Source organism: Chiloscyllium plagiosum, chromosome 23 (genome assembly GCF_004010195.1).
Source record: "Chiloscyllium plagiosum isolate BGI_BamShark_2017 chromosome 23, ASM401019v2, whole genome shotgun sequence".
In the NCBI taxonomy this organism is placed as follows: Eukaryota; Metazoa; Chordata; class Chondrichthyes; order Orectolobiformes; family Hemiscylliidae; genus Chiloscyllium; species Chiloscyllium plagiosum.
The window spans coordinates 20458088-20573087 of NC_057732.1; the positions used below are offsets into that span (position 1 = coordinate 20458088).

General features: G+C 39.1%; 2 protein-coding genes across 4 annotated transcripts; one reads left to right on the top strand and one right to left on the bottom strand.

Annotated features, from left to right (window-relative positions):
* Positions 1-8488: 8488 nt before the first annotated feature.
* On the bottom strand, positions 8489-66006 carry c23h12orf4 (chromosome 23 C12orf4 homolog). Of its 3 annotated transcripts, XM_043713686.1 has the most exons (16): positions 65865-66006; positions 62426-62563; positions 51831-52036; positions 46862-47007; positions 46014-46195; positions 43591-43690; positions 43017-43138; positions 38014-38111; positions 37702-37899; positions 36909-37037; positions 36261-36335; positions 28838-29040; positions 26680-26737; positions 24240-24307; positions 12090-12215; positions 9413-9509 (listed from the first exon to the last, which is right to left on the bottom strand). In XM_043713686.1, the coding sequence occupies exons 3-15, from the start codon at positions 52024-52026 to the stop codon at positions 12123-12125; spliced, it is 1668 nt and encodes a 555-aa protein (XP_043569621.1). In that variant the 5' UTR covers positions 52027-52036; positions 62426-62563; positions 65865-66006; the 3' UTR covers positions 9413-9509; positions 12090-12122. The 3 variants fall into 3 exon arrangements, with proteins under 3 accessions (XP_043569620.1, XP_043569621.1, XP_043569618.1); XM_043713685.1 differs by lacking the exon at positions 12090-12215 and having other exon boundaries at positions 8489-9509; positions 65865-65963; XM_043713683.1 differs by lacking the exon at positions 62426-62563 and having other exon boundaries at positions 65865-65968.
* A 58-nt stretch (positions 66007-66064) lies between these two features.
* On the top strand, positions 66065-81287 carry LOC122561456 (RAD51-associated protein 1-like). The gene is made up of 5 exons (XM_043713199.1): positions 66065-66216; positions 75576-75622; positions 76422-76563; positions 77280-77359; positions 81115-81287. The coding sequence occupies exons 1-5, from the start codon at positions 66200-66202 to the stop codon at positions 81285-81287; spliced, it is 459 nt and encodes a 152-aa protein (XP_043569134.1). The 5' UTR covers positions 66065-66199.
* The last annotated feature ends 33713 nt before the right edge of the window (positions 81288-115000 follow it).

A 115000-nucleotide genomic window follows, 5' to 3' on the forward strand; every position in this document is an offset into this window, starting at 1 on the left:
GTTTCAGACTAAGGAGCAGGTCATTCAGGGCTGAGATGAGGAGAAATCTTTGAAATTCTCTATCCTAGTTGGCATGGGAAGCTGAGTTGTTGAGTATGTTCAAGATTGATAGATCTAGGACAGATGTCACAGGTAGTTTCTTTACTCAGAGTAGTAGAGGTGTGGAACGCACTGCCTGCAACAGTAGTAGACTTGCCAACTTTATGGGCATTTAAATGGTTATTGGATAAACATATGGATGAAAATGGAATAGTGTAGGATATATAGGCTTCAGATTGATTCCACAGGTCGGTGCAACATTGAGAGCTGAAGGGCCTGTATTGCGCTGTAATGTTCTATGTTCTATTGAGATAAACAGATTTCAGCATATTAAAAAAATCAAGAGATATAGGCTTAGTGCAGGAAGATTGTGTTGATGTCAAAGATCAGCTAATATTTTAATTGAATGACAGAGTGGAATCAAAGGACAAGACAAACTGTTAGTTCTTAGGTCGTTCTGTATTGGTAGGTGTGCCATATCCACATTATAGAGGCCAAGGGGTTGTATACTCAAATAATACTAGAGATACAAGGTGGTTGCTGATTCAAACAAGACAATAAGTTTATTTCAAGTCAGCATTCAGGGGTCACAACGCACAGCGAGTCTGTCTCCCTGACTGTATTTTGGATTAGACATTTCTATACCCACAATCATATTGCTTACTTGGCTATTCCAATTATCACAGAGTTGCAGGCAGTACAAATGATTACAATACTTCACAATTTCTTGAGACAAACAAGTCTTCAGTGACATACTGACAGAGTTTTGCAAAATTAATCAATGCTTCCCCCATACAGTAAACTGCCCTCTTCACTGTTATATTCCTCTCTACATTCCAGCATGCTGCTTCCAATTCCCACAATTAAAGACCCCAGTTTCCCCCTCGCACCAGTCATCCCTAATAATCTCCCTTGACTCTTAGTGATGAATTGCCAAGATTGACAGTGGCCCACCACCTTGTGTGACTTAGTTAGACAGTCCAGAACAATGAGTGACCAGCTCTCTGACTGATATCAACACAGCTCTCTGACTGGTTGCACTGGACCTACAGGACTAACCAAGGTCCAAATCCTGAACTGTACAAATAGGGACTTGCTGAACCTCACTGCCCTGAATGGCTGACTAACTGTGCTTAAGCCCTTAAAGTGAAGTGCCTCTCTTTGGTTTATTGTGCCATGAATCTTTGCCTGAAGGGTGTCTCCCTAGACTTGACTGAGGACAACTCCATGGAAACTTTGAGACATGACATTCTCGTTCCTGAACATGCAGTGTGTTTGGCACAAATGCAGCTGGCATATGATGCAAGTGTAGCACTGACAAAGCACAGTGCCATAAAACATGTCCATATCTTGACTGAGGACTCCTGACAACCATGACAAGTTGCCTAGATTTGTCACTGAAAGACAAGTCAAGACATAAGTACTATGAGCCTTTTGTTTCAGGAAGTTGATATGTGTTGAAACTCTTGTCTGTGAGGTGCATGCAACTGCTGCCCATAGTGTGCCCTGAACTGTTGGTGCCAGGTGTCCAGGATGGAGTTTTGGAGAAGCAAGCAGCAAGCTGGAGTTACCAGGCATTGACTTTGTTGGGAATTGTCAGCAGCTAGTTTCTATTCAGTGGGTGGGAAAATAGAAACTTCTATATTAATGAGGTGAGATTAGGTAATAATTAAATAGTTAATAAACAATAATCCATGCTAATAAGTCTGTTGCTACTCAATAGTGAGAATCTTACCTCTGAGTCCAAGGGCTTAGTTGGAAGGGTTCTTGCTCGACATCTCACTTGATTTTCCTGATATTGCTCACCATAATGCACATTGTCCGGGGACTGAGAAGATGCTGCCCTGTGGGATAAGGCCTCCACATTCTGGACAAGCGCACCTACTTTCCTGGAAGGACAGGGACTTGTGCATTCATAATTGTTTGAGTCCTGGGGCTTGCTTTCTTTTTCAGGGTTTGAGATCGTTTAACCTCCAATGTTGTGGCAATATACTTGCAGTTCAATTTTTTGCTTTCCATGAAAACGTTTTGTATGGATTATCTCTCTCTCAGTTGAGAGCTTTGTGGATGTCTGTAAGCGATATCACTGAGGTCCTGATAGAACCAGGTCAGCAAATATATTGGTTCTGAGTGCCAAAAATTAGCAATTGTCAGGTACATAGGAATTTCTGCAGGAAGAGCAGAGTCAGGGTGGGGTAGAACTTGAAGAACAATCTTTGATACTCAAAGTGGAATAACCTTCATTTTGTGCAGGCGTGATATAGAATCAGCAACTGTTTAGGATAGAACTGTCAAATGTGTTCTAAAGAATTGTTCCTAAATCTCATCTCTATGGCAGCAGGTTCTTCTTCTCTCACACCTGTATCTCAAGAGTATACTGCTCAGATTAGACAGTATGGAGTTATGAATTATCCTAGGATAATGAATGCCATATAGTGAAGAATATTTCTGATTGGAATTATTGCAAATGAAAAGAGTTTGGCAATTGATAAAGCTACTAAACTATCCAATTACAGATATTCAGCACCTTAGGTCCTGGAAAGGATATTGAATTCCCCAAAGTAAAATTTGAGGTTGCCATTTGCAACCTCTTTGTGATGATACAAAACAAAATGAGGTAGGAATGGGGCCAAGCAATGTAGTCAACCTTGCCTTCCAGCACAGAATCATACAGAGCAGAAGGAGCCCTTCACCCCAAAAATAAACCCACTTTCCTCACTTGGATCATAGGCTTGAATATTATGACATTCCAAGTGGACATCCACATACATTTTAAAGGTTCTGATTTTTTCCATCTCTGCTAACCTCCTGAACAATGCTGTCCAAATTTCCACCAGCCTCCAATCCCCTTTAAACCTCCTGCCTTTCTCTTTAAAATTATGCCCCCTCATTATTGACCCTTAAGGGCAAAAGCTGCTTTCTATCTACCGTAGCCATGCACCTCATGGTTGTATACACAACTATCAGGTACCCCTTCAGCCTTCTCTGCTCTAGGAAACCAACCCAAGCATATTCAGCTTCTGTTCATAACTAAAATGTTCCATCCTCGGCAACAACCTGGTGACTCTCCTCTCTACCCTCTCCAGTACGATCACATCCTTTCTATAGGGAGGTGACTGGAACTGCACCTAACCAAAGTTTTTTGTACAGTTCCAACATAACCTTCCTGCTCTTATAGAATATTTCATGACTGGGAAAGCAAGTGCCCCATTTTCATTCTTGACCACACTATTAACCTGTTCCGCCACCTTCTGCGAACTGTGGACAAGCACCTCAAGGTCACTCTGCTCCTCTGAGTTTCATTGTGTCCTGCCATCCAGAGTACTCCCTTGTCTTGTTACTTCTTTCAAAGTGAATTATTTCACACTTTTCAATAACATATCACATTCAAAGCCTTTTGCTGCTTCTTTGCTCACCCCTATATAATTCTTCTGTCATGCCCAACATCTGTTCTCCTTCCCATTGCTTCCAAGCAAATGCAGGAGATGCTACATCCTCCCCCTCCTATTGTTCAGGGTCATAAACAGATGAAATGGTAATCTTATATTTGCTTTCAGTTGATATGATACATTTCCTAAACGATGTTATCTCTTATATATTGAGGAAATCAGGTGTGAATTTGATTGAACATCTGTAGCATTTTCCAGTTCAGGCACTGGATGGAATCTTGCCAGAGACAGAGGAGTGTACAAATTGCACAATGTTTATCACCTCCATTAGATGTTCTGTGTCAGACATCTTAAGAATGTTGGTGACCTGCCTGGAAGCTGCAGGCGGTCAACCAAAAATACAGATTCTCATTTATATAACACTTTTCACAACTATCAGATGTCTCAAGGTATTTTACAACCAATTAAGTAATTTCTGAGCTCTAATCATTCTAGAACTGAGGAAGCTTACCAGCTAGCTTGCAGACAGCAGATTTTCATAAATAGAATAATGACATCCAAACCATTTGTTAATTTTTTGTGTGTGATATTAATTGAAAGAAAATTTGGACAGGACACCAGAAATAACTCTTTGGCACTTCTAAAAAAAAATATTATGCACATCCATTTGAACAAACAAGTGGGGTCGTGATTTCATATCGTGTCCAAAAGATACCACCTTCAGCAATATAGCAGCCTACCTCAGTTGCTGAGTGTCGACCTAGATATTTATGCTTAAGTCCAAATTCTGGGGTGGGATTTGGACCCAGAATCTTACATGTCAGAGCTGACAGTGCAACCAGCATCTGCAGTCATTGTTTTTACCTAGTGTAACCAAAAGAGCAAGCTGATACCTAAATAAGTTAATTAAGGAGCCACTTGATATGCATTTTGCTGAACATGTGGAATTTTTATTTCCAGAACTCTGTAAATGAATCAGAGGTGTCATATTGTGGCGTCTCCAAGCTGTAGATCATTTTAGAATTTCAATTTATTTGCTGGTAACAATTCACAAAGAGGATCTATTCCCAGGTAGCCAGTAACTCCATGCAGCCACTTTATGACCACTGTCTCATCTTATGCTTGCTCTAAATTAAAGGAAAAAATAATTGACATTGATTTTATTTCTGTCCCATTTATGTATTGTTGAATACTTCCAGCATTTTCTATTTATATTTCAGATTTCCAGCATGACTCCCTGCTGGAGGCTTCCTGCCTTCATTCCTGAAGGGCTTTTGCCCGAAACGTCGATTTTTCTGCTCCTCGGATGCTGCCTGACCTGCTGTGCTTTTCTAGCACCACTCTAATCTTGACTCAGAATTTTGCCTTGTTTTAAATGGTAGCCAATTTCCCCTCATTGAAGGCTGTCTCTATGGCAGCACTGACATTCCTGTGGATAACCAGGCATTTCCCACACTGCAACAGTGGTCAGTATCCATGAGCTACGCTGAATCAACCTCCTACACCAGAACCCAGCAGCTATCTCTGATAGGACAGGCCTCCCAAAGTTATCTTCCTAATTGATTCCAGTCACATCTAATTTCCCAACCTGGAATTCATCCTGACACCAGGAATACAATCCAAATGGAAAGATTAATTGACATTGATTTTATTTCTGTCCCATTATGTATTGTTGAATACTTCCAGCATTTTCTATTTATATTTCAGATTTCCAGTATGACTCAGAATTTTGCCTTGTTTTAAATAAACTCGTTGGAAAGGTGTATTAAAACATTCCTTTACTTTTGATTTGAAACTTTGCAATTTTAATACCAAAAGATTGATTATTGGAATGCCAGCAAATGGACAGGAAAATCATGGGGATTGATTTCCCAATGTGCCCTCTTGGGTGAATGTGGCTCTGAATTTGCAGCAGACATGTGGAAAATTGTTCCTGGACAGTGCTTTAAACATTCCTTCAATGGTATCATTCAGGGTTTCGCAGTCTCCTACTTTGCTGGCATAAAGTTATTGCAAAGTTTAAAAAATCACACAACACCAGGTTATAGTCCAACAGGTTTAATTGGAAGTGCACTCGCTTTCAGAGCGACGCTCCTTCATCAGGTGATAGTCCTGATGAAGGAGCGTCATTCCGAAAGCTAGTGTGCTTCCAATTAAACCTGTTGGACTATCACCTGGTGTTGTGTGATATTTAACTTTGTACACCCCAGTCCAACACCGGCATCTCCAAATCATAAAGTTATTGCAGTTATGTATCTGCATGTCTCACCTGCAAAATGAGTATTCATAACATCACAAGGTTAGCTTATTATCACAGACTGCAAAGAGAAATTAAAAATAATTATTTTTATTGTCTCTTCTGTATTTAAGGTGTTGCAAAGCAACCAATAATGTACATCTGAAACATAGTTACCTGTGTTTTATAAGCAAGGAGCCTTTTAAAAGAAATGACACATGAACAGATAGTCTAGTTTAATGGAACTGTAACATTTATCAGCAAAGGTTGAACTCTCCAGCTATTCTTCAAATTGTGCCATGATTTGCAAGGGAGAATGCAGGATCGTGGTTTAATTTCTCATCCAATGTTCACACTAATTTTTTGAAGTGAGTTACTTAATTAAAGATGTGGCCCCTTTAACTTTGTTGCATGGTGGCACATTTAGTAAATTAATGGAACTGATGGTCTGGGGACATTTGGGTTTCTGCTCAGCCACACAGCTTTATAACCTCTCTGTACGGTTGGAAAACATCGATTAGAACATTCACCTAATCTGACAGACAATACCTCTCACATTATTGTACTCATTCTGTTAGCTAAGATCCAAGTAAAACATGAAATGACTTTTTTTTTGTGCAACGTGAATTGTGACATTGTGATTATCTTTCAATCAAAATATATTTTAAAAAGACCAAATTAATTGGTTGAAAGCCACTGAATTGTGCATTTCAAAATGAAAGCAAAATTGAGAAAACATTTTTGTATATATTGTCACAGTTATTTTATAAATAATAAGTCATAAGATTATGCTCTCTTACTGTCTTTTGGCATATTAGTCTAAAACAGGGGAAGTTATAAAGGGGGAAGAAAGAGATGGCAAACCAATTAAATATATATTTGGAATCGGTCTTTGCAAAGGAGGAGACAATGTCCAAAAAAAAAGTGCTGGGGAACATGGGGGTCTAGTGACAGGGAGGAACTGAAGGAAATCAATTATCAGCAGGGAAATGATTTTGGGGCAACTGATGTGATTAAAAGCTGATAAGTCTCCAGGGCCTGATTATCTATGTCTGCCTGTACTTAAGAAAATGCCCAAGAAATAATGGATATATTGGTGGTCACTCTTAAAGATTCTATAGACTCTGGAACAGTTCCTATGGATTAGAGAGTAGCTATTGTAACCCCATTTTTTAAACCAAGGGAGTGGAGAGAAAACAAGGAATTATACACTGGTCAGACTGACATTAGCATTTTTCCTTACTACCATAATCTATTATAAAAGATTTAATAGCAGAACACTGAGAAAATAGCAACAAGATCCACGTGCATTTGTGATAGGCAAATCTACTGAAATTTTGAGATGTAAATAGTAAAGTTGATAATAGATGTTGCTTATCTGGACTTCCACAAGACTTTTGGTAAGTTCCCGCATAAGAGAATAGCATGTAAAATTAAGTGTATGGAATTGGGATAGTGGACTGATACAGAAAGAGAACTGAGTGTGGTGCTGGATCAGTGTGGGTGCTGGATCAGTGTGGTCTTCACCAGATTCCTCATTTCCCCTCCCGCTACCTTTTCCCAGTTCCAACCTTCCAACTCAGCACTGCCCTCATGACCTGTCCATCTTCCTTCCCACCTATCTGCTCCACCCTCCTCTCCAACCTATCACCATTACTCCCACCTCTATCTACCTATCGCACTCTCAGCTACCTTGCCCCCAGACCTACCCCCTGAGGCTCCCAGCCTTATTCCTGATGAAGGGCTCTTGCTCAATGTCAATTCTCCTGCTCCTGACCTGCTGTGGTTTTCCAGCACCATACTCTTGACTGATCTCCAGCATCTGCAGTCCTCACTTTCTCCACAGATAGAGAATTGGTTGGTAGACTGGCCGCAAACAGTTAGAATAACTGGGATTTTTTTCCCCCCCAAAGTGGTAGCCAGTGACTGGTTGAGTACTGCAGAGATCAGAACTTGGATCGCAGCTCGTCACAATATATATTAATAATTTAGATGAAGGAACTACATGTAATATCTTTAATTTGCAGATGACATGATTTGGTGGGAGGATAGACTATGGGGAAGATGCAGAGATATTTCAGTGTGAATAGGACAAGATGAGTGGGTGTCCAAATGATGGCAGATGAAGTACAACAGTGTGAGGTAATCCACGTCGATTGCAAAGACAGGAAGGCAGATTGTTACTAAAATGGGGAAAGGTGCAATGACATTTTAGGTGTCCTCATACAACAGTCGTTAAAATTAAACATGTAGGTGCAGCAGGTAGTGAAAAAGGCAGATAATATGTCGGATATCAAAGCAAGAGGATGAGTACAAGATCAGGGATGCTATGCTGCAATTGTAAAGTGCCTTGGTGAGATCACACTGGAAGTTTGTTACAATTTTGCCTCCTTAGCAGAGGTAGGATGCTCAGACTGTAGATGGAGTACAACAAAGGCTTACTGATTTCTAGGATAGCAGGACTGACATATATGAAGGGAAACAGGACTGGACTACATTTACTGGACTGGAAACAGGACTACATTTACTAGATTTTAGAACGATGCTTGGCGTGGGGGGGGGGGGTTAAAATATCATAGACACCTATAAGATTCACACACAACTAGTCAGGGTAAATGCAGGAAGGATGTTTCCAATGACTCTGCTCTGGAATCAAAGGTCATTTGTTAAGGATGACAGGTAGCCTGTTTAGGACTGAGATGAGGAGGAATTTCTTCACCCAGAATGATGAACCCGTGAAATTCTCTGCTACAGAAAGTGATAGAGTTCAAAACATTGAATGTTTTCAAGAAGGAGTTGGATATAGTTGTTAGGCATAAAGGGATCAAAGGATAGAGGGAGAAAGTGAGAACAGGATACTGAGTTGGATATTTAGCCATGATCAAATTGAAGGATAAGCAGGTTCAAATGGGCTAATCCTGCTCCTATTTCTGGGGCTCTGAGAATCATTGAACAGACTAAGGTCCTCCCACACAATTTTCTATGGCTGCACATAGGTGATCAAACATTAACATATACTCTCAATAGAATATTACTATACTGAAACAGTTCAGATGACCACAGGAAAATGCCAGCAAAATTAAGATTTCCTTCACGTAACAGTATTTTACACCTTTTTATTTATTAGTAAGTTTACAAAAGTGCTGAACAGTGTGGAGGAAATAGTCTTCAGTTATTACTCAGATGAGCTTAGTAGATTTCAGTGTACATAGCTGCTTGGATATCATAGTATTTAATGTGTTGCAGAAAACAAGGTACTGCGCTTGTTCCTGTAAATAAAGGGAACAATTTGCACTCATGGTCATGAGAATGTACTCTGATACTTGAACCTCACTGCTCTGTGATCATTACAAAAATTAAAGACTTAATCAAATTACTCAGTGCCCCAGCTTACTCAGGTGATGGAGTCTGGTTAATAGAAAACACTGACCAGGTTTCTTTAACAAGAAACAACTAGTTATTACAAAGAAATAAGTTCTACCTACATGAAAACAAAATATGAATTATCATCTTATAATTGTGCTAGCTTAAGCTCAATCCAATCTTAAATCCTATACATACATATGGACAAACAAACTGCTGTTATGATAGGAGGGAGAAATACTGGGGAACACAGTTCATTTGCACTAGTTCACAGGATTTGATGAGGTTTCCCTTTTTCTTCTTCCAATCCTGAGTTTTGATGGTTACTACATTAATCGTTCAGTCTTGTAGTCACTCCTTTGAGGCACCAGTTTATAGCAAATGTTGAGAGAGATTAGTCATCTTTCATTGCAGGGGCAGATAGAGAGATGGTGTGTCTGGCAATCTTGATACCTTCTGCTTGTGTGTTGTTCACTAAGAAGCTATCCACAAATAAACTTATTTTAATATTTTTAAAACTCCTTGGTTTACAGTAATATCCTTTCCCCATTTTGGTCCACAATCCAAAATAAAGAAAAACAAAATGATGGAGGTCTTTACAGCAGACACTACTTTCAACAAAATACTCACAATGAATAAGATATATGTGCTCTTAGTTTCTAAAACTTTCAAAACCAAATTGATTGCACCATTATTTAGAATTGAGAATTTAAAAACAAAAGCTGTAATTGAGACGTGAAGACTCTTGGATTTTTCTTTCAAGTCTCTCAAACTTATTTCTCATGCAAATTATTTGTACTACTAAATTCAAAATTCCGAGTAGTGCACCTGGTAGAGTTTCTATAATTATAACTGATGTAATGCCAGAGAATGATGAACCTCATGTGATTTAACTCCATCAACAGATACACACAATGGATTCATTAACAATCTGGAATAAAACAAATCCATTGATTTTTAAAAAGAAAATGCAGCATGTCAACTTCTTCAAATATACTCAATATATAATAGAGAAACAGACCATTCTGTACTAACTGACCCTGGAAATAACTATTGAAGGTACATAGTTCTTTGAAAGTTGTGTCACAGGTTGACAAGGTGGTACAGATGTTTAGCACACTTGCCTTCATTGCTCAGACCACTGAGTACAGGAGTTGGGACGTCATGTTAGGGTTGTACAGGACGTTGGTGAAGCCACTTTTGGAGTAGTGTGTAGTTGTAGTCATCCTACTCTAGGAAGGATATTATTAAATTAGAGAGTGCGCAGAAAAGATTTACAAGGATATTACTGGGACTGGAGGGTTTGTGATACAAGGAGAGGCTGGATAGGCTGTAAAATTTTTTCAGCGTGGTAAAAACAATGACTGCAGATGATGGAAACCAGATTCTGGATTAAAGTGGTGCTGGAAAAGCACAGCAGTTCAGGCAGTATCCAACATTTTTCACTGTACGGTAGGAGATTGAGGGGTGTTCTTATAAAGGTTTATAAAATTATGGCATAGACAAGGTGAATAACCAAAGGTCTTTTCCCCAGGGTAGAGGAGTTCAAAAATGGAGGGCATAATTTTAAGGTGAGAGGAGAAAGATTTAAAAAGGAACCTGAGGGGCAACATTTTCACAGAGGGTGTTTGTATGTGGAATGAACTGCCAGAGGAAATGGTATATGAAGGTACAGTTTTCAACTTCAAAAGTCATTTGGACAGGCACATTAATATGAAAAGGTTTATAAGGATGGGCCGAAAGCTGGCAAAAGAAACTAGTTTTAGTTTGGGAAACTTGGTTGGTATGGACAGGTTGGACTGAAGGGTCAGGTTTATATGCTGTATGACTCTAATAAATATTAAACCCTAACTTAGCATCATTTAAAAGAGGCATCTAATTCTCCAAATTAAAGCCCAGTAAAACATTAATGTTTCCTTTCTATCACATGATAAATATGTAAAAAGTAATGAAAAATAGATTGAGTGATGTAAGAAATATTTATTTGGCTGACATGGAAATGAGCAATAATGCTTCAAATTAATATCGACTGCTTCATTATTCATGCTATCTTTCAAACATTTATTTCCAATCATAACTTTTAATTTGTGATATGGTCTGTGCAGAGTCGAATCACATACTGTACCATCTCTCCCCTAAGCAGTTATCTCCAAATAGCCCATAAATCATGATTTACATTCGCAGACTAGAGCACCATGCCAACAGTTGAAATTTGTACTTTTAATTGAAATAAATCTGCACTAATCCCTTCATGATAAAGTGTTTCTTTATACCATTATTACTAGATTTTAACATTACTTTAGCATATACATGTCTGTAATAACAACATTTTATTTGAGTCAGGGAGCCAAGAACGGTGAGAATGAATACTTCAATGATGAGAAAAAGCAGATTGGTACAACCAGCTGTCATGATGATAATGAAGGATGTGTGGCAATATTGTTATAGTAGTTTTATAATTAAATACCAATGTCTATAAAAATATGAAAATTATCAGCACCATAAGCAATTTCACAAATTTAAATTATTCTTGGGCTGACAGTATCAATTCAGATATACAGATGACTAATGCACAAAAACTGAAATTGTTTTTATATTTTCTCAACGTAATATTCATTGTTGTCTGGAAATGTCTGAAGATGTGACTGTTCAAAAGCAGTGTGTGTTTATACTGAATACTTTTCTGCTACTTTAGTGAAAGAGTTAAACTTGTTTAAAATAAATAGGGCATCATCCATCAACTTTGTTGAAATTACTTAAAGAGGAATTTGATGCAAGTTCATTAAATTTGCTTACAAATAACATTGCTTGGTAATTCCTCAGGAGTTTCCTTACAAAAGGAGACAAATGTCATCATTATAACATGTCACCAATTACAGTATCGGTACAAATAGTATACAAGTTGATTGTTATTTCAACTTAAAATACAATTTTAACTGCTTAATGTTCCATTGAAGTCAGCAAACATTTTGTTCATTCATTCCATGGGAAACAACACACAAATCTTTATTTTAAAAAAATATACTGCCCGAAAGGCACAGAAAAGTGACCTTCCAGCATACCTCATTCACTGTTCACTGAATACTTGTGTTAGCTCATCGTCTGGAGGTCAGTGTCAAGGTAGAAGAAACTCTAAAAATTTGAGGTAGCATATTGCTCAACTGGTAGAACATTTCGTCTGAAATACTCTGTTAATACAAAATTACAATTTAAGTTGCATAGTACAGAGCACTCATTAAAAATGATAAGCATACTCAGACTGCTGTTATGTTGCACTATGGCCGAGAGTCTGGTGATTTCAGAGCGTGAAGGGCAGATAGCAAGGTCTTTCCAATAACTGTTGGCTGAAACGTACACTCTACTTGCCAGAGATAAGCTTTGCACAAGCCTAAATATACAAGTGCAGATGCTACTCTTGATCAGTTAAAACTTATTAACTTCAACAGGAATGCATAATTTCCTTAAGTGCTCAGGATATTCAATGCACCACAGCATTTTCTTTAAAGTACAGTTTAATACTGTAGTGGAGTATACTGCATCAGGTGATGAGTTCAAGCAATCATGGCAGTATATCTGAGGTAGTGCAGTAAATTGACACAGAGAACTGTTTTCAGGCAAAATTCAGATTGGTAAATTTAATTTTCCCCATAAACTAGACTTCACAATTTAATATATTTCACACTCCTTTCTCATTTACATGCTATCCACCAGCGATAACATGTAAAAGCACATTTAAGATGCCACATGTATGCCAACATCACAAGCTATACCTCGCCATTACAAATTTAGACTTTTGCGCAGCACTGGAATTTGTCAAACATTGTGTTAGACGATAGAACATTTCTACAAATAAATATTGGAATAAATTGAAGCCAGTGTCTCCATTCCCTACTACAAATGTATTCCCCTAGCGATCTCTATCTTTGTCCATGGTCACTAACTGCAGCTGAACTAGACCACTGGCAAACTTGTTGTCCTATATACTCCCAAGCTGAGATCCTGAGCTCGTACCCTCTCCATCAACAAAGCTTTCTAATATTCCCCATCTCTGCACGTCACTAGATTACTGATCTCTGAACTACTCCACCACTAAATCTCAAAGCTTTTTGCTTCTTGAACTCAAGTGTCTTATGCAAGCCCAATTTCTATTGGCTCTCTGTAGATGGCCCTCTTCTCAGATGTCAAGGCCATGAGCTCCAAAAAAGTCACCACAATTAGTAATCTCTCTCAAGACCTACCTAACTCTTTGGCCAACGATTTGGTCATCTGTCCTAGATCTTAATTGCATAAGTCAATGGTCATGTCTGTCTGATAATAATTCTGTGAACTGTGTTGGACATTTTACTATACTAAAAGGTGCTACATAAACGCGAATGTTATTCTAAGAATTTGTAGTACAGCATTGCTCTCATTATTTCCCAAATAGATTTTTTTTTTGTTTTCTAATTAAACTGCACACCAAATTGCAGAAGGTGCTTTGACCTCACTGGATATTTCTGGGATTTTCCCAGCAGCACTCCAACTGCAAACGCCAAGCCTGTTTACTTTTGGAATTATCCCATTCTTTTGGTGACAAACTAGCTTTGATATTATAAGTGTCAGACTTGGATAAGCAACAATGTCAGCTGTACATTTCAAGCATATTAGCATTTCCTGTCATTTTTACTTGATGTGATGCACCTTATCTCATCCATCTCTACTGCAATAAAGAGATAAACTTTAAAACCACTAAAGCTAAGAACAAACATTTACTTTTGCTGACTCCATTAGTCATTTTTGGAATCCCATTTAAAATCCTACCCTTCTGCTGTGATCTGGCAATTTCTGAATTCTGAAATTATGTTGTGTAACACACAGGGGATCCCCTCTCCAGTCACCGCATCCAACTCTGCCCAGAATCCATCACCAAACCTCCCGTGCGCTATTGGCCCCTTCCCAAGGATATCTAGCTGGCACTAGAATGAGGGAGCTCTGAAAGCTATTGTTGGTAACTCTGTTTACCATTGTTACAAAGTTACATTCGCTAAAATATATGGAATCACACAGCTCCAAGTAACTTGTTTACATAGTACATATCCAGCCTAACATAACTTTTTGATGATTACAAAGCTCAATAATTCAAAAATATGTTTTCATAGAATTCCTACTGTGTGGAAACAGGCCTTTTGGCTCAACAAGTCCACATCGACCCTCCGAAGAGTCATTTCCACCCAAACCAATTTCCCTACCCTATTACTCTACATTTACCGCTGACTAATGCACCTAACCTACACATCCCTGAACACAATGGACAACTTAGTGTGGCCAATTCACCCTAACCTGCACATCTTTGGATTGTGAGAGGAAACCCAAGCAGACACAGGGAGAATTGATTTCTGATGAAAGGCTTTTAAGCACCAATTGCATTATGAAATCTTGCAAATAGAAAAAAGATAAGCCATTGCATGAGGTCAGCCTCAAATACCAGACCGTGGTGCCTTCACTACTACTAATAGCAAAATAACACAAAGTTAACTTCAAATGTTCTGCAGTTCTCCTAGACGTCCTTCCTAGTAATCTTTTATTGCAGTCCAGAAAATGAAAAAGTAAAATATTGCAAGTGCTGGAAATACAAAAACAATAACAGAAAAAGTGTAAATACTCAAGATCAGGATGCATCTGTGGCAAAAATGTCATTTGCTTCTCCAGATTTTAAGAGCATCGCTGACTTTTGTTTCAAAAGTTACTCAAAGTAGATAAATTAGTGCCTGTAAAAGACAACTCAGGGCTCAAGCAGCACTTTGCTCCCTTTTTAAAATTCAATGGGATTCAAGGTGAAATGTGCAATAATTCAATATTGCAGTTTTTTTAAACTACTTGATCATGGAGAGTTTTTAAAAAGTATTAGTTTATATTGAATTCACTCTCACTGACAGTGGGACATTGCCACTTTCATTTCCCCTCAGTAATAATTGGAGTATGTCAAGACAGAATTAAAAAATTATTTTCAATAGCTGGACATGTACATACGTAGAATAATTTCAAATCTGAAAATAGAAACAGAAATGGCACATGCTGAGTTATCAATTGATAGGTATTGATGCAAAGAATGGATGTTAAAGATATCAAGGCTGAATGATAACTCCAGACTGTATACCAAAAAGCTAAAATGTTCTGTAAGCAAAATCAAGTTCACGTAGTTATTAATTAACCGAAGTTCTATTTTTCTTGTGCAAATGGCAGAAAATCTATGACATCGTAAAACCAATTAATAGCAACATACCTGAAAAAGTTTTTTTTCTTTGAGGGAATAACATAAAACCGATATACTGTCAAAATAATAACATAAATAGTGCAAAGGCAATGCTAGGAATTTAGGGGCGAGGATAAAGGTAGTTCCTCAAGCTGAAGTAAAAAAAAAAGCTGCAGAACCCAGAGATTCTTATGCAAATATATGGGTTAAGCAACTAGACATCTAACATTTAGGTCCTTTGTGTTTAGTATCTCAGTGGTTCTTGTTAACTTGACTATACATTGGAGTCTTTCCTTGGTTCACGAGGAGGAGTGAATGAAAAAGTGTTAACTACATTTTTAGCTAACAATTATATGAATAGTTATTTTGTACCTAAGGAGTTGATTTTAAGTATCTAATCAGAATGGAGGGACAGCCATGACCCATAGCTTGAAATTTTTGCATCACTGGAGAAATTCAGGGCCCTACATGTGACCCCAAAGACCATGTTCAAAGGAAATGTCCTAAGCTGCTCAAACTTGTGTGGAGGATTTCTCAGCTTGTGGACACTTGACTATAGAGCATATGGGTGAATGAATGCAGAATCTGTGATCCAGGAAACAAAGTAATCACATTACAGACAAGAGTTAAAACAGTAAATGGGCAGCCAGCCAGGAAGATTGGGAGGGCAGTCAATGCAGGAAACCTCTGAGTACAACACTGTCAAACTTTTATTCAACACCGAATACCAGTGAGGAGGATACCTCTTAAGAGTACGGTAGGAGTAAAGAGGCAGGGTATTGCTAACCTTAGGAATGCAATTGTGAAACAAGACAATTGTCATGGGACAAGCAGGCAGTTAATGAGAAGAAGAAAGACAAACTGAAGCTTTTTTTCTTGAACTCAACAGGATAGAATCACCAAAGTTACAATATCAGGTCTTTTTTTTTCAGCAAAACTCAAGGGTTCAAGGTTTGGAGGTATGTGCATATTTGCATTACACGTGATTCATAATGTTGGTGAGCTGTAAGGGCAAATAGCCACAAATATCACTACACCATCATAGTTTGAGCCCTAAGATGCTCCCACTAGAAGAGGAGACTAGGACACGAAAGCACAGCCTCAGAGTGAAGGGATCAACCTTTAGATGTGAGATGAGAAGGAATTTCTTCAGCCAGAAGTGGCAAATCTGTGGAACTCATTGCTGCAGAAAGATGCGAAGGTCAAATTATTGAGTGCCTTTAAACAACAAGAATCTACTTACCTTTGTTCTCAGAGGATCATGGGTTATAGGAAGACAGGAAATGCAGTGAGAAAAATATCAGCCATGATTGAATGATGGAGCAGATTCGATGGGTCAAATGGCCTAATTCTGCTCATATATCTTATGATCGAAGAGGAGGAGCATTTTGAACAAGGAAATATCACAGATCTACAAAGTAGCATTCCTCAAATTTTTTTTTCAGGCTGCACAGGCCTCCAAGTTCCATACATGGCAGCAATTTCTGGATTGGAAGTCATTGCCACAAATGGCATAATAACAACAATCGCACGAAACCTTGAAGGTGCTGAGCACATGCAGCTTAGAGAAAATGTTGCTAGAAAGTGAGATTACTATAAGACAAAGTTACTTGGAGTTAAGAAACATTGAATTGCTACTTGGTCTTTTTTCAAGCCCATCAAACATGGTAAGCAGATAAACAAGCGTAGAATTCTATGATGTCCAACTGACTGACCTCGTTACTATCAATACAGATACAGAGCACAGCTTCAAAATCTGCAGATAACAAGAAACTTGGAAATGCAGCAAACAGCAAGGAAGATCACAATAAGCTTCATGAGCATAGATTGGTGGAAGAGGAAGACAAATGACATTCAATGCAGAAATGTTTGAAGTGATACATACTCATAGGAAGAATGAGAACAGCGAAAACAAGCTAAAATGGTACAATTTTAAAGAGAGTGCAAGAACAGAGACATCTTGGAGTGTTTGTACACAAATTACTGTTGGTGTCAGAACAGGTTAATAAAGCAATTAATAAAGAATATGGAATCCTGTCTGAGCATTATAAAAAAAAGCACACAGTATACAAGACAAGCTGTTCTAAGCCTATCTAAAATGCTAGTTCAACTGCAGTACCAGTACACTTCAGGAAGGAGAGTAAGGTTTTGGATAGGACAGAAATTTTCATGAACATTTATAGGAATGTGGGATTACAGTTATGTGTATTGACTGAAGAAGTTGGGTTTGCTCCCCTCAGGGCAGAGAAGGTTCAGGAGAAGATTTGCTATAGACATTTAAAGCATTACAAGTTTAGAAAGAGTAAATAGAGGGAAACTGCTTCTAATAGCTGAAGATTCATTAATCAGGGAGCACAGGTGTAAGGTATTTTGCAAAAGCACCAAAGGCATGAGGAAAAAGATTAATTAGTAATTAGGACTTGGAATGCAGTGACTGATAGGGTGGTGGCTACAGATCAATGGCAACTTTCAAAAGAAACTGGAACACAAATGCAAGAACAGAAATAAGCCACTGAATGACAGAACAGTCTTGAATAATTAAATGAGATCATAAATGATCTGCAATCTAACCTGCACATACCGGTCTTGCCTCAGGTTCCCAATACTTTTAAATAACAAAAGTAGATTTCAAATTTTAAAATAACATTGTTCAAGCATCAATTGTCTCTGTGGAAGACAGTTCCAAATTTCTACCACTGTTTGTGTGTAAATGTGTTTCCTAATTTGAGGGACTTGGGAAAAGGTAGAAAGCAGTGGCTATGGACTAACTGAATTGCAGTTCAAAAGATTTGATATAAACTTGATTGGTCTAATGCCAGTTTCTGCATTGTACTATTCGATGAAAGGGGAAAATATGCAAGTATGGTAACCTTTGATTGCCTGACGCCTTTGTTTCCTAAATGTGAGAAAGGCTTGGCTGTCAAGTTCTGTCCTGAATTCCTTTAGTGTTCCATACTCTGCTTGTTTCATTATATTTTCCTGCTGATGTTAACAATAATGCATATTTAAACAGCAGTAGAATTCAGACCAGGAACTTAATCTGTGCAAATATTAGTTGGCATAAAGTGTTTTTCTCTGCTATTTAAACAATGATATTAACCTGTTGAAATAAGTTGACAAAGGAATCTTATACAGATATGTTAAGTTCTTCTAAGCCAAGATTCAGGTTGCAATTAAAAGCTATGATCGACTTTCTCCTAAGTTTAATTTTCCATTATAATTGTGTGTAAATGTGTGTTGGGTGACACGACTATGGTTATGTAAATACAAACATAGCTTCAGTGTAAAGAATAGTAGAGTATATGCTAACAGATGAATTTTAGTTGAAGATTCTACAATTATGTAGATGAAATCATAATTCATTTTACCACTGCAATTTCTTTTGAAAGGGTATGTTGCCCTGCTATACCTTTTTCAAATTTTTCTAGGTTCTCTCTGGCATGCACCTCTCAAAGCAAAAATCTCTCAGCCACTGACCAAGTGGTAGGTTACTACAGCTATGTAGACACGCTATCTGAATCATGCTCCCCATTTGTGCCTCTTGTGGATGCAGTCTGTCTACTTGAGATCAGGAATGCAGCTCAGCTGGAGCCCTTAAATGACCAAGTGGAGCATCAACCAGGAGATAGTGACGACTGCAGATGCTGAATAGTCCTGATGAAAGGTCCTGCCTGAAACGTCAACTCTCCTGCACCTCAGGTGCTACCTGTGCTGTGCTTTTTCCAACACTACACTTTATTGGCAAGTGAAGCATCAGATTGATTGAACCTTTCAGGACTCTGGTCATCAATTCTCACTCTTTAGACATCTAGATCAGATTTTCCAAACACAGGTCCTTACCATATTTGGTTTTATATCAGTTTCATCCCAAGATGTATCTTCTACAAAGTAATTAATTTTTTTATATTTTACACACTTTCTCAAGTTAAGTATGGCAGCAATCCACGATGTTACAAATCATTAATTCTGCTGATACAGTTGAAAAGAAACAAAAAATGTAAACTGGTATAGGTCTTAGTTATTATAAAGTGAAATGGTTCCAAAATTGCAGGAGGATCAAGGACATTTTTATCCAGGATTATGGCTTTGTTTAAGATCCAAATTTAATCAAATACTTTATTCATGAATAAAATTATCAAAAATCAATTTTTATGTCCACCTTTTCTACATGCCTGCTGAACATGTCACTACCTTGGACTTTCCATTACTTAGTGCAACAGGAAGTAATGCTGAATAAGTTTATAAAAGAGTAATTTTTGTGTCATTACTTTCCACAGCCCAGCCGCAACTTGTATACGACTGAATGGATAAGCTAACGCAGAGTGGATTTACTAGTTTTCCAAACTTGTGCGTTATTGCTTTGGCAATACTTGTGTAGATTTTCAGCCAAGCATATTACTCGTAGCCAACAGGAACTGACTAAGCACTTTGTGACTGAACATTTAATTCTCAAACAGCTCCTTTACTTGTTTAGACTCAATATTTCCAGCTGAGGTTACTGCTGAAAAAGAAGTCATGCACTTTTTGTTTGGTGAACTAGCAACTTCCAACCAGAAAATAAATACAAGGTAGACAGAAAGAGCCTAAATCTGGACAAACCCCACATGCAAATTGTTCAGCCATTGACAATACAGTACTTTGAACCCATTTGGTTTGGATGAGATTATCAAGTCTCTTAGTGATTTCACTTCATTCTGAGCTTCTATTGTCCGATGGATCACTTCTGGAGGTATTTCAACTCAAGACAGATGATCATAATTTTGTCAGAGCACTGACAGCAGCATGTTTGAGCCCTTGCCAAGTGGAAAGTTGATACCAGGATCTCAAATGAAACTGCTTTAGCATGCCATTATAAGCAGCATTTCTCATTATAAGGTACGCAAGTGCACTGTGTCTATGTATGATACCGGACTCTTCCCATTAAGCTTCCATTCCACTCTGGAGATACAGGTCACTGTTTGCCTAGTTCTAAAGCAGTCATACGGTACTGAGCCCTGTATAAAAAGAGCTTATACTCTCATATCCGGTCTCTATTTGACAATTTTGTGGCACTGCCATCCAGTTTTAGCTTTTTCATTAACCAACTGATGAAAATTTAACTTTGCTGCAATGAAAGAAACTACCCATTAGAGTTTGTGTCCGTCAGCTACTTTTGCTGATGTACAAATCCAGGACTGTATATCAGGTTTACTTGTTAACTACTGCATAATCCAAGTCCCTCATGTAAAGAAGGCGGTTTGAAAAATTGGTACATCAGAAGTCACTGACTATAGACACTTCTTTGCTTGTCACAGACCTACCAATTTTATCCTGGATCCTCTACCTGTCCACTTCTCTCATCCACTCCAACCTCTCAGCCTTGCAAGGCACAGCCTTCTACTCTCTCCGCTCGAACCCCAACCTCACCATTAAACCAGCGGCGGGAGGGGGGGGGTAGTGGTAGTTTGGCGCACCAACCTCTACACTGCTGAAGCCAGATGCCAACTCACAAACACCTCCTCCTACTGCTCCCTCACCCACGACTTCGCCTTCTATCACCAAGCCATCATCACCCAGACCATCCACAACTTAATCATCTCAGGGGATCTCCCATCCATATCCTCCAACCTCAGTCTCGGAACCCCGCACCACCCAGTTTTACCTCTTAGCCAAGATCCACAAACCTGACTGTCCTAGCCGACCCATTGTTTCTGCCTGCTCCTGCCCCACCAAACTTATTTCAACATGGTCCTATCCCTCTTAGTCTAGGAACTCCCCACATACATTCAGGACATCGCCATGCCCTCCACGTCCTCCATGACTCCTGTTTCCCTGGCCCCCAATGCTTCATCACCATGCACATCCAGTCCCTGCACATGTCCATCTACCATGGCGAAGGCCTCCAAGCCTTCCTTTCGTCCTCTCTCGTCAATGCAATCAGTACCCCTCCACTGATACATCTATTCGATTGGCAGAACTGGTCCTGACCCTTAACTTCTCCTTTGAATCCTACCCCTTCCTTCAGACCAAAGAGATAGCCAATTTCACCACATGGACTCAGCTATGCCTGCCTCTTTGTAGGATATATGGAACAGTCCATCTTCCTTTGTTACATTAGCTCCATCCCCCACCTTTTCCTCCGTTACATTGATGATTGTGTCAGCGCCACCTCATGCTCCCATGAGGCTGAACTCATCAAATTCACCAACACCTTCTACCTTGACCTTAAGTTCACCCAAACCATCTATCACAAACCTACTGACTCCCACAGCTCCCTTGACTACACCTCTCCCACCAGCACACCCCGCACCACACCCCCACAAAAAAACACAATACTTTACTCCCAATTCCTCCGTCTCTGCTGTATCTGCTCCCAGGAGGAGCAATTCCACCCCAGGACATCCCAGATGGCCTCCTATTTCAAGGACTGCAATTTCCCCTCCTACTTGGTCGACAATGCCCTCAAGCACATCTCCTTCACTTCCCACACTTCCGCTCTTGAATCCCATCCCTCCAACCACAACAAGGATAGAACCACTCTGGTCCTCACGTTCCACCGTACTAATCTCCGGATACAGTACATTGCCCTCTGCCACCTGTGATCAGACCCACCACTAAAGATATATTTCCTTCCCCACACCTACTGCATTCCACAAAGACCATTCCTTTTGTGATTCCCCCATTAGGTCCACCCCACTGAACCACCATCCACTCCCGGCACCTTCCCTTGCCATATCAAGAGGTATAAAACCTGTGCCCACACCTTAACCCCTCACCTCCATTCATGGTCCCAATAGGATCTTTTCACATCCGGCAGAGATTTTTCTGCACATCCAAACAGCTCATTTACTGTGTCCACTGCTCTTGATGTGGTCTCCTCTCCACTGGGGAGGCAGGACACCAACTCGCAGAATGTTTCAGGGGACATCTCTGGGACCCACACACCAAACAACCACACTGCTCTGTGGCTGATCACTTCAACTCCCCGTCCCTCTCTGCCAAGGACATGCAAGTCCTGGGCCTCCTCCACTGCCAAATCCAAGTCAGTCAACGACTGGAAGACGACGACCTCATCCTCTACCTTGGGACCCTTCAACCACCCGCTGTCAATGTCGACTTCACCAGTTTCTCCTCTCCCCCCACCTCAAGCCAGATCCAACCTTCCAACTAGGCACCGCACTCACGAACTGTCCTATCTATTCATCTTCCTTCCCATCTATCTGCTCCACCTCCCCTCTGATCTATCACTATCACTCTGTTATGAAGTTGAAGGCATGTAATGTACCTTTGAGAGAGAGTGAAAGTTGTTTTGCACTAAGAGCTTACAAGCACCTGTGACTGACCTGCAGTCTCAGAGTGTACTGGAAAATTGAAAATATGTAACATTTGGCTGTGAAACAAATACATGAGTTTTGGTTGCTATGTTTTCACAACAGTTTGAAACTACCCAGTTTAAATTATGCCCCAAGATACTAAAATCCAAACGAATTAGAATTTAATGTTTTGACAACATTCAACTACTGAGATGATCTGATGTTTGGGGTATAAAGAAGCAGATATTTTGAGAGTTAGCCAGAGAGAGCAACCAACTGCCATTGTAAGAGTACCAGCCAGTAAAACACATCAAAAGATACTTTTTCGATATGAAACATCTTTTCAGCAAAAGACCGAAGATGACCCAGGGAGACCTACAGTCAGAGGAAAGAGGACACAGGAGACGACTGCTGCTGTCTGGTTTTGAAAACTAAATTGATGTAATTTTAATATGGGTGGTTATTGGAACAGTATATTGCGATAGAGTTGGAAGTACATAACAAACCTTTAAGAGAAAGGAGGCTTAGAGTTTTAAATAGTTGTTGTTTTAATGTTCACTTTTAGAGTTAAAGAATAAATTGATTTTTTTTCTTTGAATAGAAGAAGTTGGGAGTTCTCGGTCACTCATACTTTAACAGATTATGAGGCAAGGCGAGCTTTTCTGTATGCTTGGCTTAGTTAGCAGAAGGATTCACCGCCATGTTGTAACACACCCCATAACTGCATCTACCTATTGCATTCCCAGCTACCTTTCCCCCCAGCTTCTACATAGAAGAATTCACAGAATCATAGAATCCTTACAGTGTAGAAGAGTCCATTCAGCCGATCAGATCTGCACTGACCCTCTGAAGAGCACCCCACCCAGACCTACATCCCGCACCTTATCTCCAGGAGCCTGCGTTTCCCATGGATAATCTCTGCACATCCCTGGATCCTATGGGGCAATTTAGTATGACCAATCCACCAAATCTGCATACCTTGGACTGTGGGAAGAAACCAGTACAACTGACAGAAACCCAAGACACAGGGAAAACATGCAAACTGCACACAGTCACCAAAGGCTGGAATCAAACCCAGATGCCTGCATTGTGAGGCAGCCCCAACAATTTCAGAAAGCCCATTAATACTGAAAAGATTATATCCAAATTTAATTCTGAAAATATTCACAATTTTGACATCAATAGCAATGATAGATATCTTCAATAGGTGGCTTTCCATCCAAACTCTAAAAGAGAATTTAAAACAGATACAAAATTGTGAAGGTCAAGTTTGTTTCACAGATGCTGACTTACCTGAGAGATTAGGAGAAAGTGAGGACTGCAGATGCTGGAGATCAGAGCTTAAAAAAGTGTTGCTGGAAAAGCGCAGCAGGTCAGGCAGCATCAAAGGAACAGGAGAATCGACGTTTCAGGAAGAAGGGCTTATGCCCGAAACGTCGATTCTCCTGTTCCTTTGATGCTGCCTGACCTGCTGCACTTTTCCAGCAACACATTTTTACCTGAGAGATTGCAGCAATTTCCATGTCTAAGTCAGGTACCTAGAATTGTTTTTGCAACACGTTAATACTAAGGCTAAATTTCTCTTTTACTCTACCAAACATATTATTGCAACTGGTAACCTGAGTCCAGACAAATTAGAATAGGTATACATAAAGCAAACACTTATTTTGGAACATTTTCTGCTGTACCTGTGGCACAAGGAACTGAACTGTGCGAGAAGTTCCCCCATCCCAGGATGCCATTTCCATCATAAAACCTGAAGGAACAATAAAAAGCAAAAGTTTGATTTTTTAAAAATCAGAATTTTACTCAGTTTGAACTTTTTACCTCCTCATCTAACCTTTCACATTTCAAGATAATCTATATTCAAAATGTTATTCAAATGTTCCTCTTTATTCTTGCTGTAAATTTCCAGCAATTTTGTTTTCATAGTAAATAATGCTGTATCAGCAGTGACATTTTTTTTTAAAGCATTAAATTGCTTGTTCAGGAAATTTCTAATGATGATCCCAAACTGCTTGTCCGGGTGGATAATTCATAATTTATTCATTTTTTTCTTGCTACCAAATCTTTTCTCATGCTACCAAGTATTTCCCCAAGACTTTATGGATATGTGTCCCAAGAAACAAGTATGAAAGCATAGATGTAGAGCAAGTATTCATCTTTTCTAAATGTTGGACTTTAGTAACATCCGTAGTTGTCCATGTCATTCCTTTTTAAAATCTTGCAATCATAGCCACTCACTACTAAAGCATAAACTTTCCAAATGCAAATTGTAGTTTAGATTAAATCTTGAAGAATTTATAAGAGAATCAAGAATTAGATAACTTTGTGATTTAGAGATGTTGGACTGGGGTGTACAAAGTTAAAAATCACACAACACCAGGTTATAGTCCAACAGGTTTAATTGGAAACACTAGCTTTTGGAGCACTGCTCCTTCATTAGATGATTGATGAAGGAGCAGTGCTCCAAAAGCTAATGCTTCCAATTAAACCTGTTGGACTATAACCTGGTGTTGAGAGATTTTTTAACTTTAGACAATTTCAAGATGGAATTTCTTTTCTTGTTTACTATTATGCAAAATTTATGGAATGTTAAACAATTAAAAAATAAACACAAACTGGCTTTGAAAATGTAGGCCTGGAATTTCCAATGGTCAGATATTTGTTTCTGCAGTCTTAGTGGGAGCTGCATTTCAGGCCCTCATGAAATCCTGACCAAGCAGTCTGAGGGAGTTGCCAATGGAGTGAAGATTCCAACAGGCAATCCCCTTGTGTCAGGTAGCTCTAAAAATATCCATTTAAATCAGTGACTTCAGGAGGGTTCTGCTGTAGTTAATTCCTCATTAATTATTAAAGTGACCCCCAACTTTACACTCATACCCCAATTACACCTTCCCTCAGCTACTGTTCCCACAGCAACACCAAGTCCCCCTCCAATCATCTAGCCTCTAAACCTGACACTCACCTTTCCCCATCAGACACAACAACACTGGGACCTGAACATTCTACGCACTCCCAACAAAACACCTGCCTCTAAGTCTCCACCCCCTCACCCACTTCCATATCTAAACACTCTTCTCATCCTTGATGGACTCTACACACTTGTCCATTCCAAGCTGATCATTTAGCTGGTACTCTACCACTTTGCATCCTAACTCCAAAATTACCTTAGATATATATCATTTCACTGAGAAAGTGGCAGTCTGTGCTGCTGGACATGTAAAGGGGTTATGATTTGACTTCCACCAATTAGCCTGCAGATTAAGAGAAGGTCTGCAATTTTGAAGGAGCTGTAATTGGAACCTTTTGCAAGAAATGTGGAGATATTTCTTACCAGAAAAAAGAAAGAGCAGAGTGGCAAACTACCTGATGTTGCTAGTCCTCAGAATATTTGGCCCGTGGCTTTTAACTTTATTTAAATATTTAAATAAAGCCAAAATTAACTGATCACTTTCAGTTTTGTTTCATACATAAATGTCACAACAGAATCCATTTAAATTCATGTATTATTAATCAAATCTATTATAAAGAAATCACCAAAAATGTTTGCATTACAAGATGAAAACTTAAAAACTAAGCTCTGCAAAATAATGCAGCAATTCAGCTTTACAAGACAAATTCAGTCACTGTGTGGAGAGAGAATTTACAATCTTGGTACATGCTATTAATTACATTATAAATCAGTGCGTTTAAAGAAAACAAGACTCTTAATTTTACAAATAGAATCTGTGCTCCATGGGTTTTAGCCATGCTGGCAATATGTTTACAGCACAAGCAAATTTTAAATTTTTCACAAACAATTTCTGCCCTGGGGTCAGGCTTTAATAATTTTAATTCCACATTCTACAAATTATTCTTGATTATTATAAGAGAGTGTTGGGCAGTGGGATGCGAATAGTTTACTAGAATGGAGGAAAGAGGACGTCTTTATTCAATACCACAACCAGAAAATGAAGTCATGGCTCAGCAGAATAAACCTCAGTTTTTGGTAAGCAAAAACTATTTCTATCTAGATATTCTGTGATAAGCTGCCATGATTGATCAATATTAAAACCATTAATTCTCTCCCAAAATTTAACATGTTAAGCAAAGGAAGTTAATTGTAAGCCCTAAAGATTTACTAACCTTTTATACACTTAAAGACAAGCTCTGCTCTTTTCAGGCACCAAGGTATAGTCATCTCCTGTTAAAACACATAAAACATTACTCAAATTTCCACATGACTGATAATAATCACAATGGATTTCAAAAATAAATTGCCATAAACAAACCCATGAACTAATTCCCAGTTGGATCTCAATAAGTTTTATGATAAGATGATAAGTAAATGCAATATCATCTAGCACTTAGTACTTTTCTTGATTTTATCATTTGCAAATTATGTCATAATTTTTATTCCTTTCACGTGTTAGTTTGATCAATCTGCACACTATCCCTGGTGATCTGAAATGGTTCTTACGGGCTTTATGCATTTTCACTGCAAGAGTTAAACACTTCAAAATCGCTAACACTCTGGCATATTTCCTCAATGGATGAAGCTGCTAAAATAATTTGACTTTTTAGGAAATTCCCAAGAATTTATGAGATGGTCATTGTCAGTTTGCGCAACACTTCGTGACTTTGATAGCTGTGGATCTGACAACTAAAGTAAAACATATAATTCAATAACAGAAAACTGAAAACATAACTTTATGCTTTAGCCAAACTACATAACTGTCTACGATATTAAATCGGCCATCTATGTTTCTGCAGAAAGTTTGTTTTAATTTAAATTTTACACTGATAAGACACAAAAATCTGTATCTTTTTCTCAATTCATGTTAAACTAATTGCAATTGAATTTCAATGCTTAAAAAATAACTTTGTGGTTACACTTTAGTTGTATCCAAAACTTTAAAACAGAATCAATGACGAATACAATTCTTTCACTTAACTACTTGACTATGTATAGAATAAAAGTTGGGAGTCAACAATAATCTTCGAGACTATAATTTAACAGAATATTTAGATTCGCAAGTGAGAGAAATTTTGAGCGATTTGTGACAGGAGAAAAAAAACAAACCTCACATTTGTACAGCTATGAAAAATATAAATAACAAATAGTGCATACTTTAACTCTCTGAGCCAAACTATCAGATTATTTTTTCTCCAATATAAGCAGATGGTTTTACAAGGTTGCTTCGTAAAATAACTTCTAATGAATGATGATGTTCTTCTTGAAGTTAGTCATTCAGCACATCAATTTAAACAAAAATAGGTACTTTGACACTGGGTCTCTGGTGCGCAGTGGGAAATGAGGTAAAATAATATGAAACAGGATTAAAAAGGTGAAGGAATGTTTTGACATTGTGCAATATTGCTGCTGGATCTGATAACACTTTGCTGGCAGTCAGCTTTCCAGCATCCAACACATTGATTTAGAATCCACAGTAGAATTATTTCGGATTAATTTTTACTGTTTATTCTATGATATAAACATAGTTACCAGTTAAACTTTAGTTAAAATATAATGAATTAAATACACTTAAGTATGGAAGTGGATGTTTAAAAATTTAATTAGAATCCATGTCCTGTTCACAATGAAATGCATGAGTTGGTCTGTAAATGAACTCCTATACTGTGAATGCAGTCTCAGATGATTCAATATTGCTGTCAATCAGATCTTGGTTAGAGACAAAAAAAAACTGCAGTTACTGGAATCCAAGGTAGACAAGCAGGAGGCTTGTTGTGTTCTTGCAGCCTCTCTCGTCTACCTCATTCAGATCTTGGCCACTACAAAACAACTGACCACATCATCTAAAATGATATAGTATTGGCTGCAAGATTTGTATTGCATCTTTAAAAATACATCTTGCCAATTAATAAGCAGGACTAAATATGGTTATAAAATGTGTAACCCACATCAACGTGATCCCTGCTCTGAAGTAATAATGAGGAAGAAAAGTAGCAGCATATAAAAGTGGGGAAATGCTTGTCATCATATGAACAGACAGAAGCCGTGAAATTATACTGCAATACTTTCATGACAGCTTTTCACTTTATCTTATCTTATTTCATCAGTCATGTTTATTTGCATTTTATTGCTACTTATAAAGTTTTAGTTTTAACACATGACTCTACTTGAGACAGTATGAGTTTAACAAACTTATTGCACAATAAGGAGACTGTATTTTACTTGCAAATGCCTAGAGACAAGATTCCTATTTGCAATAAGATCCATAATATGCTTTTTCACTGCTAAAATATTCCTACATCTGTTTTGTCTGAATATTTAGCTATTTACCTCAGACATATCATGCACCAATAAAAGTGGGATAGTTATTGTAGTAATATCATGAGTGCAGCAGACTTTCAGAATGTTCCGCAAGCCCATAATTGCAGGATCACGTGCTGTAATATTGCTTGATCTCACATTGTCGTCCACGCACAAGTGAAAGACAACATGAACTTCAGAAAGATTAGAATGTCTTGTGGTATAAAATTCTCCTGTAAGGAAAAAAAGTTAAAATCTTACAGTAAAATCGTACTTGTTTAATTAGGTGTCTCACAAATCATAAGAAAAAGCACACAGTCACTGAGCTCTATAGTATGAAAAGAGCACCTTCGGTCCAAATCGTTCATGCTGACCATTTATCCTAAATAAATCTAGTCCCATTTGCCAACATTTGTCCCATATCCCTCTCAACCCTTCCTATTCATACCCATCCAGATGCCTTCGAAATATTGTAATTGTACCAGCCTCTACCACTTCCTCTGGCAGCTCATTCCATTCATACAACACACCCTCCATGAAAAAGTTGTCCCTTAGGTCTTTTTTAAAATCTTTCCACTCTCACCTTAACCTTGTGCTCTCTAGTTTTAGAATTCCTCACCCTGGGAAAAGACTTTGCCTATATGCTTTATCCACACCCCTCGTGATTTTGTAAACCTCTATAAGGTCACCCTTCAGGCGCTGATGCTGGAGGGAAAATAGCCCCAGTCGATTCAGCCAGTCCCTATAGCTCACACACATCTACAGAAATAATTTGGAAAAAATCTGAACTGACAACAAGACAGACTTTTGGAAAATAGAAATTGGAACAGCTAATGCTTGACCATGTTCCAGCATTTGATAAAATTATAGTGAATCTATGATACAGTCCATATGTTTACCTTTGTTCCAGATCCCTGTACTTTTCTTGTAGTTAACAAAAACATATAAATTTCAGATGCAAGTGTAAGAACTGATCCAGCATCAATTTCTAATTCCCAAAGTTACGTTGCCGATCACCTCTGGCATATAGCAGTGATAGTGGCCACAGTATTCACCACATGACACAAGTTAATAAGATCAATGCAGTGAAAGTAGACAAGTCCCCTGTGCTGGATGGGATTTATCCAAGGATTCTCTGGGAAGCTAGGGAGGAGCTAGCAGAGCCGTTGGCTTTGATATTTGAGTCGTCATTGTCTACAGGTTTAGCACCCGAGGACTGGAGGATTGCAAATGTTGTGCCATTGTTCAAGAAGGGCAGCAGAGATGACTCTCATAATTATAGACCAGTGAGCCTTACGTCTATTGTAGGAAAGGTTTTGGAAAGGATTATAAGGAGATAAGATTTATAATCATCTAGCAAGCAACAATTTGATTTCAGATAGTCAACAGGGTTTCGTCAAGGGCAGACCATGTCTCTCAAACCTCTGAGTTTTTTGAGAAGGTGACCAAGCATATAGATGAGGGTAGGCAGTTGACGTGGTATACATGGAGCTGAAAATGTGTTGCTGGAAAAGCGCAGCAGGTCAGGCAGCATCCAAGAAACAGGAGAATCGATGTTTCGGGCATAAGCCCTTCTTCAGCTCTGATCTCCAGCATCTGCAGTCCTCACTTTCTCCTCGTGGTATACATGGACTGCAGTAAAGCTTTTGATAAGGTTCCACGTGGTAGGCTGATGGAGAAAATGCAGAGGCATTGAATAGAGGATGATTTAGCAGTGTCGATTGGACACTGGCTTTCTGGAAGAAGGCAGTGAGTGGTGGTTGATGGAAAATATTCAGTCTGGAGTCCAGTTACTAGTGGTGTGCCACAAGGATCTGTTTTGGGACCACTGCGGTTTGTCATTTTTATAAGTGACTTAGACGCAGGCATAGGTGGATGGATTAGTAAATTTGCAGACAACAATAAAGTCGGTGGAGTAGTGGACAGTTTGGAAGAATGTTACAGGCAGCAGGGGGGCTTGGACAAACTGCAGAATTGGGCTGAGAGGTGGCAAATAGAGTTCAATGCAACTAAATGGGAGGTGATGCACTTTGGAAAGAATAACAGGAAGGCAGAGCACTGGGTCAATGGAAAGATTCTTGGTAGTGTGGATGTGCAGAGGGATCTTGGAGTCCATGTGCATAGATCCCTGAAAGTTGCCTCCCAGGTGGATAGTGCTGTGAAGAAGGCATACAGTGTATTAGAGGGATTGAGTTCCGGAACCGCAATATCATGCTGCAACTATACAAAATGCTGGTGCGGCCACACTTGGAATATTGTGTACAGTTCTGGTCGCCCCATTACAGGAAGAATGTGGAAGCATTGGAAAAGGTGCAGAGGAGATTTACCAGGATGTTGCCTGGTCTGGAGGGAAGGTCTTATGGAGGAAAGCCCGAGGGACTTGGGTCTGTTCTTATTGGAAAGAAGGCGGCTAAGGGAGGATTTGATAGAGACATACAAGATGATCAGAGGATTAGATAGGGTAGACAGTGAAATACCTTTTCCTAGGATGATGACATTAGCTTGTAAGAGAGGACATAACTACAAATTGAGGGGTGATAGATTTAAGACCGATGTCAGAGGAAAGTTCTTTATGCAGAGAGTGGCAAGGGCATGGAATGCCCTACCTGCTAATGTAGTCAACTCAGGCACATTAGGGAGATTTAAACAATCATTAGATAAGCACATGGTTGATTTTTAGATAGTGTAGGGGGAAGGGGTGAGAACAGTTCACAGGTCGGCGCAACATCGAGGGCCAAAGAACCTGTTCTGCGCTGTATTGTTCTATGTTCTATAATCTTCTGAAAATAGGTTTGAGGTTTAAATTATCAGTAGTTGACCAGAACAAAGAATCCTAGTTTTGCAATTGAGTTGTTCCACAAGCAAGCCTCTTTTATTTTTCCCAAATTAATATACTGAGAAAATCAGGGAGTGAAAATAATGACAAATCTGACATCATATTTCGTGTTCTGAATCCTGCCTAAATTATGGTTTGTTACCTGCAATTTCTGAACAAAGTATGGCTCAAAACCATCATCCTGCAATTCCCCTATTTTGTCAAGTTGAAGGTAAAACACATATGATTAATGCTGCACTATGCCAATTGTCAAAGTTACAATTTCAAATCTCAGTAACAGCTAAGCAGCCCTTTCCCATGATGCACACATCTGTTGTGAAAACAACCAATTACCAGCCAATAAGTGAAGGTTTTTTTTTAAGTCAGTATCCCATGTCACTAGGGCGGCACAGTGGCTCAGTAGTTAGCACTGCTGCCTCACAGACCCGGATTTGATTTCTGCCTTGGGTGACTGTGTGGAGTTTGCACATTCTCCCAGTGTCTGCGTGGGTTTCTTCCCGGTGCTCCGGTTTCCTCCCACAGTCCAAAGGTCAGGTAAATTGGTCATGCTAAATTGCCCTTAGTGTTAGGTGCATGAGTCAGGGGTAAATATAGGTTAGGGGAATGGGTGTGGGTGTGTTACTCTTCGGAAGGTCGGTGTGGACTTGTTGGGCCAAATGGCCCGTTTCCATAATGTAGGGAATCTAATCTAATTTCCCAATAAAACTTGGAGAGAAATCGGTCTGTTGTTCCGAAGGATGGCCCTGCTTTCACTGCTCTTCACAGAGCAATCATCAGAAAACATCCCTACTTCTGACCCTGGTATGAAGAGAAGCTCATTAACCTCACCCTTTTCCTTATCTAATATGTGACAACTTCCAAACTTAGCTTCCCTGAGTTTATTAGTCTGTGTGTAAACTCAATCAGAATTGCTGTACATTGTACTGTCTGTTCCTCAATGAGTCTGAATTTGAAAGGGTATTTTTGAACTCCTTGAAAAGTACCTAATGAAAGTTTTTCAGTGGCCTTAATTTTATGTGCTCAAGTTCATTGATCAAAAGTGACCTGTTTAAGCAATTCATAATCTAGGTATGCCTGGTCAGGCATTTTCTTGAGAATATGGAATTTTTGACTACACACCACTGACACTAACTAGACTAGATTCCCTATGTGTGGAAACAGGCCCTTCAGCCCAACTAGTTCACACCAACCCTCCGAGGAGTAACCCACCCAGACCCACTCCCTATATTTACCCCTAATGCACCTCACTCTATGGGCAATTTAACATGACCAATTCACCTAACCTGCACATCTTTGGACTCTGGGAGGAAACCAGAGCACCCGGAGGAAACCCACGCAGACGTGGGGACTACATGCAAACTCCACACAGAAAGGCAGGAACCAAACCTGGGCTCCTGGCGCTGTGAGGTAGTAGTGCTAACCACTGAGCCACCGTGCCCCCCTAGTATAACAGTTAAATAGTGCCTATTTTAGCCTCGTACTCAGTGGCATTCTCCTCAGGTAAAAAAAGTAAATTTTGAGAGCTTTATTTGCCAGACTGCTCTGCAACACCAATGCCCAGCTACAGGTCCCAAACAATGGACTAGTCACTTTGATTGCTATGCTACTCTTTCAAAAGAGTTAAAAATTGTGCCTACCTCTTCCTTATCGAACTTTGGGTTTAGATGCAGTAACTTTAATACTTCAACCTTTTGGTTTGAGTTCAGTGTTGTTCCTCACCAGACTTGCTTTCCGGGTCCCTTCTTAGCTTGAACTCAATCTAAATTCTGTTTTCTCTTTTGTTTTCTTTCTTGAAATTCCCTTTATTTGCTCCGGTCTCCTTTTTTCCCTTTTTCTTTTTCCTGGCATTCATGTTCCTCTTCTTAATAAAATTCTAGTTATAACCTTAGATGTACAATCTTAAAATTTATTTGTTTCATTATCTTCAGTTTTTAAATTAGTTATTTTGCTATCCATGTTGCAATTTCTTTTGCCTAGCTTCTGGCATACCTAGACATCTCAGTATTTAGCTATCCCTTTTAATTCTCCCAAGGACAAGACTTAAAGGTATTCATGAGATATTTCATCCAGCTCTTTGAAAGCAATTACATCAAATGTAAACATCTCAACAATTCTTGAATCTTAGAGAGTCAAGAAAACCTTCCATGGTTTCTCATTTTTGATAAACAGCTTTTTGAAGGAACATTTTGGCTTCCTCACTTTAATTTTGTCATTCACCTGTGGGAACATCACAGGCTGTGTCCCAAATTTGTTAGGACCAGGTAACGTGGAATGACTGGCTCCCTTGTTTTTAATCTTCTCTTGGCCAAGCAGTTACAGTGAGCAAAGGTGTCATTGGATTCGAAGCATTAACTCTGTTTCTCTCCCTACAGATGCTGTCAGACCTGCTGAGCTTCTCCAGAACTTTGTTTTTGTTTCAGACTTACAGCACCTGCAGTTTTTTGTTTTAGTCTATTATGAAACAGATTTAATTTCTTTTTTGCATGTAGTTATCACATTTCAAATTAGACTTCATTCACCAGATCAAAACAAACAAGAGGCAATTCCACTGTTTTCCTTGAGTGAAAGATAGTGGAATTTTATTACCTATTAAACCCAAGGAACATTAAAACAAAATGGGGTATCAGACACACAGTTTTACAGTATCAAACACAGTAATACAGTTTTTAAAAAAAGGGTGGGGGCAGTGTGGTATCTATACAGACAGCAAAGTAAAGAAAGTTCCAGTTTTTGGTTTTGAGATATTCCCAAGTTGTGAGAGTGAAACCCATCTCCCATGTAGCTGTTGCTCTCCTCCTTCAGGAGTGGTAGTATGCTTGCAGAAAGCTTTTGATTTTTCAGTGAATGGTAATTTTATCAAATTGTTTTTTTCACTGCTGCTGGTTTGAGATTGAAAAGAGAGGGAGATGAATGTTTTCAGTCCATAATTCATTCTCGCTCTCATTCCTTTATTTCTTAAATGTCCATGTTGATAAGTAGTCCTTTTGTAAATTTGGTGTCTGCTTCATTGTTTATTCCAAACTGGACAGTTGTAAACAATTTTTCATCTCACAATATGTGGTTATTATGCAAGTGTGAGCAATAACAGGAGATTTGAATTTCTTTTAGTGTCACTGTCAGTTGCTCTAGATTAAAATAATAGTTCTGATGCAGTGAGTTCATATAATTGATGCAAGTTGCTTCAGCTTGTCGGGGCTGATCTGAGCATGCATTTTCGGTCAGTGGTGTCCTTTCTAAAAGTCATTTTTAGTCCATGAAAGTCTCAGGTGTTCAATTCAAATTATGTAAGTTGTATACTGATATTTCATTTTCACTATGAACATAACAATCTCTAAATATATTCAAAGTTTCTGTTCCACTGTGTTTTGAGGAAGAGAATTCTAAAGATTCCAGAGCCAATTCCAGTTGGTTTTAACAACTGCCATGAAATATTTTTTGCTTTTAGGCATTGGCCATTCACATCAATTTCTAAATTTTCTGCTTAAATTCTTATTTTCAATCTCTGCTCCTCTCGTCATCATACATGGACAAGGATCAACATTAAATCTAGGTCAGACTAAAGATTGCACCGCATTGCTTTGTATGCCAAAATCTAGCGCACATACAGAAGTAATTGCTGGAAAAGTACAGAGATTTTAACAATGAGTTTAGACTGGTTGTTTAGGAGAAAATGAGGACCACAGATGCTGGAGAGTCAGAGTTGATAGAGTGTGATGCTGGAAAAAGCACAGCAAGTCAGACAGCATCTGAGGAGCAAGAGAGTCATTCTTTCAGGCATAACCAAAGGAGTTCCGAAGAACAGTTATGACCGAAATGTTGACTCTCTTGGTCCTCGGATGCTGCCTGACCTGCTGTGCATTTTCCAGCACGATTTTCTTTCCCCCCCTAGATATCCTGTGGAAATTGTTCATTTGAATGATCTCGTACAACTTAATTGGTTATGCATAACACTTATAATTTTGTGTATTAGCAAAATTCTAACAGATTTGATGAATAAACTATGATGTAAAATAAAAATGGTGGCAACTTGACTAATTAGATGGATACTTATATCATTTGCTGCTGGCAGCTAACTCTGTGGTCAGGTGACTGGCAACATTCAAAGGCATAACTTCAAATTAAATCAATTGGTCACAGATTGATAGGTCAGATCTTAAGGAAAAAAGGAAAGTGTATTCAATATAAATTATTTTCCTACCTGCAGTAGTATTACAAAGAAACAGAAGAGCATCATTCACTTTTGATTATCGAATAGTTTGAGTTGTTGTACAATGTCCATGGTTATAACAGCTACTAAGTAGTTACAACAGGATCAGCAATTCCAAATGAACTGGTAGATTAAAAAGAAAGTCCACTGGCACTTAAATCCTTGATATTTGCACTGCTAACGAACGGAATGATTCAAGGATTGCATTGTAACAAGTTACCACTATCTCTGGATTGGAGAACCTGAGTCACTAAATCTAAAAACTACAGTTGCCAAGAGCAGCATAGATTCTGAGGTAATAACACAGTTATTATTTTTATCACATCTCTCTCATCAGACGTTGAGTGTTAAAGTTGAATATAAAAGATTACTACACTTACTCCATATTTACAATTTGCAATTCCACTAACCTGGTAAAATATTTGATGGATTTCTTTCTCCAATCTTTGACTTATCTTCACTTCCTCCATTTCCATTTGGTAACTCTTAGCAGAAAATAGATTCTGGCATTAAATTATTTTACTACTCACAGAAGTGAGTTTTTTAAAAATTTACTTTCTATATAAGACAAGGTTTATAAGCAACAGATGACACATATTCAAACAATTGCTGTAAGTTCTATAAGTGAAAACATTGCAATTGTAATTTAAAAAGAATTGGATGAGTCCACATAAAAGAGGTTAAGTAGGTCAGAACCAGCATCGGCAACCTGATATTAGCAGAAAATTCTTGAGATCAAAATATTGTTGGTGACATTTTGATGGGGGTGTGGGTGGGACAGAATACTTCAAAATATTTGCAAGACTAAAGTACTAATTACAAGGAACCACAACATTTCTTTGAGTGCAGAAATATTTCAAGTCACAATAACAAATTACGTCTGAAAAAAAAAATGAAAGTAGAACTTAAAGGTAAATCTAAAGTTTGGGGAATAAAAGGTGCCTTAACATTGAGATACTGTTTGACACACTTCACTTCATTCCTTTGAGAAACGAACCATGGTCAAATTAGAAACACAATAAAAGTGCTTAAATGTTAAAGAGCACTTCTAAATTTACCAGATCTTTCCTTCGTCTTCTTGTTACGCTGAGCACTTGCATAAAGTACAACTTGCTGGACAATCTCAAGTTGTTGTTCTACTCTCGAAAAATGGAAATCCGTACACTCTTGGCAAACTGTTGCAAAATCTAGCATATTAAAAAAAAAACAAAAACAACTGAAAAATGTTACTTATTTTCCCAAGATCGGTACTAACATCCACCAATCCCACATAATTTGCCTACTGACGTAACAAGTCTACAGCGGATGCCATATCCCCAGCTCTGCACTCATTCCTGGAACATTTGGACAACAAGGACAGCTATGTCAGGTCACCTGCTCCACCTTCAACACCATTATCTTTAAGATGTTCTTTAAATCTAACTCTTTCAACCATGCTTCTAGCCATCTGCCATTAAAATTCCTTGCATGGTTTTTGAATAGTTTACCTGATAAACCTCCTGTCAAATATTTTGGGGCATTTTGTTCCATCAAATACATGATATGAATACAGGTTATTATGGTTGTGTCTCTTACAATTGCAGAGTCATGCAACTGACAACCTGAAAACTTATCGGACTTATGCTCTTAGCAGCCACCAGGTCAAACTTTTGGGAAACCTGTCCTGGACATTGTACTTGCTATAGTGGGTGCTTAAGGTAACATATTCCCAAGTATGTTTACGCATTTATTAATAAGTTTACAATAAACTTGTTTGTTTTGTTAACTGAGTCAAAAAACAAGTAAACCAAAGTAATCTTGCCAATTGTTAGAAATAAGAAACATGGAAGCTTGCAAATTGCTTTGTAGTACCTCGTTTGATGCCGCTATAGGAATTGATTCGATTATCGACAAGTAAGACAACGCCAGAGAGAGAGGTGGAGTACAGCGAAAGGGCAGTTTGTAGCCTTTGAAGTTTAACTCCACTTTGTTGATTCCGCTTATGTTTACAGAAATCAAGAACATCAGCTCGCATTAGCCGTAGGTTATGCATAGTTTTCAACTGGGCACCTGTAAAAGGTGCAAGTACAGTTATTTTAGTGGCCAGGCTAAACAGATAAATAGCTTTCAATATCAAAATGTCACCAAACTTCAGATTAAATAAACGGTGAAATAATACCCTACCTAGGTGTATCGTAAAGCTTTCTTCCAACAGAGGTCGTTCTTCAATCATTCGTTCATTTGCTACAGTGGACTGACTTTGTTTTACTTTGATTTCCTCACTTCCAAAGGCAAGAAGGAAATAACAATTCGAAAATATTAACTGTACATAAAATCAAATTGAATTTCTGCTATTTATTTTCTCCTCACATTGGTTGTTAAATGGAAAAATAGTCCTGTTTTCTTTACTTAGGATTTTAACTAAATTACTCAAGCACTGTGACAAACAATTAGAAAGTATTATTACACAATTAACGTGAAAGGTACTGATAAATAAAGCCACCATTTTCAAAACATGTGCAATTCATGTGTTTTGGTTAGAAGGGTCAAAATGCATGTTATACTCAAAACGAAATGAACTTTTGCATGTTACAAAATCTGGGGCATGCACAACCATTGTACTGTGCCAGTTACAATGGTTAATGAAGCAGAGAGAAAAGGAAGCAATGTACAAAATGCCCAGGGAGAAAACAAAATGACGTTTGGCTGAAATTCTTCTCCCAATAAGTAATCTGAAAGCGAGGCAGTCTGTTTCAATCTTGGCATCAACAATCAATCCTGAAATTGGCTTCCGACCTCAAAATTGTGCCATTTCTCTTTCTAACCTCGATAAAGTCACTTTACTTCTTAGCTCATCTGCCACTGAAACCCTCATTCATGCATTCTAGACCTGACCAGTCTACTGGCCTCCATAAACAGGAGACCATTCAAAATGTTGCTGGCTGTGTCTCATTTGGGGGTGATGACTTTTCAGAGGGTGGGGTGGGATGCTGAAGATGAGGAGGAGGAGACTAGTGTTTGAAGAGAACTAAGAAATCCCAACAAGCAGCTGTGCATAGGTTGTCTTATGTTTCTGCAATTGGAGGGGAGTCATGGTTCAATATTGTAAGAATATTAATTTCCATCTCTTCAGCTAAGGTGATAAATAATTATTTTTTTTCTGCCATAAGTACTACTTCTGGAATACCCTGATGTGAAATAGCCGAGTCACACAGAAAGCTCTCTAACTATAATTACCTATGTCACTTATAGAATTTGAACCACATGATAAATGGAAGAACAAGGTGCAAATGTGGTCTCAGGCCACTTTGTTAACCAACAGAAAGCAAAATTTTTTTTTGTCTTATTCTTTACCAGAAATGACAAAGATTAGATGCAAGCTATTTTCAGAACCTAACGCAAGTGGCTTGGATACCAAAGGAGGATCATGCTTTGTTACGATTTATGGACAAGATAGATACATTTTTGAAGGCCTGCTGGGAATAGTTCACCTTTGATAAATTCAAAAAGACTGTCAGTCTATGGATTTTGAGAAGGTTTGTAAATGATTAAAAAAAACTAATTTAGAAATTCTCAAGTTTGTGCTTGCATTCCAAATTATTAGACTGTGTGCCAATTTCACAGATGGATAGAGTTTTGATTCCAACAGGGGTTAAATTTTATAGTAAAGATTCTTGAACAAGTCACTTCTGTCCTAAGACGTTAGGGAAAACAATCATTTCCAGGTACCTTCCTATCATAAATTGGAAATTCTGTTGTGACACAGAGAATGGAGGGCTCTAGGATCACTGACTTACAACATCACCAAGGGAGATGCCTCTATGAAAAGGAAGTTGCTGAAAGTAGTTCTAAAAGGTAGGTAATATATTTGCATATTAAGATAAAGCACCAGATTGTGATGGCAGCTATACTTGGGAATGATTCATAGGTGCTTTTGGCGTGAGTCAAGGTATCATTATGCAAGTGATAATACCCAAAAACCAGAAATCAAATATTTGAAGTGACTCATGATACAAATGGTGCTGATGATGAGTATGATGACAATGAATGGCATTAAAATACTTGCTAAAAACTTAAGCTCAGCTACAATTATCCTATATGGCAATTCATTTGCCTGTGCTGTGTTAAGTAGTGGTTGCACTACTCAATTGCACGTAGAGTCAACTGTCTAAACGGTTGCTTTGAAAGTTAACTAAACATGAAGGTATAAATATGAAACGGTTACCTACTTGTGACAATAATACATCATTCACATCTTTTAAAAAAAAGCCTACCCATGTGAAATACCAAGAATATTTTTTGATTTCATCAGCATTGATGTGGTCCTGAATGACATATCATTATCATAAGTAAATGTTTGAAAGGAGCAAAGATGAATCATACAGCATGGAAACAGATCTTTCAGACCAACCAGTCCATGTTGACTATTATCCAAAACTAAACTAGTCCCACCTGTGTGTGCTTGGTCCATATCCCTCCAAATATTTCGTATTCATGTACTTATCCAAATATCTTTTAAATGTTGTAACTGTACCCGCATCTACCACTACCTCTGGAAGTTAATTCCACTGTGTAAACAAATTGTCCTGTTCTCCTCTCACCTTAAAAATATGCCCCCTAGTCTTGAAATCCCCCACCCCAGGGAAAAGACACCAGCCATTTACCTTATCTATACGCATTATGATTTTGTAAATCTCTGTAAGGTCACCCCACAACTTTCTATGCTCCAGTGAAAAGTCCCAGCCAATCCAACCTCTCCTTATAACTCAAACCCTTCATTCTCAGCAACATTCTGATAAATCTCTTCAGAACTCTTTCCAGCTTAATAATATCCTTTCAGGGTGACCAGAACTGGACACAGTACTCCAGAAAAGGCTTTACTAATGTCCTGCAAACCTCAAATAACATTCCAATTCATATATTCAAAAGGTATGAGCAATGAAAGCATGCGGCTGATAACAAATTAATTGAATAACAAAGCATTTGTCTGTTGTTAAGCCATATATTTATTAAGATCAAGACTTAATTGCATTCTTCTCATCCAGTTCTTCTCATCCAGTGTTACTGATCTGGAGACAAGTGTCTGCCTAACAAGACGACGTCTATCTGAAATTTGCATAAACAATTTGCCCACCATTCGTGATGAAAACTAAAATTACTGCTAAGGATGCTAAAATCATGGATAAGGAATTCTAAGCTCTTGTTGAACAAATTATGCCTCAATGACGTGTGCCAAATATTTAAAGCCACGATCACACCTCGTCTCATCAGCCCTGGAATTTAATTAAGTGCTGGCTATAGAACTGGAAGTATGAGACAAAGATTTAAAATGTTTATTTATATTTTGTATCTTCAGCCTACCTGCCATAATAAACACCAGGAACAAGAGACAATAGTGGAAAAGGTAACGTGTCCTTGCACCAGTCTTGGAATCCAACTTAATTTTAATAGAGGGGAGAAATTAGCAAATGACAAGTTTAGGGACATTTAGGAGAACTTAAGTACAATGATTATGTACACTGCTGCAGAGACTCCATTCAGCGATGCTTGTGTGGAAGAAAACATGCAATAGTTGATGAAATGTCACACGATATATTGGAAAATCAACCAAATTGCAAAGCATACATGGCTCCGGCATAGACAGTACATATCAAAAGTGCTTTGCAAGTGCTAAGTAGATATAGCCTATACCATTAGGTAAATGGTCATAATCCAAAATTGCCTTCCTTGCTACGATGTCACCCAGGCCTACAGGCCGCCACTCTGAATAGGTTACATGCAAGCAGGGAAGTGTAAGGAAAGCTGAAACAGCAGAAAAAATTTGGACAGCTTCAAGACATTACATAAGACCATCTGGGGAAAGAACTCAGTTCTTGTAATCTGGTTTATCATAAGACATAGGCACAGGGACTGGAGGGGTCTGGCAAAACAATTATATGATGTGATAGGAAACCTTTAGTAATATGTGAGATCAAGCCTATCTTGGAGAACAGGGGATTTAAATTAAGATTATTTTTCCTCACTTAAATCTGAAATAGCAAGAAATTGTTTGATTTATTTCTTTCACTTTTTAAACTCCCATTGCTTACTGAAGTAGGCGGAGATGTGATCCCAAAACCCCCTGTTCTTTAACGTTTCAGTCTGAGTAATAAACCCACAGCAAAATCTCCTGAGATTAAATCAAAGGTATATTTTATTTAACAAAACATTCAAAACACAGGGATATTGCTTCACTTCTTTCACACACAGACATAGAAGAAAAAGAAGGCAGAGGAAGGAAGTTTAATCTTATAAATTTTCTTTAAACAACAATCAAGGATTTTGGTATCTGTTTGTGACTTAAAGCCCAGTAGTTAATGTCCAAATGGCAGTTGGCGGATCTTGTAGCCACTTTTTTTCCCCAGGGAGCTGGGATGTAAATGGATGTCAATCAAAAGTACAGCAAAAGCAGAGAGAGCACAAGAGACAATATCATTCCCATTAAAGAAATCTGACATTATTGTAAAATAATGGTCCCTTTAGGAAAATGCTGGAGATAATGGAGAGCAGCCAATACATAGTAGAGCACACATTAAAGGAACAGTTTTCTCCAGAAAGGGTTTTGGGTTAGGAAGGGAAAAGTGGAGGCTGGTGTCTGCCCAGAACTAAGAAATCTTTAAAAAAATTGTGAATTTAAAAAAAAACTGACTCCTTTCCTACTTTAGAAAATGGTGGAGACGCAGTCCAACATTTCTAAATTTCTTTCATTCTGGCCTCTTGCATATTTCCTGGCATAACTGCCCTCCATTGCTGGCCATGACTTCAGTTGCCTAGGCCCTAAGCTCTGGGATTCCTTCCATGAACCTCTCTGCATCTTTACCTTTCTTTGATCCTTTAAGACATTCTTTACATTGTACTTCTTTCACAAGACTTTTGATCATATGACCCAAGGTCTCCTTACCTTGCTTGACATTGTACATTTTAAAGAAAATGTCCTGGGAAGCACCTTGACACCTTTCACTATGCTAAAGGTGCAATGTAAATATAAGCTGTTGCTCAGATATGGATATAGTAGAATTGTCTTAATGCCCCAAATTAGTAAATAACAAAAATGCTTTTCTTTGACTAGGCAAGTGCATTTAAAATTGTATCTTTTATGACAGCAATTTAAACATCACTGACCAAAAACAAATTCATAAATACCCTACCTGACTGCACTGTTGTTCGGATTTTGCATGTCTTGATGTAGTTTTATTACCCACTCTTGATACTCTTGTTTTTGAATAGCCATTAATTGTTTCAGCTCATGGGCCCACTTGTTCTCCAATACCTGATCACAAAAATGTTATCCACATTATAGAATTAAAATAACATATCTTTTAACCTTTTCTTGGATTTGAGGCAGTGCTTTAACATGACCGGACATCTTCCTACATTCTAATGGAGATGTTCAGATATTTAACTTATGGGGTATCTTATACAATCTGTAGAAATCCTTGTATAGAACAGTACCCTAACTTGCAATCAGTGGAATTTTAGTTTTTTTCAACTTTTAAGTCGCCATGGTTTGAGATTCAGTGGGAGATTGCTCATTTTTCCCAAATAATTTTTCAACTCATAAGATCACTTTCTCCTCCAGTATGTGCAAAAATAGACACATTTTATGTAAAGGGAGTTTTATTTTCCTATTGTAATTCTGTAACATCAGCTGAGAACATTTCCTTGTATTACTAAGTTACAGGGTTAAAAATTCTACTTTGAGTGAAACTTTGATTGCAATACCTGTTGGGATTCAAAATGCTGAGCAGCAACTGAGTTTACATCTTGATCTGTAAGGCTTTTCCCTAGTTCTTGCATTACTTTATCCATTTCCACAGACTGCCTGAAAGAAATTAAACTCATATGTATTTTTCCTCAAACAGGAATAAAACACTAACCATTTTAAAGCATGGAAAAAAAAATACAATGTACCAAAATATAGATTAAGTTTCTATTCTGCATTAGCCATCTTCAAGTAAAAATGTCTCAAAATTAATTCTCATTGGGGTGGCATGGTGCCTCAGTAGTTAGCACTGCTGCTTCACAGCGCCAGGGACCCCGGTTTAATTCCAGCCTCAGGCAACTGTCTGAGTGGAGTTTGCACATCCTCCCAGTGTCTGCCTGTTTCCACACTAGAGTCAGCTGAGAACATTTCCTTGTCTTCCTAGGTTACAGGATTAAAAGTTCTACTTCTTGAGTGAAATTTTGATTGCAATACCTGTTGGGATTCAAAATGCTGAGCAGCAACTGAGTTTACATCTTGATCTGTAAGGCTTTTCCCTATTTCTTGCATTACTTTATCCATTTCCACACACAGGGACTCTATGATTTATTGATGATAAGCAGTACATAGACCCTGAAATGGTTGTGTTAAAATCAGTCACATTATTTTAGAGTATGGATACCATACGCCCAGCAGAACTGGACTGGAGATGATGGGAGATCCCCAAGTCCGCCAACAGTAAAGCCAGTTGGAGATATAGTTGCATCCAAAACTAAGACTACCCACTGTGGTTAGTTTAGATCCCCATATTTGTGAATGCAGTAACTCTCAGTCAACTATGTTAAGTTTTAATCAACACTAGATATTTACATAATCAAAACAGTTTCCAAAAATAACTCAACATAAGTGATTATAATCCTATCAACAGAAAATCAATCCTTGTCTGGATTTCCACTGTTATTAAATTTTGTCATGGTTTCAACATTATTCAGTTTCTGAAATAAGAATGGCATTCCCTCTAAAAGATGCTGCGAGTAGCAAGCCATTTGCCCTGTCAATCTTTTCCTTCATTCAATTAGATCAGAGCTAATCTGATGATCCTCAATCACTTTCCTGCCATAGAGTCAGAGATGTACAGCATGGAAACAGACCCTTTGGTCCAACCCGTCCATGCTGACCAGATATCACAACCCAATCTAGTCCCACCTGCCAGGACCTGGTCCATATCCCTCCAAACCCTTCCTATTCATATACCCATCCAAATGCCTCTTAATTCCATAACCCTCAATTTCCTTGCTGATTAAAAACCTGACTCTCCCAGCCTTAATATTTAACCAACAGTTTCAATAACCTTTTAGGAGTAAAAAGAATTCCACAGATTCATTACCCCCTCCGAGAGAATTCCTCCTCATCGGTTTTAAATGGATGTTGCCTTACTCTGAGATTATGTCTTATGGTTTTAGACAGTCCCAAAGGGCAAACAACCTTGCTGCATCCACTTTGTCAAGTTCCCTAAAAATCTAAAATGTTCAACAAGACCTCCTTTCACTCTCCTAAATTACAATGCGTATTAGCCCAATGCACATAACACCACCTCATTAGAAAATCTTTCCATATCTGGAATCAACTTTGTAAACCTTCTCTGAGCTGTCTCAAATGCCAGTATATATCTTTCCTTATACAAGGAGATCAAAACTGCACACAGTATTCCAGGTATGGTCGACGAGGGACTGGCATAATTTTAGCAAGGCCTCAATATTTCTATTCTCCATTCTCTTTGGAATAAAGACCAACAGTCAATTAACCTCCCCTAATACCTGCTGAGCTTGGATGCTAACTTTTGTGATCCATGCATGAGGATCTCAAACCCCTCTGTTCTTCACCTTTAAGTCAACGAATAACCTGAATATATCCCACCATCTGTTATTCTCAAGACTTGAGCTATCCACAAACTTGGAGATAGTATATTCACATGCCAAATAGTAATATACATTTTAAATAATTGAGGGCCTAGCACTGATCCCTACGGCATTCCTCCTGTTGCAAACTACCATTTTCAAGATGTCGCCTTTATCTCAAGTCTCTATTTTCTATTAGTTAGCCAAACCACTAACCATATATTACCCCAACATCCTTTGCCTCTTATCAAGTTGCATTATGCTCAATAACATTTTGAACATCTATTACAAATGCAATATATATTACATCTACTTGTTCCACTTCATCTATTCTACTTGTTACCTCTTCAAAGAGCTGTAATAAATTTGTCAGGCATGATTTCCCATCATGAAGCCATGCTGATTTTGCTATTGTATTTCTTAATGATCTACTCCGACATTCTTTATAATAGCTGCCATTTTCCCAATAACAGATGTCTCGGTGATGGTTGGGAAAAACTGCATTTTCTGTGGATCAATTTAATTGTATGTAGGTAATTACAAACCTTTCCTGCAGTTTCTTCAATTCCATGTCTCTTTCACTAATAAGTTCTGAGACTCTGACAAAATAATTATGTTCCAAATTCAGTAAAGCTTCAGAGGCTGGAGAATGGATCAAATCATGATAAACATCTGCAAAATCTTCATCCCAACTAGGTTCTTCAGGCTTAGAGTATTCTAACGTTGTCTACAAAATGATAAAATACAATTTAGAAATTATAGCCTTATATATCATTACTTGTACAAAATAACAGTTTTAAGAAAAAAGTAATGACCACATGGGTAAAAAGTATGAGAAATTGCTTCAAAAGATGTTTCCTCTGTACCCATGTTGTTACTATTCTTAAAAATATATATATATTTACTCTCGCTAAAAAGGTGATTTAATCAATGTCATGTAATGTAACCTGGTCTCATGAGCTATTCTGTCACAGCTGTTAATTTTTTTATTCCGAAAGGAAAGGAAGAAAAAACCAAGTTTAAAAAAAAAGCATGATAACAAAACATTCCAATAAAAATAAACAAAAAATATAAGTTTAAGAGTGTGTCAATGAGCTGCATTGAAACCCATCAACTGACTGTATGATCTCCAGTGCCACAACACAATGTATCTCATGATGGAGCAACTGTGCATCGATATGATGTTAAATGCTGAACCTTACTAATTAAAGTCAAAACTGTTGATACAGGGGTCTTATTAACAGTTTTGTACTGTCTCTAAGTAATATTTATCTGCAGGTAACAAATTATTCCTGTACCAAATAAGAAAGTTTTTAAACTGTGAATTAAGATTTTACCTTTGGACACATCAGATATCTACAAAGCTGTAGACTTAAATTTTTGAAATACGTACCTCTTGATAAGCTTTAGCCCAAGTATTAACAAGCTGTTCAGCACGCACATCACTCGTTTTTAGTTTCTCTAAAACAGCTTCTGCTTCTTCATCATAGGTCTTCTTAGTTTCTTCATTAACAAACTGATCAAGAGAATTTTTTAAGTCTGTAAAATATTTAAATCAAAGTGTTGAAAAGAATATTTCTCCTTCTATTTGAAAAACAACAAATGAATTTAATGGATGAAAGAGGCAATCAAATTTAATCTATTCTTTACTGACATATCAAATTTGTCAAAAAAAAGATACAAAATGGTTCAGATTTAAAACTATATCATAGAGAGTTTAAGATTTACTTTTTTTATTATCATAATGAGAGACTTTACAGTGCGGAATAGGATATATTTCATTTAAATGCACTCAAATCATTTGGAACAGATTAATATAGAAATGTTCCTCAAATCTGCAAACTGCCTCAGTTCCAACTTTAGAAAAGTTTGTCCCTCATGCACCAATAAACCATTCTCCCATTTCCCACACCAACTCATCCTGTAACTGCCCCAAAAGAAAACTGGCTAAAATAATGCTAAAATAACATGAAATTAAAGCCTGTTTGACAAGATGAGGTAAGATCAGTATCAAACAGATTTTACTATATAAGGGACTGATGAGAATTTAATCACAATCAGCCTGTGATGCACCTGAATGTGGATAAATGTGAGATTATCCACTTTGATAGTAAACACACAAAGACATTTTTATCTGAATCATGACAGATTGGGAAAGGGGGTGTAACGAGACTGGAGTGTTATTGAATATCAGCCACTAACAGTAAGCATATTGGTACAGCAGCTGGTGATAAAGGCGAATAGAATGTTGGCCTTCATAATGAGTACGTTTGAGTACAGGAGCAGTGATGTTTTGCTGCGGTTGTACAGGGCCTTAGTGAGAATGCCCTGAGTATTATGCGCAGTTTTAGTTTGCTTATCTGAGGCTGCATGTTCTGGCCTTTAAGGGGAGTGCTATGAAGGTTTACCAGCTTCCAAGGATGGCAGGACTGAAGACTGGAATTCACCAGAGCTTAAAACAATGAGGGAGGAATCTCAGAAAACTATAAAATTCAAATTAGGATTACACAGGGTAAATGCACAAAGGATGTTCCAGATGAGTGGGGCGTCCAGAATCAAGAGTAACAGGCTAAGGATACAGAATAGTCTACTCAGGACTGAGATAAGGAGAAATTTCTTATCCAAAGAGTGACAATCCCTTGAAATGCTCACAGAAAGTGATTAAGACCAAAACACTGACGCATTATTAATAAATAATTAACCTTTGATAATACCAGTTCACACTTGCACAAAATCTGGATGTAGGTTTGCTCGCTAAGCTGGAAGATTCATTTTCAGATGTTTCATCACCATACTAGGTAACATCATCAGTGAGCCTCCGGATGAAGACTGGTGGTATGGCCCGCTTTCTATTTATGTGTTGACGTTTCCTCAGGTTGGTGATGTCATTTCCTGTTGTTTTTCTTATGGGGGGATAAATGGCACCCAAGTCAATGTGTTTGTTGATAAAGATCTGGTTGGAATGCCACGTTTCTAGGAATTCTCATGCGTGTCTCTGTTTGGCGTGCCCGAGGATGGATATATTGTCCCAGTCGAAGTGGTGTCCTTCCTCATCTATATGTAAAGATACTAGTGAGAGTGGGTCATGTCTTTTTTGTGGCTAGTAGTTTTTTGTTTGTTTGTCCAATGTAGTATTTGTTACAGTTCTTGCAAAGGTTTTTTTTGTAAATATATAAAAAACCCTTGCAAGAACTGTAACAAACACTACACTGGACAAACAGGTAGAAAACTAGCCACCAGGATACATGAACATCAACTAGCCACAAAAAGACACCACCCACTCTCACTAGTATCTTTACATACAGATGAGGAAGGACACCACTTCGAATGGGACAACATATCCATCCTACGACACTCCAAAGAGACATGTGTGAGAATTCCTAGAAGCATGGCATTCCAACCAGAGCTCTATTAACAAACACATTGACTTGGGTGCCATTTACCACCCCCTGAGAAAAAGAACAGGAAATGGCATCACCACAGGAAATGGAATCACCGATCCAAGGAAACCTAAACACATAAGTAAAATGTGGGCCATACCACCATGGCTTCATCCAGAGGCTCACTGATGATGCTGCCTAATATGGTGACGAAACGAGCAAACCTACATGCAGAACGCCAACCGGAGCTACTTGCGCAAAATATATGTCAGTGTAAAGTACAGAGGATTACTTTTGGTATTGAACTTTAATATAGATAATACAACTTGCATTCTGAAGACACAGATAACCAGCCTATTTTTCCAAGTACTTGGTGGAGGGTGCTGTGTATGTGGGATGGATTGCCAGACAAAGTGGTAGAGGAAGGTACAATAACAACATTTAACAAACATTTGGATAGGTACATTTTTTGGGAAGGATTTGGAGGAATATGGACCAAATCCAGGCAATTGGAACTAGCTAAGAGGGCACCATAGTCAGCATGGACCAGTTTGGCCTGAAGGCCCTGTTTCCAACCTGTATTACTCTAGGAATCTAATTAACAAAAGTCACAGTGTCTTGAATATAGGAGTTGGGATGTTATGTTGCAGATATACAGGACACTAGTTAGGCCAATTTGGAATACTTTGTTCAGTTCTGGTCCTCCTGCTATAGGAAAGTTGATGCGAAATTTGAAAAGGTTTAGAAAAAAACTTACAAAGATGTTGATAGGTTGGAGCATTTAAGCCATAGGGAGAACTGAATAGGCTGGGGCTATTTTCTCTGGAGCGTTGGAGGCTGAGGGGTGACCTTGTAGTAGTTTATAAAATCATGAGGGACATGGACTGGGTAAATAGTCAAGGTCTTTTCCCCAGGCTAGGGAAGTCAAAATTAGAGGGCATAGCTTTAAAGGTGAGGGGGAAAGATCTAAAAGGGACCTAAGCGGCAACATTTTCACACAGAGGGTGGTGTGTGTGTGAAATGAACTACCAGGGTAAGTGGTGAGGCTGGTAGAATTACAACTTTTAGAAGGCATCTGAATGTATATGAATAGGAAAGGCTTCGAGGGATATGGGCCAATTACTGGCAAATAAGATTAGAATAATTTAGAATATCTAGTTGGCATGGACGAGATGGACTGAATGGTCTGTTTCTGTGCTGTTCATCTGTATTAGTCTAATTGTTTTTACTAATGAACTAGAAGATTTGCAGACAATTAGGTGCTCAATGGCAAATAAATTTCAAACCATATTTTTTTCTAAATAGGAAGTCAAAAGTTTGCTTTGAAAAATGTAAATTTTTGCACTTTCTGGCCCTTTTGGCTTTCCTTCTGCTCACTGATTAATTTTAGCCACCTTTCTTCAAAACAGCAATCACCAATTTTAAATTTGTACATTAGCATCACACAAGTTACAATGAGAATGTCAGTACAGCACGAGTGATGGGAGTATGGCAGCAAGACATTAAGTGTAATTAGGGGTGGGCAGAGGCTAAACAGCTAGCTCACGGCACTAGGGATGGTTCAAAAATAGGTACGTTGAAGGTTTAGTAATACTAAAGAGAGAGGAGGAATACAGCTACACTGAACTGCCAAAATGAGAGGTAGGATTGGTTGGAGGGATACATTTCTCCAGAAAGTACGGTGGCCCAGTGGTTAGTACTACTGCCTCACAGCACCAGGGTCCCAGGTTCAAGTCTAGCCTCTGGTGACTGTCTGTGTGGAGTTTGCACATACTCCCAGTGTCTGTGTGGGGTTCCTCTGGGTGTTCTGGTTTCCTCCCACAGTCCAAAGATGTGCAGGTTAAGTGAATTGGCCATGCTAAATTGCCCATAGTGTTAGGTGCATTAGTCAGAGGGGAATGGGTTTGGATGGGTTACTCTTTGGAGGGTCGGTGTGGACCGGTTGGGCCGAAGGGCCTGTTTCCACACTGTAGGGAATCTAATCTAAGAAAAGTACACATCTGAAGTTAGCTTTTGTGGTTAGCACTGCTGCCTCACAGTGCCAGAGACCCGGGTTCAATTCCCGCCTCAGGCGACTGACTGTGTGGAGTTTGCCTGTGTGGGTTTCCTCCCACAGTGCAAAAATGTGCAGGTTAGGTGAATTGGCCATGCTAAATTGCCTGTAGTGTTAGGTGAAGGGGTAAATGTAGGGGAATGGGTCTGAGTGGGTTGCGGTTCGGCAGGTCGGTGTGGACTTGTTGGGCCGAAGGGCCTTTTTCCACACTAAGTAATCTAATCTAATCACATATCACAGATTCGGAAAATGGACATGTCTTCATGCAAAAGAACAAAATTTATCTAGTCTTCACTGACACTACTGTGGATCTACCTACATCACATGGAGTGTAGAAGGTATTTATCACCACCTTGTCACAAACAATGAGGCATGGGCAATAAATGCTGCTCCAGCCAGCAACATCCACATCCACATCCCCCCTTACCCCCACCCTCCATGAACAATTAAGTAATAGAAGCAAAGATTATCCAGCACCTTGAATTATAATAAAATTCCCCAAGACACTTTACAAGAATGCTGTAAATCAAGGTAGAACAGAATGCCATATCAGGACAATATCAGTTAAATAATTAAAAGATTGTTAAAAGGAGCAGGTTTTGAAGAGTGTCTTAAAGGAGAAAAGCAATATGGACAGTTATTCCAGAGCATAGAGACAAGGTAACGAATAGGCACGGCCACCAATAGAACAGTGATTGGAATAAGAATGCTCAGGAGGTCAGAGTTAGAGAAAAGCAGATACTTTGGAGGGTTGCAAGCCTGGAAGAGATTATAGAGATTGGGAGGAACAAGGCCAGAGTGGGTTTTGAAAACAGGGATGTGAATTTTAAATTCAAGACATTAATTGACTGGATATCATTGCAGATCAGCAAGGACAGATATGATAGGTGAATAGGAAATACCTGCAATTTGAGACATAACTTACTCACCATTGTCAATAAAATAAGGAAGATTATGTAAGAGCATTAGACGGCCATGTAAATCATTGATACTTCCTTGCATAGGAATCTGGATGGGTGCAGTCAGCACACATGACTGATGTCCTGTCTTGAAATTAAAGATAAATGTTTTTTCCGATGGTCGCACATTTGCAGTATTTTCTTTAATTCTTGTGTTCCTTAACATCACTCCAGTTCTGAAACAAATAATAACACTGTATTTCATGAAAAGGTTATAAAACAGTAGATTATTGCAAAAGCAAAAATTGCAGGAGAAACATTGTATGTCGGCACCGGTGGAGAAAACGCAGAGTTAATGTTTCAAGTCCAATTACCCTTCTTCAGTAGATTATTGCACTTGTTTGCTATGCAATGGATTATAATCCTTGTAGATTCAGAGCCACACAATTTAAGGCACAAGGGATGCCATTCAATGCACTTATCCAATGTCTTTGCCTTTGCAAATGTTGTCCTGTACAATCCAAAAAGCAGTTGCTAACGTTTTATACAATACAGGAGGATCCTTATTTATTACCAATCTGCATTGTTGTGTATTAATAAACTTTGTGCAGATTATTTTAGAATTAATGAGGCCAGATCATTTCGTATCGTTTATAAAGGGACATCAAATAAAGAGAATTTTTTTGCCATTTAGAATACGAATTGTAAATTACAATCTAAAGATATTGAAAATCTTCAGTTGACTAGAAGAACAGTAGGAATATTCATATTTAAAACACTTTGTTTAAAGACAATTCAAAGGCCTGGACCTCCCTTGTAGATGCAACGGTCAAGGAGGCACAACAATGGCTCTTCTTCCTCAGGCAGTTTAGGAAATTTGGCATGTCCATAAGGATCCTCACTAACTTTTACTGAAAGCATTCTATCTGGGTGCATAACGGTCTGGTACGGCAACTGCTCTGCCCAGAACTGTAAGAAACTATAGAAGGAGGGTGTAGGTTTGATATCCAGATGTTTCATTACCTGGCTAGGTAATATCATCAGTGGCGACCTCCAAGTGAAGCCAAGCTGTTGTCTCCTGCTTTCTATTTATATCTTTCTCCCGGAAACCACCATTTCGACTGGGACAACACATCTATCCTGGGACAGGCTAAGCAAAGACATGCCAGAGAATTCCTAGAGGCCTGGCACTCCAACCAGGCCTCATAAACAAACACATAGATCTAGATGCCATCTATCAACCCCTCAGAAAACGAACAGGAAATGACATCACCACAAACCCCATGAATCCTATCCAGGAGAAAGATATAAATAGAAAGCAGGAGACAACAGCTTCGCTTCACTTGGAGGTCGCCACTGATGATGTTACCTAGCCAGGTAATGAAACGTCTGGATATCAAACCTACAGCTCAGCGAGCAAACCTACACTCTAAACCTCAACCTGAGCTACAAACCTTGCAAAAAAACTATAGAAGGTTGTGTGCACAGCCCAGACTATCACGGAAACCAGCCGTCCATCCATGGACTCCACTTACACTTCTCATTGCCACCTCATCAAAGACCCCTCCTATCTGGTAATGCTCTCTTCCAACCTCTTCCGTTAGGCAAAGATATAAAAGCTTGAACACACGCACCAATAGGTTCAAGAATAACTTATTTTCTACTGTTGTTAGACTGGTAAATGGACCTCTCTAACTTCAGATAATGTTGATCTTGCTAATGTCGATCTTGCTTTGTGCACCTCTTTTGCAGCTGTAACCCTGTACGCCTTGCTCGAAGCACCCTATGATCTGTGTGCTTGTTTGCTTTGGCCTGTACTGCTTGCAATACAAAACCTTTCAACGTACATAGGTACATGTGACTGCAATAAAATAAAATCAAGGCATAAATGTTTATTTAGGAAAAAGGGAGAATGCATTTGCAATGTTGACAACTTGTTACACTTGTCAAAGTGGGAGAAAGATGACTTTTACTCAATATATTACTTCATTGGCTCCTTGACTTATATTTATATGATCCTTTTTATGACCTCTGAACCCATCAAAGGACTTAATAGCTATTAAGTACTTGTAAAATTTAGGGAATTCTAATACAGGGAAACAAGGCAATCTAATCTGTGTAGATTAAGGTTAAAAATCACACAAAACCAAGTTATAGTCCAACAGGTTTATTTGAAAGCATGAGCTTTCAGAGTGCTGCTTCTTCATCAGGTGGTTGACAATAATCTGGTGTTGTGTGATTTTTAACTTGTGTACACCTCAGTCCAACACCAGCACCTCCAAATTATGTGTAGAGTAACATAGCCATTCTCAATGGGGGTCGTATGGCACCCTTGGGGACCTTGGCACATTTGAAGGAAGCTACAGACTGAAAATTAAGAGAAAGGGAACTGTAGGGGTTTATGGGGGCCCTGGCAACTGAACCAATGAACTACCCAACAGCCTTCATTGGAGTCAACGGTTTCCCTCCTATTTACAATATCTTTCTATTTATAGTAGAATCCAGTTGAAGTATAAGCTGAGGCAGAACCTCGCGAGTTTGACTGATCTTCAAAGTGATACAACTGCACATCATCAGTTCAGTCAGTTTCAAAAAGCTTTTTGGTTCAAAAGTGATCTGCCGAATAAATTTACAACCCTGTGAAATAAAAGCCCAATTTTTTTTAATGTCTTTCCCTTAACATATTTGTTTGAGAGCAGATTCTGCAAGGTAGTTTCCTTGACAAAATCCAGGAACAGAACTGATTTAGATTTAGATTAGATTACAGTGTGAAAACAGGCCCTTTGGCCCAACAAGTCCACACCGACCCGCCGAAGCGAAACCCACCCATACCAGGCGGGAATTGAACCCAGGTCTCTGGCGCTGTGCAGCAGCAGTGCTAACCACTGTGCCACCGTGATGTCGCAACAGGAGGTGACCTCAGACTGTCATTGCCTAATTTGGAGCCCAACATCATGAAATGTGCAGAAAAGCATCAAGCGCAAAGATCGCATTAGGCCTGATGGATGCTTAATTTCATAGTCTTTTTTTTTTAAGTTTTGTCCAGTATGTCAGTATGTTAAAAGTTTTCTTGCCATTCAATAATAAATGATTTTCTGTCTGTTTGTGTTGTATCCCTGTTTGAAAGGGGGGACTTGGAACCTGAGAAGAGCTCCGAGGGGGGCTGTGGCCAAAACACAGTTGAGAATAACTGGAGTGGCACTGCACACACAAATGTGATGATAATCTTTTTCCATTTGGTGGTGGAATTAGTTTTGACCAAGATATTCGAGATAGCTCTGCTTCTTATCTTCAAAATACATTTCCATAATCAAAGTGAAAGGGCATGGAGAAAAACATTACCTCACTGGCCTGTGTGTAAACTTTAATATACCATGATTCTGTATTTCCCCAGCTCATAGCAGCATACTCTCTTTACAAGCTCTCCTCTCATAGCAGAGACACTTTATCCTCATTGATGTGCTAGTCTTATGTCAAATATGTATTTAATGTTGGTACTTTTAATCAATTTGTTCAAACATGCTATGAAACACATCTGAAGTAGGTGAGACTAGAAATCAAACCTTTGGACTCGTGGATAGTGATACTACTACAATGCCAAGAAAATTATTTTTTGTGGTTTATATTGGGATTCCATGTTGGCTGTGCAAATTACAGTGGGACTAAGAATTCAGTTTGATGGCATATACAGACAGAACTGGCCATGAAATCAATGACTGGAGCATAACAACTTTCTGGAAATATCCTCTGGGGCTTAGGTTGACAGTTGCTGGTCAAAAACTCATAATTCAACAGACAATTTGCTTTCTTATGGGATAAAAGTGTACATATCTGCATAAACTATCTACGCTGATGTCTGAAGATTAAACAACCGTTTCAAAATCAGTACATTGTGTTTACAAATTGCTCAGATGTATCCACTACATACAAAGTTGACTCCCACAACTTATAACTATTACAAAAAAAATTTCAAAATAGTTTGAAACATCAGGATTTCAATTTCAAAATTTCCTTAATTGTAAATATTATGATAAATACAAACCAAAAACAATACACCCTCCATTCCAAAAGTGGACTTCCCTTTGATGTCTTTCCAGCATTCTGTTTTTTTTTAAAAAGAGTTCCAAAATGGCATGGATATTACAATCCCAATAGGGATAAACACTCGGTGCAAAATATTTCCAAACAAAATATTTCACAACTTTCCAAAAAGTGACTATGCCTTAAAGTGAACATCCTTCTGGAGTATACAGTAAATGCATATGAATTTCATGAACGTCTATTGTAAAGATGCATAAATCCATGTACCACTACCCATCTACTTGTTAATTTATGATCAAAAACATTTTACCAATTTTGTGCCAATTCCTGGAGGGACCTACAACTTTTAAAAACAAAATTAGAAATTCCAGTTAGTTAATATCTTAAAGAATAATATTTCATGATTTATATTTTGCACTGTAACAAAAGATGAAAAGCACTATTGACTAAACAGTATCTTTTTGGAAACATATTTTAAACATCAAAATAGAATATTTAATTTCTCATTTTATCACAAACAAAAACCACTTCACACACATACTACATACAAAACAGAATTTTCCCCTTTCTGGTGCAGCATGAGCAATGGTGACAAATTTGGAAAACACATGGAGTATGAAAAAAATCTGAACCTCGACCTTGCTAAACCAATTCTGCAATTTTTCCCTCAAGACTGAAATGGAGGCTTCTGAATTTTGCCATTGAATGGATACCTTATCTTCATGGATTTGCATCTCATTAACATCCCACCTTGCCATTTTTATAATCAGTTCCAATTCACCTCTCCTTCACCAAGAAACCAAATAGAATTACATGTGGGAGTATGCACTATCAGGTACCTTACGGTTTCTGCTCTCCAATTGTTTGTTCTGACCATTATCCAATTGTGTTTTCAGCAGATGTTCCTGCAAATTCAGTGACACTATTCTCCTCAACCTTTCATCCATGCCAGTTGCTACTGAAAAAACCACCAAACTCAGTACACCATTAATCATGTTAGCTCTCAGACCAAGTCACACACCAATTTCAATAGTTTACTCTGGAATTCAGGGACACCTGGGACTTACATGCTTCTGATATTTTGCTCTGTGCTTGGGGATACACATGTATCAATGCAGGATATATCTTATAGTTCTTAGCTCACCTTGCACTTATATGGAGACTGCCAGCCTCTGCGTATTTTACATTGCTGAAGTTATGAAAATGCATGAAGAAAGCATTGATTTACAAAATATGAGCCTTCATGTGGTTTGCAGTACTTTTTAACATAGAAACAAGCTGGTTGTGCAGTTGAGAGAGTACTAATCAGTTAAGGGAATGGGTATGTCACTGTGCTACATTAACATCACATCCATAGTATGCATCAGCAGCTTACACAGTAAACACCTTGCATTTGCTTTAAGCAAATAGCTATCTGTGGAAGTCAAAGGGAAGCAGTACTTAGTGGGATCAATGGGGACATTGTAAGGAAGTACCACTACAGTTAATCAAGGGGGTTGGCTACATTCAGGCAGGTTCTTGGCCTTGCAGATTCGGGCATTAGAGTCGTTACACTCTGGGGATCAGGCCTAAATCAATCAGCAGGTAAAGTGCAAGCAGTCTGGGAATTGAAAGTGCATTAGTGTAACGGCTGAACTGTGCTCACTTGGAACTTTGATTGATTGTATCTAGGTCCCTTCAGTCACGCACAAGTGCTTTATGTCTATTCATTCATAACTTCTTTACTAACCTGCTCACAAGTGAACACTGCATTACCATTTCATTCAATCATAACTCCCTACTTCATTCATTCATAAAACTGTGGTTCTGTAGTATAGATAAGATAGACCAAATATAAAACAACCCTTTCTAATCAAAGCAGCCCTTTCAAACCCATTACTGCATTTTCACACTTTAATCAGCCCTTGCTACGAGCAGTGTTTAACCTCTGAATAAGCGTAGCATACAGAACAATATCGTTCCCACCATCAAGTCTTCACCAACGATCTTCTGGACCTGAATAGATTATGGAACACTGAACAGTTTCATGTACTTGGTAAAATACCTTTTCACTGGGTCATTATCCCTTTCAAAATAAAAACTGTCAAAACAGCGCTGGAGTGAAATCGCATGAATGAATGAAACTCACACCAGCAAATAGTAAACAAATCTCACAACCCAGCTGTGGTAAACAAACAAGCAGTCTAATATCCTTTATTCTTTTATTAAGTACAGGTACAATTTCTAACTTATTTAGAGCATAAACACCTGGTATTTTTAACCAACATTTACTAACTTAAAAGTCAAAAGGACTAATACCTCTTAATTATGCTAGCAGACCGGACAGACACTCTTAATGTCATTAGAAGTAACAGCCAGCACTTAACACATGTTTTTACCCATGCCTGTCCCCCAGGACAGAAATTCCTCAAACCTTTGTGTACTATAACCTGTGTTTTTTTTTAGTAAAACAATGTAACACCACAGCAATGGAATTTTAATATATGGAGGAACTGTGTATAAAGAACTGTATTTTGGGATTCTATTGCCGCTTCGAACTTGTGCCATCAATCCCAAACTGCTGTCCTGCCAAGTCAGTCCAAGGAGTGCCCCACGATCAGGCCTAGGGGTTTACTCAATGGGAACTTATCAGGGAGCAGTACATTGAGTCCTGGTGGAAGTGGGCATTTCAATCCTAGGAATGGAGCTCATTGCACAGGGTTGCTGAAAGAACGATGACAGTGATAAAGGTAAATTTTAAATGCAGGTGAAAACCTTTCCACTGCATCCTCAGAGTAGAGTGGCTTCCTTCTGAATTGTTTGTGGAGCTAGGTACCACTAGTGCCTTCCTGAGGGGGAGAATTAGTTACCAAAGAGGGATAAAGTTTTATGGGTTGGATGGCCATTGAGGCCTGGCTGGCTCCACAAGCAGTCGTGCTCTTCTCCAGCCAGTTCTAGAATTTTCTCTTTGCAGAAAGCGAAAAGCCTGATGTGAGCCACATTAGAAGTAACAGCCAGCACTTAGCACATGTTTTTACCCATGCCTGTCCCCCAGGACAGAAATTCCTCAAACCTTTTTGTGTACTATAACCTGTGTTTTTTTTTAGTAAAATAATGTAACACCACAGCAATGGAATTTTAATATATGGAAGAACTGTGTATAAAGAACTGTATTTTGGGATTCTATTGCCGCTTTGAACTTGTGCCATCAATCCCAAACTGCTGTCCTGCCAAGTCAGTCCAAGGAGTGCCCACGATCAGTCCTAGGGGTTTACTCAATGGGAACTTATCAGGGAGCAGTACATTGAGTCCTGGTGGAAGTGGGCATTTCAATCCTGGGAATGGAGCTCATTGCACAGGGTTGCTGAAAGAATGATGACAGTGATAAAGGTAAATTTTAAATGCAGGTGAAAGCCTTTCCACTGCATCCTCAGAGTAGAGTGGCTTCCTTCTGAATTGTTTGTGGAGCTAGGTACCACTAGTGCCTTCCTGAGGGGGAGAATTAGTTACCAAAGAGGGATAAAGTTTTATGGGTTGGATGGCCATTGAGGCCTGGCTGGCTCCACAAGCAGTCGTGCTCTTCTCCAGCCAGTTCTAGAATTTTCTCTTTGCAGAAAGCGAAAAGCCTGATGTGAGCCACCACTCAATTACATTTGGTCTTGTGTTTCTTGTCCTTTTTATGAACTAGCTTTTCCTAAAAAGGTAGAACCTCATAGATATAAGAAGTGGTTTGGGTCTTCTGGGAGGGAGCGGGGTTCATGCAGGTCATGATCACTGTAGCTTCTGCATGAGAGAGTGTGCAGGGTCAAGAGAAGAAAATTTCCAAAAGTCTTGCGGTCTAGAGGTAAAGTGGGCACATTGATTGTAATATAAAAGGACTCAACTGAAATGGGGGAAGCTGAGAGTTTATGGGACTACAGGAAAAACAATGCAAAAAGAGAACAGGGTGGCTGGGGGGAATAGCTTGCATTCTGAGGTGGAGCCTACAAATTTGTCTCACAAACAAAAAATGGAACCTTGCCACGTTGGATCAAAAATCATCTGTGTAATAACTACACAAAATGGCTAACACCACACAAATTGGGTGCAGTAAGTTACTGGAGAAAGTGAGGACTGCAGATGCTGGAGACCAGAGTTGAAAAGTGTGGCACTGGAAAAGCATAGCAGGTCATCTGAGGAACAGGAGAATCATTTTTTTGGGCATAAGCCCTTCATCAGGAATATAATAAGTTTATGCTATCTTCTTCAGGGTCAGAGTAAAGCTGCAAATTCATTAGGTTAATGCTTGGCGATTATAACTTCTTTCATCCTTGAGATATCGGAGGAGGGTGCTCATCGCCTACATAGATGTGACTTGACCAGGTCTGACATACAACATTATATTGCAATACATTGTTTGACCATGTAAATAAAGATATAGTTACAAAAGTGTAAGATGCACTTTCAGTTTTTTTCTTCCTTCCAGCACAACCCAAACTGCAGTCCTAACTTCCAGGTAGTGGGAGCCTGCTCTGTAGTTGGCCAGGATATCTTAGAGGTGTTTATGTAGGTACTTTGGGCCTATTAGCGCAGCTCTGCTGAGAGTGTCCTTTCCGGATTCAGGCTCACTCCACTCTGTTTGAACCTGTGCAGAATCTCATACAGGCCAGCTGGCACGACCCAGTCTTTCTCAGAGGAAGGAGCACCTGTATTTAGGTTAAGGTCCCTTGTCGCCCACTTGCCTAGTTAGTGATGTTGAGCCCTTATAGCTAAGGAGATGTAGTGCAGTTTCCTGCATACATCTAGCAGGCAGTGTTGGCTAGACCTTGGTCACCATGACAGTCATCACCTTGTCCATGGAAACAATCAGACATATGTGTATTGCAGCCAGCACGGCACTGATAGCATTGGTGGATTATTTTCTCCCTTAGCCAGCTTACAGCATGCTTTTAATGTTCAAGCCTGCTGTTCCTACGTCTGTCAGTGCATTTTCACAATCGTCAATGGCCACGTCTATTGGATCATCTTTTGCCCAAAACGCAGCAAGTACTTGCTCTCCAGCTGTTGTCTGGGTGCTAGCTCCTAGGACAACTCTGCCCGGACATGGAGACCTGCTCACCAGATTGTGATCCGGAGTCTAATCTTGAAAGGATATCCAATGAGGGTATTCTTTCAGAACAGGTGGAAGATGCAGATGAAAGCCTTTCCACTGCATCCTCTGAAAGTGGAGTGGTTTCCTTCTGAATTGTTTGTGGAGCTAGATACCACTAGTGCCTTCGTAAGAGGGAGAATTAGTTGTCAAAGAAGGGTAAAGTTTTATGGGTTGGATGACCATTGAGGCCTCTTGGCTCCACAAGCAGTCGTGCTCATCTCCAGCCAGTTCTAGATTTTTCTCTTTGTAGAAAGCAAGAAGCCTGATGGTCTTGTGTTTCCTGTCCTATTTATGGACTGGGTTTTCCTACAGAGACAAAGGGAGGATTGACTGCGATAAAAGTAGATGGAAGAGAGATTAGTGGTCACACATAAACAGAAGAGATGGTTAGCTGATCTACTGAATAGGAAGTGCAGAGTTTGCAAGGATGAGGTAGGCGAGAGCCTTTGAAGGTAAATGATGCATGCAATTTCGAGACTTGCGTTCCGTGAGTATTGATGAGCACTTGAGTGCATGATAGCAGACTGAAGACAGTGGCACTTACCCTTGTGGAACGCAGAAGATCATTAACCTTATTTCAACAATGCTGCACTTCACCACTGCAATTATTTGCTTTGGTATCAGTGTTTAATTTACTGTGACTTTTCTTTCACGACTAAATTTTCACCTTGAAAATTTAACCAAGGGATTTTCCATTTACTGTTTCTACTTTATTATATTGAATTTTTGTTTCCCCCTGAGTTTGATCAGTATTCTGAAGCAAGGTCACAGACCCGAAATTAACTCCGTTTCTCTTTCCACTGCTAATGTCAGGCCTGCTAAATATTTCCAGCCTTTATTTTTATTTCAGATTTTCAGTAACTGTAATATTTTATATTCTTCTAAAAAACTTCACATAAGGCAGGATAACAGTTCAACAGACTAAGTTTTTTTTTTAAACAAAGAGACACTCTGAAACATCCATCAGATGTGCACTGAAAGGAGGAATACACAGAAATGGTGTAAGAGATTTTGTCTCTAGTTTAGTAATCATGAGACCCAGGTAATGTTCCATGTTCCAGGACAGATTGTAGAATTTGAATTCATTAAAATTTGAAATTGTTAATTCCATTGTCAATTGTCATAAGAAAACATCCATCTGGTTCACAAATAGCCTTTAAGGAAAGAAATCTGGCATCCTTAACTGGTCTGGCTTACATGTATCCCCATACACACTGGAATATGTCTGACTCCTAACTGCTCTTTGAACTGGCCTTGCAAGCCACTCGATAGTATCAAATCATTGAAAAATCTCCAAAAAAATTGAAATCGCACAGACCACCTGGCATTGAACTAAGCTTGGGAAATTACAATAGTAAATTCAGCCCTGCTGACCCTCCTTACCAACATCTGGGCATTAGTACTAAAATTTTAAGAACTCTCTCACAGACTAGCCAAGCAGCAGTCTGACACAGTCAAAATCCTTTAAACATACCTTGATGACAATGTCTTAGACACGACTTCCACACTGGGTATGTTCTGTCCTACCAGTAGGGCAGTAGAGATGGTGGCACAGTGACATGCCCTGGGATTCCTCAATGTTGGTTCTGGACTCCATGAAGTCTCATCATATCTGGCGAAACATGGATAAGGATATCCCTTGTTGATTACAGATATCAACCCGACTCAGAATTCCTCCACATGGAATTTGGGAGAAAGCACTGAAGGTAGTAAGGACGCTAAATGTGCACCGGTAGGGGACTTCAATGTCCATTGCCAAGAGTAGTTCCGCAGCAACATTACTTACCAAACTGGCCTAGTCCTAAAAGACATAGACTAGGTTAGTAACTGGTAATCAGGGAAATAAGAGGGAAAAACATATTTGACTTCATCCTTACCAACCTGCCTGTTACAGATCTATCAATCCATGAAACTATTAGTAGGAGTAACCACTGCACAATCCTTATGGAGGTGAAGTCCCATCTTTACACTGAGAATACCCTTCATCATGTTTTGTGGCACTATCAGTATGCAAATGGGATAGACCTCACACAGATCTGTGCATCTGATGTGCTTTCAGCCATCAGCAGCAACAGAACTGTATTCAAACACAATCTGCAAATTCATAGTCCAGCACATTGCCCATGCTACTATTACCATCATGCCAGGGGATCGATCCTGGTTCAATCAAGAATGTACAATGGCATACCAGGAGCACCACCAGGCATATCTGGAAAGAGGCGTCCATTGTTAAAGATACAAAACAGGACTACATGAAAAGCTTATACCTGAAACGTTGATTCCCCTGCTCCTCAGATGCTGTCTGATCTGCTATGCTTTTCAGGTACCAGACTCTTGACTCTGATCTCCAGCATCTGTAGTCCTCACTTTCTCCTAGGGCTACATGTCTGCCAAACTGCATAAGCAGTAAGTAATAGAAAGGACTAATTGATTCTACTATCAACAGATCAGTTCTAAACTCTTCAGTCATGCAACATCCAATTGTGAATGGTGGTGGACAATTAAAAAAAAACTCACTGGAGAAACTGGCGTCACAAGCATCCCTATCATCAACAATGGAGAGGCCATAGAATTAGTGAAAAAGACAAGACTTAAGCATTTGGAACAATCTTCACTCAGAAATGCCAAATGGATGATCCATCTCGGCCTTCTCCTGAGGTCCCCAGCGTCACAGCCTTCAGCCACTTTAATTCACTCCATGTGATATTAAGAAATGGCTGAAGGCACGAGATACTGCAAAGGCTATGGGCCCTGACAATGTTTCCTCAATAGAACTGAACCTGCCACATTCCAAGCCACGACCTTTAAGTATAGCTAGAATACTGTTCCTTTCATACGGCATTCCAAACCTTTGACCGCTTTTGTTTAGGACAACAGCAAGAGGTATGTGGAAACACACTCATGTGTAAATTTCCCTCCAAACCATTCATCATCCTGGCTTGGAAATATATCATTGTTCCTTTACTGTCGTGGGGTCAAAATCCTGGAACTTCCTAACAGCATTTTGGGAGTATCTACACCAAATGAATTGCAGCAGTTCACCACCACCTTCAAGAGCAGCTAGGGGTGGATTATAAATACTGGCCTGGACAGCAATGCCCACATTCCATTAATGAATTTTAAAAAAACTCCATTCAGACTTTTTTTCTAGCTGTCTCATGTAAATTTATTATTGCGGTTGACAGTGTATCCAGAATACCTTGACATAAAACAAAGACCTGTGGATACTGGAAATCTGAAACATAAACAGAAACTCTGAAGTTCCGCTGAATTCAAAGTGTTAACTCTGTTTTCTCTTCATAGATGCAGCCAGACCTGCTGAGTTTCTCCAGTAATTTTTGTTTATGCAGAATACCTTCCTTGTTGTAATTTCAATGCCATTATTTTCAGCTATCTGAAGTTGATCTAAGGTATGAAATTTACCATTGGGATAAGGTCCTAAAATAATGAGGGTTATTTGTTAAAATCTGGCTATGTTAAAATTAGAACAAAATAAATAATTGTGGGTTCAGAAGGGCACTTACAAAAACCTACATCTGACCAGATCGATAAGGAAATTACAATCACAAATTCATAAGTGCCACAGTTACACACAAATGACTGGCATGACAACACCAAATTTTTATCTTATTTATTCACCTTTTTTAACATACATAGAACATAACAGCGCAGTACAGGCCCTTCGGCCCTCGATGTTGCGCCTACCTGTCATACCAATCTGAAGCCCATCTAACCTACACTATTCCATGTACGTCCATATGCTTGTCCAATGACGACTTAAATATACTTAAAGTTGGCGATTCTACTACCGTTGCAGGCAAAGCATTCCATCTCTCTGAGTAAAGAAACTACCTCTGACATCTGTCCTATATCTATCACCCCTCAATTTAAAGCTATGCCCCCTCGTGCTCGCCGTCACCATTCTTGGAAAAAGGCTCTCCCTGTCCACCCTATCTAACCCTCTGATTATCGAAGGCAATGAATGAAGAGCAGATTGGGTGGCTGATACTTAAAATGCTCATTTATGACGTGGAGATGCCAGTGTTGGACTGAAGTGCACAAAGTTAAAAATCGCACAACACCAATTTATAGCAACAGCGTGCTTCCAAATAAACCTGTTGGACTACAACCTGGTGTTGCATGACCTTTAACAATGCTCGTTTAGTACGACTATTCAAGACAAATCTAAAACTCAAAAAAATTAATGTTCTTGAGGATAGTTTGCAATATCCGGGAGGCTCCGTGCATTTTTGCTGTAGATCTTTCATAATTACAAATGATTCTATTCTGCCAGTCTTAATGGCTTTATAAAGGGCTGAACATGCTGTTTGATAGTTTGGCTGAGTTACCAGCATTCAGAGAATTTTACATAATTCTTGCTCACTGACTTTTTTTTCCTGACTTCTATTCAAATTAACATTTTTGAAAACAAGAAGGATCTTATTGTGTAGGTACAATTAATGCAGATGCTAACAAATATTCCATAATTTTAGAGTTGAGCAGTCTTCAAGTAAGATGCTGTTTGTACTACAGGCCCAGGAAAAGTGCTGTAGAAAAGATTAAAAGACAGTAACTCCAGCAACTTGGATCCTATAAATGCCTTCCACAGTTGCTATTCGCAAACGTATTTATAACGCTTGGAGTGGGCGGCGAAGAGAGAGAAAACTGCAACTTAACAGAGGTGTCAGAAGTAATAAATGCTTTACTGAGAGAGAAAATGGAAGAACTTTAGCATTTATTCCATTCAACAATGAACATCAACTAATAACAAAGCGCAGACATAATGTAGTAAATACAATTGAAATTAAAAAGACAACTCTTCAAATATTACACATTATATTCTTCTCCTTGAAATACCGAGCAAAAGGCTTTTTGACTTCACAGAAGCGATAATTAATAAATCTGACCATTACCTGCAGCCAATGCCTTCTGCAAACAGGAACCAGCTGCAACCGTAAACCCCTTTTCTAAAAGATAAAGGCTTCAATATCAACAGCTGATTCGGCGGAATATCATCTGAGTATTTAAGGAGTGATAGAAAGCTCTGTTGTTTAAATGTACATGAGCCTCAGTATTTTTAAACAATTTGATTTGCCTTTTATTCTGTAATTACTCAAGGTTTTTAATTTACAGTTGTGGCGAATGTGCGGCTGGGAGCTGACGTTTGTTGGCGGGTGATTTATTTCTCATTTTGCTCCAAGACCTCTGTTATTGTTGTTGTTGTGCTGGTGCTGGTGGTGGGAGAGCGATGGCCAGGCCGGTGAGGTTAGTGAATTTAACTGGGAATGCTGGAGGAGATGGGCAGGGATCTGGAGGGGGCACCTGATGTGGGAATTGGTGGAAGTGGGTGAGACCTGATACTGCCATTGTCGCATCTTGACATATTCAGAAACAGTGAACATTGTCCTATAAAAGACCAATCATAGAATTTAGTACATGGTGTGCAGGACTGCAGAGATTATATTTTAAAATTCCTCAATCTGTGCTGGCATTTCAGCTGTTGGACTAATCCAAAATGTCAAATCTGGGTGCACTTCTGGGTTTGACAGGAGTTAAATTTGAGGATAAACGCACTTGGTCAGAAGAAATGTCAGAAGCATTATAAAACAAAAATAATTGGAAAGTAATGCTTTCCATCAGTTTTCGTGGTGCAAATAGGGCAATCGGCCATTCAAAAGAAAATGGAAATCCTAGTGTCATTAAAGATCATCAAGATGTAGGTTGGAATAAAGAATTTGAATGAGGGGAAAGGAGGGCAGAAATGCTTTTGATGAATTCTAGAAGCTTAATGAATTTGGGAATTATAATAAACAAATTAACCCTGTTTAACAAGGATGTTACCAAGACTGGAGGGTTTGAGCCATAGGGAGAGACTGAATAGGCAAGGGCTGTTTTCCCTGGAGTGTTGGAAGCTGAGGGGTGACCTTATAGAGATTTATAAAATCATGAGGGGCATGGATAGGGTAAATAAGCAAGGTCTTTTCCCTGGGGTGGAGAAGTCTAAAGCTGGAGGGCATACGTTTATGGTAAGATGGGAAAGATTTAAAATTGTAAGGGACAACCTTTTCATGCAGAGGGTGGTGCGTATATGGAATGAGCTGCCAGAGGAAGTGGTGAAGGCTGGTACAATTACATCATTTAAAAGGCATCTGGGAGGGTATATGAATAGGAAGGTTTTAGAGGGACATGGGATATGCTGGCAAATGGGACTAGATTAATTTAGGATATCTGGTTGGCATGGACAAGTTGGACTGAAGAGTCTGTTTCTGTGCTGTACATCACAATAATTCTGATTCTAAATGCGTAGGGTTTAGTCAAATGATGTTTCAGGTGTGATTCAAAATACCATTACACCATGTATTATCCCAAAAAGTACAATAAAGTATTCAAACATTCAGAAGCAGAATAAGCAGATATGGATGGCTTTTTATTGGTCACAGGAAGTTTTAATCAACTGGGAGAAAGTGAGGACTGTGGATGCTGGAGATCAGAGTCAAAAAGTGTGCTGCTGGAAAAGCACAACCAGTCAGGCAGCATCCGAGAGGCAAGATAGTTGACATTTCGAATATAAGCTCTTCATCAGGGATGTGCGGGAGACCCAAGGGGGCTGAGAGATAAATGGGTCTGGGGGGAAGCTAACTGGGAATGCAATAGGGATATGCAGATAGGGGTGATGTGATCTCCCTTACACTGGGGACACAGGATGCCAACTTGCGGAACATTTCAGAGAACATCTCTGGGACAAACACACTAAATAACCCCACCGCCCTGTGGCCAAACACTTCAACTCACCCTCCCACTCTGCAAGTCCTGGGCCTCTTCCACTGCCAGATTCTAGCCACCCGACACCCGGACGAAGAACACCTCAACTTCCACCTTGGGACCCTCCAACCATATGCGATCAATACTGATTTCACCAGTTTTCTCACCTCACCTCCCATTTCCCCCCACTTTATCCAAGATCCAACCGTCCAACTCGGCACTGCCCTCTTGAATTGTCCAATCTGTCCATTTTCTTTCCCACCTGTTCATTCCACCCTCCCCTCTGACCTATCACGATTCATCTACCTATCGCATTCCTAGCTACCTTCCCCCCCAGCCCCAATCCCCTACCCATTTATCTTTCAGCCCCCTTGGGCCTCCCCCACATTCCTGATGAAGAGGTTATTCTCAAAATGTTGACTCTTCTGCTCCTCGGGTGCAGCCTGACCTGCTGTGCTTTTCCAGCAGCACACTCTTTGATACAGGAAGTTTCACCCCAATGATGAATGTATTAGTGGCAAAATCTTTCAGTTGGTCAGTATTAGACAGCGTAGACATACAGGTGTGGGATAAAGAAAAAAAATAGCTTTTGTAGATTTGGCAACCAGATTGAATCAATCAACTATAATACATAGTAAAAACATGAAAATAATTATGATAATGTAATGAAAATGGGGCAGGGACTGGACTTTTACCAATAGTTAAATATCTGATAATGGGTGTAATGATGAACTTAGAGATATGAAGAAATATGAACTTAATAGTTATGAATATGGCAGCAGGAAGCCCTTTTACCAACAAGCTGTGTGAAAGGAACAATGCAGTAATAGACAAAATGATTCATAGTTTATGGTTTGATTGATCTGACAAATTTTTATCATCTCCACTAGCATGGCTGGCAATGTTAAGAATTCACTGCAGATGGTTGTTAAAAAATGTCCAAATCTTTTAGTAATTGTTACAAATCCTTAAATCCTATCAATTATAAGTGATCAGCACCCAGCTTGGAAAGAAACTACAATTAACTTTACTGTTTTGAGCGTTCGAAGGCACTACATGCAGGCAGTCAGGCTTTCATTAAAGCCAAAGACTCAAAGAATTTAGCGAGCTATAAGACGTGGTGTAAGGCCTTTGGAAACCAGATTAGGTCATGGAATTGTGGGTTCCATGAGAGGGGCATAAAGAGTGGAGATGCCAGGAAAGGTTATTGGTTGAATGTGTGTGCATGTAGTTGGGTGGGTTGGGCAGCGCTTGGGTGGAGCATCTGGGTCACAGGGGAGATGGATTCTTATGTGTGAGTGAGTCTATAGGTACAAGCTGTGGGTAAATATAAGATCAAAAAATTAGGAATAATAATAGGTCATTCAGCCCCTCAAGCCTGCCTTGCCATGCAATTGAATTGTGGCTGATCCAACATTCCTCATGTCCACTTTTCTGCCCTTTCCCTGTAATCCTTGATTCTCCTACTGATCAAGAATCTATCTATCTCATTCTTAAATATACATAAGAATTTTGCCTCCACAACTTTCTGTGGCAAGGAGTTCCAAAGACTTTCACCCTCTGAGCAAAGAAATTCCTCCTCATCTTGTTCTTAAATTGGCACCCCTTTACTCTGAGCCTTTGATCCAAGACTCTGCAATGAGGGGAAATATCCTCTCAGCATTTACCTGGCAAATCCCTTAAGAATCCGATATGTTTCAATGATATCAGTTCTCATTCTTCTAAACTTCAGTGAGTGGAGTCCCAACTTGTTCAGACTTTCCATATTGGGGATCATACTAGTGAATCTTCACTGAACATGCCTCCAATGAAATGATACCTTCTTAAATACAGAGACCAAAACTCCTCACAGTAGTACAAGTGTTATTACTCACCAGGACCTACTACAGTTTCAGTAAGACTTCCCTGTTCTTATGTTCCAACCCCATTGAAAAAAGGGCCAACATTCCATATGTCTTCTTGATTATCTGCTGCACTTGTATTCCACTTCTCTCTTTGCCTCATCCACTTAGCTTCTGCATACGGAATCACTACAATCCTTTATGATAATATGACTGCAACTACATTGGAGAACAGAAATGGTTCCCTTCAAATTTTGACAGGGGTGTTGAGCAAAGCTTTGTGATAGCCACCATAGTATTTAAGTTATCTACCATCTGTTATGATTATTCAATATAACTTAGATGGAAACCTGTGTCATCTCTATGCCAAACCTAAACTGACCACCATGGACATATGTTGATCTGCAGTTTGTCAGTAACTGCAACATTGATGTGCATTCTGCATCAGATTATCCATAGAAGAGACTTGGCATTTACTTGAATGTTGCCAAAATAAAACTCATACCACACACATTGACCACCTCCTATATAGAACATAGAACATAGAACAATACAGCACAGAACAGGCCCTTCGGCCCACGATGTTGTGGCGAACATTTGTCCTAGCTTAAGCACCCATCCATATATCTATCCAATTGCCGTCTAAAGGTCGCCAATGATTCTGACTCTACCACTCCCACAGGCAGCGCATTCTATGCCCCCACCACTCTCTGGGTAAAGAACCCACCCCTGACATCTCCACTATACCTTCCACCCTTCACCTTAAATTTATGTCCCCTTGTAACACTCTGTTGTACCCGGGGAAAAAGTTTCTGACTGTCTACTCTATCTATTCCTCTGATCATCTTATAAACCTCTATCAAGTCACCCCTCATCCTTCGCCGTTCCAACGAGAAAAGGCCGAGAACTCTCAACCTATCCTCGTACGACTTCCTCTCCATTCCAGGCAACATCCTGGTAAATCTTCTCTGCACCCTCTCCAAAGATTCCACATCTTTCCTAAAGTGAGGCGACCAGAACTGCACACAGTACTCCAACTGTGGCCTAACCAAAGTCCTGTACAGCTGCAACATCACTTCACAACTCTTGAATTCAATCCCTCTGCTAATGAACGATAATACTCCATAGGCCTTCTTACAAACTCTATCCACCTGAGTGGCAACCTTCAAAGATCTATGTACATAGACCCCAAGATCCCTCTGTTCCTCCACCTGACTAAGAACCCTACCATTAACCCTGTATTCCACATTCTTATTTGTCTTTCCAAAATGGACAACCTCACACTTAGCAGGGTTGAACTCCATCTGCCACTCCTCAGCCCAGCTCTGCATCATATCCAAGTCCCTCTGCAGCCGACAACAGCCCTCCCCACTGTCCACAACTCCACCTATCTTCATATCATCTGCAAATTTACTGACCCACCCTTCGACTCCCTCATCTAAGTCATTAATAAAAATTACAAACAGCAGAGGACCCAGAACTGATCCCTGCGGAACTCCACTTGTAACTGGGCTCAAGGCTGAATATTTACCATCTACCACCACTCTCTGCCTTCGACCGGTTAGCCAGTTTTCTATCCAATTGGCCAAATTTCCCTCTATCCCATGCCTCCTGACTTTCCGCATAAGCCTACCATGGGGAACCTTATCAAATGCCTTACTAAAATCCATGTACACTACATCCACTGCTCGACCCTCATCCACATGCTTGGTCACCACCTCAAAGAATTCAATAAGACTTGTAAGACAAGACCTACCCCTCACAAATCCGTGCTGGCTCCTAGGATATATCCCGTCAGGCCCGGGGGACTTGTCTATCCTCAAGTTGTTCAAAATGTCCAAACACATCTTCCTTCCTAACAAGTATCTCTTCTAGCTTACCAGTCCGTTTCACACTCTTCTCTTCAACAATACGGTCCTCTCGTTTGTAAATACAATATGAGGTGAAGGAGAGATTCTGAAATATGTTGATCACTTCTCATACCTTGGCAGCCATATCTCTCAAAATGCCACCATTCACAAGGAGATCCATGACTGGATCTTTTATGTCAGCTCAGCTTTGTAAAAAAACTGCAATAGCAAATGTTTGATGGCAAAAATCTCCACAAGTCAAGAGAGGTTCTCAGTACACAGTAGTTGTCACTACACTGCTGTATTGCAATGATATTAGACTAAAAATCAGTAAGATACAAAAGCACTAGGGAAATTTGATTTGCAATCCCTCCATCTGATCCTTTAGATTCAATAAGAGGTCAGTCAATCAAATCCAGTGACATTGAAGCCAGGTTTACAAGTACTCAGATGGCTTTAGTGGTATTATCGCTAGACCAATAATCCAGAAACACAAATATTTTTCTGGAGACCCAGGTTTGAATCCCAACACAACAGATGGCGAAATTTGAATTCAATAAAACATATCTGGAATTAAGAATCTACTCATGACCATGAAATCATTACCCATCTGGCTCACCAATGTTTAATCAATAGGTATGAAGTCTCAATGAAAAAATGAACCCATTGACCAAGGCACTAGAAAAGACAATGGCAGAAACAGCCCTGTCGATCCTGCAGACCTTCTGGAAGCTAGTGCCAAAATTATCTTGTCTCACAGACTTGTCAAGCAACAACCACATGGTGGTACACTATGGAAATAGCATTTGCAGATAATATCCTGGACATGATTATCACCATCCCTGGATATGTCCTGTCCAATTGGCAGGACAGACCCAGCAGTAGTGGAGGCATAATGGTGTACAATTGGGAAGGAGTTGCCCTCAGAGTCTGTAACATTTTCTCTGGACCCATGAAGTCTCATGGCTTCAGGTTAAACTTGTAAAGGAAACATTCTGCCAATTAACATGTATTATTCTTCATTTGCTCATGAATCAGTTCTTCTCCATATTGAACAGTACTTGGAGGAACCACAGAGAGTGGCAAGGATGCAAAATGTATTCTGGGTGGGGGAGTTCAATGTCTACCACCAAGTGTGGCTTGGCAGCAGCAGTACTGATTGAACTTTTCGAGTCATAAAGCACATGGCTGTTAGACTGGCTATCGGCAGTGAGGGAGCCAACAAGAGGGAAAAACATATTTGACCTCATCCTTATCAACCTGCTGGCTGCAGGTGCATCTGTTCATGACAGTATTAGTAAAAGTGATCACCGCATAGTCCTTGTGGAGGTGAAGTCCTGCCTTCACATTGAAACTACCCTTCATCGTGTTGTGTGGCACAACTACTGTGCTAAATGGGACAAACATTTATAACACTGACATCTTCCTGACGATGTGGAAAATTGCCCAGGTATGTATGTTCAGAAAAAGCAGGACAAATTCAACCTGGCCACTTACTGCCACATTGATATACACTCAAACATTAGTAAAGTGATGGAAGGTATCATTATTAGTGCTATGAAGCAGCACCTGCTCAGCAAACATCTGCTCAGAGATGCTCAGTTTGGGTTCCTCCAAAGCCACTCAGCTCCTGACCCCATTACAGCCTTGGTTCAAACATAGACAAAAGAGCTGAATTTCAGAGGTGAGGTGAGAGTGCCTTTGACATCAAGACCACATTTGATCGAGTGTCAAGGAGCCCTAGCAAAACTGGAATTAATAGATATTGAGGGCAAATTCTCCACTTGTTGGAATCATACCTGGCACGTAGGAAGATGGTTGTGGTTGCTGGAGGATAGTCATCTCAGCTCCAGGGTATTTCTTCAGGATTTGCTGAGGTTCAACCATCTTCAACTGTTCATCAATGGCTTTCATTCCATCTCAAGATTAGAATTGAGGATGTTCAGCACCATTCATGAATCAGATACTGAAGCAGTCCATGTTCAAATGCAACAAGATGTGAATAATATCCTGGCTTAGGCTAACAAGTAGCAAATAAGATTTGTGCCACACAGATGTCAGGCAATGACTATCTCCAATAAGAGAGTATCTAACCATCGCCCCTTGACACTGAATGGTTTTACTATCACTGGATTCCCCCATTGTCAACCTCTTTGGAATTACCACTGACCAGAAATTCAACTGGACTCACTATATAAATACAGTGGCTGCAAGAGCAGGTCAGAGGCTAGAATAAAAAATGAGTAACTCCTGACTCCACAAAACCTGCCCAACATCTATAAGGCACAAGCCAGGAGTGTGATGGATATGCCCTGCTTGCCTGAATGCGTGCAGCTCCAACAACACTTGGGAAGCTTGACATCATCCAGCATAAAGTAGCCTGCTTGATTGGCACCACATGCACTGCCTCCACCACAACGCTCAGTAGCCACAGCATATACTATTTACACAATGCTCTGCAGAAATTCACCAAAGATCCTTAGACTGTACCTTCCACACCCACAATCAGTTCCATCTAGAAGTACAAAGTGGACAGATACATGAGAACACCACCATCTGCAAATTCCTTTCCAAGCCACTAATATTCTAACTTGAAAATACACTGCAGTTTCTTCATTGTTGCTTTGTCAAAACCCTGGATCTCTCTTCCCTAATGGCATTTTAGATCTATCTACAGCACGTATATTACATCAGTTCAAGAAGGCAGATCAGCAGCACCTTCTCAAGGACGGGTAGGGATGGGCAATAAATGCTGCCCAGCTCGTGATGCCCGTGGACCACAACAGAATTTTTAAATGTTTATTTAAAATTGAGAGTGCCGGACTAGTGACTTATTGTTAGGGAGTACAAACATCAATGAAACAGTCCCCAACAAATCCAAAGGAGTGAAGAAACTGACCCATCTGATCCAGATTTCTACAACCAACCTTCTCACCCTTTATGTCAGCTCTTTCATCTTTAAACTAGACGGTTGGTTGTAGAAATCCAAAAAAAATCCATGTTGCCTTTTCCTAATCTAAAACTTGAGTATCTCATTGGGGTCAAAAGATGATATGGCATTAATGTCTATCAATGTGACAATGTTATGGCTTTTAGAAGTATATTTTGTCCTTGTACTTTTTGAAGAGAGATTTTGAGCCATAGGTACTGAGCTTCCTCCTCCAAACCAATAAAGTAAACAGCTAGTAAGGCCTTGGGTTCTTTTTTTTTAAGTTGGAACAATAGAAACAGCATGAATGGGTAGAGTAAGACCCCCCCACAGAACCAGGGTTTTAATTTTGCTTTCAGTAGTTGTTGGGTTTTGAAGTTGGCTGTAGAAGCTGTTACATTTCTCTTTGTTAATAGTTAAAAGCGGTTCTCTTTCTGCTGCCAGAATCACATGTGAGACAATCTGTTTTACTGACTTTGCCTTTGCCAAGGGTATGTTAGTAGAATGTTACAAGATTGGAATAGGTACTGTTTAGTAGTTAAATAATCTATTATTCTTTTAAGTTTTCCAATAAAGATAAGTTATTACAATTTTTTAAATTTATCATTTAACTGTGGGTAAGAATGAAGTGTGTTTTGCTTAAAGCCGAGTAGTGTGACCAATTGAATTACATCTGGAGCACAGCACCTTATACTTGCCTTTAAATCAGAAAAACGTTAGGATCTAGGCTATATATTTACGTGGGGTTTGGTCTGGTTCATAACATCTGACATATGAACACAAGAAATAGATGTAGGACTAGGCTATTCGGCTCCTCAAGCCTGCCCTACCATTCAACATGATCATGCTGATTTGCCCCAGGTCTCACCTCCTCTTTTATGTCAACTCCTGAAGCCCTCAATGTCTTGATATTTCAAAATGAATCTATCTCCTCTTTCAATACTCTACAAATCTGCAGTAGAGAATTCTAGACAGTAACTACTCTGAGAGAAGAAATTCCCTCACATATATTTTAAATGAGTATCCCCTTAGACTGTAACTAGTTCAAGATACCCCACTAGTGGGAAAAATCTTCTCAACCTTTATCCTGTCAAGACACTGTATTTTTATGGATTTTTGAAATGTAATTCTTTTTAGATAAGTATTATTTTGAAACACTCTTCAAAGGATATTTCTGTTTTTTTTAAAAATGCGATATTTTCTGTTATAAGGTTGTGACATATATTTCTTTTCTGCTATTAGGACCAAGAAAGTTGTAGATTATTCACAGGGTGGAGATTTTGATGATGGTGAGTTTGACGTAAAGTTCAAAGAGTGTATTGTTTTCTGTGAAATATAGTAATCTTGGTGCATAATGAAGTAACTCATTCATGTACTAGTTTGCACTCTTGCAGTCAAGCTGCCTGATGTAATCTTGCTTTCATGCTGTTTTCCCCTTTTTTCACTTCTTCAATTCCAATTTAAGTATAATTCAATCAGCTTTTATTCCACATATAGTAAAGTATTCCATACTTTACACATGAGCATTTTGTTTTAATCTCTTCCTTTTTCTTGACAAATCCTGTGTTTTTAACCTATTTTGTCCTGATTACTGACTTGTAGAAGTAGATTTTCACCAACCATATAAAACTGTGGCATGATTTTGAATAATTGGATTCGACTTATCAACCCCTTAACCTTTCCTGTTTCAGCAAACACCGATCTCAATTTAACTTTAACATATGTCTTAAAAGTTGGTATATTTTAAGAAATAAAGCCAAGCCATTTTTCTAACCATCTGTGAAGTCTCACATCAATTCCATTTTAGAATTAGAAATTGATGCTTTCCTATCTGTTTAGTTTTGCTGAATCATCATTTCTTGACTAACTCATATGATTTTGTAATTTGTTGAATTAACCCCAGCTGAGATTATCTTTAGCCTATAATAAAGGTTCCTGGTTTTATAAGTTTCTCTTTAACTACAGTTAATATTGAATGAAATAATCCATTAACCTGTGAGCTATGCAAGGTAATAATTTTCTTAAGTCAATTATTACATGTAACTAGAACAATAAATATTCTTAAATTTTATACATTTTTCCTTACAGATGAAGATTTTGCATATGTACCAGCTCCTCCAAGTAAAAAATCACATCTAATAACTAAGGATCAGAAACAAAAAAAAGGAAAGAGAAATAACATTTCTGGCAGTCAAGATGCAAAAACTGAAAAGGAACGACCTAAAGAAAGGTGAATAAATTCTTAGGATTACTGATCAGCTTATAATTTTGCAGACTATTCCAAGTAAATAAATGTGAACAAATGGAAGTATTTTTCTTTCTTAAGAGCTGTATGTCAATTTGTCTGTTTAAACTCTATTTACTAAAAAATACTGTCCTTTGGAAGACAAAAGCTAATGTGTTATCACTTAAGTGGAAAGTCACTTACTGCTGGCCAGCGCAGGAGTCTTTATCTGTACACTCAGCTGATAGCATCAGTTTGTTTTTCCTCAGTGTCACAATTTCAGCGAAGTGCAATATTTGTCTTTTAATGAGTGGTTAGTTCTTGGGGGTTTTTATATCATGGTTTTGATATTATAATAATGTTCCTTTATTCCCTGAATTCAATTCTTCAAGACTTTAGTATATTCTTGTAGAGAGTTTCAACCACTTGGTTGATCTTTGCAGAAAAATTCAAACTATTCATATTAATTCTGGAAACTTGCCAGCAAAAACAAAGCAATGGAAAACTGCACTGTTAAATGGAATGAGGTAGAAATGATAAATACCATTAATCTTTATCATTATATAAACGTAAAGATTCAGAGATTTTTTCTTTGTATTATTAAATAGTTATTGATAACTTATATGCCTGTGTGTACTTTTCCTTCCATTTTTGCTGTTAATGCTGTTTGCATTGGAATTTTAATAATTTCAACTCACTCGTCAGATTGCTTCATAATATAGGTTGCCACTTGATGAAAAACTTTATCAAAGAAATCTGGAAGCTGCGTTAGTCCTATCAGTGCAAGAGCCAACCAGTGAAGGTGAGTTTTTTTAAATAACAATTCTTATCCCAGTTAAATTGTTATCTCAAAATGTTTTATTATGTCTACTATTGGCTGAACAGAAAATATTTTTTCACGTGACTAGTAATTTGTGCTTAGTACTTCTATTTTGTAGTTTACCAGTATTTTATAGGTGAAAATATCGTTAGGACTGACACTCCCAATTTTGTTTTTGATGTCTAAGACATTTTGTGACTTGGATGCTCAGGTTGGTGGACTCACTCTTTTTTGGTATATTGAGCATGCTCACTAAATTATTTTTAGGATTGTGTAATTAAACAGAATTGATCCTTCATTTCTACTCTGACCAAGGCCTGCCATCACCCAGCAAAGGTTGCTTTTCAGGGCTGGAACAAATGGCTAATGAGTTTTGTGAGCTAGAACAAAGCCATGGCTATACCGAGAGACAACTATACTGGGTGATGACAGTCTGTAGAAGAAGCCCATCCGCATGCAGGTTAGAAAATAAAAGTAAATGTACCAAAAAGAGCTATTTGAACTTGAACCTTTGTTGCCTAACAAATGCTGGGGCAGCAGATGCAACTATTTGTGCCAAATTCCAAAAATTGCATTAGACAAGTGGAGGGAATTACAGTGGTTTGTCAATATGCTACATTTGCTTACCTGAGTACATGTCTGAAACCAGTAAAGAAAGCTGTAAGGGACAGGCTAGATTTTGCTTTTGTATATTGGGTAGGTGTGTTATTTTGAGATTGCAGACTATTGTAAGATCATTTATATACTGGAATACACTGAATGTGGCAAATACCATATACAGGAAGAAAGTGATGACTGGAAATGCTTGAGAGTCAGGATTGAAAAGCATGGCGCTGGAAAAAGCACAGCAGGTCAGGCAGCAGCTGAGGAGCAGGAGAGTCCACGTTGTGGGCATAAGCCCTTCTTCAGGAATGTGGAGGGGGAAGGGGGCTAGGATATAAATAGGGAGGTGGGGGTAGGGCTAGGGGAATCTGGGAAATCTCTCCCCCTCCCCCACCTCATCCCAGATGCAACCCTCCAACTTGACACCGTTTTCTTGGCCTGTCCTATGTGTCCATCTTCCTTCCCACCTATCTACTGCACCTTCCTCACAAACCTATCACAGTCACCTCCTACCTGCATCCACCTATCGCCATCCCACCTATCATTCCCTCAGCCCCACCCCCCTATTTATCTCCAGCCCCCTTCCCCTCCTCATTCATGATGAAGAGCTTATGCCACATTCAATGTACATGCAAGTTATTAATCCCTCAAGCAGTTGCCATAAAGAACTGGGAGCTATGGGAATATAAGATCAAATTGTACATTTTGTTTTAGATATAAGCTGCCATTTCAACTTCTTTAGAAAGGTGCATTAGAAGCTTTCTGAAACTATTTCTTTCATTGAAAGAGTGAGCCACGGTCAAATGTTGTCACCAATTCTACTTGATATTTTCATCACTAACATACTGCATGGAATCCTTGATGTACTTATGTCTATCAGTTGTCAGCATTTCTCTTAGTATGACACACTTCTTGTAAATGGTGATGCTAATGGATTCATCTGGAATTCAAAGTCCTGTTGCATAGCTTTCCTTTATTGTTAGCTCTTCGGCTGTGAGCATTGCTCACACAACTGGGGTGCACAGTGGCTCAGTGGTTAGCACTGCTGCCTCACATCACCAGGTCCCAGGTTCGATTCCAGCCTTGGGCGACTGACTGTGTGGAGTTTGCACATTCTCCCCGTGTCTGTGTGGGTTTCCTCTGGGTGCTCCGGTTTCCTCCCAAAGTCCAAAGTTGTGCAGGTCAGGTGAATTGGCCATGCTAAATGGCCAGCCCTGATGAGATGCAGCCTTTGGGACCCATGTGTCGTTTGCAGAAAACATGTCCTATCTCTGTAACTTTACTGTCCCAATTATATTTAAGCTTCTTTTACTCCCACCGTTTGAATGACTTCTTGCACCATGATGCAGCAGCCCATTTGCTCATCCTTTCTGCAGGCACTGTTTTTCTTCATTCAAGCTGCAAGAGTGCTGATCCTATACATAGTTGCAAGAGCTGAGGCTACTTCATTGCTATGTCCACACATGTCACTCTTCCTCGCAGTCCCAAACTCCTGTCACTAATCATGAGTAAAATCAGAAGTAACTAGCCTAAGGGGTGTTGTACCTACAGGAGCAAAGTTTGCAGGGATCTTGTCCCCTCCCTGTTATAAGCTATGTCCGAAGCTCAGACTTCCCCTCATCATCCTGAGATTGAAGTAGCTTGACTTGCTGCAAATGTAGTTCCTATGGAGCATACTAGTGTCCTAGCTACTCAATCAAGTAGCTGTAGTATATGACTTGCCTTGTCACCTTTATTTTGATTTATTTAACTAATGAGTTGTTAGGTTTAAAATTATAACTCTACTAAAGGATTTAAGCCCTTCCTGATGAAGGGATTATGACCAAAATGACGACTCTCCTGCTCATCGAATGCTTTTCCAGCACCACACTCTTTGACTCTGATCTCCAGCATCTGTGGTCCTTACTTTCTCCTAAATCTCAAAATGCACCAACCAATGATCTTCCTGTTCTCCTATTTAACATCTTTGAACAATTACCAGCTATTAAAAATTCATAAAAGGCATCAAAAGCCATGTCTTCTTCCCTTTCTATGCTGAATTTTCAACAAATTCTCAAGTTATACTTTGAAGCACACTGTTATAAGAGTCATAGAATCATACAGCACAGAAACAGACTCTTCGGTCAACCTGTCTATGCCAACCAGAATCCCAAACTAAACTAATCCCACTTGCCTGCTTATGGCTCATATCCCTCCAAACATTTCTTTTTATGTACTTACCTAAATGTCTTTTAAACATTGTAACAATACCCATATCCTCCACTTCCTCTGGAAATTCATTTCACACAAGAACAAAAGAAATTGCCCCCTTGTCCTGTTCCTCTCATCTTAAAAATATGCCTCCTAGTCTTGAGAAATCCCCCACCCTAGGAAAAGATGCCTGCCATTCACCTTATCTATACCCCTCAAGATTTTAGAAACCACTATAAAGGCACCTCTCAACCTCCTACACTCCAGTGAAAAAATGTCCTTGGCTCAATCTGTGCTCCTGTTACATGAAACAAGCAGAAGAAAATTATCAATTATGTGTGCTGTATGAAGGCAGACCCTTGATGTATAGTAGTCTTTCTATATCTTTCCCTGCGATTCTGTTTATTTGGCATCCTGTAATTTTGTTTATTTGGCACTAGAGTTTCTTCAGTTTTCAAGTCATCCTACATGGATGTTATCTTCTTTTCACTTCTTTATCCTTGAAGTTTTTCTCCATGACATTTCTTACAAATTTTTTTTCTTAAAATGACTTTCTGCTTTTTTTCTAATTGTAATTGACAGATTTCTTTGTTGAAGCAAATAGCAGAATCTTAAAAATCTCTAAAAGGGTTTGATTCCTGGTTGGGCTCTCAGGCAGAATCACAAATTGTTCATTTTTTAAAAATATGATTGACTAAGGAACTGTGTTATTGTAGCTTTGTTATTTTCTTTGTGTGACTCAGTAGCTGTCATGTTCTGCTGGTGACTGCTGCAGTTTACTTTGTTAAAAATATGATTGTGACATTTGAAGTGCAGGAATTTGGCAGAGAGAAAATGCAGTGTTAATATACAATAAATTCTGGGTTACTAATCCTATATTTTCTTTATGCTATTCAGAACAATAACTGTAGAGGTCCATAAATCGATGTTTTCTATACCCTTAGATAAGATTACTACTGAAAATGAAGGTTCCTCAGTTCGATCTAGACCAAAGCGAGCAGCAACAGGAGCTGCATCACAACCAAAGCAAATTCTACTTGATGATAGAGGTAGTGATGGTGATGGTGAAGGTGAAGAGGATTCTGCAGGTGAACTGGACTACATAGTGGGTGAGTAATTGACAAAAATGACAAAATCATTACAGCTTGGATAAGTGAATGATATTATTTAATGCAGAACAACTGCTAATGTACAACTATTTACTCTTTCAGTGCATTTGTAGTAATGCTTTGTAACAAAAGTAATTTTGTGCTTTACTCATATTTAATTGAATATTGAGTTTCATGCATCATAGGCTTGGAGTACAATGTTTACACATTAATTGAATAAAGAATACATTTTGAAATTTGTAATTAATATGAAGAAAATATAAAGTTCACCAGTTTTATCTTGACTTTTATGAAAAAGTTAATAGAATTCACTTTGCGAAAGGGATACATTATTAGTGCACAATGTGAGATGCATATTATGCATTTAATGGTGACTTTTGTTCTTGGTAGTTTTCCAAATCCAATTCCAAGTAAACTATTTATTTTAGATGAGGGATAAGCATGTTAATGGTTAAGTACATTTCAAAGTACAAGATGAGACAAGGTGACTAGCTCATAAAGTCTATCCCTTCCAGAGGATCATTTGCAGCTTATATTACCGTGAACTAGTTGCGGAATGTAAATAATCACAGACATAAGCTCTCTAAGTAAAGCTGTGTTATTTGAGTCCTAAGACAACAACATTTCTCCTAAAGTACAACCGATGTTACTCAATTCTAAGCAGTTACATTTAACTTGAACCATATAGTAATCCAATGAATATTTAGTTATCTCCAAAATAAATCTTAGACTATTCAGTCCAAGATTTAAACAGATTCTACTTTTCATCTACTTTTTATTTGGATTAACTAATGCAGAATTAGCTGATTCACTATACTGGCAAATGCATAGCGGCCAAGAGTGTGGTGCTGGAAAAGCACAGCAGGTCAGGCAGCATCCGTGGAGCATCATTTCCTGCTGAGGGGCTTTTCTCCGAAATGTCGATTTTCCTGCTTCTCAGATGCTGCCTGACTTGCTGTGCTTTTCCGCCATCACACTCTTGACTCTAATCTCCAGCATCTGCTTTACTCACTTTCGCCTAAATACATAGATATGTTTGACTGAAGGGTCTGTTCCAGGGTCTGTTCCATGCTGTATGTATTGCTGACTCAATAACTGTATCCACGTTTATGAGATCAAACAAAACTGGACTTACTGGACCTAACATACATGTTCACTTAAGGGGAACAAGTATTCTTCAATACTTGGCAGCAGAAATTGTACCATGGGATTTCAGTTCTAGCAAATTCCTGGAAACAATGAAAGGACATTTTCTTCATTGTACATCTTCATAAATTATTTGGGCTGAGGCACAAAAGAGAAGATCTCTAATTTTGCTGATGATAGAAAATCAGGGACATTGTTAGCCTGTGAGGAAGAATTTAGAATGGCACGAGCAGGCTGGTAGATTAGGCCAGTAGGTCATAGTTGCATCTCTGGGTAGAGAAATCTGATCTGTTAAATTTCAGAGAAATTAACAATAATGGAAAGAGTTCATAAATGGTAGCTTTTCGTTGAGTGAAGGACTCAGAAGTTCTCTGGTGCAAATATTTAGATCTACGAACATGAAAGTGCGGTGAAAGTGATCTTTAAAGTGTATTTTGAACTGATTACATTAACTAAGGCTGTTTTGGGAATCATATTAAAAAAATGGATATCAGAATGATGAAGAAATGCAGCAAAGATCACAGAAGCATTACCTGTGAATTGATAGTCTAGTTTTGATAAAAGGATTAAAAAAAACGTTTTCATTGGAACAAAGAAAGTTCAGAGGAATGCAATGTTATTTTGAAAACTATAAATTGGAGAGGATAAATAGTGAAGGATTGTTTCCATTAGTTGCATCAGTAACAAGAGAGCATAGTTTTGAGATTATTATGTGAAGAATATTTGTTTCATACAGACAGTTATGAGAATATGAGATGCTTCGTCTCAAATGGATATTGACACAGTGTATAATCAAGAAACATTTAAAATACAAAAGAAGCATGATGAGGTGGAGGGGTGGGTGTTGAAAGTAAGTAGGAAATCAATGATTGGGTCCTATTGAGGACTTAGCAACAGAATAGGAGCAATGATTCACTAATGTCCTTCAAGGAAAAAAAATCTGCCATCCTTGACTGATCAGGCCTACAGGTGGCTCCAGACCCGTATCAATGGACTCCTGACTGATAAATGCTTTCTGAAATGGCCTGGTAGCCACTCAGTTGTTTCAACCATTAGAAAGTCTCAAAAACAAATGAAACCAGAAGGAACAACTGGCATTAACTAAGGCAAACACAACCCTGTTGACCCTGCAAAATCCTACTAACTAATATCTAAGAGCTAGTACCAAAATTGGGATAACGATGCATCTTTTCATGACATTATTGGTAAGCATGATCACCACCCTCATAACATTGGAAATGCCTTACATTGTGTTGTGTGACACTTGTTATGGACCACATCAGACCCCCTCAAAACCTAGTTGTTTTAAGCAGGTGTAACATGGATATTCCAGGAGTGATGCAGCTGGTCAAATTACTTGGTTTTAAACAAAACAATTTATTTACAAGATTACAAAATGAAACACATTCGATGAAAACAGAAGAGAACAGAATACCGAGTAACTTAATCTATCCAAAAACCCAACAGACCATTCCAACTTACTGATGCAGTTCCAATATTTGGAACAATCCCTATAAACACCCCTTGACACAAAAGGTAAAATCAAACACAGACTTTTACATGGGAGAAGTCACAGAGAGAGTACCAGCCTGGATCTGCATCTTTGATTCTAACAGCTTCGAAACTCTACTGCTTGCTAACCAAACCAAACCAGAGAAAAGCTGAGCTGGGAGAACTGGCCACGCCTCTTTCATCTTGCAAGTGATTTTTATTTAAACTTAAAAGCCTTTTTCCTGAGGCAGTATCTGTTAGCTATAATCAAATTGGCCCTAAAACCTTCAACCCCAGACTTTTCAGAGTTTGTGACTTTTATGACTTCTCTGAAAACAAAAGCCACGGACAGCATAACCTTGTTAAAGTAGCAGCATCGTCACAGACTAATACCATACTAATTGGGATAAACTTTGGACAAAGCTAGCAACTCAAGACAGGGCATCCATAAGGCACCATGACCCTCAGCAGCAGCAGAATCATATTCTAACACTATCTGCAACTTCCTGGACCTCATAGCCTCACTCTGCCATTACATTCAAGCCAGGGGATCAATTTTAGTTCAATGAGAAATGCTGGAGAGCATGGTAGGAGCAACACCAGTCATAACCAGAAATGAGGTGTCAACCTGTTCAGCTACACAGCATGGCTACTTGTGTGCCAAACAGCATTCGCAACAAGTGATAAAACTAAGCAATCCCACAGCCAATAGATCTAAACTCTGCAGTCCTATCTAATCCAGTCATGAATGGTAGTGAATTTAAACAATTAATTAATAATAACTAAGGAAGAGACTCCATAAATATCTACACTTCAATAATGGGGGATCACAACACATCAGTGCTAAAGCTAAGACTGAGGCTTTATCTACAACCTTCAGCCAGAAGTGTTGAATGGGTGATCCATCTCGAGGTGCCCTTCAGAGATGCCCAGCATTACAGATGCCACTCTTTGGCCAATTCCATTCACTATAGATGATAACAAAGAAGCAGTGGACACTGCAAACCCTATGTACCCTGACAGCATTGTGGAAGTAATACTGAAGACTAGTTTTCTGGATCTTGCTGTGCCCCTCGCCAAGATGTTCCAGTATAGCTCCAACACTAGCATCTACCCAGCCATGTGGTAAATTGCGCAGGTATGTCCTGTACGCACATTGTAGGACAAATTGAACCCAGTCAGTTATCACCCTTTAGTCTACTCTTGATCATCCGTAAAGTGATGGAAGGTATCATCAACAACACTATCAAGCAGCAACCTGCTCAGTGACGTCCATTTTGAGTTCTGCCAGGGCCACTCAGCTCCTGACCTCACTACAGACTTTGTTCAAACATGGAGAAAAGAGCTGAATTTCATTCCTGATGCTCCTTCCATCTAGGATCATTGTAATTTAACTGAAACCCTGACAATCTTCAACATTGCTGATCCGTTTGGCATTGATTGTATGCCAAAGTCAGATTGACCAAACCTGACTCTTCCTCTGTCTTCAGTAAAACTGCTTCAATTTCTCTCCTTTTTATAGTGATTGATATCAAACATATAACAGAAGCATCATTTTCCTATTGGTTAGGATGTCTGGGAGCTAATCCTTCTTAGTGTAGATATATTTAATCAACCTGTTCACCTCTGGAGCAGGTGGGATTTGAACATGAACCTCTGGTCCCAAAGTAAGAACACTATCACTATCTTGCAAGATTCCATCCTCCTTTGTGTATTTCACAACAAGTTAAGTCAGGTAAAATCAGTTAAACAATATAGATTTCTTCCATGCAAGATAACAATCCAGAAAAATGATCAGTTCACAGTGGTTCTAAATATCTCTCCTGCTGTTTGGAAAAGCAGTGGCACTCTAGCCCCAAAATAAGCAAATGTTTGAATGATCCATTTATCTCTTCAATGGGAACTCTTCATAGTAACAATGGCCAGGTTCCTACACTGTTGTATTAGGTAATCGATCTCATGATTTCATCAGGTATGGCAGGTAATGAAATTTTACCTGCACCATTATCCCATGGTAGCAGTCAAATGATGTTGAATCCCTCATGCTGAGCTATTGTTTGAATTTATCTCCTACGTATTTGAGCTGAAGTTTGACTTTTATTTGCAGCACCATGTATGTGGGATTTGAGGCTCTTTTTCATATTTCATAACATCCAGTTGGAGGAGATTCCAATCCGACAAAGGTGTTGTTCCAGGAGACACCAGATAACACTAGCGATTTACCATGAAAGTCTAAACTATTGATGCTCATACATGTTTGGAGAATTGATCTTCTACCTCTGCACCATGTGTTGAGGTTCTTGTCTTTTTCCAGCTGAAAGTCAATGGCTATCTCCTCTGCTTTGTGAACTGTTTTGGTTAAGGAGGTAGTGATTGGTATTGATGTTGCTGGAGCTATTAGACTTGGTGGTCCTGTGATTTCTACCCATAACCCTCAACAGAGGGTCTGCTAGTGTCAACTGCTCCAACAGCATGATGAAAATTAGCAGGAGGAGATCACAGCTTAAAGGAAGGAGTGCTAGAAAAGTGAAATGGCAATTGTCATCAGCACAGAGAGCACTCTGTGACAAAAGTGCTTCAAATAACAATTCTTCAATGACCATGACTTGAATTCTTCATTTTAACTGGTCAAAGCCTTCACAGTCTCTGATTTTGGTGGGTAGCTGATATGTTAAGAAATGTGTTCTTGCCTGGAAATCCAGTGCTTAGAGCTAAAGCTGTTTGTAATCAGCTTTTTAATGATGCCAATTTTTAAAATACTTAGCGAGCAGAATGAAAAATATTCCCTACTCCTCTTCTGTGCAGCTTTGGAGAGAGGCAACAGATGGCCAAATCATGTAGGAGTGGTACCCTGACCTCAGTCTCTGAGATCTTCACATTTTACTCACCCCCAATTCTGTCTCCAGTCCCAGTTTCAGAGTGGCTTTGCTCACACCATGGCTCAGAGTGACTTTGCTCACACAATCGTTCATTCTTTACTTCATTATTTTGCAGCTGGGTTCTTTGCTGCCTTTCTGAGCCAATCATAAAGCTGAAAAGGTGGGAGTCCTTCCCACCGCGAGGATCTTCTGGCGAAATGTCGAATCTTCTGTTCCCTAGATGCTGCCTGACCTGCTGTGCTGTTCCAGCAATAAAGTTTCAGCATATTTAAAGCCTAGCTGTACATCACTTGAGACGCTGCAAGCTATAAACTGCCCTAACACAGTGGTGTTCAATCCCCAACCATAAAGCTGAAAAGGTGGGAGTCCTTCCCACCGCGAGGATCTTCTGGCTTCCATGCCTTTGGCATATTTAAAGCCTAGCTGTACATCACTTGAGACGCTGCAAGCTATAAACTGCCCTAACACAGTGGTGTTCAATCCCCAACATTCAAAGCATGGCTCAGAAGAAAGCAAACTCACTCCCCAGTCTTCAGACAGGGACCTGGAAGCACCAGAGGATGGAAATGGGGACTGTCGTTTTTCCACCCAACAGACACAGGAAACCACACCACTAGACCCAGCAGGCCTGGACACAAATTGCAGCCCAACACAGTGCTGTGTGCCAAGTAGTGGCTGCCAAGCAGTACAGGAAGAATGTTTGTGATTTTCTGTACTCTGCAATAGTGTGGCTACCTCATACTCATCATGTCAACACTCACTCTAACTCTGCCACTGGCCATGCATTTCAGCAAGGCTCATGGATTATGACTTCAAATATTGCATGCATCCTGGCCACTAAGTGGATCTTGTTAACTCATCCTCCCAAAGTACTAACCACCTGCCCTCTGCACTTCTTAGTGACTTTCTTTGACCGCATCACTACCACTCCTGCTCATGCTTGACCACTCTATGATTAATCTAAGTGTAATCTCTGGAGTGCTTCCACTTGACCTACAGAGTTGATTGTGTCCCAACTCCCAGAATGCAAGGACACGTCCCTGGACTGTGTTAGGAGCATGTGCCTGTCTGGCCAACCTCAGGACTGAAATTAGATGAACTTCTTAACTGAAAGTCAGGGGGTGCTGCTACAGATTGTAGTCCCTCTTCGCCCAACTGCTCCCTTTTTTTGACGTTTGCATATGGCTATTTGCTTGAAGCACATGTACTGCATTTGCTGTGTAAATTGCTGGTGCACGCTGCTGATCTAACATTGACATAACATGGTGCTACACAGTGACGCATCCACCCTCTATCTACTTGATGGTTTGAGTGTTCACTGCTCCCCTCTGTGACAAATTGCCTGCAAGCCATAAGATGCACCCTGTGAAGGTGGCCTTGGAGGGAGTACATAAAAAGTTTACAAGACTGATTCCTAGACTTCAGGGATTAGGTTATGAGGCGAAATTATACAAGTTAGGAATATTTGCTTTTGCATTTAGAAGGTATGGGGTTGATCTGATAAAAGTCTTAAAGATATTAATAGAAAAGATAGGGTGATAAAGATAAACCATTTCCACTGCTGGGAATTCTAGAACTGGGGGTATAGTGTAAGAATTAGGACCATACCATTTAAGACAGATGTTAGGAAACACTTCTACACACAAAGGGTAATAGAAGTTTGGAACTCTCTTCCTCAATCAGCAGTGAATGCTAGATCACTTGTTAGTTTTAAATTTGAGATAGGTAAGTTTTTGTTATGCATAGGTATTAAGGGATATGGACCAAAATCAGGTTTATGGAGTTCAGCTGCAGATCAGGCATGATCTCATTGAATGGCTCAAGGGGCTGAATGACCTCCCAAGTTCCTGTAAGATGCATGAAATATGTCTGTGTCTCTATATGCAGAGCGATGTGGCAGAATTATGCAAAGCCATGGGTGTTCCTGAGCTCCTAAGTGTTGAATGGCTAAAATGCTGTCTAAGCTGGTCTAAGATCAGGAGCATAGTGATATATCAGTTTGCTGCTGCTGACCCTTTGTGGACAAGGATTGAGGAAAATGGTGGTCATGGAGCATGATGGGCAGAACAAGCATTCAGTGACCTGCAGTCATCAGTAAACCACTCTGATTTATACTTAGGGAATGTGCGCCACCTAGTTTGTTGATTCAAAATCACAAGCTTTCAGAGTGCTGTTCTTTTATCACTTCACCTGATGAAGGAGCAATGCTTCGAAAACTTGGGATTTTAAATAAACCTGTTGGACTATAGCCTGATGTTGTGTGATTTCTGACTTTGTTTACCCCAGTCCAACACCAGCATCTCCACATCATAGTTTATTGATGAAAGAGGAAAATTAGAAGTGGCATATAAATATTTTGAGTGGGGTTTTAATGAGCTGTAAATAATGAGAAAGAAGGTAGTTACCGCTTAATGGCAAAATGATAAAATCTCGAGATTTACGCTTTGAGGGGACAATTGGAAAAACGTTTCTTGATGTTGAGAACTTGATTTTGCCATTCTAGTTGTATTTCCCACCTTTCTCACTATTACTCAGGCCACACCAGGGAGGGAAAAATTCTGTCCTAAATATGTTTTATGATAGAAATACTGTGGAATTTTATGTCTAAACTTTATCTCTAATAATTCTTATTTAAAGTGAAGTATGCAATCCTACAGATTACGGGATGAAAATTCTATTTTTAAGAGAGTGGATAGTTCATGCTGTTCTGAACAGGGCAATGCAGACAAAAGGTCCAGGAAGGAGTGATAGGCCATACTCTTAAACTTTTAATAGAGTTTAATCTAACAATTACAGGAAAGAGACGAGGCATATTGTAACAACCAAGTACGGAGAGCCAAATATATTTCTATTTTCCATCCCCAAAGTCGGCTGTAATAGTATATGAGTTTCTTTTTAAGGTATACTCTTTAAATTCCATTTGTACCTGACTACTATACGTGTAACTTATATAAAGAGATGAGCCAGAAAGATCTTTGAGTTTTATTGTAAGACACACTCAGATAACATATAAAACTTATTAAGAAGGTGTAACTTATCTTGAATCCTGCAGCACACACAGTCTTACGCGCATACTCACACATTCATATGTATTTTACCTCATTTCTGTTTTAACTGGGCAACTCCTCGTTTTTAAACAAGGATCTTATTCTTGATTCTCCACTAAGAGGAAATATCCTCTCTACATCTGTCTGTCAAGACCCCTCAGGATCTTGTTTGTTTCAGTTAAGTTTCTGCTTACTCTTCCAAAGACAAAACCAAATGGATACTCAGAAACAAAATCAGAAATTGCTAGAAAAACTCAGCAGGTCAGGCAGCATTTGTGGAGTGGGAGCAGAGTTAACATTTCATGTCTGGTGCCCCTACTTCAAAACTCTGCAATTGAATCGTTTGTGCAACGTTTCCTCAAGTTGACATTCCCGTTCCAGATGTTAGTCTGGTATACTTCACTGAACTGCTTCCAACATATTCACATTAATAAGGTGACCAAAACAGTACACAGTACTTCAGATATGATTTCACAAGTGCCTTCTATAACTGAAGCAAATACTCCTTACTATTGAGTTCAATTACCCTAGCAATAAATGATAACATTTTATTAGTTTTTCTAATTAATTGCCATGTCTGCATACTAACCTTTTGTGATTTGTGCACTAGGACACTCAGATCCCTCTGCAATCTCTCACCATTTTGTTAATTTCCTCCTTTTTCATACTTCATGCCGAAATGGAATTTTACTTTGGCCTACATTATGTTGTATTTCCAGATAGACTCATATAGAGATGTACAGCACGGAAACAGACCCTTCAGTCCAACTCGTCAATGCAGACCAGATATCTCAACCCAATCTGGTCCCACCTGCCAGCACGCGGCCCACATCCCTCTAAACCCTCCCTGTTCATATAGCCATCCAGTTGCCTTTTAAATGTTGCAATCGTACTAGCCTCCACCACTTCCTCTGGCAGCTCATTCCACACACACACCACTCGCTACATGAGAAAGTTGCCCCTTGGGTCTCTCTTATATCTTTCCCCTCTCACCCTAAACCTATGCACTTTAGTTCTGGGCTCCCCCAACCCAGGAAAGAGACTTTGTCTCTTTATCCTATCCATGCCCCTCATGGTTTTATAAACCTCTATAAGGTCACCCCTCAGCCTCTGACGCTCCAGGGAAAACAGCGCCAGCTTATTCAACCTTTCCCTATAGCTCAAATCCTCCAACCCTGGCAACATCCTTATAAATCTTTTCTGAACCCTTTCAAGTTTGACAACATCCTTCTGATAGGAAGGAGACCAGAATTGCACGCAATATTCCAAGTGGCCTAACCAATGTCCTGTACAGCCGCAACATTATCTCCCAACTCCTGTACTCGATACTCTGACCAGTAAGGGAAAGCATACCAAATACTTTCTTCACTATCCTATCTACCTGCGACTCAATTTCAAAGAGCTATAAACCTGTACTCCAAGGTCCCTTTTTTTTTATTTCAAAAAAATACTTTATTCATACAATTATTTTGATATCTTACAATTGGTCATGCCATTCTTATGCACACATTGCATTTCTTTACATACAGAGATTGGAATTAATCATTCGTATATACAAGTCTAGACATTGACCATCCAGCTATTTTGCTGAGGTGTCAACAGGGTCCAATTTCTGAGTGGGCCCCCTGTTCTTCTTAGGCAGGCAGACCTTACACGGTGTTCTTTCCGCACCGCGCCTTGGCGGCAGCTGAACCAAACTTCAGCGCTCCAAGGTCTCTTTGTTCAGCAACACTCCCTAGGACCTTACCATTAAGTGTATAAGCCCTGCTATGATTTGCTTTCCCAAAATGCAGCACCTCACATTTATCTAAATTAAACTCCATCTGCCATTTCTTAGCCCATTGGCCCATCTGATCAAGATCCTATTGTTCTCTGAAGCAACCTTCTTCGCTGTCCATTACACCTCCAATTTTGGTGTTGTCTGCAAACTTACTAACTTACCTCTTATGCTCACATCCAAATCATTTATATAAATGACAAATAGTATTGGACCCAACACCGATCCTTGTGGCAATCCACTGGTCACAGGCCTCCAGTCTGAAAAACAACCCTTCACCACCATCCTCTGTCTTCTACCTTTGAGCCAGTACTGTATCCAAATGGCTAGTTTTCCCTATATTCCATGAGATCTAACCTTGCTGGCCAATCTCACATGGAGAACTTTGTCAAGTGCCTTACTGAAGTCTATCTAGATCACATCTACTGCTCTGCCCTCATCAACCCTCTTTGTTACTACTTCAAAAAACTCCATCAAGTTTGTGAGACATGATTTCCCACGCACAAAGCCATGTTGACTATCCCTAATCAGTCCTTGCCTTTACAAATACATGCAAATCCTGTCCCTCAGGATTCCCTCCAACAACTTGCACAGCACCGAGGTCAGGCTCACCGGTTTATAGTTCGCTGGCTTGTCCTTACCACCTTTCTTAAACACTGGCGCCACGCTAGCCAGCCTCCAATCTTCTAGCACCTCACCTGTGACTATCGATAATACAAATATCTCAGCAAGGGACCCAGCAATCACTTCCCTAGCTTCCCAGAGAGTTCTCGGGTACACCTAATCAGGCATACCAGATTATTTGTATCCCTTTGTGGCTTCCTTATGTACTCTTCTCAACTTACTTTCCTACCAGTTTTGTGTCAGTATCAAATATAGCTATCATACCTACCATCCTTTCCTCAAAGTCATTTACATAAATCGTAACATGTTGAGGCACATTCCTGTGCACACCACTTGTTACATCTTGCCAACATAAAAATAACTTCTGCCTACTGTCTGCTTATTGTTAGTCAGCCACTCTTCTTATCGTGCCATATGTTACCTGCTTAACCATCAATTCTTATTATTTATGATAACCTTTGATATCATAAATATGGCACTTTATTAAGTGCCTCCTGGAAAGCACAATACCTGCACTGGTTCGTCTTAACACCAACATATGTTACTTAGAGTCATAGAGTCATAGAGATGTACAGCATGGAAAGAGACCCTTCAGTCCAACCCGTACATGCTGACCAGATATCCCAACCCAATCTAGTCCCACCTGCCAGCACCCGGCCCATATCCCTCCAAACCCTTCCTATTCATATAGCTATCCAAATGTCTTTTAAATATTGCAATTGTACCAACCTCTACCACTTCCTCGAGCAGCTCATTCCATACATGTACCACCCTCTGTGTGAAAAGGTTGCCCATTAGGTCTCTTTTTATCTTTCCCCTCTCACCCTAAACCTATGCCCTCTGTTCTGAACTCTCCCACCCCAGGAGAGTTTTTCTATTTATGTCTCACAAACTTGACGCTTCAGGGAAAACAGCCCCAGCCTGTTCAGCCTCTCCCTATAGCTCAAATCCTCCAAACCTGGCAACATCCTTGTAAATCTTTTCTAAACCCTTTCAGGTTTCACAACATCTTTCCGATAGGAAGGAGACCAGATTTGCATACAATATTCCAACAGTGGCCTAACCAATGTCCTTTACAGCCGCAACATGACCTCCCAACTCCTGTACCTAGAATCTAAATATTAATGACTAAAAACATTCAACCCATTCTAAAAGATGAAAGACTTAACAGCAATCTAAGTTTGTTCAATATATCACATCAACTGTACGACACTATGATCATAATGCTGTAAATTCTGTGTCCTAAGATCCTGCCCCACCAGCTACCTGATGAAGGAGCAGTGCCCTGAAAGCTAGTACTTCCAAACAAACCCGATTTGGAGATGCTGGTGTTGGACTGGGGTCTACAAAGTTAAAAATCACACAACACCAGGTTATAGTCCAACAGGTTTATTTGGAAGCACAAGCCCCCAGAGGGTTGCTTCCTGATCAGGTGGCTATAGAGTCATAGAGATGTACAGTATGGAAACAGATGCTTCGGTCCAACCCGTCTATGCTGACCAGATATCCCAACCCAATCTAGTCCCACCTGCCAGCACCCGGCCCATATCCCTCCAAACCCTTCCTATTCATATACCCATCCAAATGTCTTTTAAATGTTGCAATTGTACCGTTTCCACCACTTCCTCTGGCAGCTCATTCCATACATGTACCACCCTCTGCGTGAAAAGGTTGCCTATTGGGTCTCTTTTATATCTTTTTCCTCTCACCCTAAACTTATGTCCTCTAGTTCTGGACTCCCTGACTCCCAGGGAAAAGACTTTACCTAGCTCCCCTATCCATCCCCTCATAATTTTGTAAACCTCTATGAGGTCACTCCTCAGCCTTCGATGCTCCAGGGAAAACAGCCCCAGCCTGTTCAGCCTCTCCCTATAGCTCAAACCCTCCAACCCTGGCAACATCCTTGCAAATCTTTTCTGAACCCTTTCAAGTTTCACAACATCTTTCCTATAGGAAGGAGACCCAGAATTGCACACAATATTCCAACAATGGCCTAACCAATGTCCTTTACAGCCGCAAAATGACCTCCCAACTCCAGTACTCAATACTCTGACCAGTAAAGGAAAGCATACCAAACGCATTCTTCATTATCTTATCTACCTGTGACTCCACTTTCAAGGAGCTATGAACCTGCACTCCAAGGTCTCTTTGTAGCGAAGATCTCCAATGAATTAGTTGAACATGATTCCCCTTTACAAAAACAGATGTTTCTGTCATGTATTGCTGTTTTGTGGCACACAATGGGGGTTATGTATGTGAGGTTCCGTCTAAGTTATCAAGATGCCATTGAAACAGATAGGGAAATTTTCTGTACCCTTTTATATATTTTATTTGATCTCGGGCAGCTTCTGCAGATGAGATGTTACATATTGCTGTTAGGTTTTTTTTAAAGAAATTTGAAACAATGGCAAGTAAGAACGTCTGCAGGGGAACTGCCTAGAATGTCTCCTGTTATTCCACTTCAGAGACTTTTAGAACTTGGCCTCATTTGTTGGACAGGTGACCTCTATAGCCATTTCAAGAGTGCTCTGGGTCTCTCAAAAGTTTTTTTTCTTTCAAACTAAATTCCTAGATATGAAATCAATAAATGGAATGAATTATTTATAATTCATACATTCCAACTTCATGAAAATATTTCTGACCACATTGCATAGCTTCAGCAATTATTCCTTAATTGAAATGTGTTTCCCCATACCCCCGTTTATCAACAACTTTTCTGAAGAAAGAACTCAAGTGAACTATCGAAACTTTAGGATAATGTGCTGTCTGTTGAGACTTGGGACTCAGAAGTAAAAGTAAAGTTGTTTAGTCCCAGAGGACCACAGAACTGTTTTCTTATTTAGAGAGAGAGAGACAATTGGTGGTGAGTTTAACCTGAAGGTCACCATGCCTTAGGTGAGGGACAATTTGAGAAGGTAACCTCAGCCGGTGCAGGAATTAAACTCGCATTGTTGGTGTCACTCTTCATTGCAAACCAGCTGTGCAGCTAACTGACCCGCAGAAGGTAGTACATAGCAGTTTTGTTAAAGCTGATAAATTTCTTCTTGAATAATTGAAGTACAGATAGTTCTTGTATAACACAATGGTTGTGTTCTTGTGCAACCCTGCATTATAGAAAAATCGCGTTTTAAAACAGCGCTTAAAGAATTGGCAATGCAACCAATATGCACTTTAAACATTCGCATTTTAGAAAGTGTCCTCAATTCATCAATCGTTTTACAGTGAATTTGCCTTAACGAAATGTACGTTATAACAGAACGACCTGCATAATTGATTTACTTCTGGCTAATAACTTTACATCACTTCCTGAGTACAGAGAATAGTAAATGGTTTTTTGAATATTTAACAGCACTAGAGAGGCTGAGAAATTCAAGGAATTTAAATGTTGTAGACAAAATTAGCTATTTAAATGCATTTCCTGCCATTTAACAGTGGTATCTCTGACAATTATAGCTAAAATTATACCTATGTTGCTTTAATTCATGACTTCTAATCAGGAACTAGTTGCCATAATATAACTTATTAAAAAAAGATATTAGGTCAGATTTCTGCTGTTGACCTAATATCATAAATCTGTTCACATTACGTGTATTTGATCCCTGTATAGCATCAGAATTAATTTAGTGTGAAAGTTAGTTTCTAAATATGTTAATAGTTTTCATTCTAAGGATGATTGCATTGCACATTGTTTTGGGATGAGAAAAGTAAATAGTTTTTGACCCTATCCAGTTCAAATCTTAATTGTATGTCATGACTTATTTGGTAAAGTTGACTTAATTTGTTAAATCTTGCTTATTTTTAATGATAATTACTATCTAACATCTTGGAAAAGCATTAAGCATAAGTTTAAGTAAAGATACAATCAATTCTGAGCATGTGTATCAGCACGTACTAGGTGTTTACACAGAGTGAGAGGAAGGTCATTGAAGTGTTGTTGGAATTGAACCTTGCCATGAACTCAGCCAGTTGACTCAAATATTTTATTAGTGTCAGTCAAAGCTACAGCCAACCTTTTGTGAATATTCTAGTAATTACAATATTTTAGCAGGTGACCAGTATGTTACTTAAAAGCCTGATTCAATATTAATTTCTTGCCTCTATACATTCATCAAACCACATAGCAGTTGAAAAATAGTTAATGTTATAATATGCATTTGTGTTTGGATCTCTGGAAATTAGTTTGTTCCCTTTGTTGCTAAATCTTAGAATCCCTACAGTGTGGAAACAGACCATTTGGCCCAATAGGTCCACACCGACCCTGCAAAGAGTAACCTACCCAGACCCATTCCTCTACCCTAATACTCTACATTTACCCCTAACTAATGCACTTAACCTACACATCCCTGAACACTATGGGCAATTTAGTATGACCAATTCACCTGATCTGCACATCTTTGGATTGTGGGAGGAAACTGGAGCACCCAGAGGAAACCCAGGCAAACATGGGGAGAATGCGCAAACTCCATAGAGTCGCCCAAGACTGGAATCGAACGCGGTTCTCTGGAGCTGTGAGGCAGCAGTACTAACCACTGAGCCAACATGCCACATAAATGTTTGTTGATGTCACTGGCACCAAATGACAATGAGATATGTCACTAGTGGTATTGGTTGAGGAATAAATAGTAGCCAGGATACTGGGAAAGCTTCCTTGTTCTTCTTTAAAATTAGGCCATGGAATCTTTTACATCTTCTCAAGAAAGACGTGCGGCTCCTCAGTTTAGCTTATCCAAAAGATGGCACCTTGAACACTGCAGCATTTTGTTTAGTGTTCCAGTGAAGTGTCAGTTTGAATTATTTGTTCAAGTTTCACAACCCAGTGACATTTATGTTGTGTGATTGTGTTATCAATGAGCTAAGGCTCAGTTTTATCTTCAGCTGTGTTACATTTGGTACCAATACATGAAAATTTCCTTTGAATGAAAAATAACTTTGGGAGAACTTTTCAACACAAAAGGCAATAGTAAGAAAAGGACAAATTATTCCTCAGGAACACAAATATTGCTTTAGATGTGTCTCAATTTATAGTTGCAGTCTTTTGTAACTAAGTATATGTCCCTAAACCTAAATTTATGAAATTACAATGATTGGTTTATTGTAATTAAGTAAACTAGAGATTTTTTTTTCTTTAGTTTACTTAAATGTCTAAAATATTTATCTTGTTGGAAATTTGTAAAATGTTTTACAGTGTATATTGCCAGTGCCGAAATGGCTGACACCTATGTATGTTCACATGGTACCAGTGACGTCAACAAAAATGATCTCTTCTGAAGTACTTTGACACTTCTGTAGGCAGCAGTTCTGTCTGCATTTTCATTGCAGCATTCAGTTGGCATTTCTACCTCTGGCTGCAGGATAAAGTAATAGGCCCTTAAGCAGATTTGGTCCATTTGAGCCATTTCCTTCCATGGATTGGAGTTGCTTGTCTCATTGACCACAGATTTTATAGTCTGCCCTACGACATAAAAATGAGACATTATTACCAATGTCTTTTCAGCCTGAGAATGCTATGGCTTTATTCCAAGTACAGTAGCAAATTATCAGCAGTGGTACTGAAATATTTTAACAATCATCTCAGCAGGTAATCAAATGTTAATTGATTTCAGTGAGCTTTTACTCGGGAGTTTGACTCAGCCCTGCAATGTGATTACACAGGAAGCTCGATTATCCGAAGGTCATGGGCAGGGACTATTTCATTCGATTAATCGAATTCCGGATAATTGAATGCCAGATAACATAGTTTAGCCGAGCATTGGGACTTTGCAATCTTGCCGGATAATCCGATATTTGGATAATCAAATGCCGGATAATTGAGGTTCCTCTGTATATGGCAGCAACATCTTCATTCCAGACAATTTCCGTTCCATTGCATTGCAATTGTTTAAGCTGTGCACAGTTAGTGCACAACTGGGCAGTATGGTGGCTCAGTGGTTACCACTGCTGCCTCATAGTGCCAGGGACTCGGATTCAATTCCACCCTCGGATGACTGTCTGGATAGAGTTTTCACATTCTCTCTGTGTTTGCATGGGTTTCCTCAAGCTGCTCCAGTTTTATCCGACAATCCGAACATATGCAGCCTAGGTGAATTAGCCATGCTAAATTTCTCATAATGTCTGGGGATATGCAGGTTAGATGGATTAGTCGTGGGAAATACAGATTTATAAGCAACGGGTAGAGTAGTGAGTCTGGGTGGCATGCTCTTCAGAATTTCGGTGTGGACTTGATGGACCAAATGGCCTGATTCCACACTGTAGGGATTCTATGATTTTATTAACATAGAGTAGCATTGGTTCAAATCCCAGAAGTTTGTCTTGACATGGCTGCAAGTGTTGTTTAAAAATAACAATATCAAGGTTTTAATCACACCAACAGTAATGTTTCAGCAGTTTGATTTGCTTAATGCCGAACACAACCCTGGTAATTCATTTACTACGTAAAAGTATAACAGATTTGGTGGAATATTAATGCACATCTATTTCTATGTTGTAGATTTCTGTATATATATATATATTTAACTTCTTCCAAAAGTAAAGATAGGGTTAATTGAGCTTGGTTAAATTGCAAAATGATATTTGAGCTTGCTCAGTTGGTTGGAGTTCAAAACTAATATTTTAGGTGGATAGAAGCCAAGTGAATCTTGGCAGCATTGTGGCAATCAAAATGTTCAATATTTCAAATAAATGTCTGATTTCACAGAATTCACACTTGAATCTGACATCCATTACCACACCAAGTAAAGTATATTGGACTGAGCTGTTGACCCTCATTGTACCTGAAGACATTTTTGTCAATGGTGAATTAAACATTGTGAGCCCATACTCTACTTACCATATTTTATAAAAGGTGCAGGATGCTGAACAAAGTATTGCAGCATTCTGTGCTTCACTATAACATGGCAAACAAATTTCAGTGCAAGTAAGCGTTTTAATGCATTTTGGCAGGAAGAAACTGGAGACCACATTCTGTTTAGATAATAAGTGTCTGAATGGAGTGGGGGAACAACTGTAGATACTAAAACTACTGAGGCAGGTTAATAAGTGTTTTTAAAAATGCAAATTGAGCACTGGTTTCAGTTCCATTGGGTTAGAATTGGAATTGTGGGAAATTATATTAATAATTGTATCAAACCTTGCTTGGATTGCAATTAGCTGCTGTACATGGTTCTGGACTGCAAATAATCAAAGGAATAAAATCGTTTTGGTGCCAGAACAGACACAGTTTACAAGTGTGAAACAGAACTGAGACTGGAATGTAAATCATTAGGAATGTCTGAACAGGATGGGAATCTGTTCTTTGGAAAAGCAAAGCTGAGAGGTGATCTAACAGAGATATTTAAGGTAAATAAAGACTTTGATGGGGAAACTATTGGGAAAACATTTTCACTTGAGTAGGAGACTATGGTTGGGGGCCACAAATATAAGTTGTTACAAATTTCAATCAATAGGGAATTTAGGAAAAGCTTATTTACCTAGAGAGTGAAAATAATGTGGAACATACTACAGCCAGGAGTAGTTGAGATAACGTCACAGATTATTTCAAGGGGAGATAAATAAGCATGAGGGAGAAAGGAATGCTAAGATATACTGATAAGATTAGATGACATAAAATGTGGGGAAACTTGTGTCGCATTAACATCAAAATAGATTGTTTGGGCTGAATGGCCTGTACTATTTGCTCAGTGTAAGTAGGCACAAGTAGTCCAAAGATCCTAAAGCACTTATCGAATAATCAGGATAGTTCTTGAAGAATTATGAGGGGTAGGTTATATTCATTATGTTTAATATAGTTTCTGAAGAGAGATAAAACTTCCACCACTTTAATGGATAAAAACATCAGAGTTCTTACCATGATGTATTCTACATTCTTCGAAGGCATTTGTTAAATTTAAATGTGTGGAATGACAACATTGTGCAGAATGGTTTGAAATATGATTGATATGGTGGTTAGGGTTAATTAGAGAAAGGTTTGATGATGAAATCTGGTGATCAGTGCTGGGTCTGATTTTATTCTGTATAATTAAATATGAAACATAGACTTTGGCATGGAAACAATGAGAATAAAATTTATATATTGCACAATAGGGATTTGGTAAACATTGATGCATCCTTTAAGTTTTAAAGAGGATGGAGCTGCATTGCTGGGATTGTTGCAAAATGCAAGATGCAGTTTAATACAGAGAAGTATAAGTTGGGAGGAAAACAAGAATAGATAGGCACTAAAGGATGTTAATAAACTGGGGTCCTAGGAATTAAAATGTACAGTCCCTATGTTTATTAAGGCACAACAAAGGTTGAAAGCACTGAGTAGTTTGTAAACAGAGTTCAGGAGCATGGAATAATGATACATTTCTGCTGTACAATTTAGTGCACATTTTGCATTTTTGAGCACACATTATTTCAAAGGACATTAATCCATAGAAAGAACTAGTGTAGAATCACTAGGGGTGAGATGCAAGGAGGCACTTGATATACCAGTAATAACTGGATTGAAGCAGAGAAAAGGGCATTGATTTAAATTAGTCATTACAGGAGAATTGAGGTTCAGAGAAATATATTTGCACAGAATTGTTTGGACATGGAATGCTTTGTGTGAGGAATAGAGTCATAGGGTCATAGAGATGTACAGAATGGAAACAGACCCTTTGGTCCAACCCGTCCATGCCAACCAGTTATCCCAACCCAATTTAGTCCCACCTGCCAGCACCCGGCCCATATCCCTCCAAACCCTTCCTATTCATATACCCATAGTTGAGATGGAGATTTTATCTTTTAAGTCAAGAGTTCATAAATCTTTGAATCAACATGTATGCAAAGCTATTAGTCCCACCTGCCAGCACCCGGCCCATATCCCTCCAAACCCTTCCTATTCATAGTTGAGATGGAGATTTTATCTTTTAAGTCAAGAGTTCATAAATCTTTGAATCAACATGTATGCAAAGCTATAAGAAGGGAATAAAGTAGTATAATTTTTAATTGCTCTAACACTTCAGTGTAGACAGAATAGGGCTGCCTTTTGTGTTTAACATACTATGTTTGGCTATAATAGGAACATATAGGTATTTCCAGTGGGAGTTCAAAATATTAAGGCAACAATCATGATGATGCATATGTAGTAGCTTCACTTAATGTTCTCAAGGTTAAAATGGTAAATCATTTATTAAGAAAAAGCAGTGGGTTGGTCATCTTAGCTTTTTCATGTCATTACACATCATTCCCATCCATAAGTCAAAGTACCAGGTTGCATTTTCAACATCGCCAAACATTCAGAAGTGCTAGTAGCTAGCATTTGCGACAGTGACACATCATTTGCTTATCTGTTATTAGGCAAAGTATGTAACAATGTCCACAGAAACCATTGGCTGACAATCAATAATAATGTATACAGTTATCTGATTTGTACAATAAATGCTATCTTTGACCTATTTGCTCAGTGCGTCTTACACAAGAGGGAAAAGTCCAAAATAAAGTCATTGTTTTTGATGAGTTTAATCACCTCACACTCCTTCTCTAAGTTAGTTAAAAGAGGTACTTAGATAGATCACTTTACTTATTTAAAATATTTATGCTATTGATAGATTCATGCTTTCTGTATTATTCATTTTATTTCCATAGTATTGAACATTCATTAAATCCCAGCAAGTATTCAAAGTCAAGCCCTACTTTATTGCCTGCTTTTTTAAATTGTACATTTTTTAAGTAATGCAAACATGCTGAAGTAGAATATGCTTTGCCTTAAATATGAATATTTTTGAACCTGTTCCCAATATGGGACATGTGCAGTTATACCATTTGTTGCATTAATGTGGAGCAGTTTCAGGTATGCATCAACGTTAGAAGTATTGCATGCATGATGTCCAGATTTTACTCAAAATATAACACATGATAGTGCATTCATCTGCCATTTTGTCCACTGTATAAGTAACGTACATAACCTCTAACTATTGAAACAATTGAATGATAAGAAAGTGAGTTTTGAGAAGAATTGTAGCTCAGGTTGAGGTTCTGGTTGTAGGTTTGCTCGCTGAGCTGGAAGGTTCGTTTTCACACATTTCGTCACCATACTAGGTAATATCTTCAGTGAGCCTCCGAATGAAGCACTGGTGGTGTAGTCTACTTTCTATTTATGTGTTTGAGTTTCCTAGGGTTGGTGATGTCATTTCCTGTGGTAACATCATTTCCTATGGTGATGTCATTTCCTGTTTTTTTTTCTCAGAGGGTGGTAAATGGGATCTAAGTCAATGTGTTTGTTGATAGAGTTCCAGTTGGAATGCCATGCTTATAGGAATTCTCGTGATTTTCTTTGTTTGGCTTGTCCTAGGATGCTGCTGGAAATGTGTTGCTGGAAAAGCGCAGCAGGTCAGGCAGCATCTAGGGAACAGGAGAATCGACGTTTCGGGCATAAGCCCTTCTTCAGGCTCATTCCTGAAGAAGGGCTAATGCCCGAAACGTCGATTCTCCTGTTCCCTAGATGCTGCCTGACCTGCTGCGCTTTTCCAGCAACACATTTCCAGCTCTGATCTCCAGCATCTGCAGACCTCACTTTGTCCTAGGATGGATGTGTTGTCTCAGTCAAAGTGGTGTTCCTCCTCATCCGTATGTAAGGATACTAGTGAGAGTGGGTCATGTCATTTTGTGGCTAGTTTTCTGCCTTTTGTCCAATGTAGTGTTTGTTACAGTTCATTGTAAAACCTACATCCAGAATGATAAGAGAGTCTACATATGGTACAGATTGAAGGAAACTTCCATTTATTTATTTTATTGCACATTTTCTTCCAGCTTCCTTTCCTGAAAACATTGAATCTTGAATTGGTGCAGTCCTATGATAGCTGGGTATTCCCACTTCCTTGCCCAAATGTTCATTCTTTGTGAAAACCTCAAGAATAAATGTTGGCACTTTGCAGCAGAGATTTCAAAGCAATCAAGAATAGAAACAAATGCTGATTTTCTCTTTCCCATCAGTGAGCTAAAGTGAATCACTATGTCACTGTAGGCAGGCCCAGCTGAAAGCAGAGTATAGGTGCTCTGTAGCACCAACTGCTCTCTCTCCCCGATGTCATCAACTCCAAAGCAAATGCCCAATTGAGAAATTGCCTCCCTTTTCAGATGGATCTAAATGATTCATTTATATTTTTCTTTTAAAGTAGGGAGTTAGGAGTGACCAGGCAATGATTCAATTATTTTCCACATCACCGAAGTATATTTACTGGACAGGCATCTTGTTGCTGTTTGTGGAGCCTCACTGCTGCCTAGTCTGGTGACAACCATTTTGGGATATTCACTCATTTGGTTTAAAAAACATTTTGGGATATTCTGACATGAAAACTGCTAGATAAATGTAAAATTTTGTTTCTTAAACCTGATACAACTTGGAAATATAATGAAAGGAAAAGGAATGTTTATATGGGAAAATTCATAATGTTTGAATTATTTAAAGTGCAGCTACGTAGATTAAAATGATTGCTAACTTACACAAGATTTTGCCAACTGACCAGAAATTAGGTGAATGAATAGTTAACAATCAATGATTAAAAAAGTAATGTTGTCCAGGACATTGAAAATAGTTGTCAGATCTTTAAAAACAGAAAGAATCTTAGTTTAACAGGACATCCAAAGGGTGAATGCTTTAATAATGCAGCACTCCTTTGATACACTACATGCACAGGTCCTAAAGTGGTGCTGAAAGCCACAACCTTCTGATGCTATAGGAATTTCTGATTGTTACAGTTGAGTTACACTCTCGGTTTTGTTTTCCCATGCTTCCAAATGCAAATGAAGCATAAGCATTGTGGTCATTTTATTCACCTTATAGTTAAACTCTATGTAATTCATTTGGTCCATTCCACTTACCATGGATTAGAATTCCATCAGTTTTCCAGAGCAATTCAAAGTAAATTGTGCAGAAGATTGCGGAATTTCATGTGCAAGTCATGTTCAGCACAGCTGAAGTTTGTGAGAATAATTTCATACTAGTTAAAAGGCACTGTCCTGGAGTCTGCTGTGTTCACAACACTGGTCATGCCCCAAAATGAATTTATCACCGTGGCTAATTGTGCTTTTTGTGGGCTTTTAAAACCTATTAAAATTAGGCAGCATTCCTTCATTACTGTATAAAAGCATGTGCTTCAATTGATAAACTTGAATTTTCAGGCTCAAGGACTCTGACAGGCAACTTTTAATATTTAAAAAATATCAAATTTACTAACAAACTGACTACACCAGTGAAACTAACAAATGGTTCGCTTTTGATTTAGAGTCATTTTAATTATTCAAGGTTTGTGTAAAGATTTGTAGCTTGGTTGCCAGTTGGGTAGTTGTGGGTATGTTGACTGAGCTGAGAAGTTGATTTGCAGACGTTCCATCCCCTGTCTAGGTGACAAAGACTATATAGGACAAACAGGTAGACAACTAGCAATCCGCATTCATGAACACCAACTAACCACTAAACACCGCGACCAGCTGTCCCTAGTAGTCATGCACACAGATCACAAGGACCACAAATTTGACTGGGACAACACTACTATAATAGGACAAGCTAAACAGAGAACAGCCAGAGAATTTCTAGAAGCATGGCACTCATCCATGGGATCCATCAATAAACACATTGACCAAGACCTGATATACCAACCACTACAACGAACAACTGGAACCGGCAATTGAAAGCAACAGGAACGGAACCAAATAAATTCTAGAAGACACAGTACAGCGATGTTTCACAGGAGGTTTCAAAGCACTGAAGATGTCACCTAGACAGGGGACGAAACGTCTGCAAATCAATTTCCCAGCTTGGTGAACATACTCACAACTACGGCATCAGTTTAATTATTTCAAAGCAAGTTTCTCAAACAGGTGTATTATTAAAATACTAATTTTTCATGATAAATCAATTTCAACTTTACTAATGAAACTATATTAGGTGACCACTTTTTTAATATAGCAAGTAATAGTTTTCACTGTAAAGGAGATTATATTTTCAAATGCTGCCTGCAGTGTTAAGAACTATTTTAAGACGGTGATTATGCAAATGAGTTTGAGATCAGGAGCTTGAACCCGAACATTGTTTTGAAAAATTAGCACAATTTGTGCAAAAATTGCAGATTCTGGCTAAAAATGAAACTCTTTCCCAATCTTTAGGCTTCCATTGGACCTTAAACAACCCATATGTGGCCCTCTCTAGCCTTCTGGTCTCTGTGTTATCTAGCTGGATTCATCTGTTGTAATCCAGTTTTCTTCCTGATAACCAACTTAAGCTCCTGCCAGCTAATTGCAATTCCTTGCTTGTATTTGTGCTTATGCAAGAATTAAAATACTTTTCACCTGAGCTATTCTCTGCAATATGTCCAGAGTTTATCAGATTCTAGTTCACACAATCTTGTAAAATAGCAGGCAAAGATGTTGTCTATCTAAACTGGTTAGCCTTCAAAGCCAAGGTTGTAATAATAAACAATATCAAACCAACCAAATTATCTTGTCATAAACACACACCGTATCTGCATTTTCATTTTCTAGACTTCTTTTTCCTAATCTTAAAAGAAATTCACACACACACTCACACACACATATATATATATATATATATATATTACATCTCCAAAAAGCAAGGTACTTCCCAACCAAATAATTATTTTTGAAGTTCAGCTGTATAGGCAAATGGAACAAATCATTTGCAGACACAATTGCCCACAAAGACCAAGTGCAATTACATAGTTTATCGACAGTATTTTAAAACTTTTAGTTGAGGGAAGAATGTTGGTCAGTACATTAGAGCTCTACTTTTAGTCTTCTGACAGATTTCGTATCTGAATAGAGCGGGAATGTAATGCCCTAATTTAAATGTTTCATCTTAAAGATATGGTACACATTCAGCATTGCATTGATAGATTCTGAAAATTAGTTGATTCGCAATCTTCTAAAGGTGACATTGTTGCTACTGACTCAAGATATCACCTGAACAAATAACAGTACTAAACTTAGAAGCAGTTAAAGATTAGTTTGTTATACTTGATAATTCTAGAGGTAACTTCCAATGTAGATTACCGAAACATTCATTTGGGAAATTTACTGGGATGGTCAAGGTGAATACTTTATTACAGGCTTTGAAACCATATATTTAGTTGATAAGAGATAAAGTAAAGATTTCCTAGAAAAAAGTAATCTGTATTCTTGAAACTTTGTGTAGCACAAGTATTTAACAAAGACTGTTAAATTCACTGATCTGGTATCTTCTTTTACATATTAGAAGATTATCCATTTTCAACTGGGGCGTGGGTTTATATTCACCCCAGGCTGAGGGATGAATGTTTTCTTTGTAATTTTGTTCTGAATATACTATGTGAAAGTGAACTTCAGATACTTTAAAACCAATCTGTTGTGATTGTGAAATGTAACTATCCACAATTTGGAACTGACTTAATAGCTCTCACCTAGAAAAATCATTGACTTGGTGTAAGATGCAGGTAGAAAAAAACTACTGTGGTTTAGAAATAAAGATGATTTTCTAAAGTTTATTTTAGGACAGAAAGAATGATCCTTTGTCTTGTTTTGCTAATGCTACCTGAACTAAAAAGTTAATATAGTAAAATAAAACAACAGAAGTGTTTCTGTTCCTTGCACTGATCCCTTTCACCTTGATCAACGCTGATGTTTAAAAAAATGGAATTTAAATAGGAAATCATTTTAATATCAATCTACTGCCTAATTATCTTAGTGATTGCAATACTAGTGATTTTAATCAGGGAAAGCTTGCAATAACTGTATTCTTCACGAATAGCTCTTTAGAGAATAAGACATAGGAGTGGAAGGCCATTTGGCCCATCAATCCATTCCGCCACTTAATCATGGCTGATGGGCATTTCAACTCCACTTACCCGCACTCTCCCCGTAACCCTTAATTCCTTGTGAGAGCAAGAATTTACTATTCTCTGCCTTGAAGACACTTAATGTTCCAGCCTCCACTGCGTTCCATGGCAATGAATTCCACAGGCCCACCACTCTCTGACTGAAGAAATGTCTCCTCATTTCCGTTCTAAATTGATCCCCACTAATTCTAAGGCTGTGCACCTGGGTCCTAGTCTCGCTGCCTAATGGAAATAACTTCCCAACGTCCACCCTTTCTAAGCCATGCATTATCTTATAAGTTTCTATTAGATCTTCCCTCAACCTTCTAAACTCTAATGAATACAATCTTAGGATCCTCAGCCATTCATCATATGTTAGGCCCACCATTCCAGGCATCATCCATGTGAATCTCTGCTGACACGCTCCAGTGCCAGTATGTCCTTCCTGAGGTGTGGGGCTCAAAATAGGGCCTAACTAGAGCTTTATAAAGTCTCAGAAGCCCATTGCTATATTGATTTTCAAACCTTTTGAGATAAATCACAACATTACATTTGCTTTCTTAATCACGGACTCAATCTTTAGAGAATCCTGGACTAGCACTCCCAGATCCTGTTGTACTTTGGCTTTATGAATTTTCTCACTGTTTAGAAAATAGTCCATGCCTGTATTCCTTTTTTCCAAAGTGCAAGGCCCTGCATTTGCTCACGTTGAATTTCCTCAGCAATTTCCTGGACCACTCTCCTAAACTGTCTAAATCTTTCCTCAGCCTCCCCACCTCCTCAGAACTACCTGTTTGTCTGCCTAACTTTGTATCATTGGCGAACTTCGCCAGAATGCCCCCAGTTCCTTCATCCAGATCATTGATATATAAAGTGAACAGCTGCGGCCCTAACACTGAACCCTGCAGGACACCACATGTCACCAGACAAACCTATTAACAAATATATATCTGACCTGCTTATGACTGTTATGTTTAACTGAAAGTTAGAAGCATTAAATGAACCATATAGTTGCAAGTTATTGTTAACTCTACATAACAGAGACAGATTTCAACAGACTCCAAAAAAAAACCACTTTAAGTATAAATTCTGTGAGAAGTTTTGCTGCTGGTATTCTGTGTGGACATTTTGATTAGGCGGTAAAATACTGAGTTCCAGCTACAAAGCTTAAATACTCGTTCCATTAAAAAATGAAGTTCTGGCTTAAACACTGGCAAAACTTTCAGACACAGTCTTATCAAGAGAGTGGACTAGCATAATATAGCATATACTTGTATTACACTGAGTCCAGACGTAGTAGATCGATTATTTCTCCAAATCATGGAGGAAGAATTGCAGGAACCACATTTTCAATTAACATGGTATGTATTCAAAACTGGCATGAAGAAGTTTGTAATAGGCTGGATCTCGTCAATGTATAGTCATGGCTCATCCACCAGCATCAGCATAAATAGATGAGAATATCTTTGATCTAAAAAAATTGTTGTCCCTAGCTATATGAACCAAATGGAGTAATCAGGCTCACCATCGAGTCTCAGGCTCACCATGTGTAAGTTGCGTCTTGCTTTACTTAAAAACAGTTATGGAGAAAATGAGAACTGCAGATGCTTGAAATCAGAGTCTAAAAGTGTGGTGCTGGAAAAGCACAGCCGATGAGGCAGCATCCGAGGAGCAGGTGAGTCAACCTTTCGAGCATAAGCTCTTCATCATGAATGTGGGGGATCCCAAGGGGGCTGAGAGGTAAATGGGAGGAGGGTGGGGCTGTAAGGAAGGTAGCTAGGATAGCGATAGGTGGATGAGGTGGGGGGGTGATGGTAATAGGTCGGAGTGGAGAGTGGAGCGGATAGGTGGTGAGTAAGATAATAGAACAGTTCAAGAGGGCGGAGCTGAGTTAGAGGGTTGGATCTGGGATGAGGTGAGGAGAGAAGAGATAAGGAAACTGTTGAAATCGACATTGATTCTGTGTGGAGAATGATGCATTGTATCCAGAGGTTGGTGGGGTGGAAGGTGAGGACTGGGGGAGGGGGGGGCATGTTGCATTTAGAGGGGTGGGCTTTCAAGGGCGGTGCGGGAAGTGGAAGAGATGCGCTAGAGGGCATGTTGACCACATGGGAGGGGAAATTGTGGTCCTTTAAGTAGGAGGCCATCTGGTATGTGCTGGAGTGGAATTCGTCCTCCTGGGGAGACAGGACGCCAGCTTGCAGAAGTTTCAGAGAACATCTCTGGGATACATGCACTGAACAACTCCACTGCCCTGTCGCTGATCACTTCAACTCCCCCTCCCATTCTGCCAAGGACATGCAAGTCCTGGTCCTTTTCTACTGCCAAATCCTAGCCATTGGATGACTGGAGGAAGAACACCTCATCTTCCACCTTGGGACCCTGTAACCACACAGAATCAATGTCGATTTCACCAGTTTCCTCGTCTCCTCTCCCCCCACCTTACCTCAGATTCAATCCTGCAACCCGGCACCGCCCTCTTGAACTGTCCTACCTGTTAATCTTCCTTCCTACCTATCTGCTCCTCCTCCACTCCGACCTGTTGCCATCATTCCCCACCTTCATCCAACTATTGCATTCCTATATACCTTCCCGTCCCTCCCCCCCCCCCAGCCACACCCCGTCCCATTTATCTCTCAGCCTGCTTGGGGACCCCCATATTCCTGATGAAGAGCTTATGGTCGAAACATCAACTCTCCTGCGCCTCAGATGCTGCCTGACTGGCTTAAAAACAGTTATCACTGTAGAGACTTTTAGGATTAACAAAAGTCTATTGGAAGTTAAAAATTACCAAACCAAATACTTGATGCACTATTCAACTGAATAGATAACTGGCTGGATTAAGAATAAGTTGCAGGGGTAAAAATACATGCTGTATTTTCCATTCCATTAAATTTAATATGAGACGAGACAGATGACAAGTAGCTGAACCACTACTAACATTTTTGTGCCCAGATTGAAATTTGAATTTTATTCCCAGTAGAAACAGTGTAAGTTGTGATATGGAATAAAAATAGCTGAAGAACTATATTATTCTTTTTCCCAGCAGATTGGTCATGTTACTGGCATCTACCGATAGTTTCATTCATTTTTGTTTTACAATTTATGTTTTCTCTGGAGATATATAAAATATGCTGAAGTGGTATTTTATTTATAATGGCAACATAAATTTTGAAGCCTAGCCTTTTTTTGCATATATGCTGCACCGGAGCAATTCATATCATGTGTGAATTTATTTATTTGACACTAAAGGATCATGTATAAATTTTGTTATGAATATATTGCTTCTATAAATGACTTTATGCTACACTTAAGTTCTTGGATTGCCTCCTCACTGTGCCTGCTACAGGACCACCCAAACAGATTGTGCTGACCATAAATTCAAATTGGGTCAAAGACAAGCAGAAGTTTTCCTTGTGTGTGGACTGCATGGCTGAAGACTTCTTGCACTGCCAGTTAAATGATGGTTCAAATGGATTCAATGATAACTCTCAAAAAGAAATTGGATGAATACTTGAGGTGTAAAAAAGTGCTAAGGAGAAAGAGCAGGATTGAACTAATTGGATCACACTTCAAAGAGAAGTCACAGGTCCAGTGATATGAATGGACTCTTCTGTGCTACGCATTCTAAAACTGGTTTTCACTTGCTGAGTTGGACTCCTATCAGCACCAAAATAGTTAATTGAATTCAGCAAGAATCTTAGAAATCTAGTATACTTGTGCCAGCTCTAGCTCTTCAACTGCTATTATCTACTCTAATCCTATTTTCCTATCTTTTATCTGCATCCTTTACATTTTTCTTTAAATGTTCAGACCAATTTCTTCTTTAAATCATTACGGACAAATTCAATATCCACTTGTGGTAAAGTTTTCAATTTTCTACTAATATTTGAACTCAATTCTTGTAATATGCTATTTTGTGGACAGTCCATGTCTATGAATCCATATTGATGAATTGACTCCTTTCTGTCTTAAACCCTTCCATTATTTTGAATAGCGACAGTAGATCCCGCTTTCTGTGCCGAAGTGAGAAAAAAAGCCCAAATGCTGAGCTTAACTTTGTGGGTTTTGCAACATATTTTATTACAATCAATTCTCAAAGAAGCTAACTAATTTTTAAATATTCAAAGATTTTTTTTTATTTATCTATCAGCCAATTCACTCAACTCACATCTCTTGGAACCATTTACCAGCTAGTCCTGCCTAGCTTGTTGCCCCTGCTGGCACATTACTCAATCCTGCTAAGATGAGGTTACTCCTGCTCATTGTCCTTATCCTTCTCCTCAGAAGACTGCTGTTCTTCTCTCAATGTTTCAGTGCCCATCCCATACCCTCTTTCCCTAATCCAGATGTGCAAGCACAGTGTGCAAGGAATATGCAGCACACTCCACCTGAACGGTACTGTACTACAAGAACCCTCTCAGACCAATCCAAGAATTGTTGTGAATCTTTGAAATTCTTTACCCTAGAGAATTGAGGATACTCACTTGTTGAGTGCATCAAAGTTGTGAGTGATAGATTTTCAAAAATTCTTTGGGTACCAAGGGATGTGGGGATCAGGTGGGAAAAGTGAAGGTGAGGTTGACAATCCGCCATCATTTTATTAAATAATAGAGCAGCTTGAGGAGCCATTTGGCTTACTACGCCTCTCATTACTCATGTTCTTGTATCCTTTAACTAAACCTTTTCCTTTAGGGTATGAAAAATAGAATCATAGAGATGTACATTGTGGAAACAGATCCTTCGGTCCAACTCATCCATGCCCACCAGATATCCTAACGTAATCTAGTCCCATTTACCAGCATTTGACCTATAATCCCTCTAAACCCTTCCTCTTCATATACCCATCCAGTTGCCTTTTAAGTGTTGTAATTGCACCAGCCTCCACCCCATTCTCTGGCACCTTATTCTTTTCATGCACCATCCTTTGCATGAAAATGTTTGCCCTAGGTCCCTTTTATATCGTTACCCTCTAACCTTAAACCTATGCCTTCTAGTTTTGGACTCCCCTACCCTGGGGAAAGGTCCTTGGCTAATCAACCTAGACATGCACCTCCTGATTTTATAAACCTCAATAAGGTCATTCCTCAGCCTCCGATGCTCCAGGGAAAATAGCCCCAGCCTTTAAGCCTCTCCCTACAGCTCAAATCCTCCAGTCCTGGCAACATCCAGGTAAATCTTTTCTGAACCCATTCAAGTTGAATGCAGTATTCCAAAAGTGGCCTAACCAATGTTCTGGACAACCGCAACATGATATCCCAACTCCTATACTCAATGCACTGACCAATAAAGGCAAGCATATCAAATGCTGCCTTCAGTACACTGTCTGCCTGTGACTCCACCCTCAAGTAACTATGAACCTGCACCCCAAGGTCTCTTTGATCAGCGACACTCCTCAGGACTCTACCTTTAATTGTATACATCCTGCACTGATTTGCATTACTAAAAGGCAACACCTCACATTTATCTAAGTTAAATTCCACCTGCCACTCCTCAGCCATTCGACCCATCTGATCCCTTTGTACTTTGCCTTTCTAAATACATGTAAATCCTGTCCCTCAGAATCCCTGCTAATAACTTGTCCACTACTGATGTCAGGCTCACCAGTCTATAGTTCCCTTGCTTTTCCTTACCATCTTTCTTAAATAATGGCACTAAATTAGCAACTCTCCAGTCTTTCAGCACCTCACCTGTTGCGATCGATGATACAAATATCACAGCAAGGGTCCCAGAAATCACTTCCCTAGCTTCCCACAAATTTCTAGGATACATTTGGAACATGGAACAGCAGACCTTTCACCATAACTCTTTTATATGACGTTAGTCTTGTTGCCTTTTGGCATATGACAAGACCATGTGATGTGACAACGCAGTGTGTGTGTACCATAAGCTTTATCTAAACGAATAAACTGTTTCAGAAAACTGTGTGGGCAGCATAACAGCTGCAAATTTTATAGCATCCGGATTTGTGGTCTGGAAATATTCAAACAGGAAATAGCCATACAAGAATAAATTGAATTTTAGAACACACTTAAAGCAATTTGGCATGGCTTTCTTTACGGCTTTTTATTTCCAGAAATTGTATCCTTCACAGTCTAGCAGTATTGTGACATTCTCTGGGCAGCATTATATGGTTAAGGTGGACTGTTCAATCAGATTATAAGACAGTCTTGCAGCCCCAGCAGTACCAAAGTACAATAGTGGGTGCTGCCAAAACCGCAAGTAGCCCCAGGATGAAAGCCCCAGTAGATGAAGTTTGGACCTAGGTAAATCAGGCCAATTGGACAAGGAGAGTTTGAGTTCTTGGGCAAGGCAGGGTAAAGTAATGGGCCGAAAGTGCAAGGATGGAGGAAGGAAAAGGGAGGGACAAAGAGTATCTCTAAAGATAGTATCCATTTTTCTTCCTCCCCTTTTAAAAACTTTTCTTAATACTTGAGCTGCCCACTCCACTCCTGCTTGCTTGTGCATGTCAACTGTTTTATGATGTAGCATAATATTGGGGTCAATTGACCATGTTAAATTATTATTTATTTAAATATTATAAATATGACAGGCTGCTGGTTTTGGCAGTACTCAGTCCCCTGTATAATGTGGATCAGCTTGGGAATGAGTGGCAAGGTCATGGGCTAGCTACCTGACCTATTTTGTGTGTCACTGCACTGAAAACATGTCCTATATAAATGTTTTTACATCATGGTGTTGACATTTACAAAATTGCATTGAAAACGTAAATTTCAGTTTTTCTTTATCTGAAAGTTATTGTTGGAACTTCTACTGCTATACACAAATAATTTGAACATGATAGGAAGGTAATGACATTTACTGAAAATATCAACTTAGTGTCACGACCAACCCAGGAAAATACACTAAACTACCGGAAATCAGAGGGAGGATCGATTGTGGGGGATGTCACATTAAGAGAATAAGCAGAAGGTGTACTTGAACCGTGAAGTAGCATGTGACCAGAATTCAGTAGCATGAGTGTAGCTGTTTCTGAGTGAAGGTGGTTATTGAATCACTAAAGTAGATCCATTCATTGAGTTATTCTGTACATTTATTTATTGTAGTCGTCAAATAAATTAAATGTACTTATATTTGATCATTCCTTCAGTGATTGGTGATTGACAATTGTTTGGAGCACAGTCTCTCTGCGTAAACACACACATGATCTGTGTACAGCAGCTTGATAACAAAGTTGAGATGATCTAGGTTCTTGAATTTGAATAATTTCCTACTTGTACTGTGGAGCATCCCCACTTCAGAGGGGATGTTCATGAAGGTGGGATGAATGTTGTGGTAAGTAAGTTGGAGAAGAGTATTGGTGCTTAGTCTCCACTAGTGGCCTATTGATTTCTAGCTGTCAGATAGACTTTTCAACCTCACAATGAACTGGGTTATGATGAGATAGTGGGGGATAATATGTTTTAGGATATGATTTGAGTAGACTGAAGTTGAGAACCAGGCTTCAGTTAAGGTTGACTGGGTCTTAGTTGAGGAATTCCACAAAGTGCTCCACCCTATGAGTGCTGACTGCCTGTTTGTCTTTGATCTATGTCATTCTGTTTTTAACTCTACGTGAGATGGATTCTGGTTGCTTGGACTGCAGATAATTTTTGCTGTATTGAAGAATCCATGCAAATTATGGCTGTTGCTGAATTTTCTGTGCTCTTTCCGTCCATCATCTGTTCGCGAAGTTATAGTTTTGTTGTTGAACCTTTTGCCTTCATTTGTTGTAGATTTGATTTCCTTCCCTTGAAATTTGGTGAAGGCTCCAGGTTAGTTACACTTGTATTTTAGTTGGTTTGGGATCTCCTAGTTGTTCTTCTCGTACCCCTGGTAAGAAACCAGTATTATCTTTACTGGTGTTGATTATGATGATTTGAAGGGCATTCTGGATATTCCGTGCTTCCTGCTTGGTAGCATGGT

Coding starts and splice junctions, on each gene's coding strand:
- LOC122561456 (XM_043713199.1), top strand. Junction 76,564..77,279: donor AAGGAACGACCTAAAGAAAG/GTGAATAAATTC, acceptor TTCATAATATAG/GTTGCCACTTGATGAAAAAC. Junction 77,360..81,114: donor GCAAGAGCCAACCAGTGAAG/GTGAGTTTTTTT, acceptor CTATACCCTTAG/ATAAGATTACTACTGAAAAT.
- c23h12orf4 (XM_043713686.1), bottom strand. CDS start 52,026: ATGTTAAGGAACACAAGAATTAAAGAAAATACTGCAAATGTGCGACCA. Junction 43,691..46,013: donor TTGAAGAAACTGCAGGAAAG/GTTTGTAATTAC, acceptor AATTTCTTTCAG/GCAGTCTGTGGAAATGGATA. Junction 24,308..26,679: donor TGTCTTTAAGTGTATAAAAG/GTTAGTAAATCT, acceptor TTGTTCCTTCAG/GTTTTATGATGGAAATGGCA.